Source organism: Balaenoptera borealis, assembly GCF_965194805.1.
Source record: "Balaenoptera borealis genome assembly, chromosome: 1".
Classification (NCBI taxonomy): Eukaryota; Metazoa; Chordata; class Mammalia; order Artiodactyla; family Balaenopteridae; genus Balaenoptera; species Balaenoptera borealis.
The window spans coordinates 43,271,209-43,415,387 of NC_138860.1; the positions used below are offsets into that span (position 1 = coordinate 43,271,209).

General features: G+C 38.3%; 1 protein-coding gene and 1 pseudogene across 2 annotated transcripts; one reads left to right on the forward strand and one right to left on the reverse strand.

Annotated features, from left to right (window-relative positions):
* The first annotated feature begins 996 nt into the window (after nucleotides 1-996).
* On the forward strand, nucleotides 997-78,225 carry CENPF (centromere protein F). The gene is made up of 20 exons (XM_082398957.1): nucleotides 997-1,121; nucleotides 3,783-3,981; nucleotides 4,970-5,166; nucleotides 10,906-11,027; nucleotides 11,447-11,538; nucleotides 13,557-13,848; nucleotides 14,977-15,179; nucleotides 23,155-23,280; nucleotides 24,229-24,357; nucleotides 28,329-28,451; nucleotides 34,296-34,431; nucleotides 36,379-39,773; nucleotides 41,071-43,812; nucleotides 45,050-45,202; nucleotides 48,126-48,302; nucleotides 48,649-48,810; nucleotides 56,952-57,114; nucleotides 58,334-58,810; nucleotides 60,237-60,415; nucleotides 65,429-78,225. Exons 2-20 carry the CDS (start codon nucleotides 3,820-3,822, stop codon nucleotides 65,630-65,632), a joined length of 9,234 nt encoding a protein of 3,077 aa, XP_082255083.1. The 5' UTR covers nucleotides 997-1,121; nucleotides 3,783-3,819; the 3' UTR covers nucleotides 65,633-78,225.
* A 35,327-nt stretch (nucleotides 78,226-113,552) lies between these two features.
* On the reverse strand, nucleotides 113,553-126,878 carry LOC309616706 (solute carrier family 52, riboflavin transporter, member 2 pseudogene; annotated as a pseudogene). Its single transcript has 2 exons — nucleotides 126,843-126,878; nucleotides 113,553-126,683 (listed from the first exon to the last, which is right to left on the reverse strand). The product of its transcript is annotated as a solute carrier family 52, riboflavin transporter, member 2 pseudogene (transcript).
* Between the last annotated feature and the right edge of the window lie 17,301 nt (nucleotides 126,879-144,179).

Sequence of the window (144,179 nt, forward strand, 5' to 3'; positions counted from 1 at the left end):
ACGGCAAAAATCCTAAAAGTGAAGTATAAACCAAGCTCTAGGAAAGGCCTAGGAAATTATTATTTCTAAGGGGTGGGTGGGAATAGTGAAATTTTAAGAAGAAAGTGGCATTTGAATGGTGTACTGAAGGATGAGCAGAATTCAGTGAAAGGTAAGGGGCTGCAGGAACAGTCTAATGAAAGGTAAAGAGAGGGAGACAGAAAGACTGGAATCTATTGAGGAAGAAAACAGCATCAGAGATATATTAACTTAACAATTCATTGTTTTGCTCCTGCCTTTAGAAGCTTATTTTTAGTTGAGAGAAATAAAACGGGTACATAAATACCCACAATACTAGTGAGCTTCATAGAAAAGGAGGGGTTGCATCCTGTTTCGACGATTCTTCTGGCTACAGTGTTCTCCCCTGGAATCCCAGCTAACACATGTTCAGAATCACCTCTTTAGAATATGATCAATAGAGAACAGCAGTTAAGAGTGAGATCCTGCATGCTCTAGATTCAATTTCAAATGACTTAGCTTCTGTGTGCTTCAGTTAACTTTTAAATCAAAATAAGAATATTTTCCTCAAAGAATTGTTAAGAATGACACGGGATGAAGAACACATGGCAGCACAGTACTTAGTATTTATGTCCTAAGTTATGTATTTAATAAATAAGTAGATATGTGTGTGCAGTATTGAGTTTTCACCAGACAGCGCACTCCCGCGGGCTGTAGCCGATAGGCCTCACCCTCCTAATCATTCGGCCCATCCCTGGCTTTTGCGGAAAGAGCGGTTCATAACGCCTCCCAGCCTCAGCTACAGCACGTGGGCTCCGCCTCCCCACAACAACAAAAAACACTGTAGCACCAGCACCGGCCGCTCTGCTCTTGTGGCTTGATTTTTAAATCCATCCAAAAGGACCAATCAAAGACGGCAGTCCGAGTGCGCAGAAGCGGATTGGCTGACAGCTGCTGACAATGACCAATAGGTTTTGAGATGAGTTTGGTCTGGGCCAGAAGCGAGCGAATCGAAAACGGGTGTCGGTCGCGGGCAGTTTGAATTGGAATCTGTGCTCCAGCCCGCGGCGGCTGTACTAGGACCCGACTCTCTGAAGGGTTGTTTTCCCTTCTCTGCCAGCAAGGTGAGCGTTGTGCTTGGGTCCCGGCTCTGGCGGCGGGAGTGAGGGAGCTGTTGGCCTTCTGCAGGGGGTTACTGGGCGGGGATGCCTATGGGATCGCCCTCCTAGGCACTGAAGGTGCAGCGGGCCGCCGCCTCCTCCCTCCTGACGGAACTGGGGAATCTGCCCCGGGCCAAGTTCTTTGTGGTGTCGGCCCCCCTCTGCTCCTGGTGAAAGTGGGCTCGCACTAGTGTCCGGAGGCCCTGCTCGGTCACGGGCTCGCCTTTGGAGGATCAATGTCCTCCTTTGTAAGGTAAAAGACTTGGGAGATCAGCAGGTATTTACTAGCAGCCTTCCGCGCCTATTTGAAATTTGGACATCGGTCCTTTGTTGCGTGGAGGAAATGCAAACTTTAGTTTTGAGGGTTTTGATCCGGGCAGCGGGTTGGTGTGCCTATTGTTAGTTGCGAGAGCATTTCTTTCTCGCCTTCCACGTTTATTTGGCTGCGCCTGTGTTCCTGGCTCCGCTATGGGATGAGGACTCAGAAATAAATGACTTTGAGCCTGGTCTAGAGGAGCAGGCAGAGTTTTCATTCACAGGCTCCGCGGTGGCACTTTAGGCGGGAACTTGGGTTTCTTGGTGGAGATGGGGAATTCTGATAAAGGGAAAGCGCAAAACGGGCCTGCCGTGCCGGGGGTGGGCGGGTCACACGGTCACAAAAGAGCTGCCTCGGGCACTTTCTGGGGTTGAGTGATTCGGGCATGGAGAGTGTCCTCCCCACGGTTAAGCCAGAAAGAGCATTTTCTGGAAGGAGCATAGTCCTGCAGATCCTTTTTGCAGGAACCTAGATATCCAGGGCTTTTCTTCATCACCCACCCCCGCCCCCCACTCCCATCACTTTGCCCCTCACATCTTTGAGGATTGCATTTTTTGTCCTTTTCTCCCAGTGGCTCCATAGAGATTGTTGAATGGTTGATGCCTTAATCTGTCAAAGTCCCCTCTAATGAAAATTAGCTTGGGTCTGGTGATTGCTTTAACCATTTATTTGTTGCTGTATCTTAGACTTCGGAAGTGGAAAAGCATTTAACTTGCCAGTCTTCCTTCTGTTTATTTCCATCATCTCTATCATCTTTTTAAATTGCTCCTTTTAATATTTTGTTCGCTATGGCGTATGGATGTCATGATTTCAGTGGCTGGCAGAATTGTTTAGGAGTTGTAGTTGTGTGCCTCTGAGGTATGATAAACCCACCCGTGAACCCCTGAATGAGCAAGCTAGTTTGGAATAGAAGGAGTAGCCTATTGGGGCAGTGTAAATTGTCCTTTGTTGGTGGAGCGGCATGAGACTCCTTTAAGTAGTTTTTGGGTAAATGGGAATGGAATTTAAGATGTTGTGTTCAAAGAACTAAAAGGGTGGGGTGGGAGGTGGGAATGGCAGAGAAAACAGCTCTCCAAGGCTTGATACTAAATTATGTGTTTTCCGAGACCCTTCCTTCTCTTTTAATATTTGGAAAAAAGTTTTATTATACTTAGTACTTTCATCAACTATTTATTAATTGTTCTGATAAAAAATTTCATTGATAAAGTCGACTGAAACAAAACGCTAAAATGGTTGTGGACTTCATTTAGTAAAAAACGGATTCTCATCCTGTTGCTAAAATAACTGGAAAATGAATGCTTTTTCTTTCATTTAAGTTCTAAAGGCTAATCAATAAAGAATAATTGCCATACTTTTCTCCCAGCTGATTTAAATTTTCTAAGATATGTCTGAGAAAGAGGTAGGCCATTTCTGTCTTGGTGCCATAGGCATCAGTATACAAATGAAAAAGCATTTTCAGTGACTAATATAATAGCTAATATGTATGGAAAGCTTATCAGGAGATACTGTTCTAAAGCTTTAGGGAACCACCACCATTATTATTCCCATTTTACAAATGAGGAAACCAAGGCACAGAGGTGTTAAATAACATGCCCAAGGTCACACATCTTGCAGGTTGCTGAGCAGGGATTTGAATCACTAAGGCTATATACCTGATTCCTGGTCAGGGTCTGTCTGGAGAATGACTTTACTGCATTTTGCAGTGACTCTAGTGCTAGTATGGCATTCACCCTTTGTTCATGCATGCATTGACTCAACAAATGATAACCACTTGGGAGGAAAAGGAGGTACCTGTGCCATGAGAGACTCTGATGGGGAGATATGACCAGATTATGATGGTTGTCCTCAGGGAAGGCTTCCTGGAGGAAGAGGGACAGAGTATGAGTGGGAATTAATGACATGAGAGAGGAAAGAAGAGCATTTGCAAAGTAACTTATCATGCATTTTATTTGTCCTGTAAGACCTATTTCACCAGAAACCTTATAGCAAAATATTCATGTCTTGTACAATGAAAACAAACTGAGTGGTAGAAAGCAGGTAGCCATATAAGAAGTCAAAAATGAGATATAAGAAAACCAGAAAGCAAGGGGAAGCCAAACAAGCATATTGTGTACTATTGACACTTCACAGTCAGTTATTGGTAGTCACCTTGCAGAGGGTGGAGAAGATGGATGTTATACTTTGTTATCTTTTGAAACATGAAGTTTTGAAACTTGATTCTTAGAGGTGGTTATGTAGATTAGTTAGTCTCTGAGACTGTAAGTTTCTTTTTACTCTAGTAAGACCAACAGTCTGTTTATTCTTTTCAGTTTATTTATAAATGTTTAAATAATAAACGAGAGAAAAATGAGCTGGGCTTTGGAAGAATGGAAGGAAGGCCTGCCTACAAGAGCTCTTCAGAAAATTCAAGAGCTTGAAGGACAGCTCGACAAACTGAAGAAAGAAAGGCAGCAAAGGCAGTTTCAACTTGAAACCCTGGAGGCCGCGTTGCAGAAGCAAAAACAGAAGGTATCACTGAAATGCTGGTATTTAAAACTGTTCTCTCATTATTTGGATGAATGGTTCTGTCCTGGTCTTTTCAATTTAGAGAAAAATGATTTTGCGATCTTCAGGTGGTAATCCCCCCTCCTCTCCTTTATTGAGTCTTTTTTTTGGCCACACCACATGGCATGTGGGATCTTAGTTCATCGACCAGGGATGGGACCGCGCCCCCCTGCAGTGGAAGCTCAAGCGCTGAGTCTTAACGCTGGACTGCAGGGGAAGTCCCCTCCCCTATTGAGTCATTTTAATTTTAATTATCTCATTTTCTCCATTCTTTGTTTTCATTTCTGCTAACCTGCTAATGTGTAGGGCTGCTGAGTTCCATTTTCACTTCTGTTTAGGACCAAGAATTGGGCATTGCTTTTGCATTCTGCACCAACATGGCCGAAAGTCTCTGGCTCTGAATCTGGGATCAATATTAGAGCACTTTGCAGTCCAAATAGCTATCGCTTTCTGAGAGTGAGCTTTTCACCTTGGTATTCCCACCTCTCTCCAGGACTAGTAAATGGAAACTTAAATAGTACTTCCTTCATACATTTGCATTAGCCAACCCATAGTAATACAATTACAGCTCCTAAAATGTTTTTGCTAGTGGGAGAATTTTTCAGTTTCTTACAGTAACTGGTTTTAGCAGCTGAACTTGAAAATGAATAGCTAAGAGAGGGTTTATAAGATTTATTTTTGATTTTTTAATTCTCGAAAGCATACTAAAGCCTCTCTTTCTAGGATGGGTTTGTGTAGCCCTAACCAAAGACTGTAATACACGACTTTACAAAACTTTTCTATCAATAGGCTTCAAAGTGAGATCATCTAAAATTTCGGTGTACATCAAGCACTGACTTCTGGATTTTTACAACCGTATCTCAGAAAATTAGTCATCAGTGTTAGATTAACAGATAATATTTGGTAAATTCATGAGTAAGAGACCTAGTTCCTTTTGAATAATCCGCATTAGGTTGAGAATGAAAAAACTGAGGGTGCAAACCTGAAAAGGGAGAACCAAAGCTTGATAGAAATATGTGAAAATCTGGAGAAGACTAAGCAGAAGATTTCTCATGAACTTCAAGTCAAGGAGTCACAAGTGAATTTCCAAGAAGGACAACTGAACTCAAGCAAAAAGCAAATAGAAAAACTGGAACAGGAACTTAAAAGGTAACTTTTTTGGGAATGGTATTTATTATAGATGTCTTTGTATATATTCATCAGATGCAGCTATCTTTCCCTTTTATGGTGTAATTATTACACATTGCAATTTTTTCTTTCCAGTGGAATGAACAATGATTTGAGGAAGATTAATTCTTTTCTTAAATGCTTCAGTCCTATTGTTGCATGGCTCAGTACTATATAAATTCATTAAATGGTTGCTAGCTTATTCATTCACTTATTCAGTATATGTTTATTAAGCTGCTTCATGTGCCAGGCACTGTGTTTGTTACTAGGGTATGCAGTAATAAATATTCCAAAACTATCAACAGTGGTTACTGAAAAGATGGAGGGAAGTTAAAGCATGGCTTATATTGACGGCTTCTGTTTCCTCTGCGTGGAAAAGCTGTTGTAGAGAATGAGAGAACTAGGGAACTTCAAAAGGACTGAGGAGTGCTGAGGGCTCAGCTGAGATTGGAGGCCAGGAATTTATAGTGGGACCAATCTATAGCGTTTAATGAGGTTTTTTTTTTTTTCCTTTCTTTAGTATATAAATGCTGAGAAGGTATACAGGAGGATCGATTTAGGGTTTTGGGGCAAGGGTGATGGGATAGAAGACAGTGGAATAATTGAGGATATTGGAAGAGAGTGATTGAAGTCAGGTGCCATGGAATCTCAGCTGGAGAGGAGGGAAGTGAAGTCTAGAAGACTTTCCTACTGAGATCCCCATCCGAGAGACCCATCTTCCATCTTAAGCATTACATAATCAATTCACCAATATCAATTCCATATTTAGGCAATAAAAAAAGTGTTTATTACTACTTTTCCATTAAAAAAAAAATCCCCCAAACAACTAGAGGCATTAATCAAAATAAATTTAATGGGCCTTGAGCACTGCTAGCTTATAAATGGAATCTTCTTGTTCTAGTAGTGGAATTTTGTCAAAATAACAAGGAGTGATAAACACTAAAAGCAAAAAAGACTTTAGCAAATTGCCCTATTGTTAATTCCATGAATATACACCCAGAAATTTTAAGAAAAAATTTTATTTTGAAATAACTTTAGACTTCCAGAAACAATTGTTAACATCTTACATAACCAGAGTACAATGACCAAATCAGAAATAAACATTAATTCAATACTATTAACTAAACTACAGACTTTATTGGAATTTCGCTCATTTTTCCAGTAATGGCCTTTTTCTGTTCCAGGATCTGATCCAGGATTCCACATTGCATTTACTTGATGTTTTCTTACTTTTTTTTTTTTTAATATTTATTTATTTATTTGGCTGCGCCGAGTCTTAGTTACTTTTTTTTCTAAGCTCTGATGGTTTCTTGTCTTTTGTGACCTTGACATTTTTTTTTTTTTTAATAAATGTATTTATTTATTTATTTATTTTTGGCTGTGCTGGGTCTCTGTTGCTGCGCGTGGGCTTTCTTTAGTTGTGGCGAGCAGGGGCTACTCTTTGTGTGGTGTGCGGGCTTCTCATAGCAGTGGCTTCTCTTGTTGTGGAGCCCGAGCTCTAGGCATGCGGGCTTCAGTAGTTGTGGCACACGGGCTTAGTTGCTCCATGGCATGTGGGATCTTCCCGGACCAGGGTTCGAACTCGTGTCCCCTGCATTGGCAGGCAGATTCTTAACCACTGTGCCACCAGGGAAGTCCCGTGACCTTGACATTTTTAAAGAGCACTAGTCTCCTTTATTGTAGAATAGTCCTCAATTTGGGTTCGTCTGCTGTTTTTCAACAATGGCAGAATTGACATTTTGGACTGGATTATTCTTTGTTGTGGAAGGCTGCCCTGTGCACTGTAGGGTACTTAGAATTCCTGGCCTCTACCACTAGATGCCAGTAGCACCTACACCATCTCCAAATTTTGACAGTCAAAAATGTTGCCAGGCACTGCCAAATGTCCTTTGGGAGGGCAAATTCATCCTGGATGGAGAATCACTGGGTCAGATTGAGGTTATGAATTTTTGGTAAGAATACCACGGAAGTAGTGACGCACCTTTATAGTGACGTGTATAGTAGTGACATGCATCATATCAGAGTGAACATGATTTAATTTGACTTTTAAACCGATGGCTTGTTAGGGTGTTTATCTGGGTTTCTGCATTATAAAGTTACTATTTTTCCATTTGTAATTAATAAATATTTTGATGCCAAGAATTTTTTTCCTGGCATAGCTGCAATAATCTTAATTCTACCTACAAAGGAAACATACTTTTGAAAGTTAAAACGTTTAAAAATTACAGTTTGCTCTCCATATCCATGAGTTCTGCATCCACAGATTCAACCAACCAAGGGTCAAAAATATTTGAAAAAAAATTCCAGAGAGTTCCAAAAGCAAAACTTAAGTTTGCTGTGTGCAGGCAACTATTTACATAGCATATACATTATATTAGGTATTATAAGTAACCTAGAGATGATTTAAAGTATACAGGAGTATGTGCATAGGTTATATGTAAATACTACCTATGTGATTTTATATGAGAGTTGAGCATTTGCACAGTTTAGTATTCAAGGGGGTCCTAGAACCAATCTTCTGCAGGTACCAGGGACAACTATATGCTTGTCTTTTGGTGAAGCTGATAATTTAAGTGCACAGAAATCTTTTTCTAATTCTGTTTCCTATCCATGTGGGAAGGTGGCTATCTATAATTTGCAATGTTAGAATGATAAATAAATTTCTGTCTTGTTGAGTTCTTTGTTTTCCTAAACTCTATCCTGGTCTGTGTTGTTCATCCCTGTATCCTAGCACCTGGCAATTGTAGGTCCTCAAATATTTGTTGAATGAATGAATGAAAGAGAGGCATTTGTTTTGGAAAGCAGGTGCTCGGGAAGTAGGAAGCTCACTTCAGTATGCTAGAATAATTATTTCTTTGAAAAGAACATTTTGGCTGCCAATGTTAGAAAAATTGGTTTTAATAATTTATTAATTGGTTATTAATTGGTTTTAAAATATTAATTTAATTTAGACAGAAATGTTAGTATTTTTAACATTTGAGGAAAACATGCTTTTGTATACATTTCTCTATTTCATTGAAAAGTGCCATTTGGTAGCAATGCCTGCAGATATAAAGTGTTCACGGTTGTACCTGACATGTAGCAACGGTTAAATGTTGGCATTAATATTATCATTATTATCAGTTGTTAGTTATTATCATCATCATCATGGGATTAGGATACCCTCATAGCACATTTAGTTTAAAAATATTTTTATTATCTATGATGTTGATAGATATAGATGTTTATAAAAGTTTACAAACTGTATAAACTTTAGACTATAAAAACTATTGAGTAAACTCTTCTATAGTATAAAAATTGTTAAGGGTATAAGACCTATAGATTACAATAACTATTGAGTATAGTTTTTTTTTTTTTGAGTATAGTTTTAATTAATTAATTAATTAATTTAATTTTTTGGGCAGTGTTGGGTCTTTGTTGCAGTGCGTGGGCTTCTCATTGTCGTGGCTTCTCTTTTTGCAGAGCATGAGCTCTAGGCGTGCAGGCTTCAGTAGTTGTGGCACACGGGCTCAGTAGTTGTGGCTTGCAGGCTCTAGAGCGCAGGCTCAGTAGTTGTGGCACACGGGCTTAGTTGTTCCACAGCGTGTGTGATCTTCCCGGGCCGGGGCTCGAACCCGTGTCCCCTGCATTGGCAGGCGGATTCTTAACCACTGCACCACCAGGGAAGCCCTGAGTATAGTTTTAAAATTTTCACTGGTAACCTTCAGGTACAGGGCAAGAACTTATTTTTTCCATCAATGGCCACCGATTTCAGGTACATCTTGAACGAGTTAGGTTGAACGTTTGAAATGTTGGTCAAAAACTGGTGAATAATAGACACAGAACACAGACTGGTTGTTGTCAGGGACTGGGGGAAGATGGCACTGGGGAGAAATTCCTTAATGGTTAAAGAGCTTTACTGTGGAATGATAGAAATGGCTTGTAAGTAGATAGAGATGGTGGTTGTACAACACTGTGAGTGTAATTAATGCCACTGCATTGTTCACTTAATCTGGTTAATTTTATGTTACTTGAATTTCACCTCAACAAATTATTTTTTAAAACAAAACAAAAACAAACAAACAAATAAAAACTGGTGAATATTAGCAATCTCATATAGTTAAATTAAACCTAGGAGAAAACAGCTTAATTTAGTGCTTTTTTTTGTTTGTTTTGGTGGTGGTGGTTTGTGTTTTTTCTCTCCCTAGGAGACAGGAGATACAAAGGTTTATAAAAATAATAGGGTATACTTTTACCTAATATTTAAAATTAAAAAATTTTTTTTTACTGAAAAGATGTGAATTTGAGAGGGCAAAGAAACATCAGTTTTGCAAAGTTCTTCAAAATTTATCTCTGGAGTTACCAACCTTTTTACACCTTTGGAAGTCTATAGACCTGCAGTGTCCAATATGGTAGCCACTGGTTACGTGCGGCTGTTGAACACTTGAAATGTGGCTAGTGTCAATTGAGGTGTGCTGGAAGTACACACAACACAGTCCAAATTCTGAAGATTTAGTACAAAAACATGTAAAATATCTTACTAATGATTTTTGCAATGATTATAAGTTGAAATTACAATATGGAAAATATTGAGTTAAATATTAAGATTAAATTCATTTATTTCTTGTTACTTTTTTCATGCTAATAGAACATTTCTGTTGGAGGGGGCTCTTACCTGTTGTAAATTCGAATGTGACAGTTTGATTTGCTGAGTAGCCATTTTCAGCTCATACATTACTTCTTCCTTCCCGGATTGAATTTGGAGCAGGCGGAGCTAGGGCACTGAGGCACTTTCTTCACTACTTTCTTCACTCCCTGCTTTGAGTAATGTGTCCTTGGCAAAGAGAATGGTGCACATCATTAGCCATTCTACTAGGGTGTTCATTTTACTTCTGGTGTTAAGTTAAAATCAGAGACATTGGAGACTTGCAAGAATTGAGTCCTCTCTTAGGTTTGCTTCTGAAGGGTGTTACAACGGAAATGGTAGGGATACTCTGTACACATATACAATACAGTCGGCCCTCGTATCCACAGGTTCTGCACCCACAGATATGGAGGGCTGAGTGTACGACTGCTGTTTCATATAAGGGACTTGAGCATCCCTGGATTTTGTTATGTGCAGGTGTCCTGGGACCAACAACCCACAGATCCCAAGGACGACTGTATATAGCTCACTTTCTCCAGTTCTTTGGATCTGTTTCCTGCCAGTATCTTTTCTAGATGTATTATGTTAACTTGATTTTTAATATGCGTTTTAAAAATATCACAAAAGACATGATGTGTATATCAAATCTGTTTTTATAATGGCAATATTATAAGTAATGCCATCCAGTTTTATGATTTGAGCCCATGCTCCAATTTTCTCCTGTGTTTCTGAAATTCTGGGTTTTTTGTAGCACTGTGTCTTTCTTTGACCTAGAATATAAAATTTGATTGGAATGTGTCCCAACCCTCCCAACTCTTCTTTGCTACTATGGCGGTTATTACAGATCTTCATTATTGTCTTATCACATTGTAATTACTGGTTTATATTTCTGTTTTCCTAACTAGACTGAGTTCCTTTGAAGACAAAGGACTGTCTCATAAATTAGTTCTTATTAAATGTCTGTTGGATAAATGAAGTGGTAAGAATTCTTAGAGGGTTGGTTTTTTTGTAAGTTTATCGCTTTCTGAGAATGTATGGTGTTGGTATTCTACAGCTGTTGCTCTGATTTGCCATCCTCTCGGGTCCTTTTCTCACAGGTGTAAATCTGAACTTGAAAGAAGCCAACAAGCTGCACAGTCTGCAGATGTCTCTATGAGTCCATGCATCACACCACAAAAAATTTTTGCAACTCCACTCACACCAAGCCAGTATTATAGCGGTAAGGATTTTTTCCCTTCGTATAAATAGCTCTTTTATTGAGATTTTAATTCTGCCAAAGAAATGAATTCATTCAACTTTGAATTCAACTTCTAATTTTAGCATTAAAAAAAAAAAGCAGCCATTAGTTACATATACATTTGTGTATCTGTTGAACTATGTTGAGCCATCAGTAAGCCTTTAAACTTTTCACTTTATCCTTCTATGGTATTTTAAAACATAATTCAGTTTTGGAATATTTAAAACGCCTATGTTTCCATGTATTTTGATATTTGAGTAATTTGATCAGTATCGGTTGCCTTAACCGAAATGTTCTTTCTATCTGATGTACTAAGATACTCATTTCTGGACGATCTATCATAATGATTCTTTGCAAAATCAGTGATCGAAGTAAAACTGTATCTCAATGTCTGTGTTTAGGTTCCAAATATGAAGATCTGAAAGAAAAATATAATAAAGAAGTTGAAGAACGAAAAAGATTAGAGGCAGAGGTGAAAGCCTTGCAGGCAAAGGTAAATTAATTATGGGCCTTTTAATAGAGTATGCAGTTGAAGAAGTACTTTGATATAGGATGCAACAAGGATAGAGAAAAATTTGCTTTACATAGGGCTGACACATTTTTCTTACACTGAGAAAATAAAATTCCTGGCTCATTGGTTATGGTATTTTTAAATTTAAAAATAGGTAAGAGTGGAGTAAAATAGATTGGGGAGATGACTTTATCCCTAAATATTAAATGTTCACCTAATTCCATGGAAACTGTGGTAATGTAATTATTTCTCTGTTAAGATCTAATGATAAAGAACAAGTTTGAAGAGGGTGAGGCCAGAGTCATAACTGACACTCACTAGCTTTGGAACCTGGAGGCGATTGCTTCCTGTTCAGGCCTTCTGATGGAATGTGGTGATTGCAACCAGGGACGTGAGGTTTGGGGGTCATTATTAATGAACTGTTTATTTCAGGTGAGAATGTTATGAACGTAATCTCCCCAGTTCTTTTAAATAAGTTGCTGACAAGTGTTTTAAATTACATTTTGATAGGGGTAAAAAAAGCAGAGAGAGGTGGGTGAAAAGATTTGTTTAACATCAATAAAATAAACAAAATGCACATTTTGGAAACCCCAGCTTTTAGTTTCAGGACTGACCCTGAAAATACCTGGTGTCTATAGAATATACCTTTCCCATTTCTGCGCACATGATGTTATTTATTTTTTAAAAAATTCCAGTTTGGCACTTAATGGCACAATTCCACTAAACATATGAACTTGGTGAGATGGCACAACTTAGCAAACAGTTTAAGGCTGAATTTAGACGTAGATGCCTTAAATACTGAGGATCAAAAAAGTACCTATTGGAGCTTTAACAATTTTAATTCTTTTTACGCCTTTAACCCTTGTTTTGAGATCACCAGGGTTTTGATATGTAGCAAAGGCGTTGCTTACAAGATGAATAAAATTAAACAATAATTCTCTGGTCTGACTTGGAAATATGTGCTTTGTTATCCAGTTCAGTCATTGGCATCAATTCTGGCTCTGACATCTGTTCCCAGAGTTATTTTGTGGAGGACTATGGGTCTCCAGAAGCATTAAACCTTTCCCTGTGGCAAGAAAAGCCCTTGCTATAAAAAATTTAACTCAGCTTCTATAGCCACACCTTGATAGTTGTCAGAATGCAGGCAGAGAGAAGAACAAAAAGAAGAATTCAAAACAGCAGAAAATCCACAAATGTGTATTATATAATACCAAATACCTCATATGACATTTCTAGGGGGAGAGTGTTATGGTGGAACGTGAGATTCTTGAAAGAATTCTTTGGGTTAGTATTGAATTTTGAGTCTCTGTGTGCAAAGCTACAGGGGGAGGTGACCAAGGATGGGCAAAGGAAAATCAAATTTCAGAATTCAAAATGGCAGTGAGTACTCACATGTGTTTTTATGAAGTATATGAGGGATGCAGAATAAATACCAAAACTGAGCCCATTTAAAATAGATCGGGCCTCAGATGGTACTGGTTTCACCCTTCAGTGCTAAGTCTGACCGTTAGAACATTTCCTCACTGGTTATTGGGACTCAGTGGTTCCCTTGACTTGATGAATGTTCTTTCTTGGTACACAGTGGAAGTGTTACCTTCCTGGCATGGCTTTATGTTCTATTTGAAAATAAGTACATAGCCTTTTTTTTTTTATTGTAGTATCGCTGATTTCCAATGTTGTATTAGTTTCAGGTGTATATAGCAAGGTGATTCAGTTATATATATATTATATATACATATATACTTTTTCATATTCTTTTCCATTATAATTTATTACAAGACATTGAATATAGTCCCCTGTGTGTAAGACCTTGTTCTTTATCTATATTATATGTAGTAGTTTGTATCTGCTAATCCCAAACTCCTCATTTACCCGCCCTCCCACCCCCACTGCTTTCCCCTTTGGTAACCATAAGTTTGCTTTTTTATGTCTGTGAGTCTAGTACATAGTCTTAAATATTTTGACTTCTAAAGGGCTCTAAAGAGTTTCTGTTTTCACAGAAAGCGAGCCAGGCTATTCCCCAAAGCACCATGAATCACCGGGACATTGCCCGACATCAGGCTTCATCATCTGTGTTCTCATGGCAACAAGAAAAGACCCCAAGTCGTCTTTCATCCAATGCTCTAAAAACTCCAATTAGGAGAGATTTCTCTGCATCTAATATTTCTGGGGAACAAGAAGTGACTCCAAGTAGATCAACTTTGCAAATAGGCTATAGAGATGCTAATAGCAGTTTCTGTGATAATTCTAGCAATTCTCATCTTTTGGATCAATTAAAAGCCCAGAATCAAGGTAACTTCTTGAGCTAAATTAAATTTTCCTGAGATAATTTCAGAAGTCCAGAAATTTCTAGACATTTTTAGCCCTAGAAAGTGCTAATGTGTTTTGTTAGACCCATCAGTGATCAACATCCCAGCCTGGTGATGTGAAATACTGTCTTTGGGATAATGAGAAAAGATATCACCATTTGGAAAGGTATCTTTATTTGTACTATAAAGCTGGTGCCATGAAGACTTGAAAAGTAGGGTGAGTGGCTTTGACTTTCCAGAGCGGGGCAAGTAGGTGGGTTACAGTTGACACTCCCCACGGCTCTCCCCTGGCTCCTTTTGTGGCCCATGAAACAAGCCAGTTTTGGCCAGAGGTGTGGCATGTGTCTGTAGGACAGCTTTGCTGTGTGCTGCCAGGTTGTGTGTGTGGGAGAAACCTGTAACCTTGGCTGCTGCACCACGCTGCTGCTGACAGCCAAGGGTGCCAGGTGGTGTTTTGGAATCTAGTCTGCAGACTATGATAATTTCCAGTGCTATGATAGATTGAAAATCACCATCTGTGTGCACTGGTGAGACCTGTCACATGGCCAGTGCCATTGGAACCAATATTGTGTATATGTGGGGGAAAAAAATGAAAAAAAACATTGTTGTTAATTTTGGCAATACTGGAGGTTCACACTGTCTTGCTGTTTACTGGAGGACAAGCTACTAGAGAATATGGGAGGGTGAATTTTTCACTGCTTAGCACTCATTTGCATTGATATGGGCACAAAAAAAATATTAGTTTGTGGGTGTATAAAACCAAGCGGTAATTTTAGTGCAGGGTGTTATATGTGGTACACTTTTTGCAGTCTCGATAAGATACAATTCACGATTTTAGAAAAACATTCCCCCCCCAAGTTTCTCTGTGAAAACTTAAGAAAATTTGTTTCTCCTGCTTTCTGTAGGGTTTTTGAATACAAATAACAATAAAGACTAAACATTGAAATTAAATCCAATTAAAGTAGCTTCTTTGTTTAATGTGAATTGATTTATGTTTGACTGACCAAAGATTTCAGAGCAGAGTAACGTTGGTACATTCTGAGTTTAGTTTGTAAATGTCCTCGTGAAAAATATATATTAATTGAAGTGTGGGTTTTGTTTGTTATTTAAGAGCTAAGGAGCAAGATGAGTGAGTTGGAACTACGTCTGCAAGGACATGAAAAAGAAATGAAAGGCCAAGTGAATAAACTTCAAGAACTCCAACTCCAAGTGGAGAAAGCAAAAGCGGAATTAAACGAAAAAGAGAAAGTTTTGAACAAAAGCAGGGATGAACTGGTGAGAACAACTGCACAGTATGACCAGGCATCAACCAAGGTACTCGACTTTTCATGAGTTATTGATAAATCTCCATTTTTTTCATATAATTCTTTGGAAAGAGTACTCTGCACTTAGACTTGTGAAATAAATATTAGTAATGGACATTATTATATACTAGGCAGTATTGATGCAGTTGAACAGTAAGTTCTTTTAGAGTTGGGTAGATCTGGGGTCAAATCTGGACTGCACATTTTCCCAGCCAAGGGACCTGGGCAAGTCACTGATCTCTTTTATATCTCAGAGGGTGGTGAAGAATAAAGATTATTGTATGTACAGCGCCTGGCAGGTGCCTACTATATAAAAGAGGCACTTAAAGTCATGGAGCTTTAAAAGAGGTTTAGGACATATGATAGAATTGAATAGACCTACTCCTGGGATCCAGTGTATATACACTCCTACCATTTAATCTAAGGCTCTAATTAAGACCAAGCTTCGTAGCCTGTTATTTGGGGGTTGTTTTTGTTGTTGTTGTTGTTGCTTTGCCCCCAACCTGCCTCTCTAGTCTTTTCTTCTCTTTTTTCTATGATTCATTCATTCACTGACTCATTTGACAAATATTTATTGACCGCCTACTGTATGTCAGCCACTGTTCTAGACCTGGGGCTGCAGCAGTGAGTAAATAGACAAAAAGAACGGCCCTTGTGGAGCTTCATCATAATGGGGCACGTAACGTAGATGTACCAGTCACGTAGATAGTGTGCTATATGGAGAAAAGCGTAGAGCAAAACGAATTATCTTCTAGGACCAACTGCAGTTATTTGGTGTTTCTTGAACCTAATCTTTGTCTGGGTCAGTGTTCTGCTCACATTTGCCTTTCTGCTTGGCACACCCGCCTCTTGGAATACTCTTGACATGCTCTACATCCCGTGAGCTCCTTCTCTCATCTCTTAGTGCGGTGAGGTCTTTTCTCCTGGCTTCCATCCCCATTATGACCCTTTTATTGTCGTTATTTATGTTCTAGCTCTTGTAGTTCCCACACTTGGCTAATTGTCAGAATCACTGAGAACCTTGCAGAATTAATCTTCTTAGACTCACGTCTGAAGTGGGCCTATGGAATTTACCTTTAACAAAATCTCTAGGTAAAAACCACTGTAGTAGGTAGACCTGTATCTTCTATTTGCTTCCTGGGAACAGGCTGTTTCTTTTTTTTTTTTTTCCAAATTAATCTTTTTTATTTTAAGATAATTATAGATTCATGTAGTTGTATAAAATAATAGCTTGTTAATAGGATGGGTTACAATGATTGCTTCTCAGATATTTGAATGTCTTTCATCCCTGGAATAGACCATACTTGGTCACGGTGTATAATTCATTTTATATATTTCTGAATTTTATTTGCTAATAATTTGTTAAGGATTCTCGTGTCTATATTTGTGAGGGATGTTGGTCAGCTGTTTTCTCTTTTTGTACTGTCTTTGTCTGGTATTTGTATCAGAGGTAATACTAGCTTCATAAAATGCATTGGGAAGGATTCCCTTCTCTTCTCGGAAGAGATTGTGCAGAATTGGTGTTATTTCATCTTTATACATTCGGTAGAATTCTCTGTGAAACTATCTGGGCCTGGAGATTTCTTTTTTGGGAGATTTAAAATTATAAATTCAATTTTTAAAATAGTTACACAGCTATTAAAATTATTTATTTCACATTGGATGAGTTGGGTTAGTTTGTGATTTTAGAGGAAATTTGATCTAAATTGTCAAATTTGTGTATGTGGAGTTCATAGTATTTCCTTATTCTTTTGATGTCTGTAGGTCAGGTTTATTCCCTGTTCATTTCTGATATTTGTGTCTTCTCTATTTTTCTCTTTGTCAGTATTGCTAGGAATTTGTCAGTTTTGTTGCTCTTTTATTGATCTTACCAAAGAGTCAGCTCTTTAATTCATTGATTTTTCTCTATTTCCTGTTTTCAATTTCATTGATTTTTTTTTTTTTTTCCTCTCTGTTATTTCCTTCTGCTTGCTTTGGGTTTATTTTGCTCTTCTTTTTCTAGGTTGTTGAGGTGGGGAGCTTAGCCTACTGACTTGAGACTTCTTCTTTTCTAATGCAGACATTTAATGCTACAAACTTCCCTCTCAGTACTGCTTTAACTGTGCTCTGCAAATTTTGATATATTGTATTTTTTTAAATAATTTTTTAAAAAAATTTATTTATTTTTGGCTGTGTTGGGTCTTCATTGCTGTGCACGGGCTTTCTCTAGTTGCGGGGAGCGGGGGCTACTCTTCGTTGTGGTGCATGGGCTCCTCATTGTGGTGGCTTCTCTTGTTGCGGAGCACAGGCTCTAGGTGCATGGGCTTCAGTAGTTGTGGCATGCGGGCTCAGTAGTTGTGGCTTGTGGGTTCTAGAGCACAAGCTCAGTAGTTGTGGTGCATGGGCTTAGTTGCTCTGTGGCATGTGGGATCTTCCCAGACCAGGGCTTGAACCCGTGTTTCCTGCATTGGCAGGAGGATTCTTAACCACTGCACCACCAGGGAAGTCCCTGACATATTGTATTTTAATTTTTATTCTTTAATGTACTAAAAAAAATTTTTTTTTTCTTGAAACTTCCTCTTTGGCTCATGGATTATTCAGAAATCCCTTGTTTAGTTTCCAAGGGTTTGGAGACTTTTCTCTTTTTGTTATTGATTTCTAGTTTGATTCCACTGTGTTCAGAGAATATACTTTATGATTTCAGGTCTTTTAAATTTGTGGGGGTTTGTTTTATGGCTTAGTATATGGTCTATCTAGGTACATGTTTCACAGGCACTTGGTAAAAAATGTATATTCTGTTGTTGGATGGAATGTTCTAAAAGTGTCATTAGCTTCTGTTGGTTAATGTTCTTTGTTGAATTCCTCTGTATCTTTCCTGATTTCTTGTCTAGTTGCTCTAGCAGTTGTTGCGAGAGGGACATTGAAGTCTCCCATAATTGTTGATTTGTCTATTTCTCCTTTCAGTTCTATCAGTTTTTGCTTCACTTACTTTGCAGTTCTGTAGTTTGGTCCATACACATTTAGGATTGCCATGTCTTCTTGGTGGATTGACCCTTATCATTATGCAATATCCCTCAGTGTCTCTGGTAATTTTTTTTATTCTGAAGTCTACTTTATCTGGTAGTAATATAGCCACTCTAGCTTTCCTTTGGTTTATGTTTCATGATGTATTTCTTTCTGTCTTTTTACTTTCAGCATATCTATGCTATTAAATTAAAAAGTATGACCTAACTATAATTTACAAAATAGGCCTAATGTGAGTTTTGTGTGGACAGCGTATAGTTGGGTCATATTTTTTAATCCACTCTTTTAAAACACTATTCCCTTTTAGAAACACTATGTGTCTTTTAATTAGTGTATTTAGATCACCGATATTCAATGTAATTATTGATATGTCATGGCTTAAGTCTTCCATCTTATTTTTTGTTTTTTATTTGTTTCATTTTTCATTTCTGTTTCATTTTTCCTGCCTTCCTGTAGTTTACTTGAACATTTTTTAGAATTCCATTTTGAATTATCGACAGTGTTTCTGAATGTATTTCTTGGTAGAGCTTTTATAATGATTGTTCTAGATAATGTATATATACATACAATTTATCACAGTTTATTGGTGTTGTCATTCTATCAACGCTAATAAATTACCAAAAATTTACTTCTCTTTTTGTCCTTATACCCTCCCACATTTATAGTATAATTTTCTTCAGTGTTTTCTCTATATACATTTAGAACCACATCAGACAGTGTTATAATTTTTGCTTCACTTGTCAAACATAATTTAGAAAACTGAAGAAGAGATGGAAAGCCTATTGTATATATGTTTATTGTTCATTAACTTATTGTTCCTTCCTTCATGATTCCTTCCAAATTTCCTTCTTTCATTATTTCCTTTCTGTTTAGAGAACATCCTTTAACCATTCTTTTAGTGTAGTTACAAATCCTCTAAATTTTCTTTTGTCTGGGAATGTTTTGATTTCCTCTTCACTCTTGGAAGATATTTCTGCAGGGTATAGGATTCTAAAGGTTAACAGTTTTTTTCTTTCAGCACTGTCTTGTTTTTCCTTGGGCCCCAAAGTCTCTTGTTCATCTTCTTTCTTCTCTTTTTTCAGAGCTTTTTTATGTTTGTTTTAATGTAATGTGCAAGGTTTTGGATTATTCTTGGTGGGAGGTATAGGGAAATGTTCATCTCTTCCATCTACCTGGAAGTGGTAGTCCAGGTTCATTTTTAGAATTCTTCTAGTGCAGTGCTTTGCACGGAGAAATTCTTGATAAATATGGGTTAGATGTATGAACGAACACGACCTCCCTTGATCCATATATTTATTCTCTTTGTGCAGTCTGGGTTTGTAACTTGGTTTTCTAAGTTAGAAAGACTTGGATTCAAACCCTGGCTCTACTACATCCCAATTGTGTTGCTTTGGAGCTATTTAATTAACTTCTGAACTTCAGTGTCCTAATCAATAAAACGGTGTTAATAATAATGCCTTTGTCATAGGATTGCTGTAAAGTTTGTGATAATTTTTAAAAAATATTTATTTATTTTATTTATTTATTTTCCTTGTTTTTTCTGGCTGTATCGGGTGTTAGTTGCAGCACACGGGGTCTTTGTTGAGGCATGAGGGATCTTTTCGTTAACGGTGTGTGGTCTGCTCGGGTTTCTTTCTCGTTGTGGTGCACAGGCTTCTCTCTAGTTGTGGTGTGTGGGTTTTCTCTCTCTAGTTGTGGCGCGTGGGCTCTGTAGTTTGTGGCACGTGGGCTCTCTCTTTGAGGTACACAAGCTCAATAGTTGTGGCACATGGGCTTAGTTGCCCCATGGCATGTGGGATCTTAGTTCCCCGACCAGAGATTGAACCCGCATCCCCTGCATTGGAAGGCAGATTCTTTACCACTGGACCACCAGGGAAGTCCCTGTGATAACTTTTATAAAGGTTTTAGCATATAGTGCCTGGCACATGGTGAACTTATAATAATAGTTGTTATTATTATATCAATTAAGTTCCTTGTCAATTAAGCTCATTTTCAGTTGCATTTCTGCCAAGTCATGCCTTCTCATACAGGAAAATTATACTTATCCTTTTACATTTTGTCTTGTTGGTTTTGGTGTGACAAGGTCACCAAATCCTTGTACTGACTAGCATATTTGATGAAGTCTCTTCTTACCAGATCATGAATTAGAATTTTTGACTAGGACAGTGCGGAGAACATAGCTCTGGCTTTCTTTCTATTGGAGACTTCCCTCCAGGTTCTTAAGACTCATTCGTTCAATGCTTTTTGTATTCCATTTTTTTCCTGTAAACTACAAACCCACCTAACTCAGTCCACCTTTTCCTGTAAACTCAAACCCACCTAAATTCAGTCCACCTTTCTCCATCTTGTCTCTAAAGATAATACGACCTTGTCCAATATGTTGCTGAAATCAGATTATGCTTTGTTTATGCTATTCCCTGATGTACCATTAGAACTACCTATTAAATAAAATGGAGCTAATTTAGCCAAAATCAATACCATGTGCTTTAGTGAACATATGCTGTTTCTCGTATGCTTCTTTTCCAAGTATTTACAAACCATGTGGGATGCAAGGTTTGAACTCATGTAGAAACACAGTGCTGGGGCTGGCAGCAAAGCTGAACTTCAGCACCTGTATTTTACAGCTAAAAACTCAGTGACCCAGAGCACTGAGTCTCCAGGGTCATATGCTGTGTATTTTTAAAGGACTTGAGCTCTGGACCCTTTTTTAGAGTATCATGGAGCATTCATGACACCTAGTGGCCAGGTATTTGCACATGGATTGTGCATCATAAATATCAGCATAAAAAATAATCAAAATAAAATATAAATTACTCCTAGAGTCTCTTTTTGATTGATTGATTCTGAGATCCTGTAGTGGAACATGTTGCAGTTTGAGGGAGTGCCAGCAGAGGGTGCCAAGGGTTCATTCATCTACTCTGCCATGCATTTTTTTTTTTTTTTTCCCCTGAAAATTGTCAGAATTTTATTTTATTTTACTTTTTTATATTTATTTATTTATTTGGTTGCGATGGGTCTTAGTTGTGGCAGGTGGGCTCCTTAGTTGCGGCTCAGGGGCTCCTTAGTTGCGGCTCAGGGGCTCCTTAGTTGCGGCACGCAGGCTCCTTAGTTGTGGCATGTGAACTCTTAGTTGCGGCATGCATGTGAGATCTAGTTCCCTGACCGGAGATTGAACCTGGGCGCCCTGCATTGGGAGCGCAGAGTCTTAACCGCTGTGCCACTGGGGAAGTCCCTGTCAAAATTTTAGACCATCATTTAGGCAATGATTTTTGTCTGAGTTTTTTACTGCTATATCCCCAGTGCCTAGCATGGTGCTAGACATATTTGTTGAGTTCATATTTATTATTATTAGAAATAATTTCTTTCATACTTTTCCTTAGGGATTTAAAAATTCAAGAACAATAAGGTTAATGACAAAGGTGTCTTAATGTTCAAAGCAGTGGACTAATTTGAACTACTGCTCAATATTTTACTTTTTGAATTCAGTATTTTAAAGTTAGGATATTTGCAAAATCAGACCAGCTTTATCTTTTCATCTTTGGTTAGTTAATAGTTGGTGTCTGGTCTTCCAGGAAAGTCTTATATAACGTTTTCTTTTCCTCTGAATTCTCTGTTAAATTTCTAATAGTTCTAATAGTTCTAAATGGGACTATAATGAGTCTCAGAGAAATACATTAGTGGAGAGATTTGCCAAATTGGGGCACATTTCTTTTGGAACAGGAATTCTCCCCCACTAATGTGAGTTGTTCTTATTCTTTCCTGGGATGTTAGAGTTGCTTTGTAGAGCAGTTCAAGGATTTGAACACCACAGGGAAGCATCAGAGGAATGGGTTTTAACACTTGAAGATTTAATTTTAGAAGAGCATCCTAAATTTTGATGTAGTTCATGTTTTAAAAATTATTTTAGAGATAACTGGCTATGCATGAAAAAGAATGAAATAATGCCATTTGCAGCCACATAGATGGACCTAGAGCTTATCATACTAAGCGAAGTAAGTCAGACAGTGAAAGACAAATATCACCTGATATCACTTATATGTGGAATCTAAAAAATGATACAAATGAACCTGCTTACAAAACAGAAACAGACTCACAGACACAGAAAACAAATTTATGGTTACTAAAGGGGAGAGTGGGAGGAGGGATAAATTGGGAATTTGGGATTAACAGATATACACTACTATATATAAAATAGGTAAACAGTAAGGACCTACTGTAAGGCACAGGGAACTATATTCAATATCTTGTAATAACCTATAATGGAAAAGAATCTGAAAAAGAACATATATGTATGTGTGTGTAACCGAATCACTTTGCTGTACACCTGAAACTAACACAACATTGTAAATCAACTATACTTCAATTAAAAAAAAAGATAACTGGCTATGTAAAAAGGCAAATGCATGTTCTTCGTGTTGCCTCTGGCAGCTTGGTTAAAACCCATTGTGATATTCTTTGGCGTGCTGTGAACCTCCAGACATTTAAAATGGCATAGTGGGAGCATTGTGGAAAGATGCATATTAATATTTAAGTTTCCCACAAAATCTGTTGTGCTTGAAAAACACTATCATATGAAGATAATGGGTACCCTCTGGTTATTTTATAGCCTCTAAATTACGCAGGTCAACATCACTGCATTTTAACCTCTCATTCCTGTGCAACAAAACATTCGGTGAATCATTATTCAGACATGCTGATTTCTTTCTTCATGGCACAAGTTATGAAGTATTTATTTAAGTGGTCTAATGCTTTACATCCTTGCTAATATTTCCCAAATATAAATTTTATGTGTGCTAAAATAATTGTAGTGGTTTTGGTATTTGACTAATTGTTTTAAACCCAACTTTTTATGAAATAAAAATGTCAAAACACTATGTTAAACTTGAGCCAGATCATGGGACTAATGTTTTCTAAAATTCAAAATGTTTGCTTCTTTCCAAGAATAATTTTGTTTTGTATTGAATGTCTTAATCTGTTGTTAGTGTATTGCTTTGGAACAAAAACTGAAAAAATTGACTGAAGATTTGAGTTGTCAGCGTCAAAATGCAGAAAGTGCCAGATGTTCTCTGGAACAGAAAATCAAGGAAAAAGAAAAAGAGTTCCAAGAGGTAAGGTAAATGGATTCATGAGGAGTTTGTCCAGAGGGCTCTTGTCGGCATTTCCTCATTTGATCATTTGAAAAGAGGAGTGTCTGTCATTATTTGGGATGTTCCACTAGAGGGGAAATGCTTTGTGCAGAAAAGGCACTATATTTTCCTTCACACTTTTCCATCTTTTAGTTTTTGCCTGGAGAAGGGACTGAGTATGTTCTTTTTTATCCACATTTTTGATTTGTTTGAAATTTGATGCCAAGTAGAAAAGGATTGTATTTCTTATTTCAAACACTCTGTGTTGTAAAGGAAATTGTATTACATTCACCAGGTGTTTTTAAAAGGCTGTGAGTTGGCAAATACATTAGGAAGGTAATTGATGGGGAGGGGAAAGAAGTTGGCAGACAAATTAGGGCTGAAGATGCCCTTGCATAAGGCTTGGTATCAGTATCAGGTGAGTTAGCCTTGAAATGGGTCTATAGTCTTTCAATGAGAGTGACTGGAAATGTTAACGTGGTGTCCCTGTGTGATTATCCAAGTTAATTGGTGGCATCTCCTTCCTGTCATTCTCAATGGTCGGTGGCATAAGCTATTTGACATTTTAAACTCCATTTTTGAGTGTGTTGATTTCTCAGCCGAGCTGTGACCGGCTACAGCTCGGCTCTACTCTTTTGCCCCTGGATACTTCAGAACAGAGGTGATTCATTTAAGTTGGGGATGAGGCGGGAACAGGCCAGTTTCCATGTGTTCTCCTGGCGGACTCCTTCCTCTTCCGCTCAGAGACCCGGATCTGATGCCCGGGACCCGTGCTAAGGCTGCCTATATCAATCATCAGGTAGTCGCAAACCGGCTCCCATCATCTTCTGCTCTTACAGGAGAGCATTGCCTGGAGGAAGAATGGGTCTCGCCCTAGGATCTCCCTTGTTAACCAGCATCAGTTTGATGCATTTGTCTTTTGCTTTTTAGGAGCTCTCCCGTCAACAGCGTTCCTTCCAAACCCTGGACCAAGAGTTCACTCAGATGAAAGCCAAGCTCACCCAGGAGCTACAGCAAGCCAAGAACGTGCACAACATCCTCCAGGCCGAACTGGATAAAGTAGGGTGCTAACTGATTTCTCCCTCCTCCGTAACCTCCCCACCACCCCCTTTTTAATACATGTCATTTCTATACCACAGTGGGCATATGATACCTTTAAAGAAAGAAAAAAAAAGCTCTATCCTCACTTTCCTTACTTATCAAAGTGGAGAGCAAACTGAACCTTTCTGGGTCTGGGTTTTCTTGTTTAGAGAAGGAGTACGGTGAGTGAGGATCTCAGATCTGAAGGTCTGTGGGCGTCTCTGACGTTCCAGTGGTTCTTGGTCATGCCACCAGGTGGGAGCTATCCCAAGTATTTATGCTTCCAAATAGTCAAAGCACTGAAGATTATAATTTACTTATTTAACACTCACTGCACAAATGACCTCATCTGCTTTTATGGCTTTCTGTATCATCCATGTGCTGATGACACCCGTGTTTACATCTCCAGACTGGATGTCTGGTCTGAACTTCAGACTTGTGGGTGTGCATCTGATATTTCCACTCACACATGTAATAGGCATCCCACACTTAAAACATGTTATTAATGGAACTCCAGCTTTTTTCAGACCTTGCTCTTTGCTTAGTCTTCCTTGTCCCGGTAAATAGTAATTCCGTTCTTCACATCGCTCAGGCTTAAACCTCAATGTCATCTTCACCTCCTCTTTTCCTCTCAACACCTCAAAGTAATCCATTAAAACTCTGCTGGCTCTACCTTTATTTATTCACACACACACATATACACATGTGTGTGCACGTGTATTTGTGTATTTCTGTGCATATGTATATTTGCATGCATGTGTATATGTGTGTATTATATGAATAGTATAAACTTTTTTGTGTGTTAGAACACAAAATCTATATAGAACAAATGTACAACAATAAATTACTATAAGGCATGCCTCTCTTGTGACCATTATATATGTCAGAGGATAGAATCTTGTTGGCCACCCCAGAAACCCTTCATGTACCACATACCTCCCTGCTAAGAATAAGCCTGACTTCTCTGTTTGTCTTTATGTTTTATACTGGATCTGACTGCTTTCACCATCTCCAGCTCTTTACACATCATCTCTCACCTGGGTTTCTGTACCAGCATCCTAACTGGTGTCCCTGCTTCCACCCTTCCTCCTCAGTGTGTTTTCAATCAGCAGCCAGAGTGAGTCTTTTCAAGTGTAGGTCAGATCATGTCACTCCTCTGCTCAGAAGTCTGCAGTTACTCCCCATTTCTCAGAGTTAGAGTCAAGTCCTTCCAAACGTATGCAGGAGCCTAGGTGGCCTTCCCACCACCTCACCTGCTCACCCCATCTCCCACTCTCCCCTTGCTTACCTGTCCATGTGGCCTCCTTGCCATGGGGGGACACACCCAGCAAGTGGCAGCTTTGGGCTTTGCTCTTGGGGGTGCTCCGTCCCCAAACAGATCTGTAGGGTGTGAGCCTTCACTTTCTGAAGGCTTCTGCTCCAGTGTCACCTTATGAATGACATCTTCCCGTGGTCACTACATAGACCCCTGCCCTCAAGTACTTTCTGTTTCTTTACCTTGCTTTATTTCTCTCCATAAGGTCTATCACCTGACGTATAATAGAGTTATTTGTTTATTTAAATATTATCTTCTGGGGCTTCTCTGGTGGTACAGTGGTTAAGAATCCACCTACCAATACAGGGGACACGGGTTCGACCCCTGGTCTGGGGAAGATCTCACATGCCGTGGAGCAACTAAGCCCGCGTGCCACAACTACTGAGTCCGCGTGCTACAACTACTGAAGCCCGTGCACCTAGAGCCCATGCTCTGCAACAAGAGAAGCCACCTCAATGAGAAGCCCGCGCACTGCGACGAAGAGTAGCCCCTGCTCACCACAACTAAAAAGAAAGCCCGCGCGCAGCAACAAAGACCCAATGCAGCCAAAAATAAATTAATTAATTAATTAAAAAAAATATTATCTTCCTTCCATCACTCAGATCTTTGCACAAGGACAGGGTCCCGTCTGTTTAGTTTCCTGCTCTATCTGCAATGCGGGAGCACTAAATATCCAGAGCTTTAAACTGTCAGAAGAAGCAATGTGGTCATTCATTCTTTTCTTCTTATTTTTTTTTTTTGGCCGCGCCCTGAGGCTTGTGGAATTTTAGTTCCCCAACCAGGGATTGAACGTGGGCCCTCAGCAGTGAAAGCGCAGAGTCCTAACTGCTGGACCACCAGGGAATTCCCAATTCATTCTTTTCTTGACTTCACCCATTTTCCCTGAGAGGGTGACACATTTTAGAGTTTTACGCTGAATATGTCAGGTATTCACCTGTTGTCAGAGTTATATTTATTTTCTTAGTGTTTATTTCTTTATTTTCTAAAAGTGAGGATTTACCAATTAGGTTGTCTCATTATATGAAAAATACAGGTTAATTCCCAAATGCAAGATATAGCAGTGTAGGACATGTTGATTTCTAGTAGCAGAGGAGCTGGGGATGGGGGAATGCAGGTGAAATGTGGAGAGCCAACATTTATTGACATCTCTTACGTACAAGGGATTATCTGAAGTTCTAATAGAGTCATTCCTTTATCTATCCATCTGTCCAAGTTGGGAAAAAAGAAAAAAAATTTTCCTGTGCCAGGATAAATTGTTATGAACTATTTATTGGATGTCCTCCAAGACTTTTAAAAATATACATTTGCAAATGTATAATTTTTGTTTTGTTTTGTTTTAACTTTTGTTTAAAAGGGAACATTCTGTTGGTAGTGTCTGAGCCTTGTTTTTATCAGATGTTTTGTAGTTTATTTAGTCATTCCCCTACTGATGGGTATTTAGGTTCATGTAGCACCATTGGTAGTATCATTGGGCAGGTAAAGGTGTGTGTTGCTGGTGCTTCTGTAGGACAGCTTCCTACATGTGACATTGATGGCCTTGAGGGCATATGTGTTCTCACGTGTGATAGGTACTTCCAAATTGCCCTCCAGAAAAGTTGTAGCAGTTCACCTGACACCAGCTGTAAGAGGCCTGTTTCCTCCCATCCTCCTAATAGGAGATAGTCCAGGTTTTAAAAATTTTGCCAACTAAGGAGTGAAAAATGTTATCACTGTTTTAATTCACACTTTTAAAATATATTTATTTATTTATTTATTTGGCTGCCTCGGGTCTTTGTTGCGGCGTGAGGGCTCTTCGTTATGGCGCACGGGCTTCTCTCTAGTTGTGGAGTGCAGGTTTTCTCTTCTCTAGTTGTGGCGCATGGACTCCAGAGCACGTAGGCTCTGGTTTGTGGCACATGGGCTCTAGTTGAGAGGTGCGAGCTCAGTAGTTGCAGCGCATGGGCTTAGTTGCCCCGCAGCATGTGGGATCTTAGTTCCCTGACCTGGGATCGAACCTGCATCCTCTGCATTGTAAGGTAGATTCTTTACCACTGGACCACCAGGGAAGTCCCAATTCACACTTTCTTGATTACCACTGAGGTTATTTCTTTCAGAACGTGATTTGCCATTTGTATCTTTTGTATAACATTTCTGTTTCTGTCCTTTGCTCTTTTTTTAAATGGGCTTGCCTCTTTGTATATTGAATCAGATATGCTTTATGTGCTGTATTTTGGAAATACCGTTTTTATTCTGTTGTATTTATTGCAAATATGTTCTCCCAGTTTGTTTTCTCAACTTTTGTTGTTTCTTATCTCATTTTTTAAAATTTAATTTATTACTATTTATTTTTTAAATTTAGTTTATTACTATTTAGCAGTTTTATTTTTTGTGGTTAATTGTTTTCCTTGTGGCTTCCTCCTCAAACCCAGCCTTTTTCATCAGCATATGCTGCTGCCAAGTAATGTCACAGTTTGACATGATGGTATTTTAAGTTCAACTTCTAGGGCCTTATTAAGCTGTGACGTATAGTGTGTCTCAACCAAAATAGATGGCATCAATTCTTATATTCCATGACCTTTTTATTCTTTAAGAATAAATAGTTATTTAAAAAGTAAAGAAAATAAAAATGAAGCTTTGCTTTGTTTTCTATTCGTAGGTCACATCTGTAAAGCACCAGCTAGAAAAAAAATTGGAAGAGTTTAAGGAAAAGTTCAGTAGAACTGAACAGACCTTACAGGCGAGTCAGACCAAGGAAAATGAGCTGAGGAGAAGCAGTGAGGTAAGTGAGGGGTAGAGAAGAGTATTTGTCCACTTCTGTACAGGAGGAAGTGGGAGGGTTAAAGAATTTCTATACCATTTTCTAGTAGTTTATTATAGCTACATTTTTGTTTTTGATTTGCCAGAAGTATATATTACAAAGTGTTTTGTGTATAATCTATGACATAGAACATGTGGTTTTTTTTTTTCACTTTCTATTCTGATATAACTTACTAATATGCATCTAGCAATTATAGGAAAGTATGACTCATATTAAGACCATGTACTACTCTTGGTTTTTTTTAAGATTGTTTTAGACCACCTGTGAGGTGGAAGGATGGAAGAAAGCAAGGGATTTTCTAAATGGAAAGAAACAAAACTGGTGATGGGGGAGGTATAATTTAAATCCCTTTTCCAAGGGTTGGCTTTTGAGTCATCAAATATTAAAAACATTGTGCAAAGTGATGGACTTAAATGTAAAATTGTTTTACAGATAAAGAGTTTCTAGATTTAATATTGTTATAAAAGCATCAAGTAACTGTAAATTATATTACTCTGGTTTTAGCAGTCAACATTAACTTTCATGTTGAGTGTGTACAGGCATGGGTGATGGTGTCTTTGCTGGTTTTTTTTTTTTCTTTGGCCACGCCACACGGTATACGGGATCTTAGTTCCCCCACCAGGGATTGAACCCGCGCCTCCTGCAGTGGAAGCGTGGAGTCTTAACCACTTGACCACCAGGGAATTCCCGTGACGGTGTCTTTGGAGAGTCATGGTAACAATACAAAATGGTGGATGAGGTTTCCCAATGGCACGGATTACAAGGTGTACCCTGATGTTGCTTCTACCGATAGGAGTTTATCTGTACTTACTTACTTTATTTATTTATTTATTTATTTTTTTATTTATTTATGGCTGTGTTGGGTCTTCGTTGCTGTGCATGGGCCTTCTCTAGTTGTGGTGAGTGGGGGCTACTCTTCGTCGCGTTGCTCGGGCTTCTCATTGTGGTGGCTTCTCTTGTTGCGGAGCATGGGCTCTAGGCACACAGGCTTTGATAGTTGTGGCACACGGGCTCAGTAGTTGTGGCTCTTGGGCTCTAGAGTGCAGGCTCAGTAGTTGTGGCGCACGGGCTTAGTTGCTCCGTGGCATGTGGGATCTTCCCAGCCCAGGGCTGGAACCCATGTCCCCTGCATTGGCAGGCGGATTCTTAACCACTGCGCCACCAGGGAGGTCCCTGTACTTACTTTAATTTGCTTCTCTCTTAATATATTTAGTTGCTTGGAGTTTATTTTAAAGGGCTTAATTAAGAACAATTTAGGGACAGTTAATAGACTGAAACAATATGAATAGAGTCATAAATCTGCATTGTAATTTTATGAAAAAGCACAGAACAGTAGAGGTTTCTTTTCCATCAAATGTCACAGGAAAGAATTTGTTTTCACTAATCTTTTAACTATTTTGCAATTACTTTTTAGATTGTACGGTTTTTTGTTTGTTTTTTAAGTTCTCTGTAAAGAAGTGATTTATCCAGGTGAGGCAAGTCTAAATATATTTATCCCCTCAGCTTCAAAGAGTGTATTATGGTTATAAAATCAGAACGTCTGTCAGTAGCAAAGAAGAGGTTGTTAAAGCAGCTATGGCCTCAGAGGGGTAATACTGCTGGAGAGAGGAGGTCACAGCCCCAGAAACCCGAGTGGAAGAAAACTTCATATCAGATGATGGTTTCATCAGCAAACGTTTTTAAATGAAAGCGTTTGTTTCAGCAAAACAAATGTTCGCCTTTTGGCCAGTGGGGACCAACCAACAGATGCTTCTGCTAACACTTCCACAGGCAGACTGGCACCGAGCTCTTCCCTCTGTGAGCCTCCCTTTCAGCCAGGAACTCTCCCGCGACTCCACTGGCTGCCTGGTGGAAACATTTTGTAAAATCGATCGACTGGTTAAGAGGGTCCAAACACTTTGCAAACGGTTTGCTTGGCCAAGCCTCCGTAGTGGGCTGGACATTTCTTGCAGGTGTTTCTGAAGACTCATGCATCCCTGCAGGGCCTGGTTTGTCACCTGTGCAGCTGTCCACCATGAACTCTAGCTCAATGCCCGTCATGTTGCACTTAATATTTCATTGATTTCTGTGTCCAGTGAGGGCAGTCATTGGAGGTGCGTAGCTCAGGGCCAGGGAATTCATTTAGTATTTGTCTTTAACGTACGTTTGTGTGTGTGTGTGCCTTCTTTTGAGGATGATATCAAGATTTCAAAGGGTTTAGCTGGCTCTTGCAGTTTGAATTGGTATTGGAATCAGAAAAGCAATTTACCCAGTTAGACTGGTGGTATAACTTCGAGGTAAAATTTTGGTGGCTTTAAAGTGAGCGAGATCTGAAATTGCATCACTTTTCTGCCACCTCCCTGCTGTGTGACCTTGGGACAATGATTACCATTTCTGAGTCTGACTTTCCTCATCTGCATATGGGGACTAATACTAACCCTCCCTTTTCAGAGCTGCATTAATGATTAACTTAAATATTGTATGTCAAATGTTTAGACCCGTGCCCAGCACATAAGGGCTCTATGGTCTTCACAACTGTTGTAACTTTTTGATGCTACCACTGTTTGCTGTCACCCATAGGCACAGAAAGGATGGGCAAAGGAAAGGGCATTTGAGATTTTTCACATATAAAATTACAGCCTATTCTAGTCTTATCGCACTGGGTATCTTTCTGTATCTAATTATAAGTACAAACAAGTTTAGCACGCTTATAGGTTTTGGATGCCGAAAAAATAAGACAGTTGTACTGAAATTTTCCTTGTCCATGTTTAGCAAACTAATATGCTGCTCACAGTGAGAAATTATCAGTAGTGGAAATGTGATTTCATGGCCCAGTCAAGGGTAAAGTTAGCATTTAGTATCAAAGTGAATGGAAGGTTTAGATAAGCTGCTCATCCAGCATCCAGTGCCAACCCCACAGCATTGGGGTTAGGCAATCATATACCATCATTTGACAGCCAAGATGAGGGAACACTTGCTTGGGGACCTTCCCGAGCGTGGGGACGTGTATTACAACGGCATCCCCCTAAGGGGCCTGGTCTGGCAGGCAAGAATGATGAGGTAGAAGGGGAAAAACACATCCTTTGCATCCATCCCTGGTTCACCATATAGACTTCGCCCAGCAGGGGACATATTAAGCTTCATTCATGGATGGGATCACGAAATGCCACACAGTAACTGAAATTTGTTTTGTCTGGTCCTAGGAAATGATGCTTCCCTGGCTGCTCCTAAACTAAAGTTGATCTGGGTGGAATTGCTCACTAAGCTCTAAGGCTGGCTTGTGGTTATAGGGTTTTTTATTGTGTTTTTCCAGACTAGTGCCCAACTCTGCAAATCACATGAGGTTGCAAGAGATGCCTAGGAGAATATATCCTTGTATGCTTAACGCATCGTTGGCAATGAGCTACCCAGTCAAGTCTTAAGTGGCTGTAAGCTGTGCAGAAAACTAATTGCTGATGGGTGGCAGCCTACAGCTCCATTTTCAGGTGTTCATTTTCTAAATTCTGGCTTTTTAAAATTCTTGGGTTGGCCATAGCCATAGCATGATAAGCCTGCTGGGTCCCAGGATTGGCTGAACATTTCTTCATTTGAAACAAGTATTTATGGAATTACTGCCAGAATAGACAAAGACATGTTAATCTTTTCATTGAGCTTAGTATTCATTTAAGTTATTCATTCAGTTATACACAGAGATGGATAGAGATGAAAAGACACGTAGCATAAGTTGCACCCTCCCTCCTGGGGTCCCTCCCCACCTCTTCTCCTCCTTTTCACCTTCCTTCCTCCTACTGGGATGCACCCAGCTTTGTATACAGTGTCTTTCTTGTCACGCCTCTAGATGTAGGTGCCATTTGACTTGATGATTTTTTTTAGGGTAAAAAATATAAGTTGCAAAATAAAAATGCTAAGTCAATTCAGATGGTTACATTCTAGTTACTCTCTTATGTTGAGCTCATTTAGCTGATCTTAGCATTGATCACACACATCTAGCTGCTGTTAAATTTTAGGAGGAAACACTACTGATAATGCTCCATTACCCTTGTTAAAGTGCGTTCAGGTATTTTTCCTTTCACATCTGTGATCTCATTTGAGTGGTGATTATTTGGAGCCTAAAGAGCAAACAAGCAATTATAGATTCTCTAGCTGAATGATGCTAGTATAAGTCAGTAACATCATTGCACTTTAGTGATCATTCTTTGCAGAATTTCACAATGGCTGGTATGAACGTCAGTCTTGAGACGAGTTGGAGCGGGCTTTTAGTTCTGGTTGATCTCTTAATTTGATAGCTTGTCAGTTGAGCTCATGGAAAGGAGGCAGGATCAGGACAAAGGAGACAGAAATATAACTGTAACGGACTCTGTCTTATTTTGATGATGAAATGAACATATATACATGAATACAGCAGCTGCCAGCAAGTTTTCAAGTGCTTTCTACCAGCCAGATTCTCCCTCTTCTTGAATTTGGCTTTGCTATGTTGGTACCCATCTGCTGGTAGTAACCAGACTGATAATTGAAGGCAGGCTTCCAGCACTGAATTGCCAGGGCCATCTGTTTTCCAACAGTGCAGTAGAGTTTTGGAGGATGGGTCTTAATTGTTTCTTTAAGATTCAAAAATTTCCCCTACTTTTCAGCTTTTCAGAGGGATATTTTTTAAGTGTGTGTGTGTGTGTGTGTGTGTGTGTGTGTGTGTGTGTGTGTTTTAAAGTCAGGCTTATGAATCCCACCGCCCCCACCAAGGATGGGAGTTGCTTGATTCTGTCAGTTTGTAATGATATATGCCAATTCCCAGTGGTCCAGAGGGTGGCATATAATATAGGTTGAAATACTTATCAGCTGAGCTGTAATATCATTGAAGGTTGAACAGCAGGTTGAGGAATATGGATAGAGGATTTATAATATTTATTATGCAAGTCATGTGGTTAATAAGAAGCATTTTTATTCGGCATGCAAATATTGCTTCATTTTAAGACTCAGAAAAATAGACAGGTCTCCCTAGAAAATAGAATGGGGCTGCATATGTGTCTCTGCTACTCTATGGCACATCGATGCATGGGTCCTTCATTTAATCAGGTACCCAAAGGACCTGTTTTCACTGTGAAATCTCAGATTCCTCCACCTAGAATTAATTCTTCCATGCTCCAGCCCTCTGATTTCCCATAGCACACTTCATCTCTCTTGAGGATGTAGTGCATCTTGGTGTGTATTAAGTGATTGGTGTTACATCTTCCCCCACTGGCGGGTACCTGGTCCTGGGGGCAGAGACTCTCTTAGTTTGTAGCTGCATCTTTCATAATGCCCATTCCAACATCTTTACATTGCAGACTTTCTTAATAAACATTTATTAAAGGTAATTTTACTCATAAAGACATTCCCATAACAGTGAACCTTAAGATGGTTTTACAACGAAACATCAAAATTTGTCAAGTGAATTTTTTGGTTCGATAGCACCTCAGAACTTTGCAAAGATATATTTCGTCATTCAGGTGTGATGGGAACTTGGAGCATTTGTGTCTTTGGGGAGCTTGTAAATAGGGTTTTCCTTTATGAACGAACACTTTCACAACCATAGGGACATACAGAAAGTTCAAAAAATATATTTCTTGAAGTAAAAAGATTATCATCCGTTTTGGGTTTTGTGCTTTTGACTTCTATTTATAAAATCATTTTATTGAAGTAAAACTATGGAACTTCATTGCTCAAAGGGAAAGTGTGATTCCTCCCCTAGTGAGATACACACACAGTCCCATTAGGGACCCTCACCAATGCAGAAGTCCTAAGCTGCTTGAGCATCTGCTTGGGTGATAACTAACTAAACCTGTGCTTTAGGAAATGAAGAGGGAAAACAGCCTCCTTAAGAGTCAGTCTGAGCAAAAGGCCAGAGAAGTCTGCCACCTGGAGGAAGAACTGAAGAAGGCCAAGCAGCGTTTGAGTCAGAGCCAGAACTTTGCAGAAGAAATGAGGGGTGAGTAAACGTAGCGTTTTTGAGTTCTTTCTCTAGGCTAATGTTCCCACGAAGGAGGATGGATATCATTAGAAGCTTCTTTGAATTTTTCCATATCTTCTCCCAGAGAGATGCCTGCAGTTGATGTGGAAAAAGTTTTTGCTTTTCCACTTTTTCGTTTCCAGAGTGATAGTTGGACTTTTTTTTTTTTACTGGAACACACTGAGTCCCCAGATGCCTGGTTTTCAGCACTTTGAAACCAGAAGGGTAAATATTTTCCACACAAAAGTAAATTGTCGGGGCTGTCTCTCGCCCCAGAGTGCTATTTTGTGTCTCAAGTGTGTCTGTTAGTTACATCCAGACGGCGCATCTTCTTACCCATCACCATTTCCCTTATAATGGAAAATCCTATGTTAAATGCATGTTTTCCCAGCCCTTAGTGACCATTGTTTGGGGATGGCTTACTTGACTGAATGATTTTATTTCCTTACTCTCTGTATAGCCATAGAATGGTGCTGTATACACCAAATGAATCCACCGTTTGTTTCACATTTATGTATATGTGCCTTGAGTCTTTACTTACATTTATGTTCTCCCCTGAGGTATTTGCACATCTTGGATTTCTTTTAACTTGACTTGTGGAATGGGTGTCACACTTCTCTGTGACTGTTTTCTTTTTAAATTCCAGTCTCCCTAAGACAGCTTTCAATTTTTCCATGGCAGGAGGTAGAAATGTCAATCTTCAGCTTTTGTGAAAGAAAACTATAGGAAAAGAAAGGGTTAGGGCGTTTTTCAGTGTTGGTCATCAGTATCATTGTTTGAGGTCCTCACACGCAAAGTGGATTGATATCCCCTGTGGTGCTGTCTCCACCAGCCTTCCACTCTCAGTATGTAGCCTGAGATTAGGGGGCTAAAAATAGGAATGATTTCTAGTTACATCTGAGTTTATAATACATGCTACCTTTTTCATCTACTATTGAGATTCTCAACTTTTATTCTTCCTCAACATACTTGGGAAGCCTTCCCATCATTGTTGAATGAAAGCAGTGTGGTTATTCTCAACTAGGAGGGGCCGGTGGGCAGAGGGGAGTTTTTAGGCAGAGGACAGGTGGTAATGGAGTTTGTGATGTCTTCCTGATGATTCTCATCTTCACAGGCACCACCCTCACTCTGAGGGGCTGGGATGTGGGGGGATATTGCTTCTCAGTGATAGTCACACGTAGGCCTCGAGAGTTACTGATATATAGCACCATATACTATTAAGATATATATATATTAGTTGAAGTATAGTTGATTTACATGTCAGTTTCAGGTGTACAGCACAGTGATTGTGTTTTTTATACACACACACACACACACACACACACACACATATATCCTTTTTCAGATTTTTTTCCCCTTATAAGTTATTACAAAATATTGAGTATAATTCCCTGTAGCACTTTATACTCTAGTACTTATGCCTGATCCTATGGATTTTTTGGCTAAAATGGCAAAGAAGTTATTTACTTTTCTGAGAAATCCGGAATACTCCATAGTATTCCTGAGATATTTCCATTTTAGTGCTGCTCTTGTCACACTTTTCTCTCCTTGAATAAGTATTTCCAAAGGGCAAAAGTATGCATATACATAAACACATACAAGGAAAAAGAATAAAAGAAAGTTTCATGTGCTTAGGAAAATAATCCCTTGGTATTTTATACAACAACACTTTATTAAGCTGCTGAGAAAGAAGACAAACAAATGTACTGCCATCCTGAAAGGACCATTTTCTCATTGTCTTTATATAAGCTTAGATAATTATCAGGTGATCTACTTTCAAGGAGGTATGCAGGCAATAATGCCAGTTTTTACAGGACTTGAGAAGCTGTTAGTTTGTTTGGATTTTTTTTTTTTAGAGTTTAGAATTCTTGTAGAGTAAATATTTATTAAAACCATGACAACTTAAAAAAATTTTTTTTTTAATAGCTAAGAATACTTCTCAGGAAACCATGTTAAGAGATCTTCAAGAAAAAATAAATCAGCAAGAGAATTCCTTGACTTTAGAGAAACTGAAGCTTGCCTTGGCTGATCTGGAAAAGCAGCGAGATTGTTCTCAAGACCTTTTGAAGAAAAGGGAACATCACATTGAACAGCTGAATGAAAAGTTAAGCAAAACAGAGAGAGAGTCCGAAGTTTTATTGAGTGCTTTGGAATTAAAGAAGAAAGAATATGAAGAATTGAAAGAAGAGAAAACTCTGTTTTCTCGCTGGAAAAGTGAAAATGAACAACTTTTAAATCAGATGGAATCAGAAAAGGAAAGCTTGCAGAGTAAAATTAATCACTTGGAAACCTGTCTTAAGACACAACAAATAAAAAGTCACGAATACAATGAAAGGGTAAGAACATTGGAGATGGAAAGAGAAAATCTAAACGTCGAGATCAGGAACCTTCACAACGTGATAGACAGCAAGACTGCAGAGGCAGAGACACAGAAGCAAGCTTATGGAGAACTACAACAGAAAGCCGAGTTCTCAGATCAGAAACATGAGAAGGAAATAGAAAATATGTGTTTGAAAATTTCTCAGCTTACCGGGCAAGTTGAAGATCTTGAAGATAAGCTTCAGTTACTCTCAAGTGAAATAATGGACAAAGACCAGCGTTACCAAGACTTGCATGCTGAATCTGAGAGCCTCAGGGATCTGCTAAAATCCAGAGATTCCTCTGTGGTGACAAATGAGTCTCATCAGAGAAGTCTTTTGGCATTTGAACAGCAGTCTGCAGTGAATAATTCCTTTGCAAATATAACTGAAGAACAAGAAAGTGTGCCTTCAGAAAGGAGCAAATGCCATTTAGAAACAGACCAAAGTCCAAAAAGCTCATCCATGTTACAAAACAGAGTCATTTCTCTTGAATTTTCATTAGAGTCTCAAAAGCAGATGAACTCAGATCTGCAAAAGCAGTGTGAAGAATTGGTGCAAATCAAAGGAGAAATTGAAGAAAATCTCATGAAAGCAGAACAGATGCATCAAAGTTTTGTGGCTGAAACAAGTCAGCGAATTAGTAAGTTACAAGAAGACACTTCTGTTCATCAGAATGTTGTTGTTGAAACTTTAGTTGCCTTGGAGAGCAAGGAAAGAGAGTTGCAACTTTTGAATGAAAAATTAGAAACTGAGCAGGCAGAGATTCAAGAATTAAAAAAGAGCAACGATTTACTTCAGGAATCTCTAAAGGAGCTACAACTTTTGTCTGAAACTCTGAGCTTGGAGAAAAAGGAAATGAGTTCCATCATTTCTCTTGATAAAAAGGACATTGAAGAGCTGACCCAAGAGAATGGGACTCTCAAGGAAATTAATGCAACCTTAACCCAAGAGAAGATGAAACTGCTCCAAAAAACTCAGAGTTTTTCAAACTGTATAGATGAAAGAGACAAAAGCATTTCAGAGCTATCTAACCAGTACAAACAAGAAAGACTTACTTTACTCCAAAGATGTGAAGAAACAGGAAATGCATTTCAGGATCTTAGTGAAAAATATAAAGCAGAGCAGGAAAAGAACTCTAAATTAGAATGCTTGCTGAATGAATGCACGAGTGTTTGTGAAGATAGAAAAAATGAACTGGGACAGCTAAAGGAAACATTTGCAAGGGAACACCAAGCATTTTTATCGCAATTAGCATTAGCTGAAGAAAGAAACCAGAGTTTAATACTAGAGTTGGAGACAGTGCAGCAAGCCCTGAGATCTGAGATTACAGATATCCAAAGCAATTCCGAGAGGGAGGCTGATGGTTTAAAGCAAGAAATCATGACTTTAAAGGAAGAACAAAGTAAAATGCAACAGGAAGTTAATGCCTTATTACAAGAGAAGGAGCACCTGATGGAATTAATGAAGACGAAACATGAGCATCAGCATCTAGAATTGGAACCAATTCAAGACTCTGTGAAAGTAGCAGAGAGGAAGATAAATACATGTCACGTTCAACTTCCGATGGACCTTGAAGTTAAAGATGCTTCTCTAGACACTTATAATGCGCAACTGGCACAAGTAGAAACTAAAGTGAGAAACATGGAATTAAAACTTCAGGAGAGTGAGAAGGAGGAGTACCTACATCACAAATTACAAATTAGAGGAGAATTAGAAACTGGAGATGTGCAACAAGGCACTCAGTCACAAGATATTAGCGGCCTTGGAAACTTTGAAATAGATCCAGAGGAAAAATATATTTCAGTGCTTCACGAGTTGTCAACCAGTCAGCAGGACAATGCCCACCTGCAGTGCTCTCTACAGACGGCAATGAACAAGCTGGACGAGTTAGAGAAGATGTGTGAGGCGTTGCAGGTGGAAAAGCTTGAACTCATATCTGAGCTGAATGACTCAAGATCAGAATGTGTCACAGCAACTAGCAAAATGGCAGAAGAGGTAGGGAAACTAGTAAATGAAGTTAAAATATTAAATGACGAAAATGGACTTCTCCAAGGTGAGTTAGTGAAAGAAACGCCAGAAAGTGAATTTGGTGAACAGCAAGATGAGCAGACGTCTGTGTCCTTAAATCCTTTGGATGACAGTAATTCCTATGAGCACTTGACAGTGTCAAACAAAGAAGTTCACATGCACTTTGCTGAATTACAGGAGAAATTCTCATCTTTACAGAGTGAACACAAAATTTTACATGATCAGCACTGTCAGATGAGCTCTAAGATGTCAGAGCTACAGTCCTACATCGACACATTAAAGGCTGAAAATTCAGTCTTGTCCACGAGTCTGAGAAACTCTCAAGGCGACTTGGTAAAGGAGGTGATGCCAGAACCCGGGGAGAAGCATTTACTGTCCTTGTCACTCTCTGGTGTGACTGACAGCCCTGGTAATGCAATAGAATCCTCTTTTTACAAAGATCTTTTAGAGCATATGGGAGAAACATCCCTTTTGAATACTTTAGACAGGACTGTTTTGGCAAACAAGTCCAGTGTAGAGGAGGTCTCTTGCAGTAGTCTGGAGGAGGAGAATCTGACTGAGAAAGAAATCCCCTCTGCCCCGGTGAGGAGCATTGAAGAACTTGAGACTGTCTGTCAGATGTACCTGCAGTCCTTCAAGAAGCTAGAAGAGAAAATTGAAAGTCAAGGGATTACGAAAAATAAGGAAATTGAAGAACTCGAACGGTTACTAAGTTCTTCAAGGGAAGAGCTTGACTGTCTCAGGAAGCAGTATTTGTCAGAAAATGAACAGTGGCAGCAGAAGCTGACAAGTGTGACAGCAGAGATGGAGTCCAAGTTGGCGGCAGAAAAGAAACACACGGAACACCTTACACTTGAGCTCGAAGTAGCACGACTCCAGCTTCAAGGTCTGGACTTAAGCTCTCGGTCTCTGCTTGGCTCCGACATAGAAGATGTAAGTATGTGCGATTGACATGCTATTTCTCTAATCGAGTGCCTAGTAGGCACGTAATCAATGTTTGTTGAATTGACATCGACATTAAATCTAAACTAAAATATTTTTAGGGTTCAAGGACATAAGAACAAAATATAACAAAGTTTTGAAAAAATAAACCAGAACTTTAGGAAAGTGAGACAACTTTATTTGGGGAGTACATTTCTATCATGATTATCTTTAAACACTATTATATTGGACATTACTAAAGATGTTTTTTAAAGACTCCTAGAGAAAATCATGTTACAGAGTCAGAGCATGTTCTTCAGGACGTCTGTGTGTTTTCACTCTTTGTGAGTTAATAAAGCACATTAAATATCAAATTGGAACTTAGGAATGGTAAGGTGATATGAATTTTAACCTCTCTTGCCCTTTTCAGACTGTTTTTAACATTACAGTTATAGTCATGAACCTAAATATTGGAGTTTATTATGTATTTCTAATACTTTTCTGACAATTTGCTTGGATACAAATTTGGATATCAAATCTATGATTTGATATCAGTCATTCAAAGAGACATTTCTTTCCTTATAGAATATGAAATTGTTCAGTTACTTATAACTTTCTCTTTTCTAGTCTACCAGCTAAACTAATAATGGCGTACAGACAATGAGTCTCACTTAATTCCCTCCCCCTACCTCTCTAAGGTAGGGAGGGCAGGTGAGAGGTGACAGCGGTTGTAGTCAAAGTAGCAGATCCCTGTTTTACAGAGAAGAGAAAGTGAGGTTCAAACATGTGATTTATCCAAGAATATAGTAAGTGCTGGATCTGTGATTAAGTCCTTGGGCTGGGAATCTGGTCATGAAACCCTACTGCCTTCTCTTGTCGAAGGATATCATAAATGCTGAAGATGGAAGCTGACCATTTTATGTGGAATTTGTTAGCCTCTTATTTGATAATCCCAAAGAAAATTTCATATTTAGGTTACCTAGCATATTGCTAGCAAGGAAAAAATTTTGAAATGTAACTAACTACATCACAATTTAGATGATCATGTAACTGACCCTGAAGGGTTTGTCTTCATGATAAATACCCAGTACCTTGCCCATAGAGAACACTTACTGAATGTTTGTTTAATTGTGTTGAATATTTGGACGGAGAGAGGTGAATTTGGTGGGAAGAATGCCCTTTGAAGAGATGTGTTTAGCAGAAGCAAGTAGCCAGTTTCTCAAAAATAATACTATAATTCAGCCGATTTATTCTATTTTGATTCTTCTTGAAAAATAAAGTGCCTTCTCATTATATCTTACAACTACAGGCCATTCGGGGTGGAAACAATAGCTGTGACATAAGAGAATCAGAAGAATATACTGCAGAAACTAAAGAGAGGACACCAAAGCATGAGATTCATCAGATTTGTGAAAAAGATGTTCAGCAGGACCTCAGTCTAGAGATGGAGAAAATAACTAAGACGAGTGCAATCAAACTTATAGGAGAATGGTCCAGGGAGCAGTCCCCAGAAACCAGTCATGGGACCCCAGTGGAAGACACAACCCAGGGCTGTTCAGAATGCATTTCCGAATTGTCACTTTCCGGTCCTGATGCTTCGGTACCTATGGATTTTCTGGAGAATCAGGTAACCATTCAGAATCTCCAACTGCAGGTAAAAGAGACATCAAATGAGAATTTGAGATTACTTCATGGCATAAAGGAACGTGACCAAAAAGTTGAAAGCTTGCTAAATGAAATCAAGGAGTTAGACTCAAAACTCAATTTACAGGAAGTACAACTAACTACCAAGATTGAAGCATGTATAGAATTGGAAAAACTAGTTGAGGAACTTAAGAAAGAAAAATCAGATTTCAGTGAAAAATTGGAATCCTTTTCTCGTGATAACCAGAGAGTAGAAAGTTCGGGAGGCCTCACTTCTAACTTAGAAATGGGCACAGGTAAATTGTCACATGAAGGTATTGAAGACGAGGTAGCCAAGGTGACCAACAACTGGAGAGAGAGATGTCTCAGTATGGAAAATGAGCTGCAGAGGATGAAAGCTGAGAGAGGTAGCACAGAGCATCAGGCCCTCTCTGTGGAAGCCAACTTAGAGGTAGTTCAAACAGAGAAGCTGTTTTTAGAAAAAGACAATGAAAATAAGCAGGAATTTATAACCTGTCTTGAGGAAGAACTCTTGGTGGTCACAAGTGAGAGAGACCAGCTTCGTGGAGAATTAGATACTTTGTCAAAAGAAAATCAAGAGCTGGATCAGATGTCTGAAAAGATGAAGGAGAAAATACGAGAGCTCGAATCTCATCAAGATGAGTGTCTACATCTCCAAGAGCAGCTGCAGAGTTTGGAAAAGGACTCTCAGGCACTGTCTTTGGTAAGAAGTGAGCTGGAAAACCAAATCAGACAACTGAATAAAGAGACAGAATCACTCGTAAGGGAATCCGAGAGCCTGCAGACGAAACTGAGTGAATTGGAGCATGAAAAGCTGACCGTCGCCAAGGCCTTGGAGGCTGCACTGATGGAGAAAGGCGAGGTCGCGGTGAGGCTGAGCTCAACGCAGGAGGAAGTGCACCAGCTGAGAAAAGGCATTGAGAAACTTAGGGTCCGCATCGAGGCCGATGAAAAGAAGCAGCTCCACGTCTCAGAGAAACTGAAAGAAAGCGAGCGTAGAAACGACTCGCTTCAGGATAAAGTTGAGACCCTGGAAAGGGAATTGCATATGGCAGAAGAAAACCAAGAGCTGGTGATTCTTGATGCTGAGAATTCCAAGGCAGAGGTGGAGACCCTAAAAACACAAATAGAATTGATGACTGAAAGCCTGAAAGCTTTAGATTTAGACCTTGTCACCATACGGTCCGAAAAAGAAAATCTGGTGAAACAACTACAAGAAAAACAAGGTCAGGTGTCTGAATTACACACGTTACTCTCTTCATTGAAAAATGTATTAGAAGAAAAGGAGCGAGAGAAAATACAGATGAAAGAAGAATCTAAAGCTGTGGTGGAGATACTGCAAACACAATTGAAAGAGCTAAGTGAGGAAGTAGCAGCCTTGTGTGATGAGCAGGAGACCTGGAAGGTGGAAGAACAGAGTCTGGACTCCCCAGTGCAGGAAGTACATCAGCTGAGAAATAACATTGGAAAGCTGAAAGTCCACCTAGATACTAATGAAAGGAAGCAGCTCCATATCTTAGAAAAACTGAAGGAAAGTGAGCATCAGGCAGCTTTGCTTAAGGATACAGTTGAGAACCTTGAAAGAGAACTAGAGGTATCAGGAAAAAACCAAGAGCATGTGATTCTTGAGGCTGAGAAGTCCAAAGCAGAGGTAGAGACCCTGAAAGCAAAAATAGAGGAGATGGCCCAAAATCTGAGAGCTTTGGAGTTAGATCTTGTCAATACAAGGTCAGAAAAAGAAGATCTGACAAAAGAATTACAAAAAGAGCAAGGTCGAGTGTCTGAATTAGAAACATTAAACTCTTCATTTGAAAATCTACTGCAAGAAAAAGAGCAAGAAAAAGAAGAGATGAAAGAAGAATCTAAAGTTGTGGTGGAGATACTGCAAACACAACTGAAAGAGCTAAGTGAGGAAGTAGCAGCCTTGTGTGATGACCAGGAGACCTGGAAGGTGGAAGAACAGAGCCTGAGTAGTCAGGTAGATTCCCTTGAACATGAGAAGGCTCAACTGCTACAGGGCCTTGATGAGGCCAAAAGTAATTACATGCTTTTGCAGTCTTCTGTGAATGGCCTCATTCAAGAAGTAGAAGATGGCAAACAGAAACTAGAGAAAAAGGATGAAGAAATCAGGATACTAAAAAATCATATTCAAGACCAAGAGCAGCTGGTCTCTAAACTGTCCCAGATGGAAGGAGAACAGCAACTTTGGGAGGAGCAAAGAACAAAACTGGAAAATCTGATGGTGGAATTGGAGCAGAAGACCCAAGTGCTGCAATCCAAAAATGACACTTTGCAGGATGCCTTAGAAGCTCTGCAGAATTCTTCCAAGGATCTGGAGAAAGCGCTTGAATTGACAAAAATGGAAAAAATGTCCTTTGTTGAAAAAGTAAGTGGCTTTATCTCTACATTTGAATGTGTTGTCATGCGGGAGGGTCAACCACTGTGTGAATTCTGTTTCCTTCTGGACAGTGTTTGCAGTATTGGACCAAACTTTGTAAAGGCTTTAAATTTTGGGGTCTTGAACTGTGGGTACATTGAGTTGGCTCCAGCAGTGGTGACCCTTTGCTTTGGCACACACTTCCATGGGGCACTTCTATGGACTGGCATGGTTTTCACTGTGGCACCTGGACAGGGCAGAAGCTTTTGGGTTGTGTGTGGTTCCTTTCTCACAGTACATCAGAATAGTAGCCCCCATACCCATACTCAGTTGAGAACCACTGCTGTAGAGAGTATAACAGATATCAGTTAGAATCAGTAGGGATCCCCTTTGCTGCTGCCCTGCCTTTTTTTGCCTTTAGGAGAAAGAACTATTAAAGATACTGATACGATTGTAACCGATAGAACCCTCATGGCTCCCAGGGCATGTCCTGGGGATTTTTATGCTTTCAGCCCCTCTTTTGTACCTTCTCTTCAGGCAGTCTCCTGTTCTGTTAGCTGATGTTTAAAGGGAAAATCTGCCATCTGGAAGCTCAATTATTAAAGAAAAATTAAGTTTTTGCCCTATACTTACTGACCTAGGAAAGTGATTCCTTCAAATTAAGTTTTTACTGGACAAATATTAAGAGACTGTCCAGAAAATACAATCAGTCATACCTCTCTATTTTCCAAGAATTTCAAGTTTTTGTATGGCAGTTATGGGTGGAGACAATTAGACAAACTATACCAGGCTGTTTCAATCTGATATAGGGACGAATGTAAATAATACTGCTTTAACTGGTTTTAACGAATCATAGTCATGTTTCTTGCATTTTAGCATGGTATTGGAGAATTAGTAAGAGATCCAAGAGCTGATAGATTAAGTCACTGCCTCGTACAATATTCTCTGATATTTAAGTTTAATTCAAATCATTACTTCTATGAAGGATTTTAAGACTTGGTAATATTATCTTTCTTTGTCATTCCTTTCCTTATTGTTGTCTTTTATTAAATCTTGCAGAGAAGAAAAGGTAAGCTTACCAGTAGGTTTTGAGAACATTAGTTGAGTGGATTAGTAAAGGGAGGATTAGCTGGGTTTTATTTTATTATTGGAAGCTAAAGCGAATGTCGTGAATATGCTGTATAAGAGTGATTAATTTGATCAAACAGACAACCATAAGCAGATCCTAACGAAGACGAAATTTCAGGTAAACACAATGACTGTGAAGGAAACTGAGCTGCAGAAGGAAATGCATGCGATGGTACAGAAAACGACGGAGCTGAAAGAAGAATTTAGTAGGGAGAAAAACAGGCTAACTGAAGATTTAAAATTAGTGTCAGAAGAAATAAAGAGCAGAAAAGTAAGTTTCTCTGTGACAGATTCATTACACTCCTCTGATAATTCTTGTGCACTCTCTCCTTGTTTGTTTTTGTAAGACCTTCTGTAATGTACCAAACTTTTTTTTTAGCTTTTGAAAAGAGTAACCCAAGCTTATGTCATGATCAGACCTGCAGTAATTTTCGCCATCCAGCACTGTCATGAGCCCGGAAAGAGTCAGGCAAGGCCCATGAACACATGGAAATACCTGTCACAGAGCCCAAATAGTTCTTTCATAGAAGACGACCCTTGTAACTACATTAACACATACCAGAAATGGATTTCATGCCACTTTCAGTAGGCTGTTGTCCTAGCCTGCCACAGATTACAAGCCAGAACGTTGCTAGAGACAAATGCACTGATCTTGCAAAGAACTAACAAAGTAACAGAAAGAAAGTCATAGTAAGATGTAAAGTTGGAGCAGTCTTGGGGTGCTATTTTAGGGCAGGTTGTGGCAGAACTATAGCATTTGGGCTGCCGCCCCCACTGCTGTTTCCCTAATAGACATGGCTGATTCATGCGCTTTCTCCTGAATCTCTTAACACCAAGTCTTAGGTAGCAGCTACCATGCGTGCAAATGGTAAACACTCCTATATTCATGTAGTCCTTGTGCAACTTCATCCCTAAGTAATTCTCAGAAAAGGACAGCAAGATATAATTGTGATTATGACCCAGAGTAATCAAAAAAAGTTGAAACGATATTTGTAATGGCCTGTATAAGGAGTTGGGGAAGTTAGTGCTTTTCTTTAAATGTGGTATTTAATCTAATGAAAATTGAAAAGTTTTGGCATTTAATCTCAGCAACTGGCTCATGGAATTTTCTGGCAATGCTGTGTGGAAGGAGTTCCTATGGATAATATTTGAGTCCTGCGTCTGCTAAAATCTCCTTTGGTACTGAGCAGCTTGGGAGTATCCCAAGTATATTGTTATTTGTCTTTCATTTATAGGCTCTACTAAAAAGGAAAGCTATGTGTTTAGCCTCAAGGCCATACATATGAGTGTGTTAGTCTGCAATGGCTTTATTCATTCTATAAACACGGCTAAGGTCAGAGGATAGAATGGTGAGCGATAGCTGTCCTGTGGTTCTTCCTGCACTCATAGAACTTACCATCTTGACATACAATAAATCATTAAATAGGAAATATATCAAATAATCATAAACTGTTAAGTGCTATAAAGGAAGCAAGATTCTTCACTGCAGAATATTTGGGAAGTGGAGTGTGGGGTAAGGAGGAACCTAATTTAGATGGGGTGGTCAGAGAATGTCACGTGCAAGGCAAGGAGTCAGCCATGTGAAGAACAGGGCAGACAAAGGAGCCTTCTAGGTCTAGAAAGCAGTGTGATAGCATCTCTGAAATTAGAAAGATCTTTCTACATTTTAGAAATGGAAAGGAAGCCATTGTGCCTTGAGTCAGATGGAAAATAATAGGAAAGAAGGTTGGAGCAGTAGAAAGGCATGGTAGAGAACTGGAGTAGAATCTAAAGTGACACCAAATACATGAGGCTGGAGATTGAAGGGAACGTTTAGGGTGGATACATGAATTTGGCTAGTTCAGAATATAGGTAGTGTTTAAAAATTATGGGAATGGTAGAAAATATAGATGGAGAAGAGAAGATGGCTCAGGGCCTAGCCCAGATGCCCTCCAGCATGTAGGGTGAGATGGAGGAGGAAGAGCCAGCAGAGAAACTGAGAAGACAAGATGAGGCAAACCAGGAGAGTGTCATGTTCTAGAAGCCACACATGCAGGCTCTCTCAAGACCGAAGGAGTGGTCAGCGGCAGCAGATTCTACTTGGAGGTCGCATGAGATGAGGGCTGAAGAATGCTCCTTGGGTTTGCAACATGGAGCTTAATGACGCCGTGAAAAGCCATTTCAGGAGGAGCTGGGATGAAAGCATGTTGGAGTGGGTTGAGGAGTGAATGGTTGATGAGGAAGTGGACACAGCATGTATATAAACACGTATAGAAACAGCTGTTTGGGGTCAGGCACGGAGAAGCCAGATACCTCTAGGGCTGCAGTGTTGATAGTCCTGCACAGTGAAGGGAGAGAAGGGCAGAAGGGTGGGGGGCATTGGGAAGGAAATTCTTAAACTGATAGAAGATGGAACCTAAGCTGGCCAAGGAAGAAAACGTAAGTCTGGAGGGGCTTGAGTGTGAAGGTGGTGGTGATACTGCTGATGAAGTCAAGAAATTACTGCACTAGAAGTACTTAAATAAGTGAGCCTGGGAGCCTAGGAGGGTTTGGTCCAGAGTGTTTCAGTAGCGAAGTCAAGGTTTCAGAGATTCTATGTTCCCCATGGATGTAACCTTGGGCTGGAGCAAAGGAAATTGCCACTGGAGGTGAAATCGCCATTTAAAGTGAATACAGTCATCCCTTGGTATCCACGGGGCATTGGTTCCAGGCCCTCCACAGATTCCAAAATCCGCAGATGCTCAAGTCCCTTATATAAAATGGCATAGTGTTTGCATATAACCTGCACACCACCTCCTGTATACTTTAAGTCATCTCTACATTACTTAAAATACCTAATACTACCTAAATAGTTGTAAATACAATGTTAATGCTGTGTAAAAAGTTGCTGGTACACAGCAAATTCAAGTTTGGCTTTTTGGAAATTTCTGGAATTTGTGTTTTGGAATATTTTTGTTCTGTAGTTGGTTGAATCAGTGAATGTGAAATGTGGGGAAACAGAGTGTCGACTGTACATTGCTAAGGATTATAGCACTAATTCTATATAGATTGTCTTGCCTGTACACTATGACAGGCAAGACAGTACTCAGTACTCAGTATTTTCTAGATATTGATATATATAACCAGTACTCAGTATTCAATATTTTCTAGATGTTGATACATATATATCCAGGTTCTTAATTATCTTCCCATGATTTTATTATTTTTCTCATTAGGGTCAACTGAAGGAGCTCATGCTAGAAAATAGTGAACTGAAGAAGAGTTTGGATTGTGTACACAAAGACCAGATGGAAAAGCAAGGGAAGATGAGAGAAGAAATAGCTGAATATCAGCTACGGCTTCAGGAAGCTGAAAAGAAACACCAGGCTTTGCTTCTGGATATAAACAAACAGGTAAAAATGTGTGGTCTGGTGACTGGGGGAACTGGAGAGAGTGTGTTGACCATGGTGATGAGGCATTTTTTCCAAGAAGGTCAGTGTTCTGCATTATTATTATGACATATAATCCTGTGAACATCCCATCCTATTAAGTTCCCTATCTTTCCCCCAGTTACTTGCACATGTCTTATTTTATGACTTGATTTTTTTAAAAATACATTTCCGTCTTGGAGTAGAATAGTAAGGGAGTTGCAAAGACCATTTGAAATGGTCCCCGGAACAGCAGTTTTCTTTTTTGTTTGTTTTCCTTACAATATTTGCACCTGAGCCTCCTGGCTAAAGTAACATTTTTCTGCCCTAGTATGAAATGGAAATCCAGACATATCGAGAGAAATTGACTTCTAAGGAAGAATGTCTCAGCTCACAGAAGGTGGAGATAGACCTCTTAAAGTCCAGCAAAGAAGAACTCAATAATTCTTTGAAAGTGACCACTGAGATTTTAGAAGAATTGAAGAAAACCAAGGTATGTTCACTTATCATTACTTCATGACTTAGAATGGTTCATACATCTAACAGTGGTTTTAACAGTATGAAATTAAGTGCTTTCATTTTAATTTTCATGAAAAAAGTTTTTTGTAATCATAAATAATATCATTCATCAGTTGTCTGCTGAGTTTTTTAAAAAAATTAGAGGATAGCCTGCAGTTCCATAGCTTGAATAAACTTCATTCATTGCTCAGTGAATCCTCTCAAAGTAGAGGATGTCAGATTTCTTGAGATGGATATGAAGATCAAGCCAATAACAGATCAGGGCAGGCCCCTCCAGGTGTACATAATAATTTGGTGGTGACAGTCTTGCATGACTGGTCTTCAGGTTCACTGCTGTCACCAAACCCACTTTACCATGGCTTATGGGGAGATCAAGGTGAACCAAGCACTTGGTCAGGTACACGTATGTGTATGTTCTCCTTTTCTTTTCCATGCAAGGAACATAAAACTTTTTTCTTTATAAAAAAAAGGAGACAGTTACAGAAAGATAGAGAAGATGAAAAGGCAGAGGGCTATGTACCAGATGAAGGAACAAGAAAAAACCCCAGAAAAACAACTAAATGAAGTGGAGATAGGCAACCTTCCAGAAAAAGAATTCAGAATAATGATAGTGAAGATGATCCAGGACCTCGGAATAAGAATGGAGGCAAAGATTGAGAAGATGCAAGAAATGATTAACAAAGACCTAGAAGAATTAAAGAACAAACAAACAGAGATGACCAATACAATAACTGAAATGAAAACTACACTAGAAGGAATCAATAGCAGAATAACTGAGGCAGAAGAACGGATAAGTGACCTGGAAGACAGAATGGTGGAATTCACTGCTGCGGAACAGACTAAAGAAAAAAGAATGAAAAGAAATGAAGACAGCCTAAGAGACCTCTGGGACAACATTAAACGCAACAACATTCGCATTATAGGGGTCCCAGAAGGAGAAGAGAGAGAGAAAGGACCAGAGAAAATATTTGAAGAGATTATAGTCGAAAACTTCCCTAACATGGGAAAGGAAATAGCCACCCAAGTCCAGGAAGCGCAGAGAGTCCCATACAGAATAAACCCAAGGAGAAACACGCCGAGACACATAGTAATCAAACTGGCAAAAATTAAAGACAAAGAAAAATTATTGAAAGCAGCAAGTGAAAAACGACAAATAACATACAAGGGAACTCCCATAAGGTTAACAGCTGATTTCTCAGCAGAAACTCTGCAAGCCAGAAGGGAGTGGCATGATATACTTAAAGTGATGAAAGGGAAGAACCTACAACCAAGATTACTCTACCCGGCAAGGATCTCATTTAGATTTGATGGAGAAATCAAAAGCTTTACAGACAAGCAAAAGCTAAGAGAATTCAGCACCACCAAACCAGCTCTACAACAAATGCTAAAGGAACTTCTCTAAGTGGGAAACACAAGAGAAGAAAAGGACCTACAAAAACAAACCCAAAACAATTAAGAAAATGGTCATAGGAACATACATATCAATAATTACCTTAAACGTGAATGGATTAAATGCCCCAACCAAAAGACATAGACTGGCTGAATGGATACAAAAACAAGACCCATATATATGCTGTCTACAAGAGACCCACTTTAGACCTAGGGACACATACAGACTGAAAGTGAGGGGATGGAAAAAGATATTCCATGCAAATGGAAATCAAAAGAAAGCTGGAGTAGCTATACTCATATCAGATAAAATAGACTTTAAAATAAAGAATGTTACAAGAGACAAGGAAGGACACTACATAATGATCCAGGGATCAATCCATGAAGAAGATATAACAATTATAAATATATATGCACCCAACATAGGAGCACCTCAATACATAAGGCAACTGCTAACAGCTATAAAAGAGGAAATCGACAGTAACACAATAATAGTGGGGGACTTTAACACTCCACTTACACCAATGGACAGATCATCCAAAATGAAAATAAATAAGGAGACAGAAGCTTTAAATGACACAATAGACCAGATAGATTTAATTGATATATATAGGACATTCCATCCAAAAACAGCAGATTACACGTTCTTCTCAAGTGTGCACGGAACATTCTCCAGGATAGATCACATCTTGGGTCACAAATCAAGCCTCAGTAAATTTAAGAAAATTGAAATCATATCAAGCATCTTTTCTGACCACAACGCTATGAGATTAGAAATGAATTACAGGGAAAAAAACGTGAAAAAGACAAACACATGGAGGCTAAACAATACGTTACTAAATAACCAAGAGATCACTGAAGAAATCAAAGAGGAAATAAAAAAATACCTAGAGACAAATGACAATGAAAACACAACAACCCAAAACCTATGGGATGCAGCAAAAGCGGTTCTAAGAGGGAAGTTTATAGCTATACAAGCCTACCTAAAGAAACAAGAAAAATCTCAAGTAAACAATCTAAGCTTACAGCTAAAGAAACTAGAGAAAGAAGAACAAACAAAACCCAAAGTTAGCAGAAGGAAAGAAATCATAAAGATCAGAGCAGAAATAAATGAAATAGAAACAAAGAAAACAATAGCAAAGATCAATAAAACTAAAAGTTGGTTCTTTGAGAAGATAAACAAAATTGATAAGCCATTAGCCAGACTCATCAAGAAAAAGAGGGAGAGGACTCAAATCAATAAAATCAGAAATGAAAAAGGAGAAGTTACAACAGACACTGCAGAAATACAGAGCATCCTAAGAGACTACTACAAGCAACTTTATGCCAATAAAATGGACAACCTGGAAGAAATGGACAAATTCTTAGAAAGGTATAACCTTCCAAGACTGAATCAGGAAGAAACAGAAAATATGAACAGACCAATCACAAGTAATGAAATTGAAACTGTGATTAAAAATCTTCCAACAAACAAAAGTCCAGAACCAGATGGCGTCACAGGTGAATTCTATCAAACATTTATAGAAGAGCTAACACCCATCCTTCTCAAACTCTTCCAAAAAATTGCAGAGGAAGGAACACTCCCAAACTCATTCTATGAGGCCACCATCACCCTGATACCAAAACCAGACAAAGACACTACAAAAAAAGAAAATTACAGACCAATATCACTGATGAATATAGATGCAAAAATCCTCAACAAAATACTAGCAAACAGAATCCAACAACACATTAAAAGGATCATACACCACGATCAAGTGGGATTTATCCCAGGGATGCAAGGATTCTTCAATATACGCAAATCAATCAATGTGATACACCATATTAACAAATTGAAGAATAAAAACCATATGATCATCTCAATAGATGCAGAAAAAGCTTTTGACAAAATTCAACACCCATTTCTGATAAAAACTCTCCAGAAAGTGGGCATAGAGGGAACCTACATCAACATAATAAAGGTCATATATGACAAACCCACAGCAAACATCATCCTCAATGGTGAAAAACTGAAAGCATTTCCTCTAAGATCAGGAACGAGACAAGGATGTCCACTCTCACCACTATTATTCAACATAGTTCTGGAAGTCCTAGCCATGGCAATCAGAGAAGAAAAAGAAATAAAAGGAATACAAATTGGAAAGGAAGAAGTAAAACTCACTGTTTGCGGATGACATGATACTATATATAGAGAATCCTAAAACTGCCACCAGAAAACTGCTAGAGCTAATTAATGAATATGGTAAAGTTGCAGGATACAAAATTAATGCACAGAAATCTCTTGCATTCCTATACACTAATGATGAAAAATCTGAAAGAGAAATTATGGAAACACTCCCATTTACCATTGCAACAAAAAGAATAAAATACCTAGGAATAAACCTACCTAGGGAGACAAAAGACCTGTATGCAGAAAACTATAAGACACTGATGAAAGAAATTAAAGATGATACCAACAGATGGAGAGATATACCATGTTCTTGGATTGGAAGAATCAACATTGTGAAAATGAGTATACTACCCAAAGCAATCTACAGATTCAATGCAATCCCTATCAAATTACCAATGGCATTTTTTACGGAGCTAGAACAAATCATCTTAAAATTTGTATGGAGACACAAAAGACCCCGAATAGCCAAAGCAGTCTTGAGGCAAAAAAATGGAGCTGGAGGAATCAGATTCCCAGACTTCAGACTATACTACAAAGCTACAGTAATCAAGACAATATGGTACTGGCACAAAAACAGAAACATAGATCAATGGAACAAGATAGAAAGCCCAGAGATTAACCCACGCACCTATGGTCAACTAATCTATGACAAAGGAGGCAAAGATATACAATGGAGAAAAGACAGTCTCTTCAATAAGTGGTGCTGGGAAAACTGGACAGCTACATGTAAAAGAATGAAATTAGAATACTCCCTAACACCATACACAAAAATAAACTCAAAATGGATTAGAGACCTAAATATAAGACTGGACACTATAAAACTCTTAGAGGAAAACATAGGAAGAACACTCTTTGACATAAATCACAGCAAGATCTTTTTTGATCCACCTCCTTGAGTAATGGAAATAAAAACAAAAATAAACAAGTGGGACCTAATGAAACTTCAAAGCTTTTGCACAGCAAAGGAAACCATAAACAAGACAAAAAGACAACCCTCAGAATGGGAGAAAATATTTGCAAATGAATCAACGGACAAAGGATTAATCTCCAAAATATATAAACAGCTCATTCAGCTCAATATCAAAGAAACAAATGCCCCAATCCAAAAATGGGCAGAAGACCTAAATAGACATTTCTACAAAGAAGACATACAGACGGCCACGGAGCACATGAAAAGATGCTCAACATCACTAATTATTAGAGAAATGCAAATCAAAACTACAATGAGGTATCACCTCACTCCTGTTAGAATGGGCATCATCAGAAAATCTACAAACAACAAATGCTGGAGAGGGTGTGGAGAAAAGGGAACCCTCTTGCACTGTTGGTGGGAATGTAAATTGATACAGCCACTATGGAGAACAATATGGAGGTTCCTTAAAAAACTAAAAATAGAATTACCATATGACCCAGCAATCCCACTACTGGGCATATACCCAGAGAAAACCGTAATTCAAAAAGACACATGCACCCGAATGTTCATTGCAGCACTATTTACAATAGCCAGGTCATGGAAGCAACCTAAATGCCCATCAACAGACGAATGGATAAAGAAGTTGTGGTACATATATACAATGGAATATTACTCAGCCATAAAAAGGAACGAAATTGAGTCATTTGTTGAGACGTGGATGGATCTAGAGACTGTCATACAGAGTGAAGTAAGTCAGAAAGAGAAAAACAAATATCGTATATTAATGCATGTATGTGGAACCTAGAAAAATGGTACAGATGAGCCAGTTTGCAGGGCAGAAGTTGAGACACAGATGTAGAGAATGGACATATGGACACCAAGGGGGGAAAACTGCGGTGAGGTGGGCATGGTGGTGTGCTGAATTGGGCGATTGGGATTGACATGTATACACTGATGTGTATAAAATTGATGCCTAATAAGAACCTGCAGTATAAAAAAAACAAACAAAACAACTAATACTAAACTTTCATTGGGTTATTTGTATGGAAATATGTTAATATAAATGTTTCAGACATTACATGAAATTTCTAAAAATCTTATATTTGTATTTGTATGGAAATATGTATGGAAATATGTTAATATAAATGTTTCAGACATTGCATGAAATTTCTCAAAATCTTATATGTTCTGGTATAAGGTTATAAGTAATAATCCTAGTTATTACTTTAAAATGTATATCTCAGAAATAACTAATTTTCTTGTCAACTGCATTATTATGAACTTTCATCAAATCTTTAACCGTGGTCATTTTTAAGTCTTTTGTCATTTACAGACAGTTCTGGGTGTACTCTGATGATTTTGCAAATATGTTCCTATAAAAGGGTTTCATCTTCAAGAAATTCATGGAAAAGACTCTGACAAGTACAGGTTTCTGGTAACTGACTGTACTGCTGAACTGAATGAATAAGCATTTTCAGAACTCTAATGAAAAACTGATGAACTCATAAAAGTGCTAACAAAAGATCAAGATAAAAAAAAATTAATTACATGGGACTGAGTGAACTGATGAGGATGAGTATAATTTGTGTGACTTTCTGTCTGAATTTAAAAAAAAAAAAAATCCCACAAGGACCCAGAGGCAAAGAATATACAAATCAATTTTCACTGCAAAGTAAAGGAGCTGTTACAGTGAAGGATTACTGGACTGAAGGTCAATATTATGACATAGTATGAGTGTGTTTCATGTTTGGTAATTGCAATCATTGTTGCTTTTGTTGTGGTCATCCATGTACAATGCTTGGTGTCAGTCTATTTATCTCTTGTAAAAATAAAATACAGTGTGTGTGTGTGAAAAAAAAAAAAAAAAAAAAAAAGGAGGTGAGCCCTAATCTCAGTATTGTTAGACTGTAGAAGGTGCTACAGTAATTCTACCTGGAGAGGGAGGCTGTTTTGATACCCACAAAATTCTTTTCATAAAACGAATACCATCCAGAATGTAAAATATGAACCTGGAAAATAAATATTTTTCAGTAAAGGTCAGAAAACTAGGCATAGATTTCTTATGTTTACAGCTCTTATACAATTATCAAGGTGAAGGAAATATACCAATAAAATACAAACTAAGTGCAAAATAATATTAATGATCAATAATGTTCTGTTGCTACAAAATGAGAGATGTTAGGTTTAATAACAAGACAGAAGTAGCTTCAGGTCTACGTTTTAATTTACTCACTTTCTCCTTTTTTTTAATCTTCGACAGTTGTACTGTGGGGAATGTCTATTTATATATATGCTGTGTACAAAATGGTACATTGTTAGTTGAGTCTATACAAATCTTATATAATTTTAATGAAGTAGAAGTTGATAAGCATTGTTTTATTTATTTATTTATTTATTTATTTAGGCTGCTCTGGGTCTTAGTTATGGCACGTGGGACCTTCATTGCAGCATGCAAGATCTTTAGTTGTGGCATACGGGCTTCTTAGTTGCGGCATGCATGTGGAATCTAGTTCCCTGACCAGGGATCGAACCCAGGCCCCCTGCATTGGGAGCGTGGAGGGCTACCCACTGGACCACCAGGGAAGCCCCAGCATTGTTGAAATTGAATTAAATCTATCTCTAATCCAATTACTGTTGGAATCAGAAATAGAAAGTTCTGAAAGTGCAGATTTACTGCAACATTGCTAATAAATTATTTCAAGGTGAAATGTGCAAGGAATGAAATCTACTTGTAACATGAATGTGATGCTCAGGTTCTTCTTTTTTTTTTTTTAATAGTTTGGTCTGCCTTTATATGTTCATGATCTCTTATCAGAAACTCTTAGAGCTAGATTGTTTTACAATTCTGCATTTCTTAGATATTGCATAATGCAATGCATATGCCACATATTACATAATGTCCCATCAGAATCTTGGGGTAATACTTCATAATCAAATTCATATTTCTACAGCAAAATGTATGAATATTTTTACAAGGTGGGATAAATAAAGGAATAAATTCCTTCATATCTGTTCAAGTCAAGTTTTGCCTAGAAATCATTTTCAGAGCTTTTTTTTGATTTTGCAATTGTGCTTAAGGAACTGTGAACATGTGCTACTGAGAAGTGCTTGATGACATAATTCTGCCACCATTCTATTCACTTTTTGTTTGAGCTGCTATAGAATTTAAATTTGTATTGTAAACCGTAATATCATTTGGCCTTAAATTTGTGTGGTGAGCTGTAGTATCACTTGGTGTGACTAAACAAATGCCATCTTAGGTGTTGAAATTGTGCAACAGCACAGATCACAAAAGGGAACAATTCTGTCATCTAGAGTGTTTGGCCTACCAAGAATATGTGCATGGACCCTTGGCCCCTACCTCCCGGTGTGATTCCTATTGGATAAACACAGACATATTGGGCTACTTAATAGGGCATTATATTAAGAACTGTGACTGATGCTTGCTGATACTAAGAAAGGGAGTGACAAAACCACAGTGTCTACTGGGGGGACTTAGGACACTGAGCAGAGAAGATGAATTGTTTTGAAGATAATAGTTCTTAAATTTACAGCATATGAGTCTTAATTATATCTTATTATTTTTCCATATGCATATGAAAAGCAATTCAAGGTTTTAAGTGGAATTACTTCTGTTTTGTAGATGGAAAATCTAAAATATGCAGATAAGTTGAAGAAGGAAAACGATCGTGCCCAGGGGAAAATAAAGTTGTTGATCAAATCCTGTAAACAGCTGGAAGAAGAAAAGGAGATGTTGCAGAAAGAGGTGTCTCATCTTGAAGCTGCACAAGAGAAACAGAAAGCAGGTGGGTGTTAACTGGGTAAATCAGTGAACCCAAACTGTCTTCCACTAGTGAATCATACACGTATGGTGTGTCTGCATGGGAAGTGTCGTTAGTGCCCTGTTCTATGACTGCATGCTGATTTTCAGCAGTTAGCCATTTTCCAATTTCAGAATTTTGTGCTTAGCTTGGGGTCATTAATAGGATTCAGAATGAAGCCTGCATTTTAAAAATAGAATTATTGCATCTTCTGTTCTATAAAACATACAAAGAACTGGTAGCCCCTTCTGCCAACGAGCCTTTCCAAGAAGAGTTTTTCATGTGGATGTCCATGATGTAGTTCTAATGTAAAGGAAGACTGGCATCTGAGCTGGCATTGGTAATTTATAAACAGCTGATTCTGGTTGTCCTTGGCCCATCCTGGTGGGTCAACTAAATGGAAGGGTTGAGGGCTATATTTTTGGGTGTGGAGGTGAAATAAAAAAGAAATGACAACTCTTCCTGTCACTTTTCTCCATGTATGCCCCCAGAGTGGAATGCTTTTTCTGTGTGGATAGATGATGGCAAGCATAGTATAAGTGGCTCTTCTGGACCATACATAAATTGGCACGGGTGGGAGGTCAACAGTCTTGCCTGCTGAGAAGAGTACTCAGAATGGATCGGGGCTCCAGGGAGTTTCTCTAATGGAATCAGTGCCAACCAGGCAGCTATAAGTTACTGAGACCTCTTCCCTTATAGTATCCCTCAAGCCCTTGTCCATCAGATCCTCCATTGCCTCCAAATGGTTTTCAGAACTTCTTTGGCCTTGTCTTGTCACTGGCCCCTTCCTATCTCCCAAAGCCATTACAGCAGTGACTTTATATTCTCTGTCGACTTTTACTGTTCATTCCCTTACAATAGAAAGGATGGACAGGGGAAAATCGGGGATGTAATAATTTAATTCATTTGATGTCATATGATAACTACAAGAAGGTTTGATGGATTGGCTGAAGTATGAGTTTGAGATTTTGGTGGGTTATGTTTAAGCTGTCCCAATAAGTATGTAAATCACTAGAATATGTATGTTGATATGATCCCTCCCAAACAAGAACTATAAGAACGTATACAGATAGATCTTCTGCCACTCTTCCCAAAAAAAAAAAAATCAAGAAGCAAGTCTAAGGTTAACTGCTTGCTGATTGATGCCCAGTGTTAATCAGAGAAGCGTCAAGTTACAAATGATGTGTCGTTTTATTTTTGACAGGTACTGTTGTGGATGTTAATGTTGATGAATTAATGACTGAGATGAAAGAACTGAAAGAAACCCTTGAAGAAAAAACCAAGGAGGCAGACGAATACCTGGATAAATACTGTTCCCTGCTTATAAGCCATGAGAAATTAGAGAAAGCCAAAGAGATGTTAGAAACACAGGTTGCCCGTCTGAGTTCACAACAATGTAAAGTTAATCTTCGAAGTTCTCCTTCGCTGAATTCAGTTGTTCCAGCACCATCCCCAGTCCCTTCTGCTACTGAAAAGAAGTTATCATCTGGCCAAAATAAAGCTTCAGGCAAAAGGCAGAGGTCCGGTGGGATTCGGGAGGATGGGGGAGAAACCACACCTTCTACACCAGAGAAATTTTCTAAAAAAAGCAGGAAAGCGGTCAAAAGTGGTATTCACCCTGCAGAGGACGCAGAAGACGCAGAGTCTGAGCCAGAGGGACTTCCAGAAGTTGTAAAGAAAGGTACTCATAATTCAAAAAGTATTTGTGTTCTTTTGAAAGTGCTCATAAAAGTTCACATACAAAAAGACAGAAGCATTTATTTTTTAGGTTATTGCATAACAGTACTCATTGACCTTCAGAAGCAATAGTCCACTGTTAAACTGGTTAGGTATATACTTTCTTTTCTGTCATGAGAGAATGGCTAAGATCTAATTACTCATGTCACAGTACCAAAAGTACTAGGAGATTTGAAAAATGGCTGTCAAAAACCTGTTTAGAAATTGGTATTTCTGTGTTGAAAAATCCCCAAATCAAAGACACCCTTCGAGCTTTCCCACCTTTAGTCATGTGTGACCCAGGTAGTGGGTGAGCTAGAGGATGGGCCTGATGATGCTGGACCCCTGGCTGAAGCCACTTACCACTTTTTTTTTTAAAACCCACCGGTCCTCCAAGTGCGGACCAGAGATTGGGGGCCAGTCTAGGAACGTTTGTTACACTGCTCCATGATCAAAACAATGTATAGGAATCAAGAGTAAGAGTTTGAAATTTTCATAGCCCTTTGCTATTGTTGCAACATTCAAGCACATAATCAGTTTTCTATTAGATTCATTCTTATTGTACTATACAAAAGTTATCATTCCACAGCAGATGGGAAATTACTTCCCACCCCTCCCCCACAAAATATCAAAACCGATTTTTTGCCATAGATAATTTGAGAAGCACTGTTCTGAGTAACTCTAGCCCTTAGGAAATCTAACCCCTAAATATTTAGCTATCTCTTTCTCGTTTCTGTTTTTTATTTGTAGTTAAAGGGTTAAAAACAAAGCAAAACCACATGCTGCTGTAGTTACTGTAGTTACTTTAATGCTGTGTGTGACATGCTTTCTTTAAGTATCCTTGGCATTGCCCTTCTCCTCTCGGTCATCACAGGTCCTGTCAGTTCCCTCTGTGGAAGGTGATGAGGAGTGCAGAGGAAGGTCAAATCTTTCCTCCCACCTAGTTTTTCTACCTCAAGTAGCTGTTACCATTTCACATTTTCCCCCTTTCAACAAGAGCAGACCTTTTCTTTTATCTCTTTCCTTTCCATTTCACCCATTTTTTCCCCCTCTAATCCAAATCTTACAGGAAGGCCTGCTGGTGTGTTCTTCTTAGAAAAGTGCGAGTTAAGACATCCACATAAAAGGAGCAGGAAGAATTTTTTCTGTTTAATGTTATTTTCCCCATGTGGTTTCTTATGATTCTAATAAGAAAAAAAAACCTGTTAGTGATTTATTCAATTTGATGACTCCAGGGTAACTGAATAAAGTGTGTCCATTGTCCACTGTGGCTAGGAGAAAGTGTTTTCGGAGTCACCCTTATCCTTGCTCAAACTTCACCTAGTGAATAGTACCCCCACCGTAGGTAGAATTAGAGCCAGCAGTGTTGACAGTCAACTTTTTGCCTTTAGGGTTTGCCGACATCCCAACAGGAAAGAGTAGCCCATACATCCTACGGAGAACAACCATGGTGACAAGGACCAGCCCCCGCCTTGCTGCGCAGAAGTTAGCACCATCCCCCCTAAGTCTCGACAAAGAAAATCTCGCTGAGACCTCCAAATCAACAGCTGGTGGCAGCAGATCACAAAAGGTAAACTACAGTGAACATGTATCTACCGTTTGAAATCCAGGAAATGACAGCATTATCTGGGCGAGGGTTTGACACTGCGCCTTCTGACTCAGGAGCTCTTCAAAGTCTGACCTTCTCCCTGGGGTATAAAGAAGTCAGTAGTGAGGAAAGTAGCGAGCAGATGCGAGGATAAACATCACATTACCCTGCCGCACAATCTTGTCCTTGACCCAGCGGCCACTTATAAATCGTTTGACCGGAATTGGCATTGTTAGATCAGAACTCAAAGGGTCCGTAAGAAAGTTTCAGGCAGTACCATCGAAGGATTTGGCACGGGTACTGGTCATTGCTTGCTTCACAGTTTTCCCTCTCACCCATCTGCCCCCCAGCTGCTGACTCTTTGTGTTTTATTATTCCTTTACTTTCTACAAAGAGCACATATTTCAGTAGACGTCTGGAGAAAGTAGCTCTGTTTATGAATGTCTCTATTTTGATTGTTGAGGGTAGGGAGGGCTGGGATCTTAGGGACCTCTCTGCACCTTGCAAACAGCCCAGTCCCGTTATTTAAAGCATAGAGGATATTTGCTTCACAGATCTTTGTCCCATTACAATAATCCATACCACATCTACCACTTATGTATGCAAAGTATATGTATTTTATGGAACTCAAGTTTTATTTTCTTATTTTATTGTACTCTCCTAGTAAGTAGTATTATAAAAGGAGGAAGAAAGTAAGACTTACAAAGATTGAACCTGCCCAGACTTAATACTGACTCTCTCTCTCAGCTCCAGTCTTGCTCTTTTCCCACTGTTTCTCAAACTAGGGATTGCAGGAATCTTGTTGGAAGTTTCTAGAATGGCTCACAGATTTTTTTTTTTTAATGTTGTGATTTTACGTTGATTGCTTACTTGTCAGAGTTTAAGTATTCAATATGATTACCTTGAACCAGCCAACAAAGCTTTGAAAGTGTAGTAATCCTATTTGTGTAATGTAGTAATTCTTAAGTGGGCAGGCATGCTCCTCAGTAGGATTTTAGACACCAAATACAAAGACACTGGTGATTAGTTATATCAAAGCAAGAACATATATGCACATTTGCTATGTTGATGTATAAGGGCTTTAAGGATTAAGGAATTTATGCCTACTATTAAGTTTGTTCATAACTTACATTATAATAAAAATTTGATTAACTCAGGAGTGAGGAAGAAGGGTCTGAGGTTTTCTTTCACTCATTAAAATGGGCCCATTCATGCCTTGTATTAGAAATATTCTACTATTTTGTGCAAATTTCTTCCCCATCCCCACCCCTCCACCCACCTTTCTCTCTCTCTTTTTTTTTTTTCTCACTCACTCACTCACTCACTCACATTTGGATTTCACTTTTGGATGCTGGTAGCAATCGAACACTGAAGAGTACACTGGAGTAGGTCCTGACTTTCCAAGGGACCATAAGAACAGCTTCTTTTCCATAAAGCAACTAGCACCTTTAAAGAGTGAAAGCTTCCAGGTTTGACTAAAGCTATTAACCACAAGCTAATTCCTGAAATGAAGTATTTGGCTCTTTTAGAACAGGAAATCATGACACATAGGTAGTACCCTGTACCTCCTGCTATTTCATGGCAGCTCACTTCACTGTAATTACTTGCCTAAATATCTGCCCTCTGAGTTCCAGTATGACTTCTGTGATGTTCCTGGTTATGTTCACAGTTTACCTGTGTCCTCATGTCTAATACAGATATTTGTTGAATGATGGAGCTGTGAATGTCCTGAAGTGATTGCAATAATAGATGTTTAAAGGTGTGTTAGGAAATCACCTCATGAAATCATCATATGGGTCATTTTTCCCTTCTTTCATGAGGAATTGATGTTAAAGCAGTTTCCATGTGGAGTTTAGACTTACTATCTAAGAAAGAGAGCTTTGCACGCTAGGGGGCCTGCTCTCCACGCTGCTGTCGCATCTGCTGAGGACAGAGCGATAACCATGGCTGCCTGCAGACTTGTGTGCTTGCCTTAGCTACAGGCTGCAGTAGGCACCAGCGGTTATGAATTGCTAAGCAATTTTGTGCACTTGTGCACATGAATGGAGGGTGGTTCCTCTTGAAAGAAGGTTATAGGGGACTTCATGATTAGATGCAAGCCTTTGAAACCCGGCCTACTGATTTTTTTTTTTATATATATAAATTTATTTATTTTATTTATTTATTTTTGGCTGTGTTGGGTCTTCGTTGCTGCGCGCGGGCTTTCTCTAGTTGAGGCGAGGGGGGGCTACTCTTCGTTGCGGTGCGCGGGCTTCTCATTGCGGTGGCTTCTCTTGCTGTGGAGCACAGGCTCTAGGCGCATGAGCTTCAGTAGTTGCGGCACGCGGGCTCAGTAGTTGTGGCTCACGGGCTCTGGAGCACAGGCTCAGTAGTTGTGGTGCACGGGCTTCGTTCCTCCGCGGTGTGTGGGATCTTCCTGGACCAGGGATCGAACCCGTGCCCCCTGTGTTGGCAGGCGGATTCTCAACCACTGTGCCACCAGAGAAGCCCCAGCCTATTGATTTTTAATTTAATTCAGCATTTTCTGAATCACCTTATAAAATGCTTACCTCATGTGTTGAGCATATTTCATCATTCAGTTTGAAAAAAGAGAGAGCAAGGTGTCATTTCCTAAAGCAGTAGTTTAGAAACTTGGGATTATGAGCCTTTGCCTGAAGTCACTGGCTGAGTGTTGAGAGATTTCCTAGATCGTTTAACGGAACCTTTAGTGACATCTGACAAGTTCAAAGGGGAACATGGGTAAAATGCAGGTTAGGTGAGGATTGTTCTCTGTTATGTCTCTGGGGTGAATAAGCCCAGAGCTCCCAGTTTGCTGGGAACAAGGGAGTCGTGATTGTGTGTAGACTTGATCTGAATCTGGGGTTGGTAGTCAGCTCCAGAGGAACATCCACTAATTGTAGAAGATGATGGTGAAGCTGTCACCACAGAGTCGGTCAGCAGTTTTGTGGGGTCTTAGCCATTATTCCTACTAATGAGGTTCATTTCCAATGAGCCATTTGCATACCTGCCCTCTCCCCACTGTGGCTGCAGACACAGTCTGTAAGACAGTTAGGGCATGGGTGCACTTAATAGCTTAAGTACCTGGTAAGTCCGACCTCACCTAGTTATGGATAGGTCTGAGGCTAACTAACCAACCTGAGGATCAAATCCAGAGTGTAAACTCTGATCACCGGCTACAGTTTCCTCATTCAGAATCAAAGAAATTGAGTCTAGAGGGGGAGGCCAAAGGGTGGACTTTGGCTATTTAACTGGGTTTCAGGAATTGAGTAGCTTAAATTCTCTTTCCCCAGCATGATCTCTCCACCCCCCACTCCCCCATCCCCCTGCTTTTAATGGTGAATCTAAAGGTTTGATTCTCCTGCATCTGTTGGGTTCAAGAGAAGTCTGTTTTTGTATCACTTTCTACTTTTAAAAAAAAAGAGAGAAAAGAAAAGAAAGAGGAGTGCCAGTAAAACTCTGTTTTTTTTTTTCCTTCAGCTTTCCATGGACAGTAATTTTCCATTAAGTCCTGAGCCTTCAAGGCTGCTCCTTTTAAATGTCCTGCACATCATCTGAGGCAGAGGCGAGCTTTCCAGGGATCTGATCTGTCGGCCAGATTTACTATGTTTTCTGTAATGAAGAGTATTTAGCTGCCTTTTAAGACCACGTACTTCCTATGGAAAGAATATAAACGGGGAAATAATTTCCATTCTTTCTTCTTACTGCTTCAGAAGGAGGTCACTGGCAATCCGTTGCGCAGGGAGTGATGTGTCCCATAGCCGCTTCTCAGACTTGGTACTGAGCACGTTTCACCCTTGTTAAGAGTCCTTCCTCTTTTTCTTTTACAAATCTTCCTACCTGAATTGTCTGCTCTTGCCTTTCGCTTTGGTTAAGTGACGTTTTTCTGTGCTTCCTCTGTCTTGCTCCTCTTTCTCTTTCCCGACCCCATATCTTTTTTCGCTACCGTGGAAACCTCAAAAAAATCTCGACTTTACCAGCTACCCTGCCCTTTCATCTACTTCTTTTTTTTTTTAATTTTTATTTATTTATTTATTTTTGGCTGTGTTGGGTCTTCGTTTCTGTGCGAGGGCTTTCTCTAGTTGCGGCAAGCGGGGGCCACTCTTCATCGTGGTGCGTGGGCCTCTCATTATCGCGGCCTCTCTTGTTGCGGAGCACAGGCTCCAGACGTGCAGGCTCAGTAGTTGTGGCTCACGGGTCTAGTTGCTCCGCGGCATGTGGGATCTTCCCAGATCAGGGCTCGAACCCGTGTTCCCTGTATTGGCAGGCAGATTCTCAACCACTGCGCCACCAGGGAAGCCCTCATCTACGTCTTAAAGTCTCACATTTTTGAGATTCCCTCTTTCTCTTAAAAGGTAGGACATCAGAAAGGGAATTTACTTTTTTCTGGACTTTATTATTAGATAGCTGCCCTTCTGCCATAAACCAAATATGGAAATAAAACAACAATGTAAGGGGAATGATTAAAATGCTGGTATGTGAGGAGGAGGCTCTAGGTCTTTTAAATGTTGTAAATAAAGCTTCCACTCTATGAAGGTGGTACTACTCATCTGGAATACGTTCATTTGAATGACAGCAGGGGCTCAGATAAGATAAATGGAAGCTGCTTTGGGTTCTTATTTAGGCAAATATTGAATGTTTGCCAGGTAGGCATATTCTGGGCACTATGGACGCAAAGGTAAAGAGGACATAGTCTTTGCCCTCAAAGAGCGTACCTTCTGACCTGAGAATGTCACACTGGCCTTGGGAGTGAGTTTGCGGCCGTCAGAGGTGTCAAGGGAAGCTTGCAAGGCGGCTGGTCAGAGGTTGTGTCCGACCCTTTTCTCTAGCTTCTCTGTTAGATGGGGGCCTGTTTTCAGGGAAGAAGAAAGAGTAAAACTGTGTATAACTCCTAGAAGAAGAATTTAACTTCAAATTTGGTTATCTAAGTGCTTGATTTTTCACGTTGTAGAAATGTGAACGGGATTTAAACCTCTAACAACGACACTTGTGTTGCAGGTCAAGGTTACTCAACAGAGCCCAGTGGATTCAGGCACTGCCCTCCGAGAACCCACCACCAGATCTCTCTCCATCAGTAACCTTCCTGAGAGAAGTTCGGCTGACAGCCCCAGGGAGGGCCTGAGGGCCAGGCAAGGCCGGCTGGCTCCCAGCCCAGAAGCTGGCCCCGAGTCCAAGGGCAGTGAGAACTGTAGGGTCCAGTAGAAGGGCCCTTGTGTGTCAGCACCCCTGGAAGGTGGCTGTAGTTGAATAGAAGGCAGTGCGTCTGTGGGGTTTTTCTTTATTCAGGGAGCACATTATCAGAGGGAAGAAAACAATTCCTTATAAATCTAAATATGTTGGACTCTTTAGATCTCCCCCTGTATAACAGTTAGAAAAGTTTGGAAGCACTGATTACCTCTTCATTGATATTCCTCTTCTGTAATGTATAATAGTCCTGTATAAAGCTTTTTGGTAATGTTAACACAAATGGCAAGCACTATATAACAACTCCTGTTTCTATGCGGATTTTTACACTGAAAAAATGCAAAACATTTTTTACTGGCAACAAACAGCTCCCAGGAAAATGTAAACTTGCTTTATGGTATTTCCTTTCTATAGTGTTAAGCATGAAATAATTTTAGATCAAGAATTTCTTTGAGTTGAGTAAAACAAAAGAAAACAATGTTATATGTTTTCAAGGAAAACATGCACACAAATACATATGTGGGTGTGTCCCTCCTCTTTCAATGTGTTTTCTAAATCTTGGCTTATATAACCTGTACATATTTGTGTGTGGGGTAGTGGGAGTTGTGTGTTGATTTCCAATTACCCTGGCTGCAGACTCCTCAGAAGTGTAGCATATCGAGTTTTCTGTCATTGTGCTGTTTCTGTTGAAGACCAATTTGTTGCAGTATTTTGGTATGCATTCTGATAAATGGTGATCTTCTATTAAAATATGGCATTTTTTTCTATTAAAAAATTCACCTTTGTTTTCTGTATAAATGATTCCTAAATATAAATATACTATGAACATTGGTACCATTTCTTGCTAACTTCACCAGCCTCTTATAAAAGTAAAAATGTTTTAACAAACGATACTACTATATTTAGTGAACGTATTCAGTTATATTAAAAGATGTGATTTGGAATACGGGTCATGAAGATTATGTAGGCATATAATACATCCAGCCAGCGCTTAGCACATTGTGTGTGCCCATTAAATCCCATCAGCAAGGATACAAGTATGTGGTATTTTCCAGCTCATTTACGGATGACAGGGCTTTGAAAATATGCAGGCATTATGAGCCATATCAGTTCCAAAAACTTTGGAACAAGTCCTTGTGTCCTTGAATCAGGGTAAAGATGTTTTCCAGGACATGAGCTAGTAAAAGATAATTTGCTCTTGACTTTCAGTTCAGATTGATGTGTAAACCTTGACAAATACTATCATTTATCTTTTAAAATTGTCCTTTGCCAGATGGCCTCTATTGTTGGATAATGCTTCAATAATATTAAGCTACTTAGCATTCATCCACTGAAAGTGGTATCCTGACTTTCCTCCTGTTTTTTCTGTTGCTCGAGGTTGTGGTCTGGTGCAATATCCTTATCATAAATCATCCCAAGGCTGCCATGTGCTCAAGGGCATGGCCCAGAGTAGACATTGCTGGGATCAGGCCATCAGCTTTATTGGCTGTCTCCAGTTTTTGGAAGATTCCACTCAATAGGCCTGGCTGGGTGGTTTGGTGGGTCCTTGAAAGCATCTTCACCTTTTCCTAGGTGGACTGTCGTTGCTGTTCCTTGTTATAGGAAGTACTCAGCATGCCTTCCATTTTCATAATTGTGGAGAATTGTTCACAGTCTTATAAGTGGACAGCCAGGACATTAAATATTCTTTTCCTTGAGCTAATAATACTTATTACACTAGGAGCTGAGCTGCATATAGGATGAAAACTAAATACACTACAGTCCCAACTCTGAAGTACCTAATAAGCCAGGTGAGTCACAAATAAGATCCCAGCTGACAAATCATATGGGGAAATAACCAAGTCCAGAGATCTAGGGATTTGATTCTCATCTGTACAATGAGGGGCTTGGTTGAGATGATTTTTCCCTCTTGAATATTCTGTAGGAACTGAGATGGCCCTTTGTGTTATTGGGAGTTATCAGGAGTCCAAAGGGGACTATGCTCTCCCTCCCACTTCTACTCACATAAGCTGCCTTCCCTTTAGAGGAAGGGGCTTTACGCTAAGTTCACTGACTAGAGAGAACACTGAGGGAATAGAACTTGGGTAGCTTCAGAAGAACCAGGCTGTTCGTTCTAATTAGAAAAACCTGAGGACCTGAAACTAGCATCCTACCTCCAGGTAGAGCTATGTATCTAATGGCACTATTCACTTGAGCTATGGCTCAGCTACTTAAAACAGTGTGGAAAATTATAGTCATTTCACATGTTTGCTCAAACCTTACACCTTTGTGAGGTAGACATTAGGATCTCCATTTCATAGGCTAAGATTAAGTAAGAGACACGGAGCTTCTGACTCATGTCTCGAGAGAGCTTGTTAATAATAACAATGTGCCTCACAACAAGCTTGCAAAACGGGGATTATCCTTATTGGATAAAAGATGATGTAGGCTCAGAGAGTTGAAGTATTTCAACCATGGTGTTCGTGAACATAGAGCCCACTCTCTTTCTTGTTTATATTGTGCCTCTCTAGGAGCAGTCTGTTCCAGAATAATTCGGATAGCACAAATGTTCCTGTGATAGAAGTAGCTTTTCCTCTCTGTGCAATGGAGATGTCCTTCAGTCTAGGATGATGGCATCTGACTTGTGTTACCTTCTATTGAATTTTCAAAACCATAAAATGAGACAAGGTATATATTTCAACTTCTAAAAATTGTAACTACTAACTCAGTGCATAAGCACTATTTATTTAAATAAAAGCAAATCTTTTTAAAGAGTCTGTTGTGGAAAACTTGAAACATCTAAAGATTTGTAAGGCTTTGAATATGCAAGTTTAGTATAATGTAGACATTAAAAGTCAGGTGTCAGAATGCCTGGGCTCCCCAAGTGACCTTGGGCCAAGTTTGACCTTCACTATGCCCCAGTTTCTTCTGGTAGAATTGGGAATAATAATAATACTCCTGACGTTGTCATGATAATTAAATTAATCGGTTACTATTTAACTACACAGGATTTTGCACTCAAAATGTTGGTTATTCTGTATACAGATAATTAGATAATTTTTAAAATTGCAGTTTACAATTGTTAGATAAATCTGTTCATCCAACACTACGCATTAATTTCAGATGAAGTTCTGTCCTACAAAATTCTCACCATTCTCAAAACCACTAATGCTTATTTTGCAAATGAGTTTAATCACTGTAGATTTGTTCATATCATTCAATTACTGATCTTGCAAATGTACTGTCCACTGGTTTTGGTTTTTCTTTGGTTGGCTCATTAAAAATACCCAAGGAAAGGGGGACTTCCCTGGTGGCACAGTGGTTAAGAATCGCCTGCCTATGCAGGGGACACGGGTTCGAGCCCTGGTCCAGAAAGATCCCACATGCCGCGGCACAACTAAGCCCATGTGCCACAACGGAAGCCTGCGCACTTAGAGCCCGTGCTCCACAACAAGAGAAGCCACCACAATGAGAAGCCTGCGAACCGCAACGAACAGTAGCCCCCGCTCGCCGCAACTAGAGAAAGCCCACGTGCAGCAACGAAGACCCAACACAGCCATAAATAAATAAATAAATTTATTTAAAAAAAAATACCCAAGGAAAACAATTGCTGCAATTTTAATTACAAATGAGTTGTGTTGCTGAAGTTCATATAAACTGACCATTTGGAACTCAAAATACATTTCTTTATAGAAACAACATTGCAAATTGTGCCTAATTCAAGCTTAGAAAGTTAATTGAGTTCACACATAATATATTAAAAATGGGAATTACTTTTGTTTCAACTATCAGAACCTCCACTTATAGCATTGTTTTACTGGAAAAATATATTTTAAGCACTGAGTTACCAGAAACTCATTTTTCTACCCTTCAACCATTTTTCTAGTGTGTTCCACCCTTCCCATCCTGTGGTGTTGGACAGGAATTTTCTAGTGGTTTCTGGAGAGTAATAGGTGCGCAGATTCCCGTCTGCCACATTTCTAGCAGCAGCCTGTCCCGGTATGAAAGGGAAAGGGACGGCTTTTATGTTGGTTCTGATGCTGCAGGCAAGGTCTGTCCTGTGTAATGCTGATGTATTTATGTGTGTAAATGTAAGTGGTATGTTCTATTGATGTTTTAGAAAATCACGAGGAAACACGCATATCCCCGAAGTTCATACGTTTTTGTTGACTTGCAGATTGAATTCCAGCACAAAAATCCCACCAGCCCTCATCCCCTCAAAGTAAAGAATGTGGGAGGTGAATAAGGTAACTGTTCTTCGTTGTTCCTCTCCTCTAGGACGCCTTGAGGATGATCACAGGGTAATGTTTACATGCATAAAAATACCAGATTTGTCAAGCTGAATCCTTGCAGTTTCAAATGCTTTATCTTATTTGATATTTAATAATCTTGTGAAGTGGGTCCTATTTTGCCACTCAAGAAGACACCCAAAAAGGTTATTAAGTTTGTGGCAAAACAAAACTGAGGTTCTAGACTTGATCTCCCGTCCAAAGCTCCTCATATATTACCTTACGCCCCCCGGTAGAGAGGAAAGAGGCCAAGAAGCCTGATAAGTTCTTTTTAGGTTCCTATTCTGAACCCAGTGGCGGGAGTTTCCTTTATTTTAGGGCTTAGGACAACTCCGCACCTAAGGAAAATGTGCTTTGTTTAACCCTTAGTTAGAGATGGTTTCCAGCAAAAGTTACACTGTTGTAATCATAGGGAATTTCACTTCTTCCCGCTTCGAATTTTTCCCCAATGCTGCTTCCTTCCCCAAGGAGGCAGGAAAATGGCAGCTTTCCACAGTTACAGACTTTTTAGGGAAACATTGAGATATTTCTCAGTTTTAAATGCGAGCCGATCCTCTGGGTGTTGAAATCACAGCTGTGTTATCTAACAGAATGTGTGCTGGCTGAGAGCCCGCTCCTTCCTTCTAGACCTTGGGCAGTCCACATGAGGGTGTTACTTGTCCTGGATGCCATCTGCCTGTTGTTTTAATGGTCATCTTCTTGGACGTGGGCCAGCAGAGGGTCATGAGGGTGCCCTGTGTCAGCCCACAATGCTTTGTCTCCCCTACGCTATTTATGGTCAGCCCATAGCTTATGCCTTCACAGCAGGCTGGTGGTCACTTTCCTCCAAATCATAGCCATGTGGGGAAGGAAAGAAGTGCTACTGCTGATTTGTAAACAGGTGACTATTTTCCTTTGAAAACAGCCACGACTTGGAGCAGGTAAGTGAGCTACATCTTGGCTCTGCCCAGTTAGGTTCTTTCAGAGGTTTGGGTATTCAGCTTATGAGACAAGTTGAAATACCAGACGTTCATGGACTTGCATATAACAGATTTTAATGGCAGAGCTAATGAATGGAAGATACCCATCATTCCTAGAAGTTAAAACAAGTTCTCACTGAGAAGATTTACTGCACATTCCACTTACCAATCTGCTGTTATAAAAACCAGAAGCCCAAATTAGCATCCTAAATCTCATTCCAACATGTATAACAAAATTAGAATTTTTAGAATTTTTTCCTCCATGAGGTTGTCATAAACTCATTGAAGAAGAGAATATATTGGTTTGCAAAGAGTCTCACACTGATCTTCCAAATGTGGCATGCGTTGTAGTCAATGAAGAATTATTTTTTAAACCAAATTCAGCCAGTTAAAAATAAAATTACCCCAGACAGAAAAGATGGTTGATTGCCTACTCAACTGTCACTGCCACTTTCTTTCCTGCCAACAGAACTCGCTTTTGTTCAGATGCTGGGCAGCATTTGCTCAGGAAATGTGGCCCCGCCCATATGGAAGGAACGAAATTAGCATAAGCCAATTCTGGTCATTCCATTCCCTTTTGTCAGTGATTGGTTATGATGACCACTCTGCAGTACCCAATTCTGAGACCAGAAATAAAACATTTCCAAAACACATATGCCAGGTCTGAAAGGTGGGTCATTGATAACTACGTTAAGCCTCTGAACCAACCTTGGGTTTCTTGTCAAAAATAAGCTATTATTTTTTAAAGCAACTTCCAGTAGGAAATTCTGTTACTTCACCTACAAGCTTCCTGATATAATTGCAAAGCCTGTTTTCTGATTTTTTTGTTAGTCCATCTCTACGCTCTTTATCCTTTCTTTGAGTCTGGCCTGCTACCTGAGCAAGAGAGCTCTTTGAAACCCATATGCTTAACAATCTTACTTTCTCCAGGTCTGTCATGAAAAGCAATTCTGCTTGGATTGGCACAGGGCACCTGTCTGAAACCTAAATTACACAGGGGAGGATGTGAAGAAAGTACATAATTTCCTAATGCCTATTAATGCCCACCTTGAAAGTCATTCATTATTCTGCCTATTGTGATTTTTCTTAACATCAGGTAATTAAAATAGCTGCAAGTCCAAAAATAAAATGACTTTTGGGGCATCCATAACTTCTATTATAATAATATGGTTTAATTATCTAGGTTTTCTTTATCATTTTGAAGATGAAGAAATTGAGATCCTGAATAAGAAATAGTTTTCTTTGCATCCCACACTTTGTCCTAAAATCTACATTCCAGCTACTCAGAATGGTGCTTTTAAAAAATAGAGCATGTGGCCAATGTGAATAATATTTTCACTTTTTTTTTTTTTTTTTTCTGGAAATGATCATTCACAGCACTGGAAGGAATAGCAAGTTTGAACCACATCAAGAAAATCGGATCTTGAGTTCTACGAGGGTCAAATATCCCTTCATTCAGTCCCAGCCTTAAAGACCAGGGGATTTCACTAGGAAAACCCAGTAGGGAAGCCATGATTAGGGTGCCAGCTGCAGAGAGATATACGTGTGTACGTGTTAATGGAATAGTTATGGGGACAGACGCACAGAGCATGAACACTCAGTGTTTCTGGTGACAGGCTCACAGAAGCGCTCTACTTTCCTCACCAGGCTTTTCCCCCAAGCCAACACCCACACTCGAGCTGCTTCTGTGTGCTCTAGAACTTCTCTCTTAGTAGCTCTCAAACATGGCTGTGGGTACCTTTTACACAATTAGGGCTTTACATTTTAAAAAAAATCCTCAGATAGAACCTGTCAGAATTTTAAGACCTTCTCCTTCTCCCATACTCCTTCTCTTCATATGTACAAACTACAACCTTGTTTGATTCAATTTATGAAAACCAGGACAAAATCAGAGTATGAGTATCATACTTTCCAAATAATTCCCCAGCATTCCCTCTAAATGACAGTGGATGGGAGCCCTACCATATTGCTTTGGGTACAATTAACCTCTTGACAGAAAGACTGAGTTTTAGAGAGAAATTTAATAGTGAGGTTTGTTAGAGGGTCACACCCACCGAAGATCAAGTAGGAGGAATACAGATGAAGAATCTGCAGTGGTCGCTGCAAAAGCAAAACATCTTTTAAGTCAATGTAATAGTAAAAGAGAATTTCAAGAATAGAAGGAAATACCGTCTATAAACTCACCCTAACCCAAAAATTATTTTTATCAGAAATAACAGAGATTTTGAGAAGACATTTTTTTCTCATGTAACTTTTCATGACACATCAACAGAGAAGGGTTATTAACCACACTCATCCTAGTTAGATAGCTATCCATTAGGGTTTCCTCTCAAGTCTGTGTTTATTGTTATATATTTTTTAAGTTCAAAAAGATAAACACTTAAAAAAAAGTCTCTTGTTTTCTGGTTTCATACATTAAGTGTTCACTTTAACTGGTTTCTAGTCTCCAAAATAATTTTTTAAATGATTGAGGTAAATGAGCCCTGGGGCTTAAGACTGGTTGGCTTAGATACCATAATCATCTCACAGTAATTGATAATACATTATTGATGGTGACGATCAGGAAATGCTGAGAGATGGACAGTGAGGGAAGAGAAAAAAGATGGGAAGGAGGAACATTGAGCAGCTGGGAAGAGATATGGGTGGGAAAGGAATGAAGGTTGGGGATCAGAACAACCCAGAGAACATTAGATGTTTTACAGTCACAATTCAAGCATTGGAAGTTCGATTGTCTTGTGAGGACTGCTAATTCCAGGTCTGGGCAGACCTTGGAATTCCATCTCACAGCTATTGCCTGCCAACGTCCTTATTTTACAACCACGAACTCATGGAAGCCACTCCAATGCTCTATCTGCTGTTTAAACACCTCCCCCCCCCCCCCACTATTTTCCAGGCATAGTCAAAAAGCCTCTGCTTATTTAAAGAAGCTTATTTATAGAACTAAAATCAGGTTATTTCAACTCCAACTCTGATTTAACTAATAGTTTTAGCTTCTGCCACCACATTCCTGACAAGCGATGCTATCCTACACTGACTTGGACTGGTTTGTGTTCCTCTACCCTAGTCCTACTTAATCTTTTAAAAGAAGTACCTCTATTACCCTCTATTGCCACCTGCTGGGAGTGAGGTCATGACCTCATTTGGTTAGCAGTTCCATCACAATGCTACATATGCTATATTTTTAACGTATATTCCTATTTCCTCATCTGAATTCCAGGACTCTTTGGGGACAGTAGAATGTCCTATATACATTTTTATACTCCCAGTTCAAGCACAGGGTCCAGCCCGTAAATACTTATTGATGATAAGTAAGTTGCCTTCTCTTGCTTGGATGACAGTTGCCTTCTCTTTTTGCTTGCATGACAGTTGCTTGGATGACAGTTGCCTTCTCTTTTTTATCAGGACATAGAAGGGTGAGAAACTGACAGAAATGTACTGATTTCTCAGCCTTAACCCTGGCTGGTACTGAAAGCCATCTTCTCGCACTTGTTTTTGATAAAACTAGACCAAATCCTTCTTAATAAGTAATCAAATCTTTGCTGACATCTGTTTCAACTGATGGATCGGGTGAGCATCTTACTGAAAGTTCTGATGTGGTTAATCTCTGTCCCAGAATCCACAGAACTATTCCCATTATCTAGGAGAATGGTACACGACAAACACTTTCTTCCCACTAGTTTGTTAACTATTTACCTCCAGTAGAGCTAATTTCAATCTTTTCTTTGAGAGAAATCAAGATGGTATATAGTTCAAGGATCTAATCACAGAAAGGTCAAGAAATTGAAGCCCGGAAGGTTTGTACCTGCTTTATCTTTTTTCTTTTAACGAGATGACCTTATATCACTTTGCAGGTATAGTAGAACCTAATGTATCCATTCCTTATCAATTTGGAATTTGTGAAAATGTCTTATATGCTCTAGATTGCTATTTGTCTGCATTATCTGGGGAGAACAGGCTTTCCAAATGGGTTCAATTTACAATGCTCCCAACACTCATCAGCCTCATTGCCCGCCCTTAGAGAACCAGCACCTGCAAGGCCCTTCCTCCAGGTATTTTTATTTTAATAATTTTCACCTCTTCCCTTTGTTCCTTTGGTCTTAGGAATGGTTACTGCTGATTGCACTTGCAACCTCTGTAAATCCTTTGCATTCTTTGGTTTGCTTTTTCAGTTCTGCAATATCTAGTTAACAATTCTTTGTTAAATTCACTCTGTTTAAATAGCTGGTATCACTTCTACATCTTGGTTGGACCGTGACTGATATAGAGCACACATATTCTCTTGTGTATTTGGAGGTAACAGAAATATTTAAAATTCTTTAATTTTTTTACCTTTTAAAATTTCCACCAAATGTGTCCGAATTAGTAACATGTTCTAGAAATCATATTTTTCCTTCAACAATAATCTGTTTACCAGGCTTGATGCTAATACTTTAAGACAAAAAAAAAAAAAAAAATCCACAGATCTCCATTTCCAGCAAGTGAGAGTTGATATTGTTCTGTTTCCCTGTCCCCCCGCACCCCAGAAAGAGGGGATGACTTGGAACAGGAGTATCCAAGTCAGCCCCACTCTTGTGACACCTTCCAAATCACAGGAGGGGGCAACACAGGAGACTATAGTCATCATCTCCCCCAGGAAGCAGTGATCCTGGGTCTTTCTTGCTCTTGGCAGGGGAGGAGAAGCCCCAGTGGGAGCAGCAGAACTGATTTAAATATTCCTTTCAACATTGCTCAGCATGAGCACAAATGGGTTTTAGGGACAGAGAGACTTTGGCTTGAAGTTGGCTATTCTGAGGTCAGAGGAAAGTTTCTCCCTTGAGAACTTCTGTGCTCAGAGCAGTGATCATGTGCCATTACTCATTTGATAGTTACTTTTGCTTCTCTATCAGGTTTTTTTTTTTAGTCATTACGGAATGGTATCTTTTGCAGGGCAGAAGTTTTTAACTTCAGCGAAGTCTCATTTAACAATTTTTTCTTTCATGGGTGTTTTGGTGTTGTGTCTAAAAACTTATCAAATCCAAAGGCACATAGATTTTCTCCTATGCTTTCTTCTAGAAATTTTATAGTGTTATGTTTTACCTTTAAGTCTATGATCATTTTGAGTTAATTTTTGTGAAAGGTAACAGGTGTCTAGCTTTTGGGTTTTTTCCCCATATGAACATCCATTGTTCCAGCACCATTTGTTGAAAAGACTATCTCTTCTATATTGAATTACCTTTGCTCCTTTTTCAAGGATCAGTTGACTGTATTCATGTGGGTCTAATTCTGAGCTTGCTATTCTGATCCAGGTTCATTCAAGTTTCAGATAATGTTTATTAAGCAATTAACAAATAAAATTAAGAGAATTCTGCTTAGGTACAAAGGGAAAAGACAAAGCCACTGCTTCCAGCAGCTCTCAGTCCTGATAAAGTAATCATTCACAGTAGAGTTTAGTAAAGAATACAGTGGAAGTACTAAGAGTTCCCAGAACACAAACATATAAGGCATCCAACCATTTCTTCCCACCTCTGTCATGACTGTTTCCATTTGGGCCCAAGGCACTACTATTTTTCACCTGGATTTTTTAAGTTGCCTTCTAACTAGATTCTCTGATACTGGTCTTGCCTTTCCTTTAAAAGAAAGTGGAATTATGTCATTGCTCTGCTCACAGTCTCCAGTGGACTCCCTTCTACCTTAGAGTAAAAGTCAACGTCCTCTCCATGGCCTTCATGAGCGGGATCCCATCATGTTCCTGCCCTCATCTCCTATTCTCACCCTCCTGTTCTGGCCTCTCTGGCCTCCTTGCTATTCTGTTAAAGTGCCAGGTGCTCTTGTTTTAGGACTGGCATTTGCTATGCTCTCTGCCAGGGAAAATCTTGCCAGATATCCATACGTGCCCCTCCCCCAATTCTTTTAGCTCTTGATACAATCTATGCTATCAGTATCTATTACCTGCTCAGTATCTTAGCTCTTCTTTTTCAAAGAAGTTATCCGTCTCTCCCCAGTAAGTTCCATGAGGTTATGGAATTTTATCTCTCCTTCTCTCCCTTCCTTCTCCTCTTCCTCTTTTTTCCCCTGTGGTGCCTAGAATAATGCCTGGAATATAGTATGAACTCATAAAATATTTAATGGAATGGAGGAATAAAAGCGTGAAAAAAAATAGGGACACTGGGGGTAATCCCAGTAAACTATCAGCTTCTCAAGGAAAGAGGAGCTTATAAAAGCCATCATTGATTCTCAGTGCCTAAGCATGAAACAAATGCTGAATAAATGAATGAATGAAGAACAATATACTCAAGTAACCACTTACAGTTGGGAACACTGAGGCACAAAACTTTAGATTTCTTACCCCTGTAGTGGCAGACATGGCCTGTGAGACTACAGGGATATTTTTTTCTTTTCATTGCAACATTTTAAGACTATAATCTCTAAATAAGATGAACTAATTGAGTCAAGGGAATTAATTAGATGCCAGGAGAAGGCTTCATGGGTTAGAATGTTTCTCAGTAGGACTTTGAAGGAAGGGAGCCTCAATTAAAAGGTAAGAAAAAAAGAGTTCTTCTCCCTTCCAAATTCCATATCTTGGCTGAGAAGCTTGCCAGTGTAGGAGTGTGCACCAGAAGGTCCTGACAGCAGTCTTGACAAGTGGCCATTGTGACCTTTGCTTGCCAATTAACAGAGGCTAAGAGGGTAGGGGCTGAATGGATTTAACATCCCAGCAAGCCCTTCTTCTATTTGCATAAAAAAGCAAATACTGGTAGATTAGGAACCTGAGGTACCTAAGACGTGGAAGCAATTTTCTCAGACGTGGGCACTTCTCAGGGAGCACCAGAGATTACCTGGAGAAAGTTACCCTTCTCGGGGTCCTTTTCAGAGGATCTCTCTTGGCCCAAGCTGGAGATGCCCAGCCCAGCCCAGCTCTTCCAGGAAAAAGTGGAAAAAGGGTGAGATGTAGCTGACTCTGCTCTCAGAGCTCTCCAGTGTGTACGGTGGGTGGGAAATGTCGGCCTCGGTACCTCACTCAGTTCAATTCAAAAGCAAGTGGCTGTGGAACTGCTATAATAATATCACTGAAGCTCTCACTGGTGCTTGTGCAGGTAAACGGGCATGGCTGTGTCTGGTCTCTCCGTCAAATGGCATTTATAACTTTTCTTTGTATTAACTTTTTGGCTGAAAACATATGCCATCAGAGAACAAATAATACTGACTTTCAAGATTTATATAACGAATTCCATATGCCTTTGACAATTCTATCACATTTTTAGGCAGTTACAAAAGACACTGTTTTCTTATAGGATGTCAGGATAGTAACTTGGATAGTTGATGGGTGTCTTGTGAAGTACATAAAAGATTAGAAAGCCAAAAACTAACTTCAAATGTTTTTACCAAAACTGGTCAAGGAAAAAATGAGGAGAGATATTCTTTATCATGATACCTCAGAGTAAAAAATGCTGCTCTGTGGTTAACAAAAACCTTTTTAAAAGTTTATTGTCTATTAGGAAACCATTACTGTCTTAAACATGTTCTGAATTTTCTCTTTAAATTTGCCATGCTTATCATTATTCAGTATACTTGATTAAAAGTACATCTTTGGAATTTCAGAAGCTTGATGAAATGGATTCATCACTCAATAAAGTACAACTAAGAAAGAATGGAACATTTTTTAAATTGAATTTTTGTTTTGTAATTTTATACTTTTATACATGTTACAAGAGAAAAAAAGTTTTCTCTTTAGGAGAAGCGTCATGACACCAAATCTCCTCATCCAATATTTCCACTCAAAGGACCACTGAGTAAGTCAACTTCTCTTTAAGACCTAAAGGGATGGAAAGAGTGACTTGATTTTTCACTGTGCGCGGTCTGACTGACAACACTGAATTTTTCTTTGCATATGGATACATTTTCTTGTACTTACAAAGAGGGGGGAAAAAAAAGCTTGGAACTCTTTCTATTCCCTCTGAGGGTTCTTCTCTTTCTTCTCCTCCTCCATTTGGCTGAAGGAGCAAAGATGAATGTGAATGGTTATTAAATAATCACTTGTTACAAGTAACTGATTAGAATTTGGACTATGTCAACAGTGGTTGCTTGCCAGCCTCTTGGCAAAGCGCTAATCACGTTAGGTTTTGGGTAATCAATTTATTCTAATACAAACCATATTGGATGATTGAGATTTTATGCCTTTTTATTTCCTTTAAGCCGCTTTCTGAACCAAATGCTTATTATTTTGAAATGCAGCCAAATTCTGGCCACCACAGGAGTCCAGTGTTAAGATGGAGCTCCTAGTACTTTAGATATTTTCTTGGCTTATGCAGAAACACTTAGAAAATTGGACCGAAAAGTTATGTTTCTGATTTTCTCTCTTAGCTGCTGATTATTCGAGTTTCATTAGGATAGTGACAGTAACTTTTTAATCTATGGAATATTTTTCTGTAATAAAAGCTTCCTCTTCTTGTTTTATTTTGTCTAAATTTTAGGTAAACAAAGAGTACCCAAACATTCAGTATTTGAATCCAGTAATAAGCAGCAACCATGGGGTGGGTGGAGCCCCAGAGAAAGGAATAAAGGCAGAGTTTTCTGGGAAGATATCATGGAAATTGACAACGAGCAATGCAGAGGATTAGAAGAGTGATCAGGCTGAGAGGCTGAGCATAGAAGTTATTTAGGGCTTTCCATGGGAATGAGGCTATTAAAAAAGTCATGTTCTAAAGGTTACATAAGGATGTCAACAAGCCGAATATATTAAGATATATTCGGCAGCAGAAGAAAGACAGGAACTTCAAATGAGCACCTGTTGATGAGATGGAGAGGTGACTAAGGTTTGAGAGAGGTGGCAAACGAATGTCTGCAGGGGGTAGGCAGGTGACCTACATGTAGGGATGCTATTAATAGCGTTTCCCTGATACGGTACCAACATTTACCAATCAGAACAGACGCTGGCCACAGAGGTGGAGCAGGGTGCAGTAGGTTCCTTGTGACAGCTGGCCTTTCTCCTTTATTTCCTGGATCTTGGGGAGATCTGAAGGACCCTCAGGGAGTGGGGATGGGACAGCTGCAGAGGCAGGGATACGTTTAGAAGGCACAGGATAGTGCTGATTTACCAGTATATTTAATAGTCTAACAACTCTTTGGGCTAAACTGTACTGGTGGATTATCAGCCCTTCCCACATGGGTAAAGTGGACTCCATGAAGCTACAATAGAGAGTGGTACAGACTGTGCTAAGCCTGAGCAGCGACGCCACTCTTAGCTGCAGTCCAATGGATTCTGTGTTCATTGGAAATCTCCTTTTTAAAAACTATCCTTTAACCCTGTGTGGGTGAAATAAAACACACCTGCAGTGCGATCATATGTCATCCTTTGTCATCATATGAAACTTTATACTCAGGTGTCTATCTTAATAGCTGATGCATTATAACACCAATGTCTCAGGTAAGAAACCTCAGTTGTTTCTGACCTATTCATTCATTTCTCCATTTTCTTCATTTATTTACTCAATACTACTAGAGATTATCTTTGTTCTTCATGTTTTATCACTTACTTCCTAATATCTTTCTTAAGCTATCCATCTCCATCTCTCAACTAACTTCTCAGAATAGTATCTGAGCCTGTCTTTCCGACACTTTGACATCATACAGTAATTCCAAAATTCATTTGCTTTTTTGTTTATTGAATATTTATTGGACAACTTCCATGTACCAGGGGCTCTACTAGGTGTTGATATAAGACTCATAAGATAGTCTCTTCTTACTGCCCTCAAGGAGCTTACTGTCTAACTCAACTCAACTATCCACTGATGAAGTATTATCAAATTCTGGTTGACATCATCTTACTCAATCCTGGGAGATGCTGATTGAATGGTCTTCTCTCTTTTTTGTTTTTCACCTCCCTCTCCTCATGCTAACATAGTGATTTCCTCAGCATCTCACCTCAGGTCCTTGTTCTTGTTCTGTGTTTCAAAGTCCTTATTGAGCTACCTTGGCAAACCTCATCTCTCCAGTACCTTCATATCTATCTCCCTTCTCTTTGTGGTTTTTGGACTTGCTTGCTCAATGCAAATCCTCCTCCTCCTCCTCCTCCTCAGCCCTCCCAGCATGCACAGGTCTCCAGCTTCACCAGGAACGTTTTCCCCAGCCCAGTTCATGAAGGCCTGTGGCTTTCTCTGAGCTGCTGCCTGGATCAAATTTCATCTGGGGGAGATTTGTGCCCTTTGCTCTTGGCTGGTACCTAACAAGTTTCCTAAAGGATCAGGTATAAGATGAAATACCACATCCAGTAGTGGAAGGATGCTGCTTAAAAAAAAGAGTAGTAGGGCTTCCCTGGTGGCGCAGTGGTTGAGAATCTGCCTACCAATGCAGGCGACACGGGTTCGAGCCCTGGTCTGGGACGATCCCACATGCCGCGGAGCAACTAGGCCTGTGAGCCACAAGTACTGAGCCTGCGCGTCTGGAGCCTGTGCTCCACAACAAGAGAGGCCGCGATAGTGAGAGGCCCACGCACCGCAATGAAGAGTGGCCCCCACTTGCCACAACTGGAGAAAGCCCTCGCACAGAAAACGAAGACCCAACACAGCTAAAATTAAATAAATAAAAATAAATAATTAAAAAAAAAAAAGAGTAGTAGACACATCAGACTGACTTAGCAGAGGGAATTGAGTAGAAAGACAAAAGGAGAGAAGGGCAAGTACACTTTTTCTATGTTTTAAAGGAAAGGCCTTCCTTATGTAAACTTCCTGGAAGCTGTGAATAGTGGTGAGTTCTGAGAGCAGCACTGTGCAGGCCAGACCACAGAGCTGGTCTGGTTCGAAGGCTGGGGAAATGATGCCTTGGGTTCCATTCAAAGTCACTTTCTCCTCAGTCTACTGCCAAACTTGCACACAGCCAGAGAAGACACTAGGGAAGGTTAAACATGAGCAGATGAGGCTTCTCAATATCTCCTGCTCAGAGTCATGTGGTCAATACTGTTTATGTGGAAATGGGAGGCTGCCAGGACCTCTGACCTGTTCCTGTTGTCCTTTAAGGATTAGAATGAAAGAGGGGGCTTGTTAGCATTCAGGGATCCGCTTACTTCCATACAAGGAAATTATTGCTTTACTGAATGTTTTGTGTTCAGCTGTGTCCCCCTGGAAAAGATATGTTGAAGTCCTAACCCCAGAGGCTCAGAATGTGACCATACTTAGAAATAGGGTCTTTACAGAGGTTATCAAGTTAGAATGAGGTCACTAGGGTGGGCTCTATCCCTATGACTAGTATCCTTATAAAAAGGAGAAATTAGGACATAGAGACAGACACAGAAGGAAAACGATGTGAAGATACACAAGGCTAAGTATGCATATACAAGCCAAGGAATATCAAGGATTGCTGGCAAACAACAGAAGCCAGAAGAGGCTAGAAAGGATTATCCCCTAGAGCTGTAAGAGACAGCATGGCCCTGCCAACATCTTGATATTGGACTTCTTGCCTCCAAAACTGTGAGACGATACATTCCCTTTGTGTCAAGTCATCCAGTTTTTGGTGCAACTAATACTCCTTCTTACTTTGTCAGCAGTCCCACATCAGGTCTGCCTATGGCTTACCACAGGCCATATAATAAAAGATAGGTTTCTTCTGCTTAGAGTATGGAAAGAACTACTGTGTTTTGCAGACACATTTGCACACAGAGGCAGTATTTGTCTATAAGCTAGTAATATATAACACCTCCTCTGTTATTCTATAGCAGCACTGTCCAATAATATAGTTACCACTAGTTATATGTGATTCTTTAAAACTCAAATTTAATTTAAAGTAATTAAAATTATTAAATTAAAAATTTAGTTCAAAGAAAGAAAGAAATGAAAAAGGAAAAAGAAGTCAATACAGTTAACTTAACCCTGAAAAGGTACTTTGATAAATCTGAAGGGATGCTATCACCTTGAAATATTTTAGAGGTGGGAGTATGAATTTCAACATTCACTGTACTGACAGTGGACCAGGATGCTGGCAAATTGAGAGCTGGGTTGATTGAACTCTAAATAAATCAGCCTCTGCTGTCTAAACTATAGCCCCAATACAAAATCTAACCAAGTCTGGGGAATAATTTAGGAACATTTAAAGTCATTAGGATCATTAGATCAGACTCGAGCAAAGCAAAATAAACAACTCTCCAAGCCTGATTTGGAACTAGTTCTTCTACTGCCTTCTAAGTCAAAGTGAAATCCTCTGAGTTTAAGTATATTACAAATGTTTTTCTTTGTTGGGCTATGTTTATTCTCACTTCTCTGTTTTTTCAGTGTTCGTTCCATTGTTTTCTGTACCCTAATTACTCACTGTGTTAGAGCCATAGGACTGTTAAGTACTGAATCGTCTGGTTCCGGCCTGCAGTCCGGAACTCAACTGATCAGACTATCTATACTTCTGTGTTCTAGGTCCATCCTTCATGGGAACATAATCATCCCAGGACTATACCTAGCAGTTTGACATTGCACCATGATTTCTCTTGCCCCCTCATTTTTCATAATAGCATTTTTATATTCTTTCCAAACCTTTGGGTCATGGTGCCATTTAGTCTGCTCCTGTGATCTCTAGTTTGAATTTTCTTTGTCTGGGCTACAGGGAGGGAGACTAAATTTCCCTTTTTATTGTGGTTAGAGGGTTCACCAAGGAACAATGGCAGGAATGTATTCAATAGCTCTGAGTTCTAAAATCATAGATAACTAAATAATACTTTACAGACAGAGGGGACTCCAAAAATATTCTTAACTGACTGGTTGGCTTAAAGAAATTAACACTCTTCTATAAAAAATAATTTTGTCTGTATTTAAGAGATACGTGGTACTCTAAATTTGAAATAAATTGCTGGAGAAGGACTTCACCCCAACTCTTAAGGGAGAAAAGTCACTATATTTGGCTTTATTGATAACAGTGATTTTGACATTTATTTCTTTTCTTCCACCAGAAAAATGTCATGCCAGTTATTTTGCCAAGAGCTACAGAGCGAACTGGGCTCTGATGAAGGCTTATCAGGATGATATGATCAAGAGGCTCTCCTGGTCAAGCAGGCTGAGTTTCAGCTGGTGCCCTGTGTGCTCCTTGGGAAGAGAATTGGGCCAGTGAGCTGCTTACCTTTCCAGGGCCAGCCATATGATTATGTGATTGACAGATTACTATGTCAACTAAGAGGAAAGATGAATAGATGAAACAAGAGAGGGAAGTTTAACAGGAGAGCATTTTCTATGTTGAGAGTAGAGAGGTTCTATCACATTTTCAAGCCACCCCTGACCCTAGGCAGTGTGCCCGTCTCCTAAGTATGGAAGATACATGGTGTTTCTCATTTTAAGAAATTCAACAAACAAAAATCTAGACAAAGAGACCCAGAACATCTTTAGAAAAATAGCAATTATTGAAAAAGACTTTCCAAATTACCAAATAATATCTATGCAGGATTTCTTTGAATAATGAGATTTGGCAGAAATCTCTGTTCTGGCTTTATGCAAATTCATTATTTTTTTTTCTTTTCTTTTCTACTTGGGTTCTGGACACTTCACTCATGCTGGTTTACAATGGGCTGCCTTTTCTCTTATACTGTGACCCTTATTACAAGTTATAGACAATTCTTGGTCTCTACTCCCAAATTTGGAGCTCCAGCCCACACCTCTTTCTGGGACTTCAGATCTATGTACCCAGTCATCTAGGCAGCTTTTCACTTGATGGTCCCATGGACAGCTCAGACTTAACAGTGCCCAAGACTGTCTTTTAACCCCAAATCTATTCTACCAGTAGTCTTCCCTGTGTCAGGTTTGGGTAATTCCAAAATTCCATCTGCTAAGGCCAAAAACCTTGGAATCAACCAAAACTTTCCTTCTTTCCCACTCCCTCCTTCCCCACATTTCACATCTACCAGTCAGGATTTCTCTCTGGAAATATCTCCAGAATCTGACCACTTCTCACCTCTCCCACTGCTGCTGTTAGCCACCATGATCTCCCACTTTGATTACTGCAGTGGCCTCCTAGCAGCTCTCTCTTCCCATTTATAGTTTCTTGACCCAGTGGCCAAAGTGTAGGAGCCATTGCAGGGTTTTGACCAGAGGAGTGACAAGATCTGACTTTTGCTTTAAGTCTCCTTTCTCAAGTATTGCTCACTCAATAAGACTTAACAATAAACACTCAGTTTAAAATTACAAGCTACCCTTCCCTCAGCATTCTTAATGCCCTTAGCTCAATCAAATTATACATAGCATTAACCACTTCTAACATAATATATAATTTACCTATTTATCACATTTACTGTTGCCTCTCATCATACCTCCCCTCTCCCACCCCAATAGAATGTAGATATTTGCTCTGTTCACTGATATTTCCAAGTACGGAGTCATACATGGCACATTGAAAACATTCCTCATACTTGCTGAATGATTAAACACAATTTTCTTTGTAATCCAGCCAGGGGTCTTCAACCCTGTGTAGTGAAGTCTACATGTTTTGCCCTCCTCCTAGATAAAGTCTTCACCAGGTCTGTAGCTTTTCTAGTTAGAGTTGGATAATGAAAAGGCTGTGGGATACTTCCTGTCACAGGGACAGTTTTATTTCAATGCTTTAAATGACCCAGTTCCATGAGACGCTAAGATTCAGACTTTTAGTCATGTTTAAAGTGTTTCCCATCCCCAGTTTCTGAATCCTGCACTGGGGAGGGGAGCATGGATGCTTCTGTTCTGTATCCTCACCTTTTCTGAACCCTGCTCACTAGTCCAGGCTTCTGACTCCTTCTGAATTGGGAAGAAGGCATTAAGAAAACACACAGTATCCAGAGATTGATATTTTTACGATCTGTCCTTGGTGTTCATGAGGCTTGGTAAATGTAAACCTAGATCTTTCCCTTGCGATACATCTTGTGGGTTTCTAGGAAACTCCTCCGGTGGGAATCTTCGATAATGACCAGTCCTGTGATGTGGGATGTGGTTGGCCACTTAACAGCACAAACTCTCAGACCTGGAGCATTGGGCCTTCCACCCCACAGGACTCTCTGTGGTAAACCTCTTGAGAGTAAGGTCTTTTGGAAGATGGCTCCAGTCTGGCTCCCACGAGACCCATATATGTTTGAAGAGAATCTCTCCTACATCTTTGCCTGTGTGAAGTGCAGTTTGTTTCCAGTGCTGTCACTTCCTCTGAATGTTTCTCGTTAGCATGACTTTAGGTATTTCAGCTGAATCAGACAGCAGTGCGTTGAGTAGTCTCCTGGTATATCCCCACTAGATCTCAAAGCATGGGGGTAAAAGATCCCTCTTCTTCCCTTTTGTGGAAGAGAGAGGGCAAGGGAGTGGATGCAGAGCAAAATGACAGCTTCTCCAGAGAAATTCTTGCTCTCAACCTTTTCAACTCCAACCCTGTTGGAGCCTCAAGATGGGTGATAGATTAGGGATTGACAAAGGGATGGCTGGGTACCCTCTTTGCAATTCCTGTGGGGATGTCTGGGGTCTATTATTTTGCTGTCAGCCTATGGAGAGAACAAACAGATAGAACAAGCCATAGTTTAGCATGTTCTTACAGTTTTAAAATAATAAATAAATGAGTTGGTGGTGTCCCTCCTTCAGTTTTGCCCCCGCAGGCTGCCTTCTGGGCTTGGAGCATTCATGCGCCTGGCTCCTCTTCCATTTCAGGTCTCGGCTTAGATGTAGCTTCCCACAGAGGCCTGCTTGGCCTGCCCAGCCTAAGACGGGCCCCTGTTATGCTCTCTTAGCTCCTGCTTCATTTCCTTCATATATTTATTACAGTTTGTAATCATACATGTATTGACAGGATTCATTTCCGTCTTTCCACACCAGACTAATTAGGAGGTCAGTCTGCTTGGTTCATAGTAGCCTCCTTGGAGCCCAGGACAGAACTGAGCATACAGCTCCTGCTCAGAAATGTTAGGGGACCCTCAGTGCTGCCTGGTGTGAATGTGGCTCTGCCGCTTACTAGTCGTGTGCTCTCAGGAAAGTTCTTTTCCTTAGCTGTAAAGTTGGGACAACAATAGTACCAATTATTAGGTGATATTTAAATATTTATAGTGTTTAGAAAAGGGACTGGCAGATACTTTAAAAGTGTTTGCTGTGATTATTAACTCCATAAAGGTGATGCATTATCTAAGTGGTTAAGTTAAATGTTTTTAGGGAACATTCAGTTAAGAAAGGGGAATCGTTCCACTGCAATCCAGAGAGAACCCACCAGTGTAACGTGGTTCAGGGAATGCGAAGGCCCTAATGCCCTGGTGCTGAGAGGTGCTCCCTAGTCCCTGCATCACATAGATCTGGGGAGAGAACATTCAAAATAGTGGTCTAGCTTAGCGGTTCAAGCACAGGCTGTGGAAGCAGACAGATCAGTATCAGATCTTGCTTCTTCCACTTATAAACTCTGTGATATTGAGGAGTTATGCAATTTCTCCAAGGCTTGATTTCTCTTTATTTAAAATGGGTATCATAATACCAACCTCACAGGGCCGTTGTGAAGATTACATGATTTTAGATATGTGATATTATTTGGCTATCATAAATGCCCAAAAAGGCAGCCATTATTAATGTTGTTGCTAGTAACAGTAACTATAGCCATAGAAAAACAGTGGGCAAGGACTCTGCACTTTAGAAGTAAACTTTTAGAAATTGCACATAAGACAGTATTTTTTGCAATCAGTGTTGTGACTAGCACGTAACTGTTGGATGTAATCCCATTATGAGGAAATAAATACCTCCCCCCCAAAAAAATCTCAGTATTAGATTAATAAAAAATATTTCTATTCCCTGCTTATTTCAAGTAGCACTCACTGCAAGTAGTTCCTAGTAGATAACACAAATCAGATTGCAAACGTGAGGAGTGGTTTGAATCTCAATAATCTCTGGATTTACTTGCACGTGAAGCATCTCCCTGTGAAGGGCACTTTGAACTCTTAGTTCTGACAGCACCATCAAAATCAAAGGTGCTGGTGTAATTTCAGCCAAACTCAACTTCTGGAATACTCTCTCCTTACACAAATAAATCTCTCAGTTTTAAATCTGCAAAACATTAACATAAGATTCTCAGCGTTTGGTTTACTGGAAATGATATTTCGATTACTTTAGAAATGCAGATTTCCTGTTAGAAATATCTTGTTCTATGATAACTGGATGAAAAAGCTAGATTTTTATTTAGAATTTCTTCCATTGACACATTTCTTTGTTTAAATTGTGTACCCATTCATTTTAGCAGGGGGCAAATGAAGTTGAATAAAGACATTCTACCTACAAGATTAACTCTCTATTCAGAATAGTCTGGGGACTCTGTGCCCTGGGGAGAGTAGCACTCAGCAACTCCCCATTATAATCAGTCTTCATGATTAAACATTTTGAGGACATTCTCTGGGTCCATTTTTTAAAGACAGTTATTCTCTTTGACTATGTATACTTGATGTGATGTCATTTTTTGTTTTCTCAGGGAAGTTAAATAATTAAGCTAGAATTTAGATTTTTTTGTTAGTGCTTATGGAAATTGAAGTACATAATATATTTAGCAGGACTCCAAATCTGCGGTCACTAGTTTGCTCATGACAATCACATGTTTCTGCTGCTCAGCAGAAGCCTAGGGTTATTGTGCTTTCTTTGATCTCCCCAGGATGCACTTCTGAACTGTGGGCTGTAGAGTGTCAGAGAAACTATCCCAACTGTCAGGGAGTCCCGTGGCTTCAGGCAGGGCAAGCCCTTGGGTTGCCTCTTCATCCTGGGTCCATTTCCTGTGTGACCCTTTCTCTCTTTCCACATTTGTTCACTGGGAGTAGATTCAGGGAGCCAGAACTCGGGAAATGGAGGAATGTGGTAGAGAAAAGGGGCCTTTCTTTCCATATCTCAGTACAGTGAAATGCCTGGTCAAGGTGTTTGAGAAGAAAGCTCAGCTGCTCAGTTACTCTCCTCTCCTGATGAGCCTTTCCTAGTAAACCTTCCCCCCTTCACCAAAAATTTTCTTCTGTTGCAGAGCCGCGGTCTGTAGCACCTGGATGTTGTAAACTGGCAGAAAGCGAATGGACCCAAGGGTGACCAGGCTGAATTATCAATATATATTGCCCTGTGCTATACAGTAGGTCCTCGTTTATCTATTTTATATATAGTAGTGTGTATCTGTTAATCCCAAATTCCCAATTATCTCTCCCCGCTTTCCCCTTTGGTAATCATATGTTTGTTTTCTATGTCTGTGAGTCTATTTCTGTGTTATAAAAAGTTCATTTGTATAATTTTTTAAGGTTCCACATATAAGTGATACCATATGCTATTCATCTTTCTCTGTCTGACTTCACTTAATATGATAATCTCTAGGTCCATCCATGTTGCTGCAAATGACATTATTTCATTCTTTTTTAAGGCTGAGTAATATTCCATTGTACATATATATCTTTATCCATATATCTTTATCTTTATACATGTATATCTTTATCCATTCATCTGTCAATGGACATTTAGGTTGCTTCCATCGGTTGGTTATTGTAAATAGTACTGCAATGATCATTGGGGTGCATGTATCTTTTTTAATTAGATTTTTCATCTCTTCTGGATATATGCCCAGGAGTGGGATTGCTGGATCATATGGTAGTTCTATTTTTAGCTTTTTAAGGAACCTCTATAATGTTCTCCATAGTGGCTGCACCACTTTACATTCCAACAGTGTAGGACGGTTCCTTTTTCTCCACACCCTCTCCAGCATTTATTATTTGTAGACTTTTTGATGATGGCCATTCCGACTGGTGTAAGGTGATACCCCACTGTAGTTTTGATTTGCATTTCTCTAATAATTAGTGATGTGGAGCATCTTTTCATGTGCTTGTTGGCCATTTGTATGTTTTCTTTGGAGAAATGTCTATTTAGGTCTTCTGCCCAGTTTTTGATAGGGTTGTTTGTCTTTTTGATATTGAGCTGTATGAGCTGTTTGTATATTTTAGAGATTAATCCCCTGTCGATCATGTCATTTGCAAATATTTTCTCCCATTCTGTAGGTTGTCTTTTCATTTTGTTTATGGTTTCCTTTGCTGTGTCCCTGTAAATTTTAGAATAACTTCTATGTCTACAAAAATATTGTTGGGATTTTGGTAGAAATTGCTTTAAACCTGTAGATCAATTTGAAGGGGAATTGACATCTTTGAGTCTTCTAATCCATGAACACAGTGTGTCTTTCATTTACTTAGTTCTTTGATTTCATTCGTCAGCGTTTTGTAGTTTTCAAAGCCTGTTTTCTTAGATTTACACCTATGTATTTAATTTTATTGGAGTGACAGTAAATGGTATTACATTTTAATTTTAGTGTCTCTGGATTCATTACTGGTGTATAGAAACATAATCAATTTTTGTATGTTTATCTTGTATCCTGTGACCTGGTTAAATTAACTTATTTCTAGTTTTGTTTTGTTTGTTTGTTTGTTTTGTAGATCCCCTGGGGTTTACTATGTAGAAAGCCGTGTCATTTGCAAAAAGGGAGAGTTTTACCTCTTACTTTCTGTTATACACACTTTTAATTTCCTTTTCTTGTCTTATTGTGCTGGCTAGAACTCCCAAGTGCTATGTTGAAAAGAATGGTGACAGCAGACATTCTTGCCTTGTTCCCAATCTTAGGGGAAATATTCAATCTTTTACTGTTAAGTATAATGTTAACAATAGGTTTCTTTAGAGATGCACTTGTCAAGTTAGGGAAGTTTCCCTCTAGTCCTATTTTTGATAATTTTTATCATAAACGAGTGTTGCATTTTGTCAAATGCTTTTTCTGTATCAAATGATATAATTATTGATTTTTCTTCTTAGCCTATTAATATGGTGGATTGCATTGATTGATTTTTGAATATTGAATCTGCCTTGTATCCCTAGAATTAATTTCATTTGGCCATGTTTTATCATTCTTTTTATATATTGCTGAATTTTATTTGGTAATGTTTTGTTAAAGATTTTTGTATCTGTATTCATGAGGGATATTGGTCTGTAGTTTTCCTTTCTTCGCACTGTCCTCTGGTTTTGTTGTTGGGGTAATACTAGCTTCATAAAATGAATTGAGAAGCATTCTTTCCTCTTCTATCGTCTAGAAGACCTTAGGGAGAATTGGTGTTAACTTTTACTTTATACACTTGATAGGATTCTCCAGTGAAACAATGTGGGCCTAGAGATTTCTTTTTGTGGAGTTTTTAAGTTACAAATTCAATTTCCTTAATAATTACAGGGCTATTAAAATAGTCTGTTTCATACTGAGTGAGTTGTGCTAGCTAGTGAGTTTTGAGGAATTATTTCATTTCATATAAATTGTCAGATTTAGGTGTGGAGAATTGTCCATAGTATTCCCCTATTATCTTTTTGATGTCTGCACAGTCTGCAGTGATATCTCCTGCTTTATTTATGATTAGTAATTTGTGTTTTCTTTCTTTTTCTCTTTGTCTATTTTATTAGAGGACTGTCAATTTTATTGATCTTCTCAAAGAATCAGCTCTTTGGTTAACTGATTTTCTCTATTGTTTTTGTAATTTCAATTTTATTGATTTCTCCTCTTATCTTTATTATGTTCTTTTTTCTCCTTGCTTTGAATTTATTTTGCTCTTTTCCTAGGTTGTTGAGGTCAAGGCTTAGATGATTGATTTGAGGCTTTTCCTTTTTTCTAATTGATGATTTAGTGCTATAAATTTCTCTCTCAGTGCTGCTTTAGCTGTGACCCACCAATTTTATACATTGTATTTTTCTTTTAATTCAGTTCAATGTACTTTTTGATTTCCCTTAGGATTTCCTTTTTGACCTATGGATTATTTATAAGTGTTTAATTTCCAAGTGTTTAGAGATTTTACTCTTATCTTTTATTGATTTCTAGTTTGATTCCACTGTGGTCAGAGAACACACCCTGTATGATTTTAATTCTTTAAGGGTTGAGTCTATCTTGGTTTCATGGGAGGTTGAAAAGAATGTATATTCTATTGTTGGGTGGAGTAAAAATGTCATTAGATCCTGTTCATTGATGGTATTATTGAGTTCTTCTGTATCCTTTCTGATTTTCTGTCTAGTTGTTCTATCAATTGTTGAGAGAGGGGTGTTGAAATCTCCAACAATAATTGTTGGTTTGTCTATTTTCCTTTCAGTTCTATCAGTTTTTGCTTCACATATTTTGCAGTCTTGTAGTTTGTCACATACACATTTAAGACTGCTATGTCTTCTTGGTAACTTGACCCTTTTATCAATATATAACGTCTCTCAGTGTCCCTGGTAATTTTCTTCATTCTAAAGTATATTTTATATGATATTAATATAGCCATTCTTGCCCTTATTTGATTTATGTTTTTCTGTCCTTTTACTTTCAACCAGTCAATATACCTTATATTTGAGGTTTCTTTTAGATGACATTGAGTTGGGTCTTTTTTTTTTCTCATCAAAGATTTAGTTTATTGTTACAAAATTTAAAGTTTTGACAGCTTCAATTAAACTTTCCTATAGACCATAATATTTTATTTACTTATTTATTAAAAATTTTTAATTTTATATTGGAGTATCATTGATTAACAATGTTGTGTTAGTTTCGAGTGTACAGCAAAGCAATTTAGTTATACATATATAAGTATCTATTCTTTTTCAAATTCTTTTCCCACTTAGGTTATTACAGAATATTGAGCAGATTTCCCTGTGCTATACAGTAGGTACTTGCTGGTTATCTATTTTAAATATAGCAGTGTGTACCTGTCAAGCCCAAACTCCCAATCTATCCCTCCCTCCACCCATCCTTCCTGGTAACAATAAGTTCGTTCTCTAAGTCTGTGAGTCTGTTAATCTGTTCAGCCAGTCTATTTAAGTATGTTTAGACCATTTATGTTTAATATAATTATTGATATTTTAGGGTTTAAGTCTGCCATTTTTTCCTGTTTGTTCTTTACATTTTTCATTTCTGTGTTTTCTTTTTCCTGACTTCCTGTGGTTTACTTGAACATTTTCTAGAATTCCATTTTGACTTATCTGTAGCATTTTTGAGTGTATCTTTTCATAGACCTTTTTTAGTGGTTGCTCTAGGTATTGCATTGTATATACATAACTTACTTCATTGACTGGTGTCATCATTTTACTAGTTTGAGTGAAATATGAGAACTTGTTCCCTTTTATGTCCTTTTATCCTCCTCATTTGTCATATAATTGCCTTAAATATTTCTTCTATTACAGTAGGGGTCCCCAATTCCCAGGCCACGGCCTGTTAGGAACCGGGCTGCACAGCAGGAGGTGAGCTGCTGGTGAGCAAGTGAAGCTTCATCTGCCGCTCCCCATCACTCCCCATCGCTCGTGTTACTGCCTAAACCATTCCCCCCCACTCACATTACCACCTGAACCAACCCGTGCCCCTTGGGTCCATGGAAAAACTGTCTTCCATGAAACCAGTCCCTGGTGCCAAAAAGGCTGGGGACTGCCGTATTACAGGTAGTACCACATAAGACAATGTTACAATTTTTGCTTCAATTGTTAACCAAATTTTAAAAATTGAAGAAGAGAAGGAAAGCCTACTGTATTTACTCATATTTTTACTTATTGTGCTCTTTCCTCCTGTATGACCTACCAAGGTTTCTTCTTGTATTGTTTCCTTTTTGCTTAAGGATTTCCTTTAGCCATTCTTTTAGGGTACTTCTGCTGATGACAAATTATCTTAGTGTCCCTTTGTCTGAGAATGTCTTGGTTTTCCCTTCATTCTTGAAGAATATTTCATTGAGTATGGGATTCTTGGTGATAGGGTTTTTCTCAGCACCTGAAAAATATTGTGCAACTTCCTTCTGTTCTTCATGGTTTCTGATAAGAAATCAGATCTCATTCTAATTGTTTTTCTTCTATAGATAGGTATTGTTTTCTTTGGCTGCTCTTGAGATATTTTCTCTGTCTTTTGTTTTAAGAATTTTAATAATGATGTGTTTTGGTGTGAATTTTGGGGGGGATTTATCTTGTTTGAGTTTCATTCAGATTCTTGATTCTGTCAGTTTATGTCTCTTGCCAAATAAGAAGTTTTCAGCTATTATTTTTTTTGCATGCTTTTCAGCCTCATCCTCTTTTTACTCTCCATCTAGGACTACAAGGACATGGATATTGGATATTTTGTTATAGTCTTACAAATCCCTCAAGCACTGTTCATTGTTTAGCCTATTTTCTCTTTTTTTTTTTCAGATTGAGTAATTTATATTGTTCTATCTTCCAATTCACTGTATCCTTTCTGTCTTCTCCATTCTGCTGTTGATTTTATTTATTGAATTAAAAAATTTAATGAAGTATAGTCGATTTACAATGTTGTGTTAATTTCTGCTGTACAGCAAAGTGATTCAGTTATACATATATATACATTCTTTTTCATATTCTTTTCCATTATTGTTTAATCTCAGGATAGTGAATATAGTTCCCTGTGCTGTACAGTAGTACCTTGTTTATCCAGCTGAACTTTTTATTTTGGTTATTTGTATTCTTCAGTTCTAAAATTTCCACAGAGTTCTTCTTTATATCATCTTTATATTCCATTGATGAGATGTTCTATTTATTTGCTGAGTTTTTCTTTTTTCATTTGTTTCAAGCGTGTTTATAATTGCTTATTGTAGCATCTTTATCATGGCTGTTTTAAATTTTTTTTCAGATACTTTTAACCTCTCTGTCATCTTGGTGATGACATCTGTTGATTTTCTTTTTCTTATTCAGTTTGAGATATTCCTCAAGTGATTTTCAATTGAAACTTAGACATTTTTGTATTATGTTATGAGACTCTGGATCTTATTTAAATGTTCTGTTTTCACTGGTTTTGCCTGATGCCATTCTGGTAGGGAAAGGAGAAGTTTGCCTTGTTACTGCCAGTTGCAAGTGAAAGTCCAGTTTTCCCACTCAGCCTCCATTGACATGTGAGAGAGCTGCCTCCTCATTACTGTTGGGTGAGAATGAAAATTCCTGCTCTCCACATGGTCTCCATTGACACCATGGTGTGGTGGTCTTATTAACACTGGGTGATAGTGAAAGTCCTGGGTCTCTACTGGACCTCCTTTGATGCTACCCCAGTGGAGAAATGTTTGGGTGCCTTGTTACAGCCTTGCTAAGGTGGAATTCTGGGCTCCCCCTTTGCCCTTTGCTGGCATGGGTAGGAGTGGGGTTATAGTGTTTCTGTGTTGTTTGGTAGAGTAGAATGGTTATTATCTAAAATGTTTTTCTATTGCTAGGCTTTCCCCTCTCCTGATTCTTTGACTAGAGAGAGCAGACTTTTGTTGAGACTTCTTTGGTCTGTGCCTATTGTCATTTCTGAGTTGGTAGCTTCTTCAGCTCAAAGTCTGGTATATCTGAGGCAAAAAGAAAACCTACAGAACTCATCAATGGGTTGCTCCTTGGGTCCCAAGGTCCTTAGCCAATCTGCCATACTCTCTCCATCTTTCAGAGTTTTCTTATGTTTGTTTTATATATAATATATGTTTAAATATGTTCATATTTATATAGCTTATATAAATATATATTCATATTTATATATGTTTGTTTTATATGTAATGTCCAGGGTTTTTAGTTTTTCTTGGCGAGAGAAATAAGGAAAAGTACATCCATTCCATCTGTCCAGATGTGGAAGCATTCCTCATTGATTTTTAGGATTTCATCTAATATCCAAATATTTACACTTTTTCTCTTACTTGTATTGCAAGTATTTTCTCTCAGATGTAACTTTTCTTTTAATTTTGCTTTTGAAGTCTTTGACCATTTCGTTCATAGGAATTTTTAAGGAGACTCTTTTTTGTTTTTTTTAAATGGGTGAGAGAAAAGTAGACAATTAAAATAGAAAGAAATATGACTGGCTAACAACTGGTATGTGAAATTTGATATCAATGAGTTCAATCTGAAGAAAAATGATGGAATTATAGGGATGCTACAAATGTTAAGGTTCAAAATGTAAAAGCCCCGATGAAAAAAATTTAGTGAAGTATCAGTCAATCCATGGTTTCCTGTGCTAATAAGGAACTTTAAAAATATATGCAATTCTGGAAATTTTTTCATCCTACTGTGACGTCTCTAATTGTTAAAAAAAAATTTATAAATCAAATTTTACAAGGAATATCATGGAGATGTTAGAGATTCTTTTAAAACTAGAGATGTACAAAATCTGTTTTATTATATTTTTGCTATTTTTGTGCAATTCACAAAAGAGACACAAAATTAAAACACCGAAAGTACTTAGATAAGAATTCCTTTTTTAGGTGTAGAATTCTTAGTACTCTAAGTAAGATAAGTAGTCTCTGTGAGAGCTAAATGGTCTTTTTAGGGTATAATAGAACCATACTGTAATTTACTAAATGCATCAAATTACTAGGCCCCATTAAAGAAAGAAATATTATCTAAATATAAGTTTCCTTTTAAGATAATGGCTTACTTTTCCTGTTTCCCAAGATGCCTTCAGCTGCTTATGTGCTTTTAATATGTAGTATTTATTTTGCAACACAATGCTCTTGAGAATTCGTAGCATATCTAGTTTCCCCAGAAAAGTATTTTAGAGGATTACGTTGCTTGGTTTTGTGTTACTGGCCTCACATAATCACATATACTGTATTATTTGACTGGATGAAAATAACCGTGGAAGGTTTGGGAAATTTTATGGATGGTAATGCAGATATCTATTTCACCATTGTATCTGCAGTTGGCATTCAATTTCTCCAAGGAAAGGGGACATAGGCACTGGATTAACCTCTAAACCTAATTTCAGCATTGTTCATAATAAAATGTTACTCAAACTATAAACTATCAGGAAGATTACCTTGATTCATGTTTGCATCTACCTGTCTATTTTCTGAGACAGTTGTTAGTGCAACATGAAAGATGGGTAGGACTAATAAAGACAAGCAGATGACTGGATTAGCCACAGTTGGCTGGAAAGTTTTCATCTCAAGTTATAGAATCTGAAATACCAATCAAATATCTTTATGTCATGATGTAGGTATAAAGTAAAAGGAATGATAATTACTGAATTGTGGAAAAGTGGTGATATAACTGAAAAGGAACATTTCTTAAACAAACAGTATGTCTCACTGTACTGGAATATGGTATTTGAATAGAGAATTTTAGTTTGGAATCATATGGCCATTTTTATTGGTAAAATATTAACAATTTCATATGGCTCAATCAACACAAATTGCCTAATGTGACCATATATATTAGGCAAAACATTTTAGAATAGCAAAATCCTAGATTGTGACGGGTGAGTAGGGGTGAGGTTGGGGAAAGTAGGTGTAGTGTGTTGGATCACATGATACAGGAAACAAAAATTCAACTCTTCTGAACCACAGGAGAGCAAGTTTTAAAATGCTGAACTTTACTTCTAGGCCAACTATCAAACCTTCACCTCCACTCCACCCTCACCAGCAACTCTGTGCAGATGTGTTCAGAGGTGTGAGAGTCAATCAACCCAGAGGAAGAAGAACCAGTCATTCCTAGCATGATAGGGATCTACAAATGGTGCTGAAACAGCATGAAAACATAGCATGGAAAACAGAAAAAGTAATCATGGAAAGATACAGAACTACAATAAAAGGAGTAGTGCATCATATCTATTCCTATTCTGGTGTATGACTGTTTATATTTATTTGGCACTTTAATAATTCCCAGAAAGCTCTGATTTTTTTTTTCATAGACAGATCTGTGTGCTGTACTTACTGTATCACTTGAGAACTGGTTTGGATTTATGAACTAACATAGATCAGTGAGGGACAAAACCACAGTTCTCTATTTGAAATGTAGCTGGGTTTCTAGAATTAGCTGTTCTAGTTGCTGGCACAAGCAGCCCATGTAAGTTTTAAAAATTATACAACCTTCTGTATCTAAATTTCTGTTAGTTGTTTTTTGCCAAATATGATATCTTTGGTGTATTATTAAGAAGAAGTGCATCACGGACTACAAAGTGCTCCTGAATATGGAGCACTGACTATACACAATAGAGAGATAAAAGGAAAAGTAGCACAAAACACAGTCATTTGTTTCTTTTACTGTGTGCAGTTAATTGTCTCTGTGCATGTTCACTCTAGTTAAAGAGGGAATGCATGAAAGACATGAAACCAGATAGAATTTTGGAGTTATTCTCAAGGAGCTTCCCTTGTTCACTAGGGAACATACATGGAGAGCAACTACTGCACATGGTAAATAAAATAAAACTTTAACGTACAGTTATAAATCCCAAAGAAATGTGTCACAATGTCCAGTAGAAAGGGGTTGAATTTATACCTTTGGCTGTCTCTGAGTGACTCTAAAATAATGCCTGGAGCTGACTTTTAAGAGAACACCCAGATAGCAACAACTAGTTGAAAATCAACACTCATATGGAAGAGAAGGTATTAAAAAGGAAAACAATTCTGAAGTGAGTCTGGGGTGGGGGGGAAGCATGGATCATTACAGGCACTCATTTCTTTCTACAAAGTTCCTTTCTGTCAAAAAGATTAACTGATTTAAAAGATTTCAACTTATTTTTCCTTAAGAGACTATTCACTGCCTACCGTATGTCACTCAAATTAAAATTTAAACAACCACTGAAAAGATCAATTCTATACTAATTGAGACCTCGCGAAGAATCCAAGATTATTTTTTGCATTTAGTGCACTTTCAAAGTATGTCGATTGTGATTCCATTTTCATACACTGCACACATTTCACTACCACAAACCTATCATGTAAAATAATGCAAAACCAAACATCAGGATGCCGACATTGTCTATGTATAAAAAGATAATACTAGAAAAAAAGTTATGGCAAATCTTCAAAAAAGTAGTCAGCCTGATTCCACCACAATTTGAATAACTTTAAAACCACATCACATGCATTTCAGAGAGGTCCTCTGCTACTGATTTGGTTATTGGAAAATGGTTAAATGCACATGAATATTATTAGGAAATCTTGAGGAAGCTACCACTACTAAGATTCAAATACATTATTATAATTATTTTAGATAAAATCAAATTGGTTGCAAATACATTTCTTTGAGAGCAGATTTCTGATTTATTTCTTAGAGGTTTCAACCATGTTGTCAAAATAAGTGCAAACATTCATCATCCTACTGAACATATTTTCCTAATCATTCCTCTCCATAGGCAAATGCAAACTCAGTAAAACAAAGAAAGACAGCTTCTTCCCCACTGCCTGACATGGGCATCCAACTCTACTGGCCAGATAGCAGTTATGCAGATTGCAGTACATATGATGCAGATTGAATGAATGAAGTGGTTGTTTGCAAAATCAGCTTGGCAAACTGCAGTGTACTAACCATGGTGTGGGATTTCAGCCTCTCAATATTTTCCCATATATAATATTCATTTTCAAATATCAAGACAGGGCTGATGAAATATTCTCAGTAGCCAGTAAGATTTCAAAAATATTTTCTGCTTTTTTAATGTTTTTAACTAATCTCTGCCCATCTCTTTCTTGACAAATAACCTTGGTTTCAATTTTATAGATAAAATTGAGCTCTGTATCACTTACATGTCTTAGTTTTCCTCCTTGCCACCTCTAAAATCCCTATGTATAGATTCTACTAGACCTTTGTGCACTTCTTTTCTAGGTAAAAACTGTCCATTGTCCTTGCTAAGTCCAAACTGATATCTGAGCTAATGATTCCATTTTGTGTGTCCTCCCACTTGATTACACTGTGTGTAATCCCCAGTCTCTTTCAGGTCTTCACTTTTGCCTTCTCTGCTTGTTCCACCTCCTCTGCCTCTAAACATGTCAAGTTTTCTGTTACAACATATTTTTCCTTGATCCTGCCACCATCTCAAGTTGTAAGTATCTTATGATATTGAGCATCTTTTCATATGCCTGCTGACTATCTGTATGTCTTTGGAAAAATATCTACTCAGGTGTTCTGCCCATTTTTAATTGGGTTGTTTGTTTTTCTGATATTGAGTTGTATGGATATTATCCCCTTACTGATCATATAATTTGCAAATATTTTCTTCCGTTCAGTAGGTTGCTTTTTCATTTTGTCGATGGTTTCCTTTGCTGTACAAAAGCTTTTAAGTTTAGTTAAGCCCCACTTACTTATTTTTGCTTTTGTTTCCTTTGCCTTAGGAGACAGATCCACAATAATATTTTCATTATTTATGTCAAAACGTGTTCTGTCTATGTTTTCTTCTAGGAGTTTAATAGTTTCCGGTCTTACATTTAAGTCTTTAATCCATTTTGAGGTTTTCTTTCATTTTTTTTTGGCTGCGTTGGGTCTTCGTTGCTGCGTGTGGGCTTTCTCTAGTTGCAGGGAGCAGGGGCTACTCTTCGTTGCGGTGCATGGGCTTCGCATTGCGGTGGCTTCTCTTGTTGCGGGGCACAGGCTCTAGGCGTGTGGGCTTCAGTAGTTGCAGCACACGGGCTCAGAGTAGTTGCGGCATGCAGGCTCTAGAGCACAGGCTCAGTAGTTGTGGTGCATGGGCTTAGTTTCTCCGCGGCATGTGGGATCTTCCCGGACCAGGGAGTGAACCTGTGTCCCCTGTATTGGCAGGTGGATTCTCAACCACCACACCACCAGGGAAGTCCCTGAGTTTATTTTTGTATATGTGTGAGAAAATGTTCTAATTTCATTCTTTTACACGTAGCTGTCCAGTTTTCCCAGCACCACTTATTAAAGAGACTGTCTTTTCTCCAATGTATATTCTTGCCGCCTTTGCTGTAGGTTAATTGACCTTAGGTGTGTGGGTTTATTTTTGCACTCTCTATTCTGTTCCATTGATCTATGTGTCTGTTTTTGTGCCAGTACCATGTTGTTTTCATGACTGTAGCTATGTAGTATAGTCTGAAGTCAGGGACTGTGATAACTCCAGCTTTGTTCTTTTTTTTAAAAATAAATTTATTTATTTATTTATTTTTGGCTGTGTTGGGTCTTCGTTGTTGCGCATGGACTTTCTCTAGTTGCAGCGAGTGGGGGCTACTCTTCGTTGCGGTGCGTGGGCTTCTTATTGCGGTGGCTTCTCTTGTTGTGGAGCATGGGCTCTAGGTGCGCGGGCTTCAGTGGTTGCAGTACACAAGCTCAGTAGTTTTGGCTTGCAGGCTCTAGAGCACAGGCTCAGTAGTTGTGGTGCATGGGCTTAGTTGTTCCACGGCATGTGGGATCTTCCCGGACCAGGGAGCGAACCTGTGTCCCCTGCATTGGCAGACAGATTCTTAACCACTGTGCCACCAGGGAAGTCCCTCCAGCTTTGTTCTTTTTCTCTAAGGATTGTTTTGGCTATTCAGGGTCTTTTATGGTTCCATATAAATTTTAGGATTTTTTGCTCTAGTTCTGCAAAAAAATGTCATGGGTATTTTGATAGGGATTGCATTAAATCTGTAGATTTCTATGGTTTGTATGGACATTTTAACAATATTAATTCTTCCAATTCACGAACAAAGGATATCTTTCCATTTCTTTGTATCATCTTCAATTTCCTTCATCTATGTTTTATAGTTTTCAGAGTATAGGTCCTACATCTCCTTGGTTAAGTTTATTCCTAAGTATTTTATTCTTTTTGATGCAATTTTAAATGGGATTGTTTTCTGGCTTTTCTTTCTGATTGTTCAATATTAGTGTATAGAAAAGCCATAGATTTCTGTATATTAACCTTGTTTCTGCAACTTTACTGAATTTATTTATTAGTTCTAAGAGTTTTCTGATGGAGATGTTAAGGTCTTCTATATATAGTATCATGTCATCTGCAAACAGTGATAGTTTTACTTCTTCCCTTCCAATTTGGATGCTTTTTATTTCTTTTTCTTGTCTGATTGCTGTGGCTAGGACTCCCAATATTATATTAAATAGAAGTGGTGAGAGTGGGCATCCTTTTCTTGTTCCTGACTTTAGAGGAAAAGCTTTCAGCTTTTCAATATTGAGTATGAGGTTAGCTGTGGTTTTGTCATAAATGGCCTTTATTATGTAAAGGTATGTTCCCTCCATAAAAATTTGATGAGAGATTTTGTCATGAATGGATGTTGAATTTTATCAATTGCTTTTGTCTGCATCTATTGAGATGATCATGTAATTTTCCCCCTTCATTCTGTTAATGTGGTGTATCAGTTGATTGACTTGCTGATATTGAACCATTCTTACATGACTGGAATAAATGCCACTACATCATACTGTACAATCCTTTTTATATATTGTTGAATTCAGTTTGCTAATATTTTGTTAAGGATTTTTACATCTATATTCATCAGAGATGTTGATTTGTAATTTTTTTGTAATGCCTTTGGTTTCAACATCAGGGTAATTGTGGCCTCATAGAATAAATTTGGGAGTGTTCCCTCCTCTTCAGTATTTTGGAATAATTTAAGAAGGATAGGTATTAGCTCTTCTTTATATGTTTGGTAAAATTCCTCTATGAAGCTGTCTGGTTCTGACTTTTGTTTGCTGGGAGTGTTTTGATAAGTTATTAGTGATAAGTTCATTATTAGTGATAAGTCTGTTCAGATTGTCTATTTCTTCCTGATTTGGTCTTGAAAGATTGTATGTTTCTAGAAATTTATGCATTTCTTCTAGGTTGTGCAATTTGTTGGCATATAACTGTTTGTAATATTCTCTTATGATTGTTTGTGTCTCTGGGATACTGGTTGTAATTTCTCTTCCTTCATTTTTAAAAAATTTTATTTATTTGGATCCTCTCTCTCTCTCTTTTTTTTCTTAACGAGCATGGCTAAATGCTTATCAATTTTGTTTATCTTTCAAAAAACCAGCTCTTGGTTTCACTGATCTTTTCTATTTTTCTTTTTTGTCTCTATTTAATTTATTTCCTCTCTGATTTTATTTCCTTCTTTCTGCTTTACACTTTGTTCTTCTTTTTCTAATTTCTTTAGATGGTAGATCGGTTGTTTATTTGATATTTTTCTTATTTCTTAAAGTAGACTTCGAACTGCTTTTGCTTTATCCCATAGATTTTGGAAAGTTGTATTTTTACTTTCATTTGTCTTGAGATTTTTCCTGATTTCCCCTTTGATTTCTTCATTAACCATTGGTTTTTAAGTAGCATGTTGTTTAGTCTCCATGTGTTTTTGTTTTTCCCACTTTTCATCCTGTGGTTGATTTCTAGTTTCATACTGTTGTGTTTAGAAAACATGCTTGATATAATTTTTTATATCAAGGGAATGAGGTGATATCTCATTGTAGTTTTGATTTGCATTTCTGTAAGAATTACTGATGCTGAGAATCTTTTCATGTGCCTTTAGGCCATTTTTATGTCTTCTTTGGAGAAATGTCTATTTAGATCTTCTGCCCATTTTTTTGAGGGGGTTGTTATTTTTTTTTTTTTATATTGAGCTGTATGAGCTGTTTGTATATTTTGGAGATTAATCCCTTTTCATTGCATTGTTTGCAAATTTTATCCCATTCTGTAGGTTGTCTTTTTGTTTTGTTTATAGTTTCCTTTGCTGTGCAAAAGCTTTTAACTTTAATTAGAGCCCATTTGTTTATTTTTGTTTCCGTTTCTACTACTCTAGGAGACAGATCCAAAAAGATATTGCTGTGATTCATGTCAAAGTGTGTTCTATGTTTTCCTGTAGGATTTTTATAGTATCTGGTAGGTCTTTAATCCATTTTGAGTTTACATTTGTATATGGTGTTAGAGAATGTTCTTCATATGATCCAGCAATTCCACTCCTGGAGATAGTTATCTGGAGAAAACTATAATAATTCAAAAAGATACATGCACCCTAGTGTTCACTGCAGCACTATTTACAATAGTTAAGACATGGAAGCAACCTAAATGTCCATTGACAGATGAATGGGCAGAAGAATGGAATATTACTCAGCCATAAAAAAGAATGAAATAATTCCATCTGTAGCAACATGGATAGACCTGAGATCATCATACTAAGTAAGCCAGACAGAGAAAGAAAAATATCATATGATAATCGTTTATATGTGGAATGTAAAAAAATGATGTAAATGAACTTATTTACAAAACAGAAATAGACCCACAGACATAGAAAGCAAACTTATGGTTACCAGAGGGGAAAGGGGGGGAGGGATAAATTAGGAGTTTTGGACTAACATATACACACTATTATATATAAAATAGATAACCAACAAAGGCCTACTGTATAGCACAGGGAACTATAGTCAATATTTTGTAATAACCTATAATGGAAAAGAATCTGAAAAAGAATATATATGTGTGTATATATATAACTGAATCACTTTGTTGTACACTTAAAACTAATGCAACATTGTAAATCAACTATACTTTAATTTAAAAAAAAATGGTGGTCCTGTGACACTGTTCTACTAATGAAATGTAAGTTGGAGTCTGTTGTAGGGAGGGTTCCTGTGAAAGATTTTGCTTTCATGAAAAAAGAGGTGGATGCACAGCCTTTCCCCTTTCAGTCTGCCTTAAATGTGGGTACAATGCCTGAAGCCTCAGCAGCCCTCTTGCACCCATGAGGGAAAATACAAGAGTGTTGCAGAGACAGTCTCCCTGATATTATTGCATCCCTGAAACAAATACAAGCATCCATCTACCAACAGATTTGCGAGAAAAATCAACTCCTAATTGTTATAAGTGGGGTTTTTCTGGTATATGTAGCTGAACAAAAGCTAACTGATATGCAGCTTATTTTCCACTGTATTTCTTAATTTGATACTGCTGACATAGGAGAACACAATTTGTATAGATTGATATTGCTGAATTTTTATTAGTTCTATTAAACAATTAGTTGGTGTGTTACATTGATTTGCTTGAGATTTCTTTGTAAAAGATGAAACCATATGCAAATAATGCTAAACCGTGTCATTTCTCCCAGTCCTTATAAGAACTCTTTTTTTCTTGTTTTAGTGTGCTGGCCAAGATTCTGGAGTACCGATGGTCATTCATTCTACAAATATTTATTGAGCTTGTGTTTTATGCCAGATGCTGTACTAGCCACTGTGGCAATCAAAACTCCTCTACTATACTAAGGACGTTCTTGTCTAGTTTCTTATCTTAAAAATTCATCTAAAGTTTCTTTTTAACCATGATATTTACTGAGGTTTTTGGTAAATAGTCTTTATAAGGTCAAGGGAGTTCTATTCTATTACTAATTTCTGATGATCAGAAATTAATTTTTAAAATTGTATCAGAAACTTTTCTGGATTGATTGTGATGATCATGTGAATTTTCTTCCATAATTTATTAATGTGGTGAATCACATTGATTTTTCTGAGATTTAACGATCTGTGTTCTTGCACTGAACTTCATTTGATTATGATGTATTACTGTATTTTAAAACAAACCATTGTATTCAGTTATTATTTTATTTAGTATGTATTTGCATCTACATTCTTAAGTGAAATAGCCCTATATTCTTAATTTCTTCTTGTTTTTATATTTCAATTTTGGAATCAAGATTATTTTAATCTCATAAGATAAAGTGGACTACTTTACTTATTGTTTTTTGAAACAGCTTTTTTCCCTGTAGTAGGTCATCTGTTACTTTAATGTTGGGTGGAATTCACTTGTACAATCTTCTGGATCTGTTCAAGTTTTCTATTTCTTCTAATTTGGGCATTTTATGTTTTTTCCAAAATTATGTCTATTTCTTCTAGATTATCAATGTATACTTTTTCATGTTATCTTTTTATTATTCTAAAGTATCTTTTGACATTTTGATATATAGTGTCATTTTCCCCTTTCATTATGTATCTTATTTAACTCCTTTTTTTCCCCATCTAGTTTTCAGAACTTTTCCCATCTTATTAAACCTTTCAAAGAATCTAATTTTTGTGTAGTTTATCATGTCTTAATTCTTTTGTTTTCTAATTCATTGATCCCTTATAGCTGTCAGTTTCTTCCTTCTTGTTCTTTTGGGCTTATTCCGTTGCTCTACCTTCTCAAGTTGGACATGTAGCTTATTTATTTAAAATTTTTCTTATTTAAACTATAAAATTTCTTTGAGTACTACTTTAGTGGTGTCCCACAGATACTGACATGCAGTGTTTTCATTGTTACTCAGTTCTTAGCATTTAAAAATTTCCCTTATAATTTCTTCTTTAACCCAGTTATTATTTCTTAGAATATCTTTCTGTTTCCAGACAGGCCAGCTGTCTTACTTTTGTACTGTCACTTCTGGAGCAGTCTGTAAGCTCCTTGAGGGAGACACTGTGTGATTTTCCTCACTGTCTTTCCTTACAATATGCAACACAGATATTTTCTACTCCCATAAGTGCTTAATGCACTTCTATGAAAAAATTGGTAATCTACAGGAGAAAATTACTAATTTGATGTTTATATAGCATTTTGTCACTGCTGGTTATAATGATTGCTTTTCTTTTTGCCAGACTGTAAAGAATTGTCCTCTCAGGAGAGGCATACCCTAAAAATAGCCCAGCTGAAGAGATCTATTGAACAAACAAAAAGCTTAAGAACTGCAAATAGATGACTATATTCTTACTTTCGATGCAGCTATATGTTGACTTTAGTCATTGAGCAACTTTCCTCCTCCTTTCGTTATGGTAGATGCCGGCCATAAAGCTGCGAAGGGTGGAAAACTTAATGATACAGATCTGATTCTAGCTCTGTATTTATTTGTTTGCTTAACCCAATGAACCTAAATGACTTAGAAGGAACTATAGATGCTACCATTTCTTATTTTTACATCCCATGGCTTCATATGTATGGCTACTTCACTGTCTGCTGAAGATATTTGAAACTCCTCTCTCTCCACCTCAAATAGATTGTGGGGTTTATTACTTTGCTAGAAATGATGAACTAAGAGTCATTATTTCTGGATAACTGAAAGGCATAAATATGTATAAGTTCCCATTTTAAATTTTAGTTAATTAAAAAAAACCCAGAGACTAAGATATGAACAAACAAGTACATCTTAAGTCACTTACTGGCTTACTGGCACAGGGCATTCATAAATAGTTCAATATAAGAGTCTCTCCACTTCTGCTTTTATGCTGTTTATAATCCTGATCCTAACTCTTTTTTTTTTTAACATCTTTATTGAAGTATAATTGCTTTACAATGGTGTGTTAGTTTCTGCTTTAAAACAAAGTGAATCAGTTACACATATACATATGTTCCCATATCTCTTCCCTCTTGCATCTCCCTCCCTCCCACCCTCCCTATCCCACCCCTCTAGGTGGTCACAAAGCACCGAGCTGATCTCCCTGTGCTATGCGGCTGCTTCCCACTAGCTATCTATTTTACATTTGGTAGTGTATATATGTCCATGACACTCTCTCACCCTGTCACATCTCACCCCTCCCCCTCCCCATATCCTCAAGTCCATTCTTTAGTAGGTCTGTGTCTTTATTCCCGTCTTGCCACTAGGTTCTTCATGTCCTTTTTTTTTTTTTCCTTAGATTCCATATATATGTGTTAGCATACTGTATTTGTTTTTCTCTTTCTGACTTACTTCACTCTGTGTGACAGACTCTAACTCCATCCACCTCATTACAAATACCTCCATTTCATTTCTTTTTATGGCTGAGTAATATTCCATTGTATATATGTGCCACATCTTCTTTATCCATTCATCCGATGATGGACACTTTGGTTGCTTCCATGTCCTGGCTATTGTAAATAGAGCTGCAATGAACATTTTGGTACATGACTCTTTTTGAATTATGGTTTTCTCAGGGTATATGCCCAGTAGTGGGATTGCTGGGTCGTATGGTAGTTCTAGTTTTAGTTTATTAAGGAACCTCCATACTGTTCTCCATAGTGGCTGTATCAATTTACATTCCCACCAACAGTGCAAGAGTGTTCCCTTTTCTCCACACCCTCTCCAGCATTTATTGTTTGTAGATTTTTTGATGATGGCCATTCTGACCGGTGTGAGATGATACCTCATTGTAGTTTTGATTTGCATTTCTCTAATGATTAATGATGTTGAGCATTCTTTCATGTGTCTGTTGGCCATCTGTATATCTTCTTTGGAGAAATGTCTGTTTAGCTCTTCTGCCCATTTTTGGATTGGGTTGTTTGTTTTTTTTGTTATTGAGCTGCATGAGCTGCTTGTAAATCTTGGAGATTAATCCTTTGTCAGTTGCTTCATTTGCAAATATTTTCTCCCATTCTGAGGGTTGTCTTTTGGTCTTGTTTATGGTTTCCTTTGCTGTGCAAAAGCTTTTAAGTTTCATTAGGTCCCATTTGCTTATTTGTGTTTTTATTTCCATTTCTCTAGGAGCTGGGTCAAAAAGGATCTTGCTGCGATTTATGTCATAGAGTGTTCTGCCTATGTTTTCCCCTAAGAGTTTGATAGTGTCTGGCTTAACATTTAGGTCTTTAATCCATTTTGAGTTTATTTTTGTGTATGGTGTCAGGGAGTGTTCTAGTTTCATACTTTTACATGTACCTGTCCAATTTTCCCAGCACCACTTATTGAAGAGACTGTCTTTTCTCCACTGTATATGCTTGCCTCCTTTATCAAAGATAAGGTGACCATATGTGCGTGGGTTTATCTCTGGGCTTTCTATCCTGTTCCATTGATATATATTTCTGTTTTTGTGCCAGTACCAAACTGTCTTGATTACTGTAGCTTTGTAATATAGTCTGAAGTCAGGGAGCCTGATTCCTCCAGCTCCATTTTTCGTTCTCAAGATTGCTTTGGCTATTCGGGGTCTTTTGTGTCTCCATACAAATTGTGAATTTTTTTGTTCTAGTTCTGTGAAAAATGCCTGTGGTAGTTTGATAGGGATTGCATTGAATCTGTAGATTGCTTTGGGTAGTAGAGTCATTTTCACAATGTTGATTCTTCCAATCCAAGACCATGGTATATCTCTCCAACTATTTGTATCATCTTTAATTTCTTTCATCAGTGTCCTATAATTTTCTGCATACAGGTCTTTTGTCTCCTTAGGTAGGTTTATTCCTAGATATTTTATTCTTTTTGTTGCAATGGTAAACGGGAGTGTTTTCTTAATTTCACTTTCAGATTTTTCATCATTAGTATATAGGAATGCAAGAGATTTCTGTGCATTAATTTTGTATCCTGCTACTTTACCAAATTCATTGATTAGCTCTAGTAGTTTTCTAGTGGCATCCTGATCCTAACTCTTATTTATGGATGACAGCCTAAAGACTGTGACCCAGAATGAACAGCTGTTCTTCTATCTCTATTGGTCACAGTAAAGAAGTCAATATGGAAACTGCCATCTCTTCTCCTCCACTCCCTCACCCTCTTATCATTACTGTTCAAAAGCTTCTGGATGCATTCATGCACATCGCATGGGCAATGATAACTGTAGAAAAGATGACCTTAATTTTGAAAGCAGATCAAAGTTCCTTGGAGGAAAGAAGAATGCCTTTGTTTCATGTAGGGAGATTGATCAGCAAAGAGACACATCCTTGGACACATATTTGAGAAAGCCTCACCTAGTCCAAGTCAGAGAACCCTCCCCCCCCACAATACTTATATGTAGCTTTATATTTAGCCGTTTGTAAAAACATGTTTGTGCTTTATATTCATTTCTTTGGGTATGAAATATGTTTCCAGACATGAAAGCTCAGTTTGTATTATTGTACATATGTAGAACAACAGCCCAGTGTACAATATCTTGACTTGTAGCTGTTGTCCAAAGGACCAATGAGGTTGTAGTTTAGGGATCATGTGCATCGGAATATCTGTGTTTATTTCTTTTTTACAGGGGCATGCCTTATCACAAACAATTTGCTTTTTGTCCCATGAACATTTTCAGTTCATTCATTCATTCAACAGAGGATGCCCATGTTCTCCCTTGTATTTCTACCAGAGAAAAGTGCTACTCCTTTCCCACTGGGTGGGGGACTAGCAGAGTGAACGCTTCAGTTTTTTTCTTTTCACCTAATTAGATGGACTAACCAATTTTACTGGTTAGTGCTATTGCCTGACAATGGGGAATCTCTCTCGTGGGAAATGCCTGTGGCCTGTGTTCATGCAGGATGGTCCTACATGACTATTCTCCACAACATAGGACCCTTGTGAGGGGCTTTTTAAGGGATGAAGGACAGAGAAGGGAAAGTCTGACATTTTCCATTTTCTCCGGTTGCAAATGCTTTGCAGTCTCAACTGTTTTCAAGAACTCCCAGTGTGGCCTCAGGTTCCAATTACATTACCCAACCCAGCTTTTCAGTCTTTTTAAAAAGTTATTAGATCATCACTAACAAAACTGATTTTTAGATCTCTATACATCTCCCAGCATCCATTCTCTACTGGGAAAGACTTGGATGGGAGGAACGGTGTGTGTTTGACACTCCAAATCTCTAATATTATGAGATATAAAACATGTAAGTCTGCAGCCCTCAAGTAGCTTATAATGTAGTTGAGGAGGCCAGGAACGAGCATATAAAGTTCAATTAAAAATTTAAAGTATCAACTTACTGATGCAGACAGGGATTCATAAAAGACAGGAATCACTGAGTGTTGGGGTACTCAGAGTGAGATTTATATAGCAGGAGGTAGAACTCTGGAAGCAAGGTGGTTTCAAATAAATGGAGAAGCATACCAGAAGACAGAACTTGAGCCAACAGAGAAATTACAAAGGGAAGATTTTGGGACAAATATAAGGAAGCTCTTTCCAATATGGAAGACACATATTAATTTAAGATTATTGGTTCTAGGAAAGGACCAGTTAAAGTTTACCACTTTGAACAAAAAACATAGTAAACAGAAAAAAAAGTTTGAGATTTTAAATTGAAGCGAAAATTTTGAAAATAAATTGATTTCATCTTAGAGTTAACAAGATGCTTTAAAATGCTTTTAAATGCACATATGTATTTTAGAGTAAAAATAAATCAAATGATTTTTAATAAAATACTTCTGATTACATTATATGATTGTATGATTTGGTAATCTTCACAACAAATTTGACTTTTGCAACCTGATCAAAAAAATTTAATCCTTTTTTGATTATTTTCTTCTTTTCTTTTTCTTTTCCAAATTAGGATGGTCAGTGTACAGCACTGAGTTAATGATCATCCTTGTTTATTATATAGTTTAATCACTGGCCTTTGGATTCATTTATTTAATAATATAATTGGTACCCTTCAATCCATGATCCAATTCAAGAGCTATGGTGCAACTTTCATATTTATGCTCCTCTCTATTTCCTCCATCTACTTCTTCCCTTCCTGTTGTCACTATCTTGAATTTTGTGCTTATCATTCCTTTGCCTTATTTTTTTAGTTTTAATACCATATATGCTTCAATATTTTTAGTTTAATTTGCTTAAAGGTTTCATATTATATGTAGTCTTTTAGAACTTGCTTACTTCTCTAAATAAAATATTACAAAGATTTAGCCATATTACTGGATGCAGATTTAATTCATTAATTTTCATTGCTGTAAATTATTCCACTGTATGACTATACCATAATTTATCTATCTGCTCTTCAGTCAATGTATGTTTAATTGTTTCCAGTTTGGCTATTATTATCTCATGCTGCTGCAAAAATTCTTTTTGTTCACATGCACAAGATTGTCTATAGTTAAGAGTATATGTCTAAGAATGGAATTGCTAGTTTGAAGGGTATGCATATGTTCAATTTTATGAGATGATGCTGAAATTTTTTCTAAAGTGATTATACCAATTTATACTACCACCACTAATGTATAAGAGAACCTATTAATCCACATGGGCTACAAAACTTGGTGTTGTCAGGCCTCTTCATTTTTAGAAATCTATAGTTATAAAATGGTCTTGATTTGCATTTCCCTGATTTCTCATGAAGCTGAGCTTTTCATATGTTTTGGTCATATGTGATTCCTCTGAAATGACTATTTATGGTTTTCTATTCTCTGAGCCTCAGTATTTTTTTTCCCTTTCATCTGCAAATTCAGATAATAATACAAATCTAGTGGAATTTAACCATATACTCTATGCAAAGCATCTGGTCAGTGTCTGTCACATAGTAGATCTTTAATAGAAATAGGTTTTTTCCCTTCTTTTCTTCTGTTCTGAGATTATCTTCTAGTCTTCTCACACATTTCTGGATCCTTCCTTCTTTCCCTCCCACCTTTACTCCTTTCTTCCTTCCTTCCTTTTTTCATTCCAACCTCAGAGTCCTTCTCTTATATTCCAGCCCGGTGTCTGAGGCTCTGTAACCTACATGGGTCATCCAAGGAACCAAAAGGTGCTTACTGCCTTTTTGGACTTCCAAGAAACCTATCTGAATGGACCACTGCTTCCCCCACCCCTACCACCCCCACTTATTTGGAAGTATGGTCTTCAACCATACTTTGTTGAAGTTTATGCTCAGAGACTTCTGTTTCCTTTTGGATGCTGTGCCTATTCCTCAGGTCGACTCTTCTTTGTCATATCAGCTGTGCGATACATTTCCCCAAGGCCTCTTATTTCAGTCCCATCCTGTGGGACTTTGGTGTTTTGTGAACACCAAAGTTACCTAAGTCTGGGCTTTGCCAACTTTATTGTGCATGTGAATCACCTGCAGTTTTCTTAAATGCAGGTTCTCATTCAATACATCTGGATGGGCTCTAAGAATCTGCACATCTTAACAAACTCTCAGGTGATGCTGATGCTGCTGGTCTGTGGACCACACTTTGAGGGGCAAAGGTTTAGTTAATTTCTGATTTTAATAATCTGTGAGTAGTAAACATTCACATTCTATTCCTGAGAACACTCTGCTATCTTTTCTCTGTATCCTCTCTGGTTTATTATTAATTCATTCATTTACTTAGTGAATGATTTTTGAGTACTCACAATGTGGCTGGCATTAACCTAGTGAAAGAGACACATCAGTGAACAAAACAGAAAACTCCCTGTCCTTAAGGGACTATCACAGTTTAAGTGTAACTTCTAAATAAAAGCAAATAACATGTATCTTTTATACTACATTTCTTCTGTTCCTCATTTCAGGAAGTGATACTTTAAACTGTTTTTACATGGCAAAGACAAATAGCATTATTCTTTGTTACCCTTGACTCTATATGGTGGTCTCTATTTAATGCTATTTTAAATTTTATTGGATTTAAAAATACTCAAATATTTACAATATTACTTTATTTAGAATGAACAATCTTTTAAAGTTACTAATAGAATAAACCATGAAGAAAAAGTGTGCTAAAACTTTTGCAAAATAAAGTTTTTTTTATAAAGAAAAATTCTATTTCTACATCTCTTCAAGTTTTTTTTCAGATTGATTTCCCCTCATTTATTATCTTGCTTTTTTCTCCACAGGAAGTAATTCTCAATAAACCTTAAAATTCAGGATGTCTTGGTGTGTATTTCTCTCCATAACACACTTCAAGGCAAAGCTTTTGAAGTGGAGCAAACTTCAAAGTTGGACCCGAAGCTTTTGAAGTGGAGCTACCCTCAGAACGGTTTTCAAAACAAGTTATATGCTCATCCTCCCTTGTGCTTCACACATGACAGAGAAGGAATCTGTAGTGACAAATAGCACCTCTACCAAGCCCTAAAGTATTTAAACCAATAAGCACAGTGTCCAAATGGTTTAACTTAAGATTTTGGAGGCAGAAGTAAAAAATAAGTTTAAAAGTATAAAAGGAAGCTTGGAGGGTCTCTTTACTATCTGCAAACACAGTGGATTAAAACAATTGTTTAATTTTCAAGCTTGGTTGGAAGATGTAAGAATGACTGTGAGGTGACTACAAAAATGCAAATTTCAGATCTTTAAATTAACCCATCTCATCAAGCCCAGGCTTATCTATTCTCTTTTTTCTTTATTTTGAAAGTTCAAACTCATAGGGAAGCTTTGGCACCTAAGGATTCAGCTTTCATTTTTTTTAATTAAAAAAAATTTTATTGAAATATAGTTGATTTACGATGTTGTGTTAAAGGTGTACAGCAAAGTGATTCAATTATATATATATATATATATATATATATATATATATATATATGAACTCAGGTATATATATATATAAAAGAATATACATATTCTTTCTTCACATTCTCTTGCATTATAGGTTATTACAAGATATTGAGTATATGGTAGGTCCTGTTGGTTATCTATTTTATATGTAGTGTGTAAATTTTAATCCCAAACTCCTAATTAATCCCCCTCTCTTCCCCTTTGGTAACCATAAGTTTGTGTTCTATGCCTATGAGTCTATTTCTGTTTTGTAAATAAGCTTATTTGTATCATTTTTTTAGATTCCACATATCCGTGATATGATATTTGTCTTTGTCTGACTTACTTCACTCAGTATGACAATCACTAGGTCCATCCATGTTGCTGCAAATGGCATTATTTTGTTCTTTTTTATGGCTGAGTAATATTCCATTGTATATATGTACCACATTTTCTTTATCCATTTATCCATTGATGGACATTTAGGTTACTTCCATGTCCTGGCTATTGTAAGTAGTGCTGCAATGAACATTGGTGTGCACATAACTTTTCAAATTATGGTTTTCTCTGGATATATGCCCAGGAGTAGGATTGCTGGATCATATGGTAGCTCTATTTTTAGTTTTTTAAGGAACCTCCATACTGTTCTCCATAGTGGCTGCACCAGTTTACATTCCCAACAACAGTGTAGAGGGTTCCCTTTTCTCCACACCTTCTCTAGCATTTATTGTTTGTAGACTTTTTGATGATGGCCATTCTGACCATTGTAGTTTTGATTTGCATTTCTCTAATAGTTAGTGATGTTGATCATCTTTTCATGTGCTTTTTGGCCATCTGTATGTCTTCTTTGCAGAAATGTCTATTTAGATCTTCTGTCCATTTTTTGACTGGGTTGTTTGTTTTTTTGATATTGAATTGCATGAGCAGTTTGTATATTTTGGAGATTAATCCCTTGCTGGTCACTTCATTGGCAAATATTTTCTCCCATTCTGTGGGTTGTCTTTTCATTTTATTTATGATTTCCTTTGCTGTGCAAAAGCTTTTAATTAGGTCCCATTTGTTTATTTTTGCTTTTATTTCCTTTAGTCCAGGAGGTGGATCAAAAAAGATCTTGCCGTGATTTATGTCAGAGAGTGTTCTGCCTATATTTTCCTCTAAGAGTTTTATAGTGTCTGGCCTTACATTTAGGTCTTTAATCCATTTTGAGTTTATTTTTGTGTATGGTGTTTGGGAGTGTTCTAATTTCATTCTTTTACATGTAGCTGTCCAGTTTTCACAACACCATTTATTGAAGAGACTGTCTTTTCTCCATTATATATTCTTGCCTCCTTTGTCATAGATTAGGTGACCATAGGGGCATGGGTTTATCTCTGGACTTTCTACCCTGTTCCATTGATTTATGTTTCTGTTTTTGTGCCAGTACCATACTGTCTTGATTACTGTAGCTTTGTAGTATAGTCTGAAGTCAGGGAGCCTGATTCCTTCAGCTCCATTTTTCTTTCTCCAGATTGCTTTGTCTATTTGTGGTCTTTTGTGTTTCCATACAAATTGTAAAATTTTTTGTTCTAGTTCTGTGAAAAATGCCATTGGTAATTTGATAGGGATTGCATTGAATCTGTAGATTGCCTTGGGTAGTATAGTCATATTCACAATATTGATTCTTCCTATCCAAGAACATGGTATATCTTTCCATCTGTTTGTGTCATCTTCGATTTCTTTTGTCATTGTCTTATAGTTTTTGGAGTACAGGTTTTTTGCCTCCTTAGGTAGGTTTATTCCTTGGTGTTTTATTCTTTGTGATGCAATGGTAAATGGGATTGTTTCCTTAATTTCTTCTTCTGATCTTTTGTTGTTAGTGTATACACATGCAGCAGATTTCTGTGCACTAATTTTCTATCCTGCTACTTTACCAAATTCATTGATGAGCTATAGTAGTTTTCTGGTAGCATCTTTAAATACATTTTCTATGCATAGTATCATGTCATCTGCAAAGAGTGACAGTTTTACTTCTTCTTTTCCAAGTTGGGTTCCTTTTATTTCTTTTTCTTCTCTGATTGCTGTGGCTAGCACTTCCAAAACAATGTTGAATAAAAGTGGTGCGAGCAGACATCCTTGTCTTGTTCCTGATCTTAGAGGAAATGCTTTCAGCTTTTCACATCTGAGTATGATGTTAGCTGTGGGTTTGTCATATATGACCTTTATTATGTTGAGGTAGGTTCCTGCTATGCCTACTTTCTGGAGAGTTTTTATCATAAATAGATGTTAAATTTTACCAAAAGCTTTTTCTGCACCTATTGAGATGATCATGTTTTTATTCTTCAATTTGTTAATGTGATGTATCACACTGATTGACTTGCGGACATTGAAAAGTCCTTGCATCTCTGGGATAAATCCCACTTGATCATGGTGTATAATCCTTTTAACGTATTGTTGGATTTGGTTTGCTAGTATTTTGTTGAGGATTTTTGCGTTTATGTTCATTAATGATATCGGCCTGTAATTTTTTCTTTCTTTTTTTTCTTTTTGTGGTATCTTTATATTGTTTTGGTATCAGGGTGATGGCAGCCTCATGGAATGAGTTTGGAAGTTCTCCTTCTCCTGCAATTTTTTTGGTAATAGTTTGAGAAGGATGGGTGTTAACTCTTCTCTAAATGTTTGATATAATTCTCCTGTGAAGCCATCTGGTCCTGGACTTTTGTTTCTTGGGAGTTTTTAGAACACAGATCCAATTTCAGTACTCATAGTTGGTCTGTTCATATTTTCTATTTCTTCCTGGTTCAGTCTTGGGAGATTGTATCTTTCTAAGAATATTTCTATTTCTTCTAGGTTGTCCATTTTGTTGGCATATAGTTGCTTGTAGTAGTCTCTTATGGCCCTTTGTATTTCTGTGGTGTCAGTTGTAACTTCTCCTTTTTTATTTCTAATTTTATTGATTTGGGTCCTTTCCCTTTTTTTTTCCTTGATGAGTCTGGCTAAAGGTTTATCAATTTTGATTATTTTCTCAAAGAACCAGCTTTTAGTTTCATTGATCTTTTCTATTGTTTTCTTCATCTCTAATTCATTTATTTCTGCTCTGATCTTTATGATTTCTTTCCTTCTATTACCTTTGGGTTTTGTTTGTTCTTCATTCTCTAGTTCCTTTAGGTGTAAGGTTAGGTTGTTTATTTGAGATTTTCTTATTTCCTGAGGTAAGATTGCATTGCTATAAACTTCCGTTTTAGAACTGCTTTTGCTGTGTCCCATAGGCTTTGGATCTTCATATTTTTGTTTTCATTTGTTTCTAGTTTTTTTTTTTTCATTTTTTTGATTTCTTCAGTGATCCATTGGTTGTTTAGTTAGCATATTGTTTAGCTTCCATGTGTCTGTGTTTTTTGCAGTTTTCCCTTGTAGTTGATTTCTAATCTCATAATGTTGTAGTTGGAAATGATGCTTGATATGATTTCCATTTTTTAAAATTTATCAAGGCTTGCTTTGTGGTTCAACATTTGATTTATTCTGGAGAATGGTCCATGTACACTTGAGAAGGAATGTGTATTCTGCTGCTTTCAGGTGGAATGCTCTCTAAATGTCAATTAAGTCCTTCTGGTCTAATGTGTCATTTAAGGACTGTGTTTACTTATTGATTTTCTGTTTGGATGATCTGTCCATTGATGTAAGTGGGGTGTTAAAGTCCCCCACTATTACTGTGTTAGTGTTGATTTCTTCTTTTATGTCAGTTAACATTTGCCTTATATATTGAGGTGCTCCTATGTTGGGTGCATATATATTTAAATTGTTATATCTTCTTCTTGGATGGATCCCTTGGTCATTATGTAGTTCCCTTCTTTGTCTCCTGTAACAGTCTTTGTTTTAAAGTCTATCTGTCTGATATGAGTATTGCTACTCCAACTTTCTTTTGATTTCCGTTTGCATGGAATACCTTTTTCCATCCACTCACTCTCAGTCTTATGTGTCTCTAGATCTGAAGTGGGTCACTTGTAGACAGCATATATATGGTTCTTGTTTTTGTACCCATTCAGCCAGTGTATGTCCTTTGGTTGGAGCATTTAATCCATTTCTACTTAAGGTAATTATTGATATGTATGTTCTTATTGCCATCTTGTTAATTGTTTTGGATTTGTTTTTGTAGGTTTTCCTTTCTTCTTTTGTTCTCTTCTCTTGTGATTTGTGATTTGATGACTTTCTTTAGTGTTGTGTTTGGATTCCTTTTTCTTTTTTGTGTATATATCTATTACAGGTTTTTGGTTTGCAGTTACCATGAGATTTGGATATAGCAGTGTGTGTGTGTACATATATATATGTATACACGCTGTATATATATGTGTGTGTGTGTATATATATACACACACACACACGATTGTTTTAAGTTGCTGATCTCTTAATTTCAAATGCATTTCAAATATCCTGCATTTGTACTCTCCTCCTCTCATGATTACTGGTTTAGATATCATATTTGTGTGTGGATTATTTCTTACCTTTACTGTATGTTTGCTTTACCAGTGAGCTTTCCCATGTTGTAATTCTTTTTTCTAGTTGTGGCTTTTTCTTTCTGCCTAGAGCAGTTCCTTTAGCATTTGTTGTAAAGCCTATTTAGTGATGCTGAATTCTTTTACCTTTTGCTTGTATCTAAAGCTTTTGATTTCTCTGTTGAATCTGAATAAGAGCCTTGCTGGGTAGAGTATTCTTGGTTGTAGGTTTTTCCCTTTCATCACTTTAAATATATCATGCCACTCCCTTCTGGCCTGCAGAGTTTCTGCTGAAAAATCAGCTGATAACCTTATGGGGATTCCCTGGTATGTTATTTGTTACTTTTCCCTCATTGCTTTTAATATTTTTTCTTTATCTTTAATTTTTGTCGGTTTGAGTAGTATGTGCCTCAGCATGTTCCTTCTTGGGTTAATCCTGTATGGGACTCTGAGCTTCCTGGACTTGGGTAACTGTTTTCTTTCCCATGTTATGGAAGTTTTCAGATATTATGTCTTCAAATATTTTCTCAGGCTCTTTCCTTCTCTCTTCTCTTTCTGGGACCCCTATAATGTGAATATTGGTGTGTTTGACTTTGTCCCAGTGGTCTCTAAAACTGTCCTTGTTTCTTTTCATTCCTTTTTCTTTCTTCTGTTCTGCGGCAGTGATTTCCACCACTCTGTCTTCTAGCTCACTTACCTGTTCTTCTGCCTCATTTATTCTGCAGTTGATTCCTTCTAGTGTATTTTTTCATTTCATTTATTGTATTCTTCAACTCTGCTTGGATGTTCTTTATATTTTCTAACTCTTTGTTAAAAACTTCTTGTAACTTCTCACCCCGTGCATCCATTCTTTTCACGAGTTCTTGGGTTATCTTTACGATCATTACTCTGAACTCTTTCTCAGGTCGATTGCCTATCTCCACATCACTTAGTTCTTCTTCTGGGGTTTTATATTGTTCCTTTGTCTGGAACATGTTCCCCTGATGTCTCATTTTGTCTAAATTTCTATTTGTACTTTTATGTATGTGGAAAGTTAATTATGTTTCTTGACATTGGAGAAGTGGCCCTCTGTAGGCGGTGTCCTATGTGTTCCAGCAGTACACTCCTCTTCTGTCACCCAAGGGCCAGGGACCAGCTGGTCACAGAGTAGGTTCTGACCTGTGTTTGTGGACTCGGTTACACAGGCTGTGGGATTTTAGTTTTCTTGCTCTTGGTGTCTGTCCCCTGGTGGGTGAGGCTGGCTTAGAGGCTTATGCAAGCTTCCTAGTGGGAGGGGCTGGTGCCTGCCCATTGGTGGGTGGAGCTGGATCTTGGCCCTCTTGTGGGCAGGGCTGTGTCTAGGGGTATGTCTGGAGGTACTGTGGGCTCAGGAAGTCTTTAGGCAGCCTGTCTGATGATGGGAGGGACTGTGTTCCATCTTGTTTGTTGTTTAGCCTGCTGTGTCCCAGCACTGGGGCCTACAGGCTCTTGGGTGGGCCATGTCTTGGTGCTAATGACCCAGACTTATCTATTCTTAATATGTCTCTGAAATGCAGTCAAATGCCCTTTGAAGTATAATAGAATAATGAAAAGAGATTATCAGAAAAATAAAATAAAAACACCATATCTAGTTCCCTTAAGAAAAAAAGCAAAAATATTGACAGGATAATTGATTGCAATAGTAATAAAAGGTACAAATTGTAACTGTGCACAGTTTCCCTTGTTTTCTAGATAAAGTTGTAACTTTTTAGAGCTTTCTAAACTCTAAATATTTACACTAATCAATGACATGTCAGGCTGTAAAAAGCCTAAAACTCAATGTCTTTTAATTTCTGATTTATTGTCTCCAACTAGGGCTAAAAAATTCAATACAAAGGAAATAGAAAAGCATAAATAATTTAATATTAAATTGTGATAAAAAGATACATTTATGAGACATGAGCATGTATGTTATTTTCATCTGAGCATTACCTGGGAGCAGAATTTTTATATTTTCTCTTATGGTCACATTTTTGGTTTCAATCTTCTCATCTTTCATTTCTAAAAACTACAGTGAAGAAAATATATTTTATTAAAATAATTTGAATTCCTCTAGCTTGTTCATGTTGGTTTCTTAAACAAAAACCTACATATTTATTCATCACCACAATGTGATGTATCAGAAATTTTCACTTTTAGAAGGAAATTATTTCAGACTTTATTTTCCATGGTCAAGTCTTTGTCACAAGTCTCTGTGTTTTATAACTATTGAGTTTTTAATTTCAGGGCTTGTAATTAAAAATTTTCAGTTATCTTGCTAAAGGTGATTGTAGGGCAAATTATTTAATAACCCAAATAATCATAGATAGAGCTTATGCTTAGTTTTAGACTGCATTTGTATTATTCACCTTATTTAAGGCAACATTTTCTTAACTGTTCCACTCGATTTCTTCCTGCAAGTTGGTGGAAGGAAGGAATCTAATGTTAATTAGGTTAACATTAATGTTAATCTAATTCTAATGTTAATATAAGAAGCATACCCTTATGAAATTGACCAACAGGCTGAATCCTGCACATTTTTTCCATTATTCCTTGGAAGTTTATTGAGCTACATGAAGCCAGGGTTGGAGGCTTTACTACTATATAAGCTGTTTAATTTCTCCATCTTCTCCATCCAGAATCTGCATCTTGAACTCTGCCCAGTTGTCTCATAAATGTTTGTGACTGATCACAATCAAAACTAAGTGAAAGAGTGTAAGTAGATCAGCTCATACCAATGTCACACAATGGGAAAAAAAGTGAGTATTTGTGAACTGTCGATGGATCAATGACACCAAATTTCTAAGAGAAGATTATTTTTTTGTATTGCAGTTATCACTGAGTAACAAACAATGCCAAAATTTATTAGCTTAAACAACAATTTTATTTTGTTCAAAATTTTGTAAGTTAGGATTTTGGGAAAGGCTTCACTGGGCAGTTCCTCTCTTCCCTGTGGCATCAACTGGGGTGGCTGTGGCTTGAAGACCTGTTCCCAACATGGCTTTTTCACTCACATAATTGGCTTCTCAGTGCTCCTGGATACCTCTCATTCTCCATATAGCTTCTCACACTCCAGGGCCTCTCCAAGTTACTTGGGCTTATTACATTAGTGGTGCCACAGGAGTGAAACTTCTCCAGTGGTAGCTGGCTTCCCCCAGAGCATTTTAAGAGAGAGCAAAAGCATACCAAGCGGTAAGGCTTCCAATTACTTAGCTTCAAAAGTCCCAGAGCATCATTCCTCTGCATTCTATTGGTCAATCAAGTCTCTCAATCCAGCACAGTTTCAAGGGGAGGAAGGGAATAGATTCTACTTTTCCATGGGGGAATGACATAAAAAATAGATTCCACTGTATGATGGGGGAATGGTATCAGGAGGGAAAAAATTAATGGCAGCTATCTGGAAATAAACTATCACAAAGACTATTCTTTGTATGGTACATGAATTAACTGTTGCAAGACTTTGGGGGCCATAGTCTCTCACTATATATTAAACAGTTTACATGGCTTCAGAATGGGTGAGCTCCTTGGGGGAGGGTTTCTCTGGGGGCTCAATTCCCCTTTATTTTGAAAAACACAAAAATTCCCTTTGCAAGGATGTAAATGGAAGCAAAAATATTTCAAATAAACTTAAATCACCATAGTAACTTCAGCATAATTGGTTTTTGTTCATTACACTTTCATTAATAAAATATGTTCTTGAAATTATATTATCGGGTGGTAATCATTTCATTAACAAAACATAACTACTTCTGAAGTTGACTCCTTAAACTACTTATTAAGACTATTAATGTTTGAACACAAAATTTCATCATTAACACCTGCTAAATGTCTTTGATGTTAAATACTAGGAGTTTCCCAATATTATTCTGCCTGATATCTATGTCACGAATAGTGAAAGTTGTTCTATTTTTAAGAAATCAGCGGAGGGGAAAAAAAGGGAAAAAAATTAAATACAAACAAGTATTTTCCCCTACTTTTTAAACTGTAGCATCAAGAGTTCCTGAAACATAATTACAACTTAATCTACATCTAAAAGTTCTTGACAAATTTAAACAATTTTAATTCCCCAGGAAAAGAGTATTTAATGGCTGGAAAAGATCGGAGGGCGCAGCACTGGAAGAAGTGCTGGAGCCCGGAAACAGGAAGAACTCTGAAGAGGCCAGACTTTTGGTTCAATACTTCCTGTCTTGGGCTACATGTACCATGATGAGCCTGAAGGACAGTCTCCAAATAAGCTTCTGTTGTGAAGCAGAAGGGGAAACAGGGCTCTCCCTTTACTGTTAGAAGCCAGGCCTCTGCAATGCATGTTACACATATTATCACATTTTAAAGCTGCAGTTTCCTAAGTTCGTATTATCCGCATTTCACTGGTAAGAAAACAGGCTTATTGAATTTGAGTCACTTGCCCAAGCTGGCGTGGCTAAATGTGGTCTGAGGTCTGTTGCTCTCCATTTACTCTGCTGTTTACAACATACATGAACAATCACGATTATCTCAACTCACCACCCCCATCTGTGAAGACAAACGGTTACAATGTAATTTTATAAATAGATGGGGAAACTAAGGCTCAGCCAGATTTTTACTTTTCATGCAGGAAAAAAAAAAAAAAATGTCAGAGTGACCTGCACAAAACAAAACCAGAAAACAGAGATGGCAGGACTCAAACATGTTTCTATTGCCACCTCTTTCCGCAACACTGAGGCTCACAAGAGTCGACTCCTGTTCCCTGGTTTCCGAACTCTACATTATTAAATGCTAAAATTTATTCATTCATTTGCTCATATCAACAAATATTTATTTAGTGCATAATATTTACGAGGTTAAAATATTTAAGGGAGTTGAAATATTTAAGATGCCTCTCCCTAATTCTTGTATCCAGAGAATTAAAAAGAAACTGTGCATTTCATACTTTCTTTTTTGAAATAAACAAAACCCCAAATGCTCAAGGTAGCACCTGAATTGGTTTTCATTTTATTTTTAAATTTTTATGTCAGGTCTGGGGTAAGTTGGACCAAATTTGAGGGAAAACCATTGACCTGCAGTCAGCTGAGACATGACTTAGTTAATTTTGTGGGCAAATTGCCTTTCTGACTAAGGAAAAGTCAAGGCCTGAGCATGTCTGTGGCCAGAATGATCTCTTTGTCTCCTGGAGGACATGGCCTTGCCTTTGCTAAAGCAAGCAATAAATTCAAGTCGAAAAAGAACTTTAAGGGAAAAGCTTTCTTTACACTTGTATGGAAGTTGATGTGGAAATGAGAGGTGTAATATAATATGAAGAGAAAAAAAATACTTGGGAAAAAGGCTGTCTTATTTCTCAATCTTTTCCAAGTTTTTAGATATTTCAGATATACCTTGAATTTTTACTTGTAAAACTAAGACACATATGACAATACTTAAATCTTAAGGCCCAGGTTACCATTCTTTTACAGCTCTGCTACGATTCTGAGGGGAAGTGTTTGGGGTCGGGGTGCACGTTGGGGCAGAAGGTTTAACATTAATGTTTTATTAATGTTAAATAGAACTAAGATACATCTACACAATAGAAATGGTATTTTTGGAAAAAATGACATGGAAAGTGCTCATGACATAATGAAAACTAAAACATCAGAAGACAATATTACATTACAGACTGAGACCACAGACTAGAAAAAAAAGACTGGAAAGAAAAAAAAATACTACCTGTGTTATCTCAGGGTGGGGATGTTTACTGTGATTTTAATTTTTTCCTAGTACTTCCCTGTGTTTCTAAACTTTCTGTGGGGATCATGTATTAATAGTGACTTTAATAGTCAGAAAAAAGATGCATTAGGAAAAGTAAAGTTGTCAAGTCAAGTCTTTGGGCTTGAAACACTAAATTTCCATTATGTTCAGATCTAGTTAAAATTTGACCTCACAAATCTTCTTTGTCTCACTGGTTTGTTATTCCTTTATCCCATTAATGAATTCTGTGTATTCATAGAGTATTACCCAAGAGGAGATGGAAACTGATGAGACATTTTAAGTAACAACCCCAAAGAGAGGAAAGCAAAGAAAAGGAAGAACAAATAGTAAAATCAGAGGAATAACCAGGGCAAAGATTCAGGATTCTTGCTTTCCATTTCAGCATAAATCACCAACTAGATTTTCTTGAAATTTTAATTTATTCTTTCCTCACTTTCCTCTTCCTTTTCCTAATCTTCTCTTCTCCTTCCTTTCTTATATACTTCCCTTTTCTTCTCTTTCAAACCTCTGCTTTTTTGGATAATGGTAATAATTATAGCTACCTATTATGTGTACTGCAATGTAAGTTTTTAAGGGCAGGACCTGGGTTCAAATCTAGGTCCTCCTGACTCCCTAACTCCATATCATGTTGTCTCCTATTGAGATCCAAAGGAAGAAACTAATGTTTGATTTTTTCCTGTTAAAGTGCAAATTGCAAAAATGCTTGTGATGTTTCCATGTCGTTTTGATTTGCTTTCAAACAAAAGAAAACCAAACCCAAAGTAATCATATCTTCCAGGTTTTCCAATGTCAAATGGCATTGCAATATGTGAAACAAAGATTCAGAAATAATCTTCACAATCAGAACAAATACAAGCTAGAGAAGCCAAATGCATAAGCTGTTGAAAACAAAGGACTGACCATAAGCCACAGAACATTTACCTTCATGTTTCTAAATAGCTCTCATTCATTATACACTTAGATATAATTCTCATCTTCAGCTGAATTTAAAATAGGATAAATTTCCCACTTGTTAGGCTAGCAGTGTTGAATCAAAAAGCAATTTATATTTTGTTTAAAAGATAAAGGTGCTTTAAGGCTTCCCTGTACAAATGTGGCAGAGATTCAGCATCAACAATTCCTCCCCACCATCTTGACAATGTTTGTTTCTTCAGTAAATTGCAAACAAATTAGCAACTTTTCTTGTTATGTTAGTATTTTGGCAATGATGACTGTCATTCACTGTGGATCTAATCTTTTGAAAGTCTTTCCATCAAGATTTCTGGAGAAAATAAATTGTGTTAGTTATTACAAAGCTTAATTAGAACTATTTTTGTCTAATAAGTGCTCTTTAAAAATAACTTACGAACGTGAAATTCACATAACATAAAAAGAATCATTTTAAAGTGCACAATTTGGTGGCATTTAGCACAATCACAATGTTGTGAAACCACCACCTCTAACTAGTTCCAAAACATTCCCACCACTCCAGAGTAAAACCCCTATCCATTAAACAGTTTCTCCCCATTCCTTCCTCTCCCCAGCCTCTGTCAGCCACCATTGTGTTCTATCTCTGGATTTAACTCTTCTGGATATTTCATATAAATGGAATCATACAATATGTGACCCTTTGTGTCTGATTTCTTTCACTCAGTGTTACGTATTCAAGGTTCATCCACACTATAGCATGTATCATATTTCATTCCTTTTTGTTTTCAGCTTTACTGAGGTATAATGGACAAATAAAACTGTAATATATTTAAAGGGTACAACGTGTTGATTTCATATCCATATACATCGTGAAAGAATTCCCACAATCAAGTTAACATGTCCATCACCTCCATCACGTTATATATTTATCTTTTTTGTGTGTGCTTGTGAGAACACTTAAGATCTACTCTCTTAGCAAATTTCAAAATATACAGTACAGTCTAATCAACTATAGTCACCATGCTATACATTAGACCCACAGAACTTATTCACTTTATAACAAAGTTTGTACTCTTTACCGGTCTCTTCTCATTTCCCTCACCACCCCCCAACACCTGGCAACCACCATTCTACTCTGCTTCTTTTGATTTTTTTTTTGAATAAAAATGCTTTACTGTACAAATCCCACACAGATCCCAGGCCCGGGGCCAAGTCCACATCCCCAGCTTGGCTTTGGCTTCGAGCCTGCTCTGTGGTCCCCAGATTCTCCTGTGGAGCGCGCAGGCGTCCTACAGCATGCTGTGTGTGGGGTGGGCCTCTCTGTGCTGTGGGCACTCAGGCACTGTGGCAGCCCCAATCTGAAGACAGGTGGGGTGGAGCAAAGTCCCCTCCTGCCCAGGTTTAGAAGGCACATTGGGCCACATGGTTCTTCCTGCTGGGGAACGCGTGGTAGATGGTGAGAGGGAATATGACAACAGCGCTGAAAAGGGAGCCCACCTGGATGGCCAGGCCTGCGGCCAGCAGTGACAACTCCCCCCTTCCCCATCCCCCCCGTGCAGCAGGGAGCTGGCAGCCGCCTTCACGTATGAGAACATACCCAGACACAGAATCTACAACACCACCACGAGGACCACCCCTGCAGAGGTGCCCACCAGGGGTGGGCAGGGGCTCAGGGTTGCCAGCACCATCAGGCAGGCCCCGAAGAGCATGCCCAGCAGAGAGAGACTGCCCAGCCTTGCCAGGGACCTGCATAGAACGCCCATGGTCAGGAAGCAGGTGAGGCGGCACTGCCCAGCGCCACGGCCAAGTGGTAGGCCAGGTGTCCGTAGGGCGAGCAGAACCAGCTCTGCACAACAGGCAACCCATCGTTGGTCAGAGCGTTGGTGGTGGCCAGCAGGCCCAGCAGACAGGCACCACCGATGGGCTGCAGGGTCTGGGCTGGGGGTGATGCCTGCCACCTGGCTGGGTGGCTCCTTCAGGGCCAGGCCTCTTCCTCCACTCCTGGGGCTCCCATTTGCAGGCCAGGCCCTGGGCCCCTTGTGGGTACAGCTGGTGGTGACAGCAACAGCAGCAGGAGACCCTAGAAGGCGGCAGCAGGATGGGGGCCCGCTCGCCCTTGCCTGGGGCCGGCTGCTGCCACAGAGTCACCACCAGCAGCCCACCTAGGGTGTCCAGCGCCACAAGCACAGAGAGGTAGGAGGGGAGACTCCAACCCTCGGGGAGGTCTTTTACCACCCACAGGCAGCTCCCCCCGGATCCTGTGACGGCAGTCCATGAGCCGTGCCAAAGAGGGCTGCCAGCAGGTGGGCCAGCACCGGGGGCCCAGTGGGGATGCCGCCATTCAGCCCAAGGCTGGGACATCCAGGACAGGGCCAAGGTCACAGCCAGCTCCTCTGTCCTCACCTAGGGCCAAAGAAGATGCTTCAGGCTCTTCTGGGGACAGAAGACCCCGTCAAGCATCACCACATGGCGAGGCCGTCAGGCAGGGGAGCAGGAAGGCGCCACAGCCCCAGGGGAGGACGATGAAAGAGGGAGGTGGCCTTCGGGTCCGAGCTCCCGACACCACCACCACACTCACCCTCACATCACAGAACAAAGACTCCGGGACAGGATCCGCTCTCAAGCGCCACGCAGAGCTCCGCGGTTTCTGTGAGACCCGGGACCGCCGGGCCGACTGGGGCCTGGGGGCGTCGCCGCGGCGGGCCCCGCCCCTCGCTGCGTAAGGCGCCGGCGCAGAGCGGTCCAGGGCAGCAGCCCGCCCACCCGCCTGCCCGGGTTCCTGCTCCCTGTCAGGCGCCCGCGCTCCCTGACCCGGCGGCAGGCCTGCCCGCCGAGCTTCGAGGGCGCTGCCTCTCGCCCAGGGTCGCGGCTCCGTCCCAGAACCGGTGGGGCCGGAAAGCGCAGCCAAGCCGGTGTGAGGACTCCCAACTAGCCGTCCTGGACTCAGGGAAGCCCTGGGCCGGCGCGCCCCTGGCATTGCCCAGCGCCCATGTGAGTTTGCGATATATATATATTTTTTGTTTGTTTTTTGTTTTTCTTAAAAGATTCCACTTTTGAGTGATATCATGCCTTGTCAAAAATTAATTGAGCAGGTATCTGTGGGTTTATTTTTGGGGTCTCGTATTCTACTGTTCTGTTCCATCTATGTATCTGGTTTTATGCTAATAGCATACTGTTCTGATTGCTAGAACTTTCTAACATGGTTTGAAATCAGGCCCTGTGATGCCTCCAGCATTGTTCTTTTTCAAGATGGTTTTGTCCATTTGGGATATTTTGTGGTTCCATACCAATTTTAGAATTGTTTTATCTATTTCTGTGAAAAAAGCTATTGGAATTTTGCTAAGGATTGAATTGAATCTGTAGATCACTTTGAGTAGTATGGACATTTTAACAGCATTAATTCTTCCTATCCATGAGCACTAAATATCTCTCCATTTATTTGTGTCTTCTTCAATTTCTTTCATCAGCGTTTTATAGTTTTCAGTGTACAGATCTTTCGCTTCCTTGGTTAAATTTATTCCCAAGTATTTTATTTTATTTTTGATGCTATTGTAAATGAGATTGTTTTCTGAATTTCCTTCCCATAGTTTGTTGTTAATATATAAAAAATGCGACTGATTTTTGTATATTGATTTTCTATCCTACCACTTCACTGAATTTATTAGTTTCAAACAGTTTGTTTGTTGTTTTTTTTTTTTTTGGTGGAGACTTTACGGTTTTCCATATATGATATCATTCCATCTGCAAACAGGAACAATTTTACTTCTTCCTGTTTGATTTGGATGCCTTTTAATTCTTTTTCTTGCCTAATTGCTCTTTTGGGCTCCTTGGACCATCCCAGGCAGCACCTAGATGCTAGCTAACCAGGTGCCAGAACTTCAGACAGCAGCTAGTGACATATGCAGTCAAATTTCTCCCAGAAAAAACTGGGAGATGGGCGTTTTTGTCTGCTTCCTCTGTGCTGAGCCTGGGGGGATAGCCATGGGGAGTGCCAGCACACCCATTTAAGAACTGCTCTGTGTGCTATAGATCTTGGGACTATAGCAAGCTCCATTGGCTCTCAGAGGTAACTGATTTGCGGGCCCTTGGGTGGCAGCCTTAAAAGTTGGAGTGCTATATGAGTAGTCCAAATGCTTCAATTCTTAGGAAGAGGCTGGAATCACTCCTGATTGTAAGGGGCTGTGCTGGAGGTGGGGTTTATGGTGAAAGTGTGTTTTAGCCTGTCCCACCTGCTTCGATGTGGATACTTTTTCAGTCACCTGAAGTGTAGGGGTTACTCAACTAGTTTCTGGATTTCTCTCAGAGGGAACTGCTCTGTGTGTAGCTACACATTTGGTCCGTGGAAGGAGGGAAATTCAGGATTGTCCTATGTCTCCATCTTGGTGATACCATTCCAAAATTATCCCTTCATTCCTTTTTGTGGCTAAATAATATTATATTGCATGGTTCTACCAAGTTTTGTTTATTTATTCATTCATTGATGGACATTTGGGCTGATTCCACCTTTTGGCTATTGTGAATAGTGCTGCTCTAAAAGGTGTTTTTAAAAATTGTTCTTATCAAAACTGTGTAGGCACATAGTTTTCAGAGTCAAATAGTTTCACAAGGCCTCTTATGAAAAGTAGCAGTTCCCTGAACAATCTTCCTTTGCTGCTGAGTTTCTTTGCTCCCTAAAGGTTGGTGGGAATAGGAACTACTCAGAGCCACGTGTGATCTTTGGAAATTGTTCTGCTCCTTTTTTTTTTTTAAATTAATTTTTTATTTATTTATGGTTGTGTTGGGTCTTCGTCTCTGTGCTAGGGCTTTCTCTAGTTGTGGCAAGCGGGGGCCACTCCTCATCGCGGTGCGCGGGCCTCTCACTATCGCGGCCTCTCTTGTTGCGGAGCACAGGCTCCAGACGCGCAGGCTCAGTCATTGTGGCTCACGGGCCCAGTTACTCCACGGCATGTGGGATCTTCCCAGACCAGGGCTCGAACCCGTGTCCCCTGCATTGGCAGGCAGATTCCCAACCACTGCACCACCAGGGAAGCCCTCTGCTCCTTTTTGTTAGTTCTTTCCTTGGCCTTTCACACATGTGCCAACCAGTGCTCTGCCTGCAAGGCCTCCAGGGCTCAGGTGCTCTCTCTCCATGTGGTGCCTCCTCACCTGTTCTTGGCCCTGCAAATTCTAACCATCTAAGCCTCCCCCAACTCAGTCTCTGTCTCCTCAACTTTGGGCTCTGTTTAGTGTCTCCTCGCCCCCCAGCCCCTTCTTTGCAGCCTGGAAATTGCCTGAGTCTGGTCCATCTGTATGGCTTGTAGATACTGTGGGAGGTGATGAAGGTAAATGCTCTTAAGTATTAAAACCTTTCTGTATCTTCTGACATGTCAAATTATCATTTGGGAATAAAACATAGAATTTATGTCCTCCTAAGAGTATATTAAATGTCAATCTTAAGTGGAAGAGTTAAGGAAGCACCTGTTAGCATTATAAAGCCTTTTAAATCATCTTACCCTCTCCCTGTGTATGTGCAAGAATTATTACAAGATAAAATAGAAAGGTACATCACAAATGATTTTGCAAGAACTGGATATAGTTAACACTTTAGCCAATGCTTTTCCTAATGAAATCTGTTATATTCTAACTATCCAACTATCGCATTAATCCATTGCTAATTGAGTTACCCTGAGACTGTTTTGCTTGAAGGTGCGTTATGAACTGCTAGGGAGACACAATTTTGCATATCAATTTGTAGCAACTCAGCGGTTATTGACCTTTGACTAGTTCTGGTCCCTGAATTAAACATAAAGATAACTTGTGACTCATCTGGATTTTAAATTTTGGATGCTTCTAGCAGCAAATTTTAAAATAAACATTGCATTTTAATATGCTTATTTTTCTGAAGTGGGTGAATCAAGCATTTCAGATTTTAGAACCCATAATTCATTTCTCTATGTTTTTCAAACAGAAAAATGAGCAGAAGAAAAAAACCCGTTTCTATTATTTTAGCTCTCTGTATTATCTGACATTATGTTCAGTGAGATCATTTTGAAAAGGTTAAGTGACTTGGAAATTTACAAGATGTTCTTAGTTTCATGTCCTATTCAGTTCTTCTCCCAGGAGAGGATGTGGCTGACACCGCCCATGTTAGCCATCAGTATTTCTGACCTGTGGAACCATTTAAGTAAAGCTGTACTGAAGAAAAGGGGAAAGAGTAATAAAGGTAAATAATATGTATCTAGAGTTATGGCAAACACAGAAAAAAATATGATGTGATTCCTGTATATATGGTGATTTTAGTAAGATATTGTAAATCAGAGCGACATAAACATTAGAGAACAATACAAAATAATATATAATTAAGAGCTCAAGCGTGTGGTGCAAATTGTAAACACTAGAAAGATTCAGGGAAAGGAGACATTGGTGTGGGTTTAGAGGAACTGAGACAGACAGCAGAACGTTCTGGGAGTTTATCATTGAAGAGAAGTTAGAATTCATTCAGAAACCAGGAAGAAGGAGGGCATGCTCTTTAGATGGAGCAGCACCCAGCAAAGATGAGGAGGTGACTAAGGGATTCTTGACCAATGGGAACCTGCTGGATGAAAATCTGATAGGAGAAGATCCATAATATGGGAAGAAAGTTGAAGAAAATGCTTTCATGATGATGGAACCATTAACCCACCAAAATAGCTGTTTGTTTTGGCAACAATTTTTTTCTAACTGCAAAATTTTGTAAAATATATCTGAGGTGGGGGGTGAGAACAATTAATGCAACAGTGCTGGTGGGCTGCATCCTGGCTCAGACCCTCACTGGCTGTGTGATCTTGGGAAGGTTCCTTAATTTGTTGAGCTTCAGAAGTCCCCGTAGCCTGCCCTCTTTCTGCTTATCTTGCTTTACTTCTTCCTATTTTCAAACATACATGTATCAAGTTGATTTCTGCCTTGGCCCATAAACTTCTATCTTCATATCTTTTATCTAGGTTAAACTTTTTAATTAAAAAAAAATGTCCTCCCTGTTTATAACATCTTGATGAAGGCTGGAGGCCTTTGCAGGTTATATGGTCCTCTCTGAGCTCCCGCTTCTCTGGACTCTTATTTTGAATCTGTAGCACGCCCCATTAAATCCTTACTCATAAACTCCCTCATATTATGTGTATTTTTGGGTGTGTATTTGTGTGTCTCACACTTGGTTACACATTTTTTATAGCCATGACTTGGGTATAATATTGAACCCATAGGAGATGCTCATTGTGCATGTGTCAATTAATAGGTCGATATTCTGAATTTTTGGTTACTTACTTTGACATTCTTAAAGATTGTTTACTAAAGTGTGCTTTTTTTTAACATCTTTATTGGAGTATAATTGCTTTACAATGATGTGTTAGTTTCTGCTTTATAACAAAGTGAATCAGCTATACATGTACATATATCCCCATATCTCCTCCCTCTTGCGTCTCCCTCCCACCATCCCTATCCCGCACCTCTAGGTGGACACAAAGCACCGAGCTGACCTCCCTGTGCTATGCGGCTGCTTCCCACTAGCTATCGATTTCACATTTGGTAGTATATATAACTCCATGCCACTCTCTCACTTCGTCCCAGCTTACCCTTCCTCCTCCCCATGTCCTCAAGTCCATTCTCTACGTCTGCATCTTTATTCCTGTCCTGCCCCTAGGTTCTTCAGAACCATTTTATTTTTTTTTAAGATTCCATATATATGTGTTAGCATATGGTATTTATTTTTCTCTTTCTGACTTACTTCACTCTGTATGACAGTCTCTAGGCCCATCCACCTCACTACAAATAACTCACTTTTGTTTCCTTTAATGGCTGAGTAATATTCCATTGTATATATGTGCCACATCGTCTTTATCCATTTATCTGTTGATGGACACATAGGTTGCTTCCATGTCCTGGCTACTGTAAATAGAGCTGCAATGAATATTGTGGTACATGACTCTTTTTGAATGATGGTTTTCTCAGGGTATATGCCCAGTAGTGGGATTGCTGGGTCGTATGGTAGTTCTATCTTTAGTGTTTTAAGGACCCTCCATACTGTTCTCCATAGTGGCTGTATCAATTTACATTCCCACCAACAGTGCAAGAGGGTTCCCTTTTCTCCACACCCTCACCAGCACTTATTGTTTATAGATTTTTTGATGATGGCCATTCTGACTGGTGTGAGATGATATCTCATTGTAGTATTGATTTGCATTTCTCTAATGATTAATGATGTTGAGCATTCTTTCATGTGTTTGTTGACAATCTGCATATCTTCTTTGGAGAAATGTCTGTTTAGGTCTTCTGTCCATTTTTGGATTGGGTTATTTGTTTTTTTTGAAATTGAGCTGCATGAGCTGCTTGTAAATTTTGGAGATTAATCCTTTGTCAGTTGCTTCATTTGCAAATATTTTCTCCCATTCTGAGGGTTGTCTTTTTGTCTTGTTTATGGTTTCCTTTGCTGTGCAAAGGCTTTTAAGTTTCATTAGGTCCCATTTGTTTATTTTTGTTTTTATTTCCATTCCTCTAGGAGGTGGGTCAAAAAGGATCTTGCTGTGATTTATGTCATAGAGTGTTCTGCCTATGTTTTCCTCTGAGAGTTTTATAGTGTCTGGCCTTACATTTAGGTCTTTAATCCATTTTGAGTTTATTTTTGTGTATGTTGTTAGGGAGTGTTCTAATTGCATTCTTTTACATGTAGCTGTCCAGTTTTCCCAGCACCACTTATTGAAGAGGCTGTCTTTTCTCCATTGTATATGCTTGCCTCCTTTATCAAAGATAAGGTGACCATATGTGCACGGGTTTCTCTCTGGGATTTCTATCCTGTTCCATTGATCTATATTTCTGTTTTTGTGCCAGTACCATACTGTCTTGATTACTCTATCTTTGTAGTATTGTCTGAAGTCTGGTAGCCTGATTCCTCCAGCTCCATTTTTCTTTCTCAAGATTGCTTTGGCTATTCGGGGTCTTTTGTGTTTCCATACAAATTGTGAAATTTTTTGTTCTAGTTCTGTGAAAAATGCCAGTGGTAGTTTGATAGGGACTACATTGAATCTGTAGATTGCTTTGGGTAGTAGAGTCATTTTCACAATGTTGATTCTTCCAATCCAAGAACATGGTGTATCTCTCCATCTATTTGTATCATCTTTAATTTCTTTCATCAGTGTCTTATAATTTTCTGCATACAGGTCTTTTGTCTCCTTAGATAGGTTTATTCCTAGGTATTTTATTCTTTTTGTTGCAATGGTATATGGCAGTGTTTTCTTAATTTCACTTTCAGATTTTTCCATCATTAGTGTATAGGAATGCAAGAGATTTCTGTGCATTAATTTTGTATCCTGCTACTTTACCAAATTCATCGATTAGCTTTAGTAGTTTCCTGGTAGCATCTTTAGAATTCTCTATGTATAGTATCATGTCATCTGCAAACAGTGACAGGTTTACTTCTTCTTTTCTGATTTAGATTCCTTTTATTTCTTTTTTTCTTCTCTGATTGCTGTGGCTAAAACTTCCAAAACTATGTTGAATAATAGTGGTGAGAGTGGGCCACCTTGTCTTGTTCCTGATCTTAGTGGAAATGGTTTCAGTTTTTCACCATTGAGGATGATGTTGGCTGTGGGTTTGTCATATATGGCCTTTAATATGTTCAGGTAAGTTCCCTCTATGCCTACTTTCCGGAGGGTTTTTATCATAAATGGGTGTTGAATTTTGTTGAAAGCTTTCTCTGCATCTACTGAGATGATCATATGGTTTTTCTCCTTCAATTTGTTAATATGGTGTATCACATTGATTGACTTGCGTATACTGAAGAATCCTTGCATTCCTGGGATAAACCCCACTTGATCATGGTGTATGATCCTTTTAATGTGCTGGTGGATTCTGTTTGCTAGTATTTTGTTGAGGACTTTTGCATCTATGTTCATCAGTGATATTGGCCTGTAGTTTTCTTTCTTTGTGATATCTTTGTCTGGTTTTGATATCAGGGTGATGGCGGCCTCGTAGAATGAGTTTGGAAGTGTTCTTCCCTCTGCTATATTTTGGAAGAGTTTGAGAAGGATAGGTGTTACCTCTTCTCTAAATATTTAATAGAATTCGCCTGTGAAGCCATCTGGTCCTGGGCTTTTGTTTGTTGGAGGATTTTTCATCACAGTTTCAATTTCAGTGCTTGTGATTGGTCTGTTCATATTTTCTATTTCTTCTTGGTTCAGTCTTGGAAGGTTGTGCATTCCTAAGAATGTGTCCATTTCTTCCAGGTTGTCCATTTTACTGGCATATAGTTGCTTGTAGTAATCTCTCAGGAACCTTTGTATTTCTGCAGTGTCAGTTGTTACTTCTCCTTTTTCATTTCTAATTCTATTGATTTGAGTCTTCTCCCTTTTTTTCTTGATGAGTCTGGCTAATGGTTTATCAATTTTGTTTATCTTCTCAAAGAACCAGCTTTTAGTTTTATTGATCTTTGCTATCATTTTCTTTATTTCTGTTTCATTTATTTCTGATCTGATTTTTATGATTTCTTTCCTTCTGCTAACTTTGGGGTTTTTTTGTTCTTCTTTCTCTAATTGCTTTAGGTGTAAGTTTAGGTTTATTTGAGATGTTTCTTGTTTCTTAAGGTAAGGTTTTATTGCTGTAAACTTCCCTCTTAGAACTGCTTTTGCTTCATCCCATAGGTTTTGGATCATTGTGTTTTCATTGTAATTTGTTTCTAGGTATTTTTTGATTTTCTCTTTGATTTCTTCAGTCATCGCTTGGTTATTTAGTAGTGTATTGTTTAGTCTCCATGTGTTTGTAGTTTTTATAGTTTTTTCCTGTAATTGATATCTAGTCTCATAGCGTTGTGGCCAGAAAAGATACTTGATACTATTTCAGTTTTCTTAAACTTACCAAGGCTTGATTTGTGACCCAAGATATGAGCTATCCTGGAGAATGTTCCATGAGCACTTGAGAAGCAAGTGTATTCTGCTGTTTTTGGATGGAATATCCTATAAATATCAATTAAGTCATCTTGTTTAATGTGTCATTTGAAGCTTGTGTTTCCTTATTTATTTTCATTTTGGATGATCTGTCCATTGGTGAAAGTGGGGTGTTAAAGTCCTCTACTATGGTTGTGTTACTGTTGATTTCCCTTTTTATGGCTGTTAGCATTGGCCTTATGTATAGAGGTGCTCCTATGTTGGGTGCATAAATATTTTCAATTGTTATATCTTCTTCTTGGATTGATCCCTTGATCATTATGTAGTATCCTTCTTTGTCACTTGTAATAGTCTTTGTTTTAAAGTCTGTTTTGTTTGATCTGAGAATTGCTACTCCAGCTTTCTTTTGATTTCCATTTGCATGGGATATCTTTTTCCACCCCCTCAGTTTCAATCTGTATGTGTCCCTAGGACTGAAGTGGGTCTCTTTTAGACAGCATATATATGGGTCTTGTTTCTGTATTCATTCAGCCAGTCTGTGTCTTTTGGTTGGAGCATTTAATCCATTTACATTTAAGGTAATTATCGATATATATGTTCCTATTACCATTTTCTTAATTGTTTTGGGTTTACTATTGTAGGTCTTTTCCTTCTCTTGTGTTTCCTGCCTAGAGAACTTCCTTTAGCATTTGTTGTAAAGCTGGTTTGGCGGTGCTGAATTCTCTTAGCTTTTGCTTGTCTGTAAAAGTTTTAATTTCTCTGTCGAAACTGAATGAGATCCTTGCTGGGTAGAGTAATCTTGGTTGTAGGTTTTTGCCTTTCATCACTTTAAATATGTCCTGCCACTTGCTTCTGGCTTGCAGGGTTCCTGCTGAAAGATTAGCTGTTACCTTATGGGGATTCCCTTGTATGTTTTTTGTTGTTTTTCCCTTCTTTTAATATTTTTTCTTTGTGTTTAATTTTTGATAGTTTGATTAATATCTGTCTTGGCATGTTTCTCCTTGGATTTATCCTCTATGGGACTCTGCACTTCCTCGACTTGATTCACTATTTCCTTTCCCATATTAGGGAAGTTTTCAACTATAATCTCTTTAAATATTTTCTCAGTCCCTTTCTTTTTCTCTGCTTCTTCTGGGACCTCTATAATTCGAATGTTGGTGCGTTTAATGTTGTGCCAGAGGTCTCTGAGACTGTCCTCAATTCTTTTCATTCTTTTTTCTTTATTCTGCTCTGTTGTAGTTATTTCCACTATTTTATCTTCCAGGTCACTTATCCGTTCTTCTGCCTCAGTTATTCTGCTATTGATTCCTTGTAGGGAATTTTTAATTTCATTTATTGTGTTGTTCATGATTGTTTGTTTGCTCTTTAGTTCTTCTAGATCCTTGTTAAACCTTTCTTGTATTTTCTCCATTCTATTTCCAAGATTTTGGATCATCTTTACTATCATTAGTCTGAAATCTTTTTCAGGTAGATTGCCTATTTCCTCTTCATTTGTTTGGTCTGGTGGGTTTTTACTTTGCTCCTTCATCAAGAAGTATGTTTTGATTTGTGGTCCTACATTTGTGGTTTCTTTGTGTTATCTTTACTAATTTACTATTTCTATGCAAAGAGCCACATACTAAAACTGAAAATTCAGGTTTGCTGGAGATAGGCAGCTGCTGGGTTGGCTTTCATATTCATGATTTTACTTTATTTATGGCATCTGGAGGTTTGTTACTTCCTTATAAGCTCAGCAATGCATTTAAAACAAGTGTTTAAACTCTCTATCTAGCATTTCCAGGTGTTTTACGGCCTGTGGCTTTCAGTCTCCTATGTGCTATTAATGGAAATCCTATGTATTTTTAAAAGTTACCTACGTTTGTTTTTTAGGAAGTGCTTTTCTTTAGCTACTCTCAGCCCTTTGTCTCATTATATTTCTCTCTTTCTTCTTCCTCTGTATTATTATTTACATTTTGTAAATGTTGGCTTTTGTTCTGCAAATACAATTTGTTTGCTGACTATGCTGGAATTGAAACATAATTAGAGAAGCACAGAAAGTACATTGCTTCATTGGCTGCATATTGTGAATGAATTGAAGTTGTGTTTTGAAGGAATTCAGAAGAAATTGTCTGTGAGAACACCAGATTCTTCGATGCCCTCAGCCAAGGAATGTGGATGCAGAATTTCAACTCATTGGAGTGAAACTCTTAACAACCAGAACTTTCACAAACGCTAAAAAATCTGTGGTCTCCCCCACGGCATTTTCCAGCAAGATCTTTGCATCCTTGGATGTGGTTTAGAGGGCCACAGGAATAGTGGGTGGGGAGTTGCAGTGGATGATCTTTCCAGTCCCTCGTAGTACTGACACAAACAAATGCTCCAACACACTACCCCTCAGTCTGTCACCCTAAATGTTCCTTGGATGGCAGTGTAATAAACACCTCTACTTGGTCTGCCTGCCATGCACTGGGTCTGAATATAATCAGGACTCATTTGTCATAAGACCTCTTGCACACTCTGTTGCTTATTTTGTGAGGCTCCTGGGAAACATTTCTGGAGTTAAGTAGGGATGAAGAGTAAAGCTAAAGCATTTCTTCTGTAGGATTTTAAATGCTGGGATCAGTTTTTATTTCCTCTGCTGTCTCTTTATTAAACAAGAAAGTACACACAAAAACTGGTGTGTAATAGTGCCTGTATGATTTCAAAAGTGATGCTTTTCATTTTCTCATAGGTCACTGTTGAATCTTGAGTCATTTTGAACCAAGCAGTGGGTTGGGGCAGTGTTATGGGAGGGGCAGGGCATGCTGAGAAATCACTGCGTATAGTGGGATTGATGAGAACTTGTGGTCCATGTGAATGTGATGGAAGAGAAGATAGGCTTAGAACCTTCACTAAAGACTATCTGTGGCCCATGGCCTGGCATAACATGGTAGAAAGGGACTGTGATGTCTGAATTCTTGTAGAATATGGATTTTTAATATACTAATAGTCATTTATTGTGTGCCTACTCTACACAGGGCATTCTACATACATAAGCTTTTAGCCACATAATAGTTTGCAGAGGAGGAAAAATTTGACCACTTTTCCTCCTGCTGTTATAGATAAGAAAAAGGAGATTTAGAGGAGTTAGTAATTCCTCACTTTGTTACTTTTAGGGGTGATGTTAAAAATATTTAACAACTTGACATTCAATGAAAACTGGTACTTGACCAACAGCATGTATCAAGCCCCTCCACTGAATGAGGTACAATACTATCACCAGGCCCTATCAATATTAATTCTGCCCTGATACATTTCTAACCTCTAGTTTTGAAAATCGTGACCCCTGCCCTCACTCTTTTTCTTTTCATCTCACACCCAGCCTGCCGTTCTGTCTGGCTGGGTAGAGCACATGGCTTCATCTTTCCACTCTCCAACCAATTCTAACTTCACTGCTGATTAATCTTCTCCAGTCACTCATTGATCATGTCCTGTGTGTCCTCACAAAACTCCCATGGCTCTTTGCTTCTTTTGACTGCTGATCACTGCTATTTATTGAGCATGTGCTATGCTTCAATCACTGTGGTAAGCTGTTCCCATACATTTTCCGGTTTAAAAAGCACAAAAGCTCCAATGAAGTAGATTTTCCTACTGTATCTATTCCACAGATGATGAAGATGAAGCTTAGAGAGTCCTTTGTCCCCCCTAATGCAACCTCTATACAGTGGAGCTAGGAATGAGAATTTGCCTGGCTGTCTAAACGTTTTGTCTTGGTTTCAAAAAGCCCTCTACAGTCTGTTCCAAATGCAGCATAGTGCCTGACATGTAATAGTTACTCAGTAAATATTTGTTGGTGAATAAATAAATGTCTTTATATCTTTGTCTCCGTACTCTAGCAACAAAGATCAGTTCATTGTTCTCCAAATGCCTATTGTGTTCTCTCAGCTGAGTAACCTTGTCTTTGAGGCTTAGCTAAGTATGTCACAGCCCCCTATCTCATCTTCTTTGAAGAGTCCAGTGTTCTCCCCAGAGCTTTTATAAATATCTGGAGGCTCTTATTCATATAGTCAATTTTGATTCTGGTAGTCACATATCCCCTCTTGATACTAGTTGTATTTTAAATTTATATTATTATTTACTACTATGTACTATTATTCAACTTCTCATTTTTAAAAAATCACTCAACTAGATGGTAGAATTTTTGAGGGAATGCATAGTCTCTATAATTCCTTGAATCACTAACACAGTGCCTTGCTCATATTCATGATTATTTGACTAATGTCGGTCTCACCCTCTGGCCGCTATGCCCCATGATGGCAAGAATCTTGTCCAGCTTTGCTGAATATTGAATCCCTAGGGCTGAATGCAGGAGTGCTCCATAACAAGTGCTCAAAATATTAACATTCCTATTCATTTCGCATTCTAAGGTATTAGAAAATGCACTGACTTTTGAAACAGACTATGCTTTTGCCCCTTAATAGCAACATGATCTTGTACAAATTAATTAACCTCTCTGAACCCAGTTTCCTCATTTGTAAAATGAAATAATAATCACTACCCACACAGAGTTGTTGTAAATGCTTTGCACTTAGGATGAGCATAACAAATGGCTTGGTTGAAATGGAAGTGGAATACAAATTAACTGTTACTGAGATTTATGTCGTGATCCAGAAAGTTCACTACAGAACAACATAAAAGTGTATTCCTTCGTGAAAAGTCCTAGAACACCATAAATCAAAGGATCATGGGTCATATCCTAGGAGGACTCTGAAATATCATCCATACAGCCTTCTGCCTTACTGCTCTCTAATCCAGCATTTCCCAATGGGCTGGCCAAAAACGATCAATGTCCAGGATGTTTCTAGATGTTCTGTGCAAAAAGGGTTTTGTACTAAAGACAAAATTTACAAGCACTAGATTAAAAAGTTAAGTGTTCTTTACACAGTAATTCTCATACCTTTTGATATGCCTTGAATATGGTGTAACTTGTAGCATTTTCCACTCTTATTTGACAACGAAATCCTTTTTTTTTTGCTTGCATCCCATAGGATTGATTAGTATTTCTCAGACTATTCTAGAGAAAAATTTAGGATGGTTAGGTTCTAGTCTTGTGCCAAAGTGCTGTAAAAGTAACCTATTCCAATGAACAGAATGTTCTTTAGAATATGAAGAAGAGGTTAGAATACATTTATGAATAAGTGTGATAGATATTCCTAAAAATCAGTGCTTTGTGAGAATGACAGTAAAATAATAAGTGACTAACCAATGTGATGCTTAGATAATGAGGCAAATAAAGCCAAATTTTAAAATTTGCCTAACTTCCCTGTGACCTCAAGGCTCAAACCACCATCTCCCACTAAGTGTGGAAGTTTTAATTGGTATGCTGGAGAGAAACTGAAAACTTGTTTTCATTCTAAATGTATGCCTCTTAGAAGAGAAATTTAAGCATAACAGGAGTAGAATCCTTTAGGTGGAACTAGATATAAATAAATCAGAATGTGTCATCCTTCATTGCATAGCCAAGAGGTTTTATTTTTTACTCTTTATAAGGGTCAGAAAATGACAGAACTCCTATTCATTAGATATCATATGTTGCAAGTAGAGGGCTGATTGCCATTTTCAAAGTTTTGAGATTCTTTTCTGAATCTGAGAAATTGCTTCTATTTTTACATTGTGTCATGGCTGTGAATATCTATTGGAAGCATTAAATAAGGTTTTTTATAGATATTGTCCTAAATAAACACCCTTTATTATTGAAGTTTACTTTTTAATGACTTCTAAAAGCTGATGTTGAAAAGTTGAGCTATCCCCAAAATGTTTTGCTTGGATTCTTCATGTGATAATCTGAGATAGTGGGAACAGTATTCAACTAATAATATCCTTTCTTTCCTTATATATTTTCTTTTTTTAAGCAAAAATTCCTCAACTTTGCAATGGACTTTTCCCTCCTTAGGCAGAAACCAGCCATTAAGTTTTCTCCTTTATGAACCACCCACTAAATTTTCTCTTTTATGGGAGGCAAGAGCTGAAGATTTTCTGACACTGTCCACACATTTTTCAATTAAGTATGTACTTTAGAAAGGCAATATTCTATCCCATAGGAAGATCTACAAGATATTTTTTCAGTTTTCACATTTACTTATAAAGTAGGCATTTCAAAGGAAAATTTTTTTTCTCAAGACCTTATTTTTCTATCCATAGAGAGCTTACTGTATATCAGACTATAAAATAGTGATCTAATCATCACAGCCATTTTATAGATGAAAAAACAGAAGAGCCAGGATGTCACCCAGGCAGCAGCTCTCACAGCCTGGCTCCTATTCACCTCTAATGACTGTGCCAGGTGTTCCAACAGAGAATTATTGGGGAATAGAAGCTATACCTCCCACTCCATCCCCCCACCTGCTCTTGCCTCAACCCTTTCCTTGACCCTTAACCCCTATCCGGAAAGTGAAAGTATACCTCTATTAGTATTGCAAATAAATACCTGAGTAGGGGTAAAATGCAGAATTGAGTAAAGGGCTGAGAAATGATGCCTGTCCACATTCCTCATGTTTGAACCTCAGCTCAGCCAGCCATAAATACCTGGTTAATGGTGTAAACCCAAACTAGCATCTGGCCCTGCCCCCCAGGGGAACTTTGCCAATGACCTAGGAGGAGGGGCTGAATAAGAAGTTAAAAGTAAATAAAATCAGATAAAATAAAGTAAAATATGCACCATTAAGCATTTCTTTAAGAAATTGGGTGAATATGCAGAGTTGGTAATAGGATGCTGCACAAGTGGATTTCCTCCAGTTTAGCCTAGTCATGGTGAGAGTGGGAGGATTATGGCTGGCACCATTTTTTGGCACCCTGGGAACTTCTTGAGAATGGGACTAGCAAGGGAAGGGTGGGGTCAGTCATGGGCATTTGCATGCCTGTGAGAGATGTCCCAAATGGCCTTTGACCTAGGAGCTGGGTCTGATACTAGATATCAGTGAACTGGAAGTGGATCTTGTTAACTCTAATTATGATATTTTTGTACCCTCTGGTCAATTTGTTTTGGGGAGATTTGGGTCACAAAAACTGATGTTCATAAATCTGTTTGTGAGAAATTTAAGATAATAAAAAATTTATACTCTCAATATGCCAATGCTGCGCTTATGGGCAATTTGATCTAATTAGGAGTCTCCCTTTATTTAGGAACAAAAGAATCTAACAGGGTTCTGTTGTTTATTTTCATATTCTTATTTCTATTTTCAACATATATCATATTTTCATTTCTTATGATTTATACTCCATTTTGGTGGTTTTAAACTTTCCTATGAAAGAGTCACAATATTGATATGAACAAATAGTTAAGTGGGTCAAAATCTGCATCAGTTCTGAACCAGAAATTTTTTTCTTTTTTTGCTGAAATTCTCTAGTATTATCATATTTTCTCCTGAAACCCTCAACTGCGGGAGAAAATGTTCTCTTTCTACCAGGAAGTGAATTAACTGTCATAATTTTTTGAAGTAGATTTAATAGAGTATCTGGTGGACATGTGGAAAATAATTCCCTTTCACTACTGAGGAAAATTATGCCTGGCTAGAGTACATCAGGTTACCATTAAATGGATTATTATAAACTTGATTTCTTTATCCATATCTACATAAAAACACACAAATTATTCTGGTTCAGTTTTTGACATTTGCTAATAAATAAAGGATATATGTATATATTTTTAACATATGTCCATGTTCTCAGGTTTCAATAAGAGAGTTAGTTATACAAATAAATCTTGGTTAACTAAACTGGACTTGGATGAATAAATTATGAATAATTTGCATTTTTGTTTTTCTAATCAAGAGCATGTCCACAATTAAAATATGTTTATGTCACTGACTTTCTCAGTTTTATATTTCATGGAAGAGATGACTTTTTTCAAACATCACTATGTAGTCATTTTAAAAAAGGTCAATATGAGTTTTCACTCAACAAATACTATTTGGCTTCCATCGGGTTGGTTTCCTGCCTGCTTTTCAGCCCTATTGTGCTCAGCCTACCTTGAGTTTTTAAAAAATATATTTATATAATCTGGAAGGCCTTTCTCAGTCTTATTTTACCCATATCCTGTAAGGCCTCATTCATGATATCTACACACATTGGTAATTTCCTTCTTTAAATCCTTCCAAGTTTGTACTACCTAATCAGAATCTTAATATATATTGCCTTGTTCTCTAGATGTTTCTACCATGTACTTTTACACAAGTGGTAATGGATATTAGTTTTGTTCATGACTTATTTCACTGTACATCCTTATTTCTTCAATTTTATTATAAGCCTCCAGAGAGCAAGCTGTATCTCTCAGTTTAATTATTTTGTGTTCCTTCATACCTAGAGGAGGGCTCATATCTGTGAGAGGTGGTTAGTAATTTCTTGGGCATTGGTTGCAATTTTATATTTTCCTTGCATAGCTTTTAAGTAATCTATGGGCAGGTTAATTCATAGGCTAATTTAGGTAATTTAATAAGCTTACAGTGTTACAAATGTCATTAGCAAGACATTTCTCTCAATTAAATATAAAAGACCATATTTTTTAAGAGTTTTGATTACAGTATTTTGTACTCAGTCATTGAGTTCTTTTTTTTTTTTTTTTAAACATCTTTATTGAAGTATAATTGCCTTACAATAGTGTGTTAGCTTCTGCTTTATAACAAAGTGAATCAGTTATACATATACAATATGTTCCCATTTCTCTTCCCTCT

Excerpts from the sequence above, each read along its gene's own strand:
- CENPF (XM_082398957.1), top strand. The coding sequence starts at position 3,820 with ATGAGCTGGGCTTTGGAAGAATGGAAGGAAGGCCTGCCTACAAGAGCT. Across the intron at positions 28,452-34,295 it reads AGCTGAGGAGAAGCAGTGAG|GAAATGAAGAGGGAAAACAG; the intron begins GTAAGTGAGGGG and ends CCTGTGCTTTAG. Across the intron at positions 43,813-45,049 it reads AAATGTCCTTTGTTGAAAAA|GTAAACACAATGACTGTGAA; the intron begins GTAAGTGGCTTT and ends ACGAAATTTCAG.